The 131805-nt window shown below is 43.5% G+C and overlaps 7 protein-coding genes across 17 annotated transcripts; 5 read left to right on the forward strand and 2 right to left on the reverse strand.

Moving 5' to 3' along the window:
* The first annotated feature begins 10285 nt into the window (after nucleotides 1-10285).
* On the forward strand, nucleotides 10286-11324 carry LOC111851341 (claudin-4-like). Its single transcript, XM_023826176.2, has one exon. It carries the CDS (start codon nucleotides 10346-10348, stop codon nucleotides 11003-11005), a length of 660 nt encoding a protein of 219 aa, XP_023681944.2. The 5' UTR covers nucleotides 10286-10345; the 3' UTR covers nucleotides 11006-11324.
* A 2047-nt stretch (nucleotides 11325-13371) lies between these two features.
* Nucleotides 13372-14971, forward strand: LOC111851285 (claudin-8-like). Its single transcript, XM_023826046.2, has one exon. It carries the CDS (start codon nucleotides 13472-13474, stop codon nucleotides 14306-14308), a length of 837 nt encoding a protein of 278 aa, XP_023681814.1. The 5' UTR covers nucleotides 13372-13471; the 3' UTR covers nucleotides 14309-14971.
* Nucleotides 14972-16749: 1778 nt separating this feature from the next.
* LOC111851283 (claudin-4-like) lies at nucleotides 16750-18565 on the forward strand. The gene has a single exon (XM_023826043.2). The coding sequence runs from the start codon at nucleotides 16799-16801 to the stop codon at nucleotides 17582-17584; it is 786 nt and encodes a 261-aa protein (XP_023681811.1). The 5' UTR covers nucleotides 16750-16798; the 3' UTR covers nucleotides 17585-18565.
* Nucleotides 18566-30926: 12361 nt separating this feature from the next.
* LOC111851371 (glutamate receptor ionotropic, kainate 1) lies at nucleotides 30927-78883 on the forward strand. 7 transcript variants are annotated; one of them, XM_072701049.1, is made up of 18 exons: nucleotides 30927-31230; nucleotides 31665-32074; nucleotides 52033-52200; nucleotides 52477-52734; nucleotides 57720-57901; nucleotides 58946-58999; nucleotides 60095-60268; nucleotides 60421-60564; nucleotides 65617-65724; nucleotides 66134-66178; nucleotides 68461-68574; nucleotides 68706-68909; nucleotides 69206-69429; nucleotides 70711-70829; nucleotides 71776-71993; nucleotides 72741-72966; nucleotides 73121-73371; nucleotides 78260-78883. In XM_072701049.1, the coding sequence occupies exons 2-18, from the start codon at nucleotides 31990-31992 to the stop codon at nucleotides 78413-78415; spliced, it is 2730 nt and encodes a 909-aa protein (XP_072557150.1). In that variant the 5' UTR covers nucleotides 30927-31230; nucleotides 31665-31989; the 3' UTR covers nucleotides 78416-78883. The 7 variants fall into 7 exon arrangements, with proteins under 7 accessions (XP_072557150.1, XP_072557147.1, XP_072557146.1 ...); XM_072701046.1 differs by lacking the exon at nucleotides 66134-66178 and having other exon boundaries at nucleotides 60119-60268; nucleotides 78260-78882; XM_072701045.1 differs by lacking the exon at nucleotides 66134-66178 and having other exon boundaries at nucleotides 31648-32074; nucleotides 78260-78880.
* Nucleotides 78884-92248: 13365 nt separating this feature from the next.
* On the reverse strand, nucleotides 92249-104474 carry LOC111851332 (transcription regulator protein BACH1-like). 2 transcript variants are annotated; one of them, XM_023826150.2, is made up of 5 exons: nucleotides 104306-104474; nucleotides 101291-101545; nucleotides 98471-99712; nucleotides 96891-97097; nucleotides 92249-95761 (listed from the first exon to the last, which is right to left on the reverse strand). In XM_023826150.2, exons 2-5 carry the CDS (start codon nucleotides 101540-101542, stop codon nucleotides 95312-95314), a joined length of 2151 nt encoding a protein of 716 aa, XP_023681918.2. In that variant the 5' UTR covers nucleotides 101543-101545; nucleotides 104306-104474; the 3' UTR covers nucleotides 92249-95311. The 2 variants fall into 2 exon arrangements, with proteins under 2 accessions (XP_023681918.2, XP_023681919.2); XM_023826151.2 differs by having other exon boundaries at nucleotides 95375-95756.
* An 878-nt stretch (nucleotides 104475-105352) lies between these two features.
* Nucleotides 105353-115340, reverse strand: usp16 (ubiquitin specific peptidase 16). 3 transcript variants are annotated; one of them, XM_023826097.2, is made up of 18 exons: nucleotides 115246-115340; nucleotides 114388-114453; nucleotides 113962-114155; nucleotides 113777-113880; nucleotides 113141-113256; nucleotides 112820-113037; nucleotides 112636-112731; nucleotides 112380-112510; nucleotides 112110-112197; nucleotides 111820-111901; nucleotides 111327-111418; nucleotides 111114-111167; nucleotides 110558-110722; nucleotides 109480-110092; nucleotides 109100-109194; nucleotides 108604-108690; nucleotides 108304-108451; nucleotides 105353-106239 (listed from the first exon to the last, which is right to left on the reverse strand). In XM_023826097.2, exons 2-18 carry the CDS (start codon nucleotides 114437-114439, stop codon nucleotides 106118-106120), a joined length of 2457 nt encoding a protein of 818 aa, XP_023681865.2. In that variant the 5' UTR covers nucleotides 114440-114453; nucleotides 115246-115340; the 3' UTR covers nucleotides 105353-106117. The 3 variants fall into 3 exon arrangements, with proteins under 3 accessions (XP_023681865.2, XP_023681863.2, XP_023681864.2); XM_023826095.2 differs by having other exon boundaries at nucleotides 108304-108472; XM_023826096.2 differs by having other exon boundaries at nucleotides 108304-108472; nucleotides 114966-115332.
* Nucleotides 115341-115361: 21 nt separating this feature from the next.
* On the forward strand, nucleotides 115362-119916 carry rwdd2b (RWD domain containing 2B). 2 transcript variants are annotated; one of them, XM_023826099.2, is made up of 5 exons: nucleotides 115362-115616; nucleotides 115767-115986; nucleotides 116108-116175; nucleotides 116470-116838; nucleotides 117935-119916. In XM_023826099.2, exons 2-5 carry the CDS (start codon nucleotides 115780-115782, stop codon nucleotides 118179-118181), a joined length of 891 nt encoding a protein of 296 aa, XP_023681867.2. In that variant the 5' UTR covers nucleotides 115362-115616; nucleotides 115767-115779; the 3' UTR covers nucleotides 118182-119916. The 2 variants fall into 2 exon arrangements, with proteins under 2 accessions (XP_023681867.2, XP_023681866.2); XM_023826098.2 differs by having other exon boundaries at nucleotides 115362-115986.
* The last annotated feature ends 11889 nt before the right edge of the window (nucleotides 119917-131805 follow it).

Consider the following 131805-nt stretch of genomic DNA (forward strand, 5'->3'; position numbering starts at 1 on the left):
AACCACAAGCAGAGAAAAGAAAAGCTAAGAATGGGGGCTTCAGTAGGTACCCTGTGGTATGAACACCGTCTAAGCAGGGGGGGGTGCACACAGGTTCCCAAGAGCTGGATCATTTTAGAAGTTTCCGGCAGAAGAAGAATGGTATAGGTGGGGGACCTCCAAAGGTTACTGGGAAGGACGCTGCAAACATATTTCCTCAGCTTCAGTGATCATTCAAATGACTAAAAAAGAAATGGCTAAACAATTTAAGTTACCCGAATCCATATCAGCCTGAAGAGGAGCAGTTTCCTTGCTTGGGGGTGTTCATTGTGAAAAGCTGGTAATTTTTTGGACAGATTCATGTTATTAGCAACAAAGATAAGCCAGCATACCGAGTAGCGGTGGAGCAGCTTGAGACTGCTGCAAGGGCAACAATCTGTCTCTCAATGTGAACAGAACTAAAGAGATGATTGTTGACTTCAGGCTCTCTACTCCCTATTGGCCATTGAGGGATCTGAGGTGCAGGGAATCTGGAGCAGCGGATTTCTGGGAGTACACCTGGTAAAAAAACTCACCTGGATTTTCAACTCCCCTACCCTAGTCAAAACGGCACAACAAGATCTACACCTCCACTTCCATCCTCTCATCCTCGCTACACTCTAGAGGGGCACCATAGGTAATGATCAGCAGCATCACCCTCTGGTTTGCGAATTGCAAATTCCAAGATGGCAAGTCCCTGCAGCTGATACAGCGCATACAGCAGATAAATCATCAGGACCTCTCTCCCCTGCATCAAGGACATTTTCCACGAACACCATGCCCGCAAAGCCTCTAGCATTTTGGAAGACCTCTCCCACTAGGCCTGGGCGATATATTGATAAAATATCGTATTGTGATTATGAACATCCATATCACCATCAATTCGAATATCATGAGTATGGTGGTACAGCAGAAACACATTTTTTCTTGCATCATTCACGGTTATAATGCACTATTTTCAAACAAATTACATCAAGGTATGAGTCTGTTGCTCTGTCATGTATCATCTCTGAAAAAAGTTTTGTATATATGAAAAAACACAAACTACAGTGTTCCAAATTATCATGCAGACCGCATTCTTGGAACATTCAATATGCCATAAATGACTCAAAAACAGAAATCTATTGTATTTGTTGCGTAAACATTAATATTGTTCTTAAGACATGTCATAAGAGACCCAGTAGCATATTACTGTATAAGCCTTTTCTTGAAATTTCTTTAACCACTGTATTATCCTTTGAACCTGTACAGTAAGTGCATGTATAGTTTCTGAACCTCCCAGAGCTGCTGTTTTGAGGTGTATTGACATTCCCAACCACTCTTGTAGAATTTCCCTTTAAAAATGCCCCCAAAGTTCTCAATTGATTTGAGGTCAGGGGATGACGGTGGCCAGACCATGATTCCATCTCTTCTTATGCCCATAGCATCCATGGAGTCATGTGATGCATTGTTGTGCATGAACAGCATTACATTTCAGAAGGTATGATTCTCCTTTTTATACCTGGACAGAAAGTGTTCCATTAAGGACTTTGTGTCATGAATGCGGGCAGCTCGGGCACGGGAGCGAGGCATCAGGCAGGCACAAAAAGGGCAGATGACCCACTTGCGGCTCCAGGAAAACAAAACAGGGTTTATTAAATAAAACAGAAAACACTATAAACACAAAACCAAAAGGACCACGGGGGGTCAAACACTAAAGGGAATAAACTAAGACTAAATATTACAAAACAAAAACCAGGAAGGCAAACACAGGACACAGCTCTAACCAAGACAAGCAATAACACACTCATAGACCAATCAACAATGAACCACTGGGGAACTGAACACAGGCAGGAAGTAAAATACTAATGGGTAACGAGACTAACACAGGACAGGTGAGGCTAATTAACAAAACCAAGGAAACAGAAACTAACACTGGGGAATCTAAACAGGTAAAGACACAAGCAGAAGGCACAAGGAACAAAACCAAAAACCATATACAAAATCACCAAATACAATAACTAGACAAACTCAACTGAAACACTAGGGAGCAAAATACAAAAACAGGAGGCAGGATTCAAACATAGGACGGAAGGGTACTCAAGACAGAAGGGTACACAGACAACCACATGCTCTACTCAAGACAGAAGGGTACACAAACAACCACATGCTCTACACATTGAGCCACAAAACCAGACAGGTAACAGGAGAAATTCAAAGACAAACATGAAGGACGGGATGACCAGCAATGCCTGCTGGTCAAACGGGGAAGGGACACGGAAGGACCACAGCAGGGGCTGACCCTGACACTTTGGGAATGTTGCTGATGTCAGTTTAACATCCTGAAGGCACCTGCCATCTCACTTCCTGTTATCCATTCATCCCACTTCTGTAACCAGGGTCATGGGGTCATGGTAGGTCTGGAGCCTACGGGCACAAGGCAGAGAACAACCCAGGACGGGGCACCAACCCATCATGTACCAATGGGCAATTTGGTAACTCCAGTTAACCTCAGCATGCTATTGGACTGTGGGGGGGGGACAACCAGAGAACTGGGAGGAAATCCCACAACAACACAGGGAGAAAATGCAAACCCCACACAGGTGAAACCTGGGTAGTGGCTCGAACCCCAGTCCCTGAGGCGTAAGGCAACAATGCTAATGACTGCGCCACCATGCCGCCCCCCCCACTTCCCATTAATCCCACCCAAAACATCATTCCACCACCTCCTTGTTGGCGCCTTAATCTGAGGGGTGTAAGGCGGCCTTTGACCAGCCATCCGGAATTCCATCCATCTGGAGCATCCAGTGTAGCACAGCCAGGGGTGCGGGCTACGCCCCCCCCACCCCCCGTCCCACACACCCTGTTTCAAGCTGATTCTCTGCCTCCTGGTCACATCAAAATCGCGGAGTCTAAATGCCAAGGCCACCCACAGTTGCTGGTGCCTATATCTATATAGGTATGACAATAAATCACAGTTGACTTTCTTGCCATCCATCCATTATTGTAACCGCTTAATCCTCACTGGGGTTGCGGGGGGCCTGGAGCCTATCCCGGGAACAACGGGCGCAGGCGGGAACCAACCCTGGGTGGGCACCAACACACCGCAGGGCGCAACTTTCTTGCCATGCTTGAGAAAGGCGGTCCTCCTTAGCTCTCCTTACCCCATGGCCTGTCAGTCTCATCATGCGCCTTCATCAGGACCAACAAACTGCAGCTGGACAGCATTATAAGCTGGAAAGCAGCTGCTGTGATGAGAAATCGTGGCCAAACTAGATATCTCCTCCTCTGAACGCTTTCATTTCCTTCTGCTTGTTCCCTTGCCTTTCCTCTCGCTGACATGCTCACTCTATCTATACTCAACGAGGGTTATCACACAAAAAGATGGCTCTCTCATGGTTCTCGGGGAGACGGACAGATTATTTGGCCGTGGGCAGCGCCACCAGGTTCTCTGAGTGCCATGACAGGATGAAGTGGAGCTGAGGGGATCTGTCTTCCTGCTTTCTGAAGATTGGCGACACCTCCGGAAGCTCCTGGAGATTACACACCAGGAACAGAGTGAATATGCATTATCTTTAGAATAAATCAACATATTATCGATATAGCAGGTCATTTCTCTACACGGCATTATTTAAAAAGGCACCTTTTCCTCTGAAAGCTTGTGGATGCCAGCCTACTTACCTCCTGAACCCTTTAAAGAGGCTTTTCTTAATAAACACTTCATAGACTTTTCTACACTATACCCATGTAGGAAGCCAGGAAATTTCCATTCATTCATCCTTTCATCAATCCATCCAACTTCTATTTCCATATCCTGGTCAGGATAGCAGGGAACTTGCTATATTGACGAAATAAATTAATTTCCCCCAGGGACATAATGCATTTCTCTTTCTGCCTAAATTACAGTCTTTAAGTAAAGCTCTGTAACTGCAAACCTATGAAATTGGTCATTTAACCTGAGTGAACAGGTGTATTGTTCCAAAGTATATAACTTTTCAGCAATTCAGTTTAAAAGGCCCAAATTTAATAGGACACAAAGTTGAATATCAGGTTTTCCACAGATGCAAAGAGATTCCTCGTCATCTCTCAATGTATTTTCAGAAATTTCACATTATCATTTACCAGAAGCATGGTAACTTACATCAGTGTAATGTATTGATATACAAAGGTTAAGAAATAACTATTTGCTTCAAACAAAAACATCGAGGAAAGAGAGACATCATCACCAGTAATTTGCAGTAGCCTGTAACGAACACTAGGTGGCACTGCCTTATAATTTTGCTTCGTCTTTAGCTGTTTTTCAAACTGTTTAGCTGTTAGATGTTTTTGAGCAAGGAGTGGACGATTGTTATTGGTTACAGGTAGTATACAGCAAATGAAGAAACAAGGTTAGTATGAGACTGCCATGTCCAGGAATACTTCCATATTTGCCCAATGCATACTACTGTCCTGAAAACAAGACCCATAGCAATTTCTACTGATGCATGTATCCCCAGGGTCTGCATTGACACTTTTCATCCAGAAGACCACACTGCAGAAGCTTTGGCTCAGTTAGCGGCAATGCTAAGCTAACCCAGCATGTGTGACTGCCATCATCAAATAGTGACAACCATAATAGAGGCCATGCTAAGGTGACACTGCAGCTCCAGTGAAAACAAAGCACAGTAGACTTGCTTGTGAACCAGACTGAGAAATTATGATACGATCTGGTTCTCATCATGGATGCCACAGTGTTTGCTTTCCAAAGTTTAATGGGTTTTTTTTCAATCTTATTCAGGCGCATTAAGTCAACAGCGATTTTCTTGTTGACTTTTGACTGAGATACAGGCCAAGGAGACATAGCTAAGCTTGTGTTTATCTATCAGGTGTTTCTTTTCCAAACACATGAGCACACCCCTGACAGCCCATGATGTTGCCGGGTCACATTCTTCATTGGCTGACGCTGTCTCTGACATCACCAGTGACAGTCTGGCTTGGAATCAGATAATGTCTTAAAACTAAATGAGGGTTTTGACTTGTAATAGCGACAAAATAGGAAATGTAGAACGGAAATTGTGTAACAAGGAGGCCACAGTTCCCTCAAGTAAACAAACCTCCTGAAATGGAGAAAAGTAAAATTTTTGGTTCAACGGGTCAATAATAGGAGTCAGAATCTTTATTGACATGTAACCAAGGATTTTTTTGTTGGTACTTTCTGCTACTGTTGGAGATACTTCGACAATATACAACTAACAATTATGGCATGACATCAACAAAGGATGTAATACTAAACATTGGATACACAGCAAAGAATAATGAGTAAATGAATAAAGGATGAGACAATAATGAGTCTGTCCATTAATTATTCAATTGGATAAATACAATAATCATCAATGAGAAGTTTATAATCACATTAAGTGACATCTTTATATAAATAATGTGAGAATCTGTAGATATGCAATATGTAATGAAAAAGGCTGAAGAATTGAATAGAACAGCACAAATGAAAACATGGTAAAAAAAAAAAAAACAAGCTGGTGTTCATAAAAACTTCAGTTTATACACAAGCCAATAGTATCCCTGCCAAATCTTAACTATGACATGAATCCAAATATATATATACATATATATACATTGGCCCCACAGCTCGGTGCATTAACACCGGAGTTTACCCCGGTGAACGAGAGGGCTGTTTCCCTGCGCCTTCGGGTCGGGGATAGGTCTCTGACTGTCATCTGCGCTTATGCGCCGAATGTCAGTTCGGAGTACCCGGCCTTCTTGGATTCCCTTAGCGGTATGCTATTTGGCGTGCCGCGGGGGGATTCCATCGTTTTGCTGGGGGACTTCAACGCTCACGTGGGCAATGACAGTGTGACCTGGAAGGGGGTGATTGGGAGGAACGGCCTCCCTGATCTGAATCCGAGTGGTGTTCTGTTATTGGACTTCTGTGCAATGCATGGTTTGTCCATAACGAACACCATGTTCGAGCATAAGGGTGTCCATAAGTGGACATGGTACGAACATGCCCGGGGCTACAGGTCGATGATCGATTTTATAATCGTATCAACTGATCTGCGGCCCTCCGTCTTGGACACTCGGGTAAAGAGAGGGGCAGAGCTGTCAACTGATCACCACCTGGTGATGAGTTGGCTCAGGTGGCGGGGGAGGAAGCCGGTCAGACCTGGTAGGCCCAAGCGTATAGTGAGGGTCTGCTGGGAACGTCTGGCAGAGACTCCTGTTCGCTGGAGCTTTAACTCGTGCCTCCGGGAGAATTCCGACTGCATGCCGGGGGAGGTAGGGGACATCGAGTCTGAATGGACACTGTTCCGGACCTCCATTGTGGAAGCGGCCGTACGGAGCTGTGGCTGCAGGGTGGTCGGTGCCTGTCGTGGCGGTAACCCCCGTACCCGATGGTGGACACCAGAGGTGAGGGGGGCCGTGAAGCTGAAGAAGGAGGCTTACCGGGAATTATTAGCCCGGGGGTCTCCGGAGGCAGCTGACGGGTACCGGCGGGCCAGGCGGAACGCGGCACGGGCGGCCGCAGAAGCAAAAACCCGGGCGTGGGAGGAGTTCGGTGAGGCCATGGAAAGTGACTTTCGGTTGGCCTCAAAAAGGTTCTGGCAAACCATACGGAGTATCAGGAGGGGGAAGCAGCTCCTGGTTCCTACTATTTATAGTGGGGGGGGGGGGGGGGCTGTTGACCTCACCTGGGGACATCATCCGGAGGTGGAAGGAATACTTTGAGGACCTCCTCAACCCTGCCTCAGATACATCTACGCATACTGCCTTTGAGACATCTGAGGGCACAGAGCCCGAGGGTGCTGGGGGGGGGCTTGCCCATCACTGAGGCTGAGGTGGCCAGGGTGGTTAAACAACTCCGTGGTGGCCGGGCCCCGGGGGTGGACGAGATCCGCCCGGAGTACCTGAAGGCTCTAGATGTTGTGGGGCTGTCGTGGCTGACACGCCTTCTCAACAGTGCGTGGAGGTCAGGGACGGTGCCGCTGGATTGGCAGACCGGGGTGGTGGTCCCCTTATTTAAGAAAGGGGACCGGAGGGTGTGTTCCAACTACAGGGGGATCACACTTCTCAGCCTCCCTGGGAAAGTCTATTCCGGGGTACTGGAGAGGAGGGTGAGATCGATAGTCGAATCTCGGATTCAGGAGGAACAATGCGGTTTTCGTCCTGGTCGTGGAACGCTGGACCAGCTTTATACCCTTGCAAGGGTACTGGAGGGGGCCTGGGAGTTTGCCTATCCAGTCTACATGTGTTTTGTGGATTTGGAAAAGGCTTACGACCGGGTTCCCCGAGGTGCTCTGTGGGGGGTGCTTCGAGAGTATGGGGTCCGGGGTCCACTGTTGTGGGCGATCCGGTCCCTGTACGAACGGAGCAGAAGCTTGGTCCGCATTGCCGGCAATAAGTCGGACGTGTTCCAGGTGCGTGTTGGGCTCCGCCAGGGCTGCCCTTTGTCATCGGTCCTGTTTATCATATTTATGGACAGGATTTTTAGGCGCAGCCAAGGCGTCGAGGGTGTCCAGTTTGGTGACCTCAGGATTGCCTCGCTGCTTTTTGCAGACGATGTCGTCCTGCTGGCTTCATCTGCTGGGGATCTCCAGCAGGCACTGGGGCGGTTCGCAGCCGAGTGCGAAGCGGCAGGGATGAGGATTAGCACCTCCAAGTCCGAGACCATGGTTCTCAGCCGGAAACGGGTGGTTTGCCCTCTTCGGGTTGGGGAAGACGTACTGCCTCAAGTGGAGGAGTTTAAGTATCTCGGGGTCTTGTTCACGAGTGAGGGTAGGCGAGATCGGGAGCTGGATAGACGGATCGGAGCGGCGTCTGCAGTTCTGCAGGCGCTTAACCGGTCCGTCGTGGCTAAGAAAGAACTGAGCCAAAAAGCCAAGCTCTCGATCTATTGGTCCATCTTTGTCCCTACCCTCACCTATGGTCATGAGCTATGGGTAATGACCGAAAGAACGAGATCGCGAATACAAGCGGCCGAAATGAGGTTTCTCCGCAGGGTGTCTGGGCTCTCCCTTAGGGATAGGGTGAGAAGTTCGGATATCCGGGAGGGCCTCAGAGTAGAGTGCTTCTTCACGTCGAAAGGAGCCAGTTGAGGTGGTTTGGACATCTGGTGCGGATGCCTCCTGGGCGGCTACCCGGAGAGGTTTTCCGTGCATGTCCTACAGGGAGGAGGCCCCGGGGCAGGCCCAGGACTCGCTGGAGGGATTATATCTCTCGGCTGGCCTGGGAACGCCTCGGTGTCCCCCCCGAGGAGCTGGTGGGGTTAGCTGGGGAGAGGGAGGTCTGGGTGCCTCTACTGAAGCTGCTACCCCCGCGACCCGAACCCCGGACAAGCGGCAGATGATGGATGGATGGCATATATATACATATATATACATATATATCTATACACACACACAAACACATACACACACACACATATATATATATATATATATTCTTTTTTGGGGGGGATTTTAATATAGACGTGCAGGTTGTGCATATTAATTGCATTGAAGGATAGAATAAAACATGCACACAGATTACTTATTTAGAATAATCATGACACACATTAAAAGCATAAATCTTCTACCATTTCTTCATTTAATATTTGTGGAATTTCAAAGAGAGAAATAGGAATATTCTAAATCCAAGGCAACCCCTCTCTGATCCTAAAGCTTCTCACCTGCTTGGGGCTGATACTGAACAGGTCGGAAGCAGGACATGTCTGTTTACCTTTGAAACGGTGTCGCCCATGGTGACCCAGCCAGTTCTACCTGTTCTCCAGTTTCAGGTGCCTTTTTCTAACCCTGAGGTTGTGTGCCTGCATCGTTTGCCTGTTACGTGAGGCAGAAACGAGGCCTTTCGCCTGAAACTGGCAGCTCTGTTATCACGTCGATAACATCAGAAAATGTACGATGTCTCCTCCCGCTGACACTATGAATGTTATGATCACTATTCTTGTAACATTTAGCCCAGGCAGAATTCTCATCATCTGTCCATCTACTCTCCATCACTTGTCCTGTACCAGGAATCGAACCCATGGCCCGGCAGATGCAAGGCTGTCATTCTTACCACTGAAATACTGCTACTAAAATAAAGTTTATCGGAAGCTCTATTTCCATGTAGTTAACAATACTGTCATATGAAGTTGACAATGAGTTGGGTTCACACCAAAACTATTGCAAATTTAGCTTCCATGAAGAGATTTTGCAGTCAAACACTTCAACAGAATACATTAACGTACATGTGTAACGCACTGTATCCTCACACTGCCAGGTTAAATAAATGTTGCACATGATATTTACAGAGTACACAGCTTCTAGTCTAGGCACTTGTTACTTCACTACAGGTCAATTGCATCTCTACTAGCAGGTCTACCAGCTTGTGCTATCAGACCACTGCAGATGATTCAAAACAAGGCAGCACATCTGATATTCATTCAACCTAAACATTCTCATGCCACACCTTTCCCTGCCTCTCTTCACTGGCCACTTATTGGCACTTGCATCAACTTTAAGTCCATGGTGCTGCCTCTTCATGTTCCCTGAATATTCTTATATTGCAGTTCTGGTCATTGAATAGTTTTATTAGGTTCTTGATGTGGTAGAAGATATTGTGTAGCTCCTGCTGTGATACTGCGTACACTTGTACCACAGCGTTCATTAGAAGCTCAGCCTAGCTGCACTTATGCAGAGTCGACTTATTTCTATGTTGCTTTGGACTCCTAAATACGTAAATTGTAAATGTATGGTGCAAATGTTTTACACCATGAATAACATCAATTGACTCTCCCCCAAGTCAGAAGAGTCATATCCACCCCCTCCCAGTCGGAACACTGCAAAATGTGAGGTGAGACAGGTGGAGGGAAATGTGTTTGTGACAATTGATGTTGAGGGAGGTGTGTTAAAACCATTAATGGGAAAAGATTTACATTTAAATGTTTCATAGTGGATATTTATATTTTTTATTTATTTGGATGATGTTTTTTTCTGAATGCTTCATGGAATGCCAGATCAAAAATGGTGGGAAGTGGGGAGGTACGAGATGGGACCTTGTGTAAATGGGAACATAAACAAGGAGGGGATAAGAATTATAGAAGCTGATAGACGGAACCGAATGAAGAAGATGTTATTGAGAATGGAAAGGAGAAATGAGCTGTTTGTGAATTAGGAAATGACAAGGATATAGGGTCCAAGGTCAAGCTGCGCATGTGAACCAGTGGGGTTGCATTGCTTGCATTTCTGCATAAACAGAAGCCACTCCTCTCCTGTGCAAATCAGATAATATAACTGCAAAAAACCAGGCACTTCAAAAGACAGTGCAATTTCAACTCTGAAGCTATAGTTGGCAGACAGACGAGTGTCCAGACATGAGGACCAAGTTGGAGATCGTAGGTTTGGTCGCCGGCATACTCGGGCTCGTAGGAGTTATCATCGTCACAGCGCTGCCCAACTGGAAGGTGACGGCCTACATTGGTGCCGACATTATCGTCATGGAGACACTCTGGGAAGGGCTGTGGATGAACTGCCAAAAGCAGTCGATCTTCCGTATGCAGTGCAAGGTGTACGACTCGGTGCTCATCCTGCCCCCGGACATGCAGGCGGCCCGCGGACTCATGTGCTGCTCCATCATCCTGGCTCTCTTCGCCGTCCTCATGTCGGGATGTGGCATGCAGAGTTCCAACTGCTGCCAGGAAGACCCCCGGAAAAAAAGCCATGTTGTCCTGGTTGGCGGCTGCATCTTCCTTCTGTCCGGTCTTACCACGCTCATCCCCATCTGCTGGACGGCTAACACCATCATCCGGGATTTCTACAACCCGCTGCTGGTCGACGCGCAGAAGCGGGAGCTGGGGGAGGCGCTCTACACTGGATGGGCAACCGCTGGCCTGCTAGCGGTGGCTGGAATCATTCTCATCTGGTGCTCTTGCCAGCACTCCGAGAAGGATGAGGAGAAGCCCGGTTCTGATTACACTGTAGTCAAGTCCAGCGAGAAGCTATCCCGAGTTCACAGTAGGAGCGCGTACGTATGAAAGACCTGTGACTCAAACCCAGAAGAAGACCGGAGAGAGAGAGAGAGGACTGAGTTGTCTCATGTATTAGGAACCCTGAAGATGCCATGACCCTCTTGGATGCAAATAGTCTGATGATGAATTCATTTAAATGTACATTGTTCATTTAAAAAAATATTGTCACAGCTGACATTGTATTATTACTTCTTTGCAAGATTTGCATTCTGTTTATAATTCAGAAGAAATTATACACTGGAATAAGAGCTGTTAAAATTCCCTTGTTTTGTATTGTGTACTGCTTTTTAAATAAGTGCTTTAAATAAAAAAACTGTCTTGATAAGATGTTGTCTGTTTTATGTGTCTGGTGAAGAGTGACGCACACGACAGGAGTTTCTGTATATGTCCCATTCACAAATCATTCAAGTTTTTTATTGTTCTCAACTATGGAGAAAGTTAAATGAAAGTACAGGACACTGCCATGCTCATGGTTCACGGACACATGAATCAGCTGACACACCCACTTTCATGGGTGTTCACAATCACATACACAGGAATTCCAAAACTTTCACTCCAATGCATCACTACACATGGAAGTTTTGGTCGGTAGGACCGAGGCTAATGCAGACCCAATGGAATAGCTATATGACGTACAACAATACACATGTTCAAGGCTCAAAAAGGAGGCTTCTGGTCAGTGACACAAACTCGAAAGTGAAGAAGTGCTGCATAGCTCTTGAGGGAATTGTGTAGACCTTGTTTCTGCAGAAACAATAGCAAAAGTTATTATTCATTGATGTATTGCTTCAGTTTTGTCCCTTGACAAAGCTCATGCTGTAGTTTCCATGTCCATCCATCCATCCATTTTCTCCCGCTTATCCGAGGTCGGGTCGCGGGGGCAGCAGTCTCAGCAGGGAAACCCAGACTTCCCTCTCCCCGGCCACTTCCTCCAGCTCCTCTGGGGGAATCCCGAGGCGTTCCCAGGCCAGCCGAGAGACATAGTCCCTCCAGCGTGTCCTGGGTCTTCCCCGGGGCCTCCTCCCAGTGGGACATGCCCGGAACACCTCACCAGGGAGGCGCCCAGGAGGCATCCTAATCAGATGCCCGAGCCACCTCATCTGACTCCTCTCAATGCGGAGGAGCAGCGGCTCTACTCTGAGTCCCTCCCGAATGACCGAGCTCCTCACCCTATCTCTAAGGGAGAGCCCAGCCACCCTGCGGAGGAAACTCATTTCGGCCGCTTGCACTCGCGATCTCGTTCTTTCGGTCACTACCCACAGCTCGTGACCATAGGTGAGGGTAGGAACGTAGATCGACTGGTAAATCGAGAGCTTCGCCTTTTGGCTCAGCTCCTTCTTCACCATGACAGACCGATGCGGCGTCCGCATCACTGCGGACGCCGCACCGATCCGCCTGTCGACCTCCCGCTCCATCGTCCCCCCACTCGTGAACAAGACCCCGAGATACTTAAACTCCTCCACTTGGGGAAGGATCCCATCCCCGACCCGGAGAGAGCATTCTACCCTTTTCCGGCTGAGGACCATGGTCTCGGATTTGGAGGTGCTGATTCTCATCCCAGCCGCTTCACACTCGGCTGCGAACTGTCCCAGCGAGAGCCGAAGGTCACGGTCTGATGAGGCCAACAGGACCACATCATCTGCAAAAAGCAGAGACCTAATCCTGAGGTCACCAAACCGGACACCCTCAACGCCCTGGCTGCGCCTAGAAATTCTGTCCATAAAAGTTATGAACAGAATCGGTGACAAAGGACAGCCCTGACGGAGTCCAACCCTCACCGGAAACAAGTCCGACTTATTGCCGCTCATGCGGACCAGACTCTGGCACCGGTCATACAGGGACCGAACAGCCCTTAAAAGGAAGCCCGGCACCCCATACTCCCGGAGCACCCCCCACAGGACTACCCGAGGGACACGGTCGAATGCCTTCTCCAAGTCATGAGATCAAATTGAGACCTGAAACACAAGAGGGATCTGGCACCTTGAAGAATGTACACATTTAAGGGTTACTTCAAGTATCTTATAGAAGTGTGAAGACAGTATATGTGTTCTCTTGTGGTTGTATGGGTAGGGACATTGGAGGGCCATGGATCTGAAGGAAGATTTAGGGGACCCAACACTTGACAGGGGCCATGGAATACATAATATTATATGTAAAATTGGGTGGGGGGGACCAAGGTGACAGTTTGTCAGAGGGCCCACAATTCCTAGGTACACTCCTGTGTATGGGAGATTAAACAAATTTGCTGATTTGCTCAGAGAAACCTAGTATTGCTAGTTTCCTTGTGTTGGTTTTTCAAGTGACAGAAAAAGTAGCTGAACCAGTTGGGTTGGAAATGAATTTTTCACATACTTCCTGCAGTGTGAAAAGTATTCCTCCCAGCCTTCAGACCTCACTCTGGAACATTCTCCCATGAAGAGGTGGTAGGCATTGCTGTCCCCGCCAGCCAGCACCTAGCCAGAGAGCACAGACATGCAGCCGTCTGTGTACATGGATACCGTGTATGCGGAGAAGCAGAAGCTGGAAAAGGCGGAGAAGAAGGAGGGTATCTGCCTGGAAGTAGTGGCCCTAGTCGTCGGCTTCATCGGCCTGATCGGCGTGTCAGCCGTGACAGGGCTTCCCATGTGGAAGGTGACGGCCTTCATCGGGGAGAACATCATCGTCATGGAGACGCGCTGGGAGGGCCTTTGGATGAACTGCTACCGGCAGGCCAACATCCGGATGCAGTGCAAGGTGTACGACTCACTCCTCTACCTGCCGCCAGACTTGCAGGCGGCTCGCGGACTCATGTGTACTGCAGTGGCTCTTACCTGCTTCGCTATGATAATTTCAGCAGTGGGCATGAAGGGCACCAAACTGGCAGCCCACAGCCCCCGACTTAAGCATCTGATCCTTGTAGTGGGCGGCTGCCTCTTCCTGGCCGCCTGCATCGCCACCCTCATCCCCGTCTCTTGGACTGGTCATGTCATCATCCAGGACTTCTACAACCCGCTGCTGATCAACGCTCAGCGCCGTGAGCTCGGGGAGGCGCTCTACATCGGCTGGGTGACCTCCGGCATACTCTTCGCCGCCGGCATGATCCTCGTGTGTCGTCATGCGCCTCGCACTCAGGACGAATACCTGCAGAAAATGTACAAGGCTGGCTCGGTACCTTACTCCTACACCTACAGACCGGACTACACCTACCAGCCTGCGTACACCTACAAACCCGCGTACAACTACCAGCCAGCATATTCCTACCAGGCTGTCCACTCCCCCATACCCCCTCCAGGGTCAGTCATTTACGCCGCTGGTCCTCAGTACATCTGAACCAGGCTGCTCTTGAAAGGGGATCCATGGACCATGTGCAGGAGATACGTGGGTCTGGGAAAGATGGAAAAAAAGAATCTGGAATGCAACGGACCACAAAAAACTGCTTTAAATTTTTGCTTAACTCTTCATTGAGACTCTGTTGGTATTGAGGTCAGAACAATAGCAATACGCACACCTGCGTTACATGGTGACTATTTTGTATATGTTAATTGCTTAATTAATCACAGAAGTTGATTAGATGAGGGGAAGTTGGGCAAATAGCCTGTTTATAAATGACCTCAATGTGATTTCATGTTTATCATAACCATAGACCTGTGGCTTCATTAGAAAGAATAAATGTAATATTAAAGCCTTAATTGTTTAGTGACTTAGCAAACACCAAAAGACATCAAATGATACTCCTGGTTTACTTGACTCTTCAGAGTAGAATTTGCATGCTTCCATTGTTTTTACAAGCAGTTTATCAGAGTACAAATGCCAATCTGTATGTGTGAGCATTTTTGCCTCAAAATACAGAGTGAAAGACCGACTTGGTGAGGCGGATGATAAACATATACAGGTTTGTCTGCTTTGTTGTTCAGTCTTTCTTTATGCTGTATGGTTTGTCATAGGTTCACATCAGCTGTGATGGTGTGATAATAAAAGTTTTTGGTATATTTACACATTGCTCTTGTTCATGCTATGTTTCACTCTGACCATTTTAATTCTTCGTTTTTCAGTTTAAGATATAACAATTCCAGCGCTCCATGGGCTTCTTGGTTGTTGTACCGGCTGTATTCTCTCACCACATACCATCACGCAATTTTTTTAGCTAGGAGTTGTGGGACTTTTAGCTATCTTTATCCTGGAGCTGTCAGTGAAAATATGTAAAAGAACCTGAAAAACTGGCCAGACTACAGCCACAATGCAAATTTCCCCCAGGGTTAATTAATTAAAAAAAAACACAGGCACACTGCTTTAGGCAACAGAAACCAATAGCATGGTTTCTGTGACAAAGTCTGGTCATCCAATAATATAATTGTATAAACCTACTGAAATTTGACCAAGGGCTACTCTTTATGTTTACCGAACGCTGTCAGAGAAGGCTGTGGTCCAACAGCAGTCACCTGGCAGCATCTTGATTGGCGAAACACTGATCTTATCCAGAGTGTTATGAGAAACATGCTTGCAGTTAAATGTCTAACTAAGAGGTTCAACATCGCTCCAGAGTTGGATCTCTTCTTCCATCTGTATTCCCACCAGGGATGGACATAACTGGTATGCAAGTACGCATTCACCTTTAAAAGCGATACATCCGGCAATCGATTGTCATAACAGCGTAAATGCATATGTATTTTATGTGCATTTGCGCTGATATGACAAGAAATTATCGAGCATTTTAACCTTTATTTGCTAATTCATACTTCATTTGTGGTATAGAGGTTAAAATGCACAAACCTGTAACTAGTAGCAATTAACTAGTTAAATGCCTTGAAGCCTAACAATTACCTCAGATATTTATGCTAATTAAGGCAGGTGACCCCAGTTTTGCATGCCAAACCCAAAAGCTTCCATTGTTACATCTGTCTTTGAAACAACAAAGGAAAATAAAATAGTAATATTTTTTTACAGTTGCCTGAAATCCCGTCCATTGCGATTTATACATTTTCCACTCTTGCTCTCATTGCCGCCCCGCGTGACACCTGCCGTGTGCTCATTCACCGACACGCTTCGAGGAAATTTTGCAAACAGCAAGGACATGATGACCCAGCGCGAGTGGCACGTGGTTTTGGGGTTGACTGGTCGCATTTGCGACAAACAGGTTGTGGATTTAAAAATCACAGAAGGCAGATGATGCCTTTCTCTAAAAAAAATCACAGTGGGAAAGCTCAGTCAGTCTGGTCAGCAAAACAGAGTGACTTTGGAAAGGGCTGGAACTTTCTTTGGAGGAATCAGGCTGGCAGAAAGCCTTCCGAACAAGCAACTGTTACATTTGGTTAGATGTGAAAAAGATCACAAGCATAATGGGGGGGGGGGGGGGGGCGGCAGAGACCCTGGGGCTGAAAGTGAAGTAGAACAAACCACTGTAAACAAAAGCCATCCATGAAGCATAAATACTTTGTAAAAACTCCACACCCTGATAAGAGCATCTGCTTACTGAAAAAATAATATATCACTGAACGTGGGAATATTCTCCATGCCTGCAGCCCTCTTGTGTGCCCTGCCTTTGTTCCATAAAGCTCAATTTAACAAGATGAAACAGGACACCTATGAATAAACATATCCCAAAGCCTCCTGCCACTCCTGGGTCCCAAACACAAGGACGAAAGAAAAAAAAACAACTGGTTATAGGGGATTTTGTTTCATAGCAACAGGTAGGTGGCCCCGCCTTCGCCAGCCAGGGGGGCGGAGGCTTGGTCAGGACTCTCGTCAGTTCCTATTCCACAGGGATGCAAAAGCAAATGAGGGGAAGGTTATAGCTCAGAGCAAGTCTGAGCTCACGGGAAGATGGCCAACCTGGCGCTGGAGATGGTGGCTATGGGCCTGAGCCTGCTGGGCCTGATCGGGGCGTCGGCGAGCACAGGGATGCCCATGTGGAAGGTGACGGCCTTCATCGGGGAGAACATCATCGTCATGGAGACGCGCTGGGAGGGCCTGTGGATGAATTGCTACCGGCAGGCCAACATCCGGATGCAGTGCAAGGTGTACGACTCACTGCTCTACCTGCCGCCCGATCTGCAGGCAGCTCGCGGACTCATGTGCTGCTCCTTGGCGCTGGCGGGCCTCGGCATCCTGCTGGCCATCACCGGCATGCGCTGCACCTCCTGCATCAGGGGCAACTCCAGTGCCAAGCGGGTGATGCTAATAGTCGCCGGCAGCATGATCCTGGCCGCCTGCCTGTGCGTCCTCATCCCCGTCTCCTGGACGGCCCACGTCATCATCCAGGACTTCTACAACCCGCTGCTGATCAACGCTCAGCGCCGCGAGCTGGGGGACGCCTTGTACATTGGCTGGGTCTCCTCCGCCGTGCTCTTCGCCGGAGGCTGCATCTTCACCTGCTGCAGCATCTCTCGGGACAAAGACGCCCCCGATGAGCGGACGTACCCCCGCAGCGGCGCCCTCCTGATGTACCCACCGCAGGTCCTGCAGCCGCACCCCTTGAGCTACAGCTACCTCTCCCGCCAGCCTTCCCTGCAGCCCTCGTTCCACCCGGCCATGCAGCCTCCCATCCATCCCGCCATCCAGCTGTCCAGGCACCCGTCCAGCGTGCACAGCGGCATGGCTTACCTCTGACATCATCGGCACTGGCCTGACCCCGAGTCCGGCGGAGATCGGAGTCCGACAGCGGCGTCACGCTCCTCTCAGGTGGGGGCAGATCTCTCCACCAGCCCGTCCGGCAGGATCAGATGGGGCCCCGGCAGCCCCAGGCCCGCCTCTGCAAGATCCAGTGCCGAGAGGATCACCTAAATGCAGTGGACTGTGAGGGACATTCAGAAGGATAAGTATCAGCAATATATGAGATGAGTGAAATTAAAATGAGCACAGTGACGAACATCCTTTAATTAATTCTGTTCTAGAGATAATCAACAGATTGCAAATTACAGCGTATCGAGCAATAATTAATATCATGTTCATTAAAAAAGTATATTTTGTATCCTAATGTTCCAATGCAGTAGAAGATGTCTTTAGCATTGTCTTCTGAATAAGACGTGAATATTGGTCGGTTTTTCAGAGATGATCAACACAAGCATCCATTTTCCAGGGACGTGCTCTTGTCTCTCCTTCTCTCGCTTGTGAAATTTATCACCCGTGACAATGAATGCTTTGCTCTTACTGTGGACATCGGGTTCTTTTTCTGTGTAAAGAGAGTTTTAACGTGTCTCTTTACGGACGGCAAAACGGAGAGCGTCATAACCTGGGGCTGTGCCTCTCAGGCCACTGACGGCGCTCTGTTTAGGACCGACACGCCGACACGCAAGCAAGGACTCGAAAATCATACCCCCCGCTCTTTTGGAAATAGTTTCTTGTCCTTTGTCAGTAGGGTAGCAGAGAACGTAATAACCGGGGCACCTGTGCTCCCTGAAAGCCGCCTGACTGGCCCCATGCCCGAAACCCCTCCGTGTGACTCGATGGGCTCTGTCATTCGCGAGAGTGGCCTGTCACGTTCATCAAGCCGATGCCCACTGGACAGAAGACGGCAGGAGCTCTGGCTTAGTGTCAGATTGTAGCTTTGCTGAATTAAAAATCTGCTCTAAATAAAACTCAGTGAAGTAAGGGCTTTGAACAGCTTCTTTTTGAAGGGTCATTTACAGGCTGTTACCGGGTTAAGAACATCCGACTTACCAACTCGTACTAACACACAGACTACCATAAAGCCTATCATATTCAAAATTTACTTCATAGTAACGAATGCACACACTACTTCCTGAAGCCCGTGAAAACATTGTGCAGCTTCAGCAGTTCATCGACTCCAGGTACAGTACAGTGCCGTATGTAGAACTTCTATTATTACTGTTTTATTAGTTACTGTATTATTATTTTATTGACTTAGCTACAAATTCGACTTAAAGACAGACTTAGGGAAGGGAACGGATCTCGTGCATAACCTGGGCTCTGCCTGTATTACATTTCATACTGCAATTATATACTTACAATTATATAGTCATTATTTAACTGAATTTATTTAGCTCCTTTCTCTAGACTCCCAGAAGCACTTGCATTGGCATATACATCGGTTCACTGAATTTGTTCAGTTTACTTTTTTCCATTAAACCTTGTAAAGTTTGTATCCTTCCTGATATTGTCAGTGGATGAAAGTCACAGTAAGCAGACTGTAGTGAAAGACTGAGAAAGACCCCTAGAGGAACTTCAATACAAACAGGCTTTCAGGTCAAATTACACATTAACCACATCTCTCTGTTTCCGCATTCCTGTCTTGTTTGTAGCCTCCTGTTAATACTGTATTACTAAGCTGTAGTTTGTAAATCTGAGTGTGTAATGAAAAAACACCAAATGAACTGTTTTACTATAGAACTGAAAAAGGAAATGAAATAGAAGTCATTATATTACCCTCATTGCAATAAGAACAGATGTGTGTGTGTTTGTGTGTAATATGTGAAAAGACCTATATATCAATCTTGGAAAATTCCCCTTTTTACAACTTGATGTGCTTTTAAAATTAAAATCTCAAGGTTCAAGTTTAGCTTTATGCCCAAAGGGAAAATATTTTGTGGCCAGTTTTCACATCCAACAGAGCACAAGGACGACTTAGCTTTCAACATCAGCACAACACAGTGTAATAGATGCAACAGACAGAAAAGTACTATAGATATAATAAATATATTAAAAAGACAATGGGCAAATTTTCCATTGCAAAGAACAGTAGTGCATGAAAAGAAAACTTCATCCTAAGTACAATATTCTGAATATCTGCTATGATGCATAGAAATAGTACTGGGAATAAGGGAGACCCATAGTGTCTTAGTTCTACAGACAGGGGGCACTGAAATAACAACCTGTGGACAACAACACAAACTCCATATTATTGGATGGTCATGACAATTCAATATAGCTAGAGCCCTCCTACATTTACATTTACGGCATTTGGCAGACACCCTTAGCCAGAGCGACTTACATAAGCGCTTAAGTCTTTTTAGTAAATACATTCTAATACTGGTTCAATAGAACCAAGCTAAGAAAACAAACTATAACTCTAAAAACCCGATTTGCAAGTAATTTTTTTAAAGAGTATAATCATGGAAGTCCTAATCCAAGTGCTTCCGGAAAAGGTAGATTTTTAGTTGTTGAAGGCACCCAATGACTCAGCTGTTCGAACATCTAGGGGAAATTCATTTCATCACATGGGTGCCAAAACAGAGAAGAGTCTAGATGCATGCCTTCCTTGTACCATGAGAGATGGTGGGGATCAGTTGAGCGGTGCTGGAGGATCTGAAAGAGTGTGGTGCGGTGCGGAATGAGATAAGTTCTTTTAGATAGGAGGGTGCTGTTCCATTTTTAGCTTTGTAGGCAAACATCAGCGTTTTGAATCTGATGGGGGCGGCACCAGGAAGCCAGTGGAGTGAACATAACAATGGTGTGTTGTTGGAGAATTTGGGAAGGTTGAAAACGAGTCTGGCAACTGCATTCTGGATCAATTGCAGAGGACGAATGGCACTCTGAGGCAGCTAGGAGTGAGTTGCAGTAGTCTAGTCACAAGATGACGAGAGATCGAACAAGTACCTGAATGCCCTGTGAGGAAAGATATAGAAGAGGAGAAATCAACATGATTGGGAAATATTAGCAATGTGAGACGAAAAGGACAGGCGATTGTCCATGGTGAGCCAAGGTTGTGAGTGGTGTCCAAAGGACATGCAGAGACGCGAGTGGAGATTTGAGTGCCTGATGGAGGAAAGGAAAGGATAAGTTGGGTATCATCTGTATGGCAGTGATAAGAGAACCCATGTAGGAATATGACCTCACCAATAAATTTGATATAGAGGGAGAACAGAAGAGGACCAAGAACTGAGCCCTGAGGGATGCCAGTGGAGAATCTGCGTGGGGTGAATGTGGATCCCTTCCATGTCACTTGATATGACCGGCCTTCTAGGTAGTAAACAAAGCATTGCCATGCTGAGCCACGGATTCGAAGACTCATAAGGGGGGACAAGAGAGTCTTGTGGTTGACCGCGTCCAATGCTGCTGAAAGGTCAAGGAGAATGAGGACAGATTACAGTTAGGCTGCTCTGGCAGCATGTAGCTTCTCAGTGACAGATAATTATCTTAAAATGTGAGTCAAATGGAAGTCAGCACAAATGAAGACATATATTGTGCGTGTCTGAACTCTCACACTCACTGTAAAACTTTTAGTAGAACCCCTTCCAGAAGCTGTAGAAGCCTTTCTGCTCCAAAAGCTGGAACAGCACGGTCAGGTCATGAGAAACTAAGCAGCCGAGGGCAGGTCTCAGGAGAGCAAAATGAGTTTTATTAAATAAAACAGGAGCAGGGAAACAAACAGGACCATGCGGGGTCAAAATAGGAAGACTAGGATTGGGAAGGGCACATGCAACAGGAGGATTGACGTTAATGACGGGACTGAGCAAAACAGGACTGGGAAGCACATATACAATCACTAATATGATTCAGGTGTTGATGTTTACCACATTAGGATCGGGATTACGAACAAGACACAGCTGGGAAGAAACAAGAAGGTTCTGGAGGACCAGCAACGACCCCTGCTGATCATTCCAGGGGACAGGACGGGTCGTGATGAGAACATGGCAAATTACACAGGCAAACTAATTTAGTGTTTGAATCTAATCATAAATAATGTTTACTTCCATTTCATTTGTCATTTGATAAAGAATTGCCTGTGAAAGACCTGTGACTGAGGTAAACCTACAACAATACGTATATGATCAATTAACAGTAAGACGAGAAAAATGCATTCAGCTGCATTTTGGTAATTAACTTAAGGTATGGAATGCTGGAGCACCAGCATACAAATGGCATCCATACAAATGAGAACACTTTAGTTGTGGCTTAACCAAGAGTAAATGAGTTGGTTTAACACACAACTGCATGTTAAGTTAAACCTGATTTAGTTAAACCAGTGCCAAACTACTGTTAAACTAGTTTTATTAAAAGTTACTAAAACCTGGCCAAAGCAAAAAACACTGAATGATATCTTATTACATGTGTGCGGAGTTTCCATGTTCTCCCCATGTCGTCGTGGGGTTTCCTCCGGGTACTCCAGTTTCCCCCCACAGTCCAAAGACATGCTGAGGCAAATTGGAGTTACTAAATTGCCCTTAGGTGTGCATGTGTGAGTGAATGGTGTGTGAGTGTGCCCTGCGATGGGCTGGCCCCCCATCCTGGGTTGTTCCCCGCCTCGTGCCTGTACTGTAGCTTCCGGGACAGGCTTCGGACCCCCCACGACCCAGAAGGATAAGCGGTTTGGAAAATGGTTGGATGGATGGATAATATTTCATTAATTTAATTAATTTCTCCACCGGACCTTAAATTCTCCAAAATAAATTATTAATACTGACAAGTGATCCATGTTGCAGCTGACAAAAAAACAAGGCACTTCACTGAAACCAAGCTTAAAAAGAAGAAACCACAAAGAGTCTAAACACTGGCATGTAGAAAGCAAGAATAAAGCAGGGAGCAACACGGGATCAAACACAGTGACTAAGTGAGGAACAGAAAAAAGGCAGGGATGTAAATAAAAATGAGATGAGGGCTAGACAAGGGACAGGTGCGGGCCAGACTGGAGAAACAAGACAAAGGTGAGGGTATTTAACAACACTACACTTCAAACATCAGAAGATAATGGGAACATTGGTAAATAGAAAATAAAAAATAAACTAGATACAGGCAGGGTAAACTAGAACCAAAGACAAAAAAATTTAAGACTTAAAATGTAATACAAGAACAATTAACCAAGGTGACAAAAAAACTCAAAATATTTCACAAACCCCATGACTGCAGCCCAAACAGCAGTGTGGCGGCCTGGGGAATAGGGGACTACTTATGTGAAGCACACAAGACTGGGGAACACAAAATGTGATGGCCAGCGACACCAACTGGCTAAAGAGGGAAACAGACACGGCAGGGACGAATCCTGATGCTATACTAAGTTTAATATCAATGATCCCATCTTCAAATGATTGGTAAATTTTGTCCTAAATTAAAAGAACCTCATTCTTCCCCTAGTCCACTATCAGTTTTTGACAAAAGCCATAGTAAAGCACTATGCTTCACTGAGATGACAGTAGCTGTGGGAAGAACTGCTTCGCATGTCTTACCATTTACCTGAGAACTACCCCACAAAGACCATCACCCTTACATGTGCGCTCCTTCACAACCTGGCAACAGACTGCATTGAGCAACATCTCCCTTACCAACAAGGAGCCCAAGGAGTTTAAGATATTAAATGACCCTGTACAGGCTTATCCAGTGTAACTGCCCATCCTCTTTGATCAAGGTTTCAGAAACATGCCTACAAAATCCAACAGCACGCAGGTTTAAAGATTTCAATGTTTTAAATACTATTAATAATATCTGATTGAGGGCCATGTTTTAACTAAATCTCTCCTAAAACAGCAGCTAAACCAGATGTACGCAGGTTTATGATAAACCGGAGACAAAGTGACCTCTAGTGGTGTTTAAGGGATTTTTAAAGGAATGTAACATTTAGGTTTTGTTAGGGTGACCAGACAATCCATGTCAGGGAGGACACTTTGAGCTACTTCGGGTTTTACAAACTACTTTCTAATTGAAAGGCTCCTGTGCTCGGCTAAATAGTTTAGCTCTTCTTGTGCTTTGACTGGTTTGTTTCCTTGACTGAAAGACTCATCCAGCTGTTTCACATTAGCATTAGTGACACATGCATGATTATAGGAGACTGACCAATCAGCACACAGCAAGAGCTGAGTGCTCAAGTGAAATCCAGGTCCGTTTAATTGAAATGGTAATTTACAATTCCTGTCCTAGCTCAGAGTGTCCTCCCTGACATGGATTATCTGGTCACCCTAGTTTTGTTTAAGACTCAGTTGGGATTTGAACTAGAGGTTCAGAAGACAGCAGTCTTGTGGTGTATTCGTATTGCACCAGCAAGGTCATTATTACAAAACAAAAACGTATTTTATGCCCTTTCAGATATTTTCCCAGTGCTGACTTTTTAGTGCTATGTGCAGAGGATTCAAGCTGCTTCAAGAAAACAATATAAATGTAGCAAACACTGGATTTTTATCAATGGGGTCTTTTGTTATAATACATTAGAACGATGAGCAGAAACACGCTTTTTATTGCAGATTTATTATAAGGATTATTCTTTAAACAGGAAAAAGGTGGCAACACGACAGACACAGATTGTACTTACACACGGGTCTTTTATTACCTATTACATGTGGGTGGAAACATTTTATTTATTTATTGGATTTATTGAGCAAAGGCAGCACAAAAGACAATGTTACATGAGAAAACAATTTTCTAGCCAAAGGCTAATTTGCAAACCTAGTCCTTGGTTGGACTTTTAAAAACAGACAATAACGGCAATGTTGTGGCCTACATGCACCTCTAACTTTGTACACAATAAATATTTTGGTATATATAACATTCATTTAAAACAAAAAAAAACAAATCCTGAATGTTAGTTATATATTGTGGTGTTTGCAATTACAGCTGTCTATTTCCTTTAATCCAATGTCATTGTTTCTCAGAACTATTTTGAAGGATCTCTGTCTTTTGTGCAGCCAGGGTAGGTGTGTGGCTCGGGCAAACCTGGCACCAGACCACTAGGGTTGCAACAGTTTTGTGCAATCGCCTCACATTGCCTTCTTGGTGCTTTGTCAGTCTTGGTGCATTGTCTTTTTGTGCATATTCTATAGTACATCATAATACATACAGAAAATGAATCTTAACGTTAACAAGTTGTCTTACAAGAGGGTTACAAAAAAGAAAAAAAAAACATTTCACGGTAACATGAAAGTAGTACACAATCAGGAATGGGAAATACTGTATTTGTGATACATGTATTTAAGATACTTAATTAAAATACTTAATTTAAAATATTGGTATTTGACTTACAAAAATGGTTATGTAATTTTTATCTATGTACTTTGCTGTTTAGTATATATTTGAAAATACAAGAAATACTTTCCCCAGGAAGATTAGTTTTTTATACATTTTAATGAATGGTCTTTAGAGTCAATAGTTGATCACTTTTGTTCAACCAAAAGACTTACAAACTCCATTTAGGGCTATTGGTGTTTAAAGTTTTTAAGATGTTGCGTTTGTCATTTTTCTATTTAAATTTAGTTGTTACGAGGTATTTCTGTGGTGCAAAAAAGGGAAGCGGTTTTGTCAATTGAATTACAATTATGGAAAGCAGAAGACAGCACAGCCCTGAGCCTGTGCCTCAGTAGGTTTGGTCAAACTGGGACAAAGGAATGTCCAGAGTTATGAGTAGAAGGGGAAAGGAAATCCGGCAGCTGGTGAAAGAACAGCCAGGCTACTATCAGCGATTCCTTACAGTAGCATACCTGCTGTGTACTACATGTATGAATTTCATGTTTGCCTTGCCTAAGATGAATAAGACCCTCCAAATTCCTACTGTAACCATGACTTCTGATTCAAATCTATGTGTCCAGTTGCTCACTATGCCCTGCTGCCATTTAACCTGGGCAGGCCTTAGCAGGCCTTAGTCAAATAGTACCAATTTCAGAGGGCATTAAATTAAAAAATGTACACTGAAATATCTTCAAATAATAATAACAATAATAATGATAATAAATCTGAGAATTCAAACATAGCATACAATGTAGTATACAGAGTGGCCCCTACAGGACTCTGCCTTTATAAACGAGCTCCCTGATTACTGCCATTATATGACTAGCTGTGTGCCCATTGGCTACAGACTCCCCACAACCCTGAATAGGACAAGTGGTTACAAAAGATGGATGAATGGATGCCTAGTTGTTGGTTGTAATATTAGTTTCCATTGACTAATATTATTTGAGCATCATTATTTTCCTTGTTGTTATGTGGAGGTGTAATAGGCCAATTTTAATTTACAGCAGCTGCCTGTAATCTGAAGTCTGCCAACTACACTGTTTAATCATAAAAATGAATGACACCCCCCCCCCCCCCAGCTCTCAAAAGCATTCTGACTTCCAATTTGAAGAGCAAGCTTCTTTATTTCCTCAAGGATCCCCACACCAACATTTTCTGTTCCAGTAATTCACATCTCTGTACTAACGTACATGTGTAACAGTGTCCACAAAAGCATATTGTAATTCAATGAGGTGGTGTTGGTGCTCTTCATCCAGGCTGCCTACTATAGCATCTGCAATCCACCAGATGTCGCTGTCTAACGTATCAAAACACATTTCCTGACCCGGCAACGTCAGTTAGGCTTCATCTGCCCATAACTAGTTTCAGCTTTAATGAATTTCTTTGTGATTGTCCTACACACAATAATGCAAATGCATTTCAAAAAAGGACACTCACCACATGTGCAAATAGAACAAACAGGAAAGATTATTTCCTGGAATTAAAGATGCACAACTACACCATAAAAGAAACTTGGCTTGGGCTCACAGACACCATCACTCTAGCTGACGCCTCACTGAATGGCTTTAGTTCCTGGCAGAAACCTTGCTCTTCTGTGCATGGAACTTTCATGACAGCCGTTTTCGACACACTTTTCAAAATTAAACCAAAAATTTCACATTTGAAGCAAACCTACTTCAAATGGCGTCTAACGTGGCCATCTACAGTCTCGTAGTATACAGACCCCCTCCACCACACATCATTCCTAACTGAACTGTTACAGTTACTCCTTACATAGCCATCTCTCCTGGACCGATACTGAATGTCATTAGTCATTAAGTGCCATTGGTTCAATTTTGGGGTGATCTGTCTCAAAATTGACCACTTTTCAGTTTGTCACCCCTACAATGTGCCTGCAAAGTTTTAAAACAATCCCTTAATTACATACTTTTAGAGTTACTTTGTTCACAAGACCAAGTGTCTTCTATAGCTGCCGTTTCCTTCCTTTGCTGCCACACAGTGTTGTTGCTTCCTTCTTGGGGCAATTTGTTTGAAAATGAAACCAGGTGTAGATCTTCATCCTTGTAACGTTCGTTTTGTGAGACAATAAGATCCATCGAATAGTTTTTGACCCAGATCTCATATACAAGATCAAATGTCATCTGCTTTCATCATTCCCTTTACTACCACTAGGCAAAGTTGCTCCAGATTTGAGGTGAGCTGTCTCAAAATGTTATCAGTACCAGGTCAGTATCCATACACTGCCTTCGCTAAGTTTGAAAAACATCAGTCAAATCATTGAGTTTTAATAGGATCAAGTGTCATAACTTCAGTTTTTTTGTTACCACTATATACTTGCTATTCATATACTGATGCCATAAAATAAATATGCAACACATGAAATTGGTGATCAGAAGACCAAACTTTGATGAACTCCAGGCAAACGCCCCTGCAGTGATGTAGGAAGTAGTGTGAGAGTAACAATCCACTTTTTCTGGAAACATGACTGACAGAAACATGTCACCCCTTTCTTGCTGGCCAACTAGGCAAGAGCAGAATGTTGCTTCCATACCAAACAACCATGCACCAGCTCTCAGGACTCTTTCATCCATTTGGAGAGTGTACCAAGTTTCTCTGCTCAGGGCACTGCAGCAGCTCGCTGACCTACAGAAACCCCACCATCCCTGTCCCTGTGACACACAGAAGATTGCTGTAACCAGGGCTGCACACCTCAGCATTCTGAAGGATTCTGAAACGATTTCATGGCATTTTGCATTCCCAGGGCCTGGACTTGACTTGCGCTGCAGTTTCTGCTGACTGCCCTCTTGCTGTCTGGGGCCCCCCGGGATGCTGTCTTTGGCTGCGGGATGGTTCACAGCGCGTTGGAGATTATTGCCCTCTGCCTGGGGTTAATCGGTCTGATCGGGGTGTCTGTCATCTTGGGGATGCCCATGTTGAAGGTGACAGCTTCCATCAGGGCCAGTGGCTGCTACTCACAGGCCAACATCTGGATGCAGTGCAAGGTGTATGACTTGCTGCTCTACTTGATGGCCGATCAGTAGACTAATGAGCTGCTCCCTTGTGCTGTTGGGCTTGGGCCTGTTGGTGGTGCTACCGGGCATGCCTTGTGTTTCCTGGGCCTAGCACAAAAGGCAGACTAGGAGCACAATGGATAGTGGCCGGCACCATGCTGAGCCTGGCTTCCATTTACGTTCTCATCATCTCCTGGACACTACGGAGTAGTTGGGCCCTTGAGCGAGGCCCTTAACCTGCAGTTGCTTCTTCCAGGTTATGATGTTAATCTACATCCAGCCCTATAAGGAGGCCCTCCAACTTACAGGGAAAGACTTGGGTGTTGGTGGCAGGATTGTCACTCCAGTTACCAGAAAAAAACAGGTATCGCCCGCTGCGTGGCTGCACTCAGGTTCTCATCCCTGAGGTGGTTTGTCGTGTGGTGGGTGTGGCAATGCACGGTAATCAGTGCATGCTCCTTACCTGCTCTTCCATCTCCTCGATGGGCTACGTCATCATCCAGGACTCCTACAGCCCGCTGCTGATGGATGCACAGAGCCGCGAGCTGAGGGATGCGCTGGGTGACCAGCAGCTTCTTCCTGGCCTCCAGGCTCTCCTGCATTCATATGATGCTGATATCTGACTCGCTTAACATGTCTCACCCACAAGCCCTCAGGCTTATCGCATTTCAGCGCTCCCTGCACGTTCCCAGTTTGACCCCCTATCAGCCCGTCATCCTGTGTAAATCCTGCGCCTCCAGCTTCCTGCCAGACACTGTCTTAGTCGCATTTCCTGCGGAATGGATATCCCTGCATAATGCCGGTCAGATACATGCCGACCCTGCTCTGTGTGGACAAACTTCAGGGTGGAAACAGCCTTTTGGGCAGAAAGCTGTGGTCTGCAGGACCCAGTCGACCCACAATGTCAGCTCGCTGAATCACTTTTCAGCTTTCTACAGGAGATCTCCCCAGAATCATGCCTATTACTGCAAGCACCCATAGACCTAAGCTTCTGGTGTTTTTAAATGATGGCTCTTTTGTTCAGCTTCTGTCTTTGATAATCAGTAGTACTGAAAAATATATGTATGAACCGAAAAAGACACAATATTTAACTGACATGGCCATGTGGAAGGTTGTATTGTGTAACTGAATATATAATTGTGTGTAAATAGTGTATATGTTTCACTGCATTGAAATAAGCCTACATTTTTTATTTTAATGTATTGATTATTTAAATAACCAAATTGTGAACTGTGAGTGTGGTTTGTTATTAATGTACAGAGTCGGACTGTTTCCTGCACAGGGCACAGCTGCGCCTTTTGAATTCTAATGACGCTGTGCAGAGAGAGAAAGAGAGAGTGAGCGAGGGAGAGAGAAAGAGAAAACATCTCTCTTAGGTCAGTGGAAGAAAGCAATGTCAGCAGTATTCCTCGAATTTTTGCAGGACGATGAAACGGTCACTTTACAGTATGCCTGTTTCATCTGGTGTGTGGGTGTTTGTTTGTGTGGGAAGCTGGAAGTCCTAGATGTTTGGATTTTTACATTTTCCTTGCTAAACTCTGCATAATTTGATAAATATTGTATTATTTTATTTTTGACTTATTAACACCTGAGTGTTGCTTTCTCAGACATTGTAAAGTGATCTATTTTTAGATGTTATGTTATTATTAATTATTAATAATTCATTATTATTATCGTCATCATCATTATCATGCCCCATCCTGGATTTCTCCCTGCCTTGTGCCCATAGCCTCTGGACCCCTCGCGACCTTGTATACGACAAATGGTTACAGAAAATAAATAGATGAATGGATTATTATAATCATCATCGCCAGTATTTTTATTTGTTTATATATTAACCTTGCTATATGTTTAACTGGTTACACGCTCCTACAATAATTATGTTACTATGAGAAATCACCTGACATGTGCTTTTGCAGTCAATTTGACCCCAGACTTGGGATTCGGTCCTATGCAATCTCACACTGAAAATGATATGAGGATAATTTATATTTAGCTAAAACAAGGAAAACTGAGCAAATAAGGGACAAGGAGCAAGACAAGGAACCAACTAACATACAGAAACACCAAAAACAAGAAAGCACTGATATCCAATAACAAACAATAGGGAAACCCAAAAAAGGAGAACAGCTGAGACTGGTTTCTGGGCAGTGTTGAACCGATAACTGGAGAATTTACCAGTCTGAGCCACACACTCGACTCAGTGAGCTATGCAGCAGACCAGTGAACTGGGAGAACACACTAGAGGTACAGGACTACAAGATGGAGGAGGGAACAGGATGGCTAACCACCTGCTGGTCAAAACGGAAACTTGTAGGACAGGGTCAGATGGGTGCCGACCCTGAGAGCTGAGACACAAACACACATTGACGGCAATGTAGAGCACATTTGTAAAGGGTATTGACAGGACGGTAACAAGGAGACAACAGTAATTCCGGAGAACCGGTCGAGATGTTTTTTTTTCCCAAAGGCTACCAGATTTTAGGCTGAAGGGAAGAGACATAAAATGCTTTATTGCACAGAAACAGGTGGCGCTAGACGCAGGAATTCACCCAGTGTGTAAGAAAAAACGAAATGATGTTGACACATACAGCTCCTCACTTGGTAGCTTAATGGTTGTGAAAACAAAAACCGTTGTGCGTGACGGTTTCTTGCACCTGCTGCAGCGCCGTTAATTAATCAGCTTGCTGTGCCACTCCGGTCCGTACGGCATGTTCATTTTAGTGCCATTCCAGCAGATGGCACTAATAAACAAGTAGTTAAAGTAGTTAAAATGTAATTTCAGTGCCTGATCTAAGACCTGATTTGCTCCTTTTTCTGTGGCTAATTCAAATATTCGTTTTCGAGTAGGCTATGCCTATAGGTCTATTTTAACATCGAAACAAACAACAGAAATAATACTTTTCTTTTTTACATTTTAATTTTATTTAGCAGCCGCCCTTTTCCCAAGCGACGTAGACCATAGACATTTTTGTAGGGAAAACCGGGCCGGACAGTCCCTGGAGCAATTCGGGATTGGGGGCTTTGCTCAAGGGTCCTGCGGTAAAATGACTCTGCCGACTGCGGTGATTTTACCATTGCAGGCACCGCCTCCTGAGCCACCATCACAATAGGCCTAGTGATAATAATAAAATCATCGCTGAAAAGTTTGCCAATGTCACGCTTCTTGCAATATAGCACTTTAAATTGTTTTGATCCCAAACAAATCGGTATAGGTATTTGTAAGTACTATTAGTAGCTAGGTTATTTCATAATCTCGTTTACTCGCCAGGCCCGCTTTCGCGTTCAGCACTGGATTTTTCAACAAGTGTCCATTCAGCCAAACGCAAAACCTCAACATCTGACCCAGCTCCGGTAACGTATCCTGTCTTTACATTTTCTGTAGACGTGTAAAAGGTGTTTTTTCCGTTGAGACATTATTTATGACATTGTACTAATATATTATACAGGTCAGTTTTGGCGACTTTAAATCATATTCAGATTTATTTGGGGATACGAAATACTGTCGCGTAAACTGAATAACGTATTTAATATCTTCTCTGGCGAGTCAATGGACATAAATTAAAGTCATTTTATTTATTTGAAGCTTTGTTTGTCTTACTCAAGCTTAAGTATTTGGGAATTGAACCGAATCAAAAATAATTTATGGAAACATGTATTTTGTGAGGTCGGCGAGACAACAGGGAACAGGCCAACTGCTTTTATTTCCCATTCGGCCGTAAAAGATGAAACTGAGCGCTGCTTAATGTGAGGCAGCGGCGCCTCTTATAGATCCCCGCTTCCGTCAGGACTCCGCACGCGCCCCGCCAGGGGTCCGATCCCGCGCGCCGCTGCGCTCCAGCGTAATCTACGCCGAACTGAAGGGATACACGTATTACCGGGACGGACCCGCAGCACTGATGGGGTAAAACTGAGGAGAGAGCCGGACTCGTCCGGACCTCGCCGACGGCAGCGACGACAGAGACGACAGAAGGACATCTAAAGCGACAGAATGCGACAGGTTCGGGTCGGATGCGAATGTCTGTGCGCTTACAGAAAGGAGCGTCGGGAGATTAACAAGAGGAATTAAGAGAAACCGATGTCAACGTTAAATCTCTTTCCCCGACGTGGACCATGGAGAAAAGAATGGGGTTTTTACTTCCGTTGCTTTACTTTATGGCAGAGTTTTATCTGAGTTCGCAGCAAGTCCTTAGAATCGGTAAGTAACAAGTATCATACAGTTTTATATGCATGATATTAAACGGTTTTTACTTATTTTGTTTACCATGGTTTGGACTGAAATTCTGCTTTATCAGGATGTTGCCTTTCCTTAAGTATGTTTTGTGTAATCTAGGAACGTTCTTCGTTTTTACAATGATTTTTGATTTTATTTAGATATGATTTGCCTTCTTTATTCTTCAGCTGCTGATCTCTCTGACCACTTAATATGAATAACATTGACACTGAGACCTGTCGATGTACATATTGAGTGAATTTTCCCTCTAATGGTTAGTAAAAGTAAATAAATGTCCACGTTACTATATATTTTATTCAGTCCAACCTGTACCAAGTCACACTTTTGTGGATAACTGTAGTTCGACCTCGGTACTCATATCACTACGTGTTTTAAAGTGCAGCATCTGCCGAAAAGCAAACCAGAGAACGCCAAACATTTAACTGCGACGGGTCTGATAGTTTTCTTTCTCACACATACGCTCATATTATTTCAACCCACCAGGAATAAGCTAGTATACCCAAACTGAAAACGTTGGTAAAGAGAGAAACGTTTTTTCTATTTCTTTCTCGATTAATTTAGTTTAAAGAATCCCCACCAGATAAAATAGCAATCCACCTTCTGCGCAATATAAGAAATCCTTGTTATCTGTTCCCATTTAAGACAAAAACAAGTGCTAGCTCAGTCACACCCCAAATACTGTGGCTTGCTTTTTCAATTTTTCGGAAAAAAAAAACAAGGGCTTTGAAATTAAACAGACGTATGTAGGCTTTAAATAAATTTTAATATAAATATGTTATCTGATCTCTTATGCAATCTATGGAATGAATTTTGTGTGTGTGTGTGTGTGTGTGTGGTTGAGAGTGAAAGAGGATATTCCATATTTGAGAATGAACAATTACAGGGTATGTGTGATTCTCCAATGACACTTTCACAGTGGAACTGCTTGAAAGTCAGCCCTGTCACTCAGTGAGCCCACACCTCCCACCTTTAACCAGTTTCCCATCTGTAGGTGTTTAACATTTTGTAGATGGTGGAGATTATTCAAAGTATTATGAACAAAGTCATTTTCTGTACAAAGAATCAGATCATGCTTCTTGATGATGAGCAAAGCTTGTTTATTCAAGACAGGTCAATGTTTACACATCATCAGACAGGCTCTGATATAACTCTGTAACTAATGCTTGAAAGAGTTCAATATCTCCTCTGCTTTCAATGTTATGGTCCACCCTGAATATTGCTAGTCTTACAAAATTAGCTGTGGAAGTCCAAAAACTCGTAATCTTTGTAGTTTTTATGATGCTTTGGGAAATTTAGTGATCCTCTCGTGGAGGAGATTTGTGTGACTTGGTTTCCGTTGGAGGGTTACCTCTTCGTCCTGGATTCCTTTAAATGTTGAGCAGTAATTTCATTCCCATCAAGGCTTTATTCCTGCTGTCCTTCCAGGATCATGAAATGAACGCGTGCTTTCACTCAGACTGTAGCTGTACTGTAGTTCCCAATCACATATTCAAATATCTTATTATTATGATGCATAATATAACAGATATACATTACTTTTACATGCCTTATTTATCTTGTGTCTCAAAGCACAAACACTATTAATAACTTGCCAACTCCAAAAGTTTGTATCAGAATGATCTACATTAATCAACACAACCTCACAAGATATTATGGAGCTGGACACGACCCACAGGTAAAAATTATTTCAGACTGTTGTCTTAAAGCAGAAATGTTTAACTGACCACAAAAAATGTTTTATCCCATAGACAAAATGCACATCAAATCTCTCCTTCAACCATAACAAGTAGATTAATATTTCATTAATTCAGAAATTAGATGCCTATCTCTCATAACTCTTTGTATTGGGTCGCGTGTTGGTCCTATAAATGTTTAGCTAAACCCATGATGTTTGCCCCTTTGTCAGTAATAAATCAGTATTGTGCACATCCTACATACAGGCCTGCATATGTCCTGTGGTTTACCGTCTTCATTTGGCACGAAGTCACAGTATTTCCAGATGTCACTCTGGCTGCACTTTTTATCGATTTAAGCACGGTGCTGAAAGCTCTGACGCTTCTGAAATTGTCATCTTACACCTTGAGTGTGAGACTACACTCAGGTCTAGGTGTGCACCTTGGGAACCTATGGGCCTCAATGGTCACAGTGAACCGGAAGTACAGGCTGTAGAATCGATATCATGAAAAACGAGTATTGAAGCGGTTTTATACACAATAGAATTGATGCTTTTGATACTTTTGATAGCACTACTGGTGGTAAAGCACTGGAAAACCTAGGGTAGACAGAGCTCTGGTGGCACATTCATTCTAGATTAGATTAGGGTTAGATTAGATTAACTTCCCTGATCCCAGAGGGAAATTCCTGTGCATACTGCAGTGTAGTACATAGAGCATACAAACTGTACATAGTGCAAAACAAGCAGTGTGCAAAGACAGTACACATAGTGCAAACACTGTAAACACTCAAATCGAAAAGTACACAAATACCAACCTGAGAAGACAGAATATTGCCAAGATGGGATGTTATGGCTGGGGGTGGGAAGTGGAGCGTTGGGAGGAGGCATGTAGTGTCTGATAGCAGCGGGTAAGAAGGATCTCCATGAGCAGCTGGAGACCCAGCTGAGGTTCATTCACAGCACGGTGCTCCAGGATAGCGCCCCCTGCAGTGGATGGGCAGAATTGTTCATAATGTTGTTTAATTTTTCCTACATCCTCTTCTCTGCCACTGCCTCCTTGGGTTCAGGGTCAGTCCCGTGCTGGAACTGCCCCCCCCCCCATGAGTTTCTTCATGTGTTTGGCATCACTTTACCTGATGCCACCTCCCTGTAAGGCCACAGTGCAGAAAAGCACAATAACCACCCTGGACTGACAGCACATACCCAACACCTCACTGCACACGTCACAGGATCTGAGCCTCCTCAGGAAACAGGCAGCTGTGGCCTTTCCTCCATAACCCCACGGTGTTGTCCTCCCAGTCTGCTCAGGTGGCCCCCCAGGTACTTGTAGCTCCTCCCCGTCTCCACTTCCTCCCCCTGGGTGGTGCCTACATACAGTGTTAAGGGATTTAGAATGAGTGTGTGAAAGCCCTAGAGTAGCTCTTCAGGTCCAGACCCCTGATGGGGTTTCCTAGGATTGGAGCAGGTCTACATCTTAAATAATCAATTCAAATAACATTTCTGGCAATGCGGTTTTTGGTGCCATCACAGAAAGATGACAGTAGTTCATATCAGGCACCTCCTTGGTGCTCTTCTATATGAAGGTACTGTTCCTCAGAGGCGGTTTTTGTTTATATTTTATTATTGCCAGTATGTGTGTTACATCTTGATTACAAAGACGTTTCGAGCCATTTCACTGTTGCTCTAGAAGATTCTCCAGTCAAACTGTTTTTTTTCTTCATATACAATACTGTGAAAAAGTCTTAGGCAGTCCAAGAAGATGATGTTTAAATGATCTTCATGTTGGTGTAAAACTGTCTCAGCTTGGCCATTTCAAAGCCTATTCTAACGCCACTCCAGTGTTTGCAGCAACCATCCAATAAACCAATTTATTTCCTGACCTTGAATACTAATAAAATTTTTCCCTGTCTATACATTTATAGTCAAATTTTCACTCTAATTTCCTAAATTGTTAATTAAGTGATTTGGTGGTGAAATTTAAGAAATACATTTTGTACAGTACAGTACTTCTCCACAAATGGAAATATCCCAGCACTTGTAGGAGTTTATGGAGATGATATCTGTGTTGGCAGGTCCCGATCACTCTATGTAGCCACACTCCCCGATCAATTGCAATTGCCGGAAATCTGACCGCTCTGCTCCGATGTCACTGAAGTTATTTAACCAGTGAAAGCGGTTTTAGATGTTTTAAGGAACTTTACTGTGTCAGCTTACCAAGGGTTCTCCTGTCCTGCTGTCTCCTGCCTGCTTGAGCTCCCTCCTGTGTGCCTTCGGTGTGAATGTCCTCCCAGACCTGATTTCCTGTGACTGCGTGTGCACCTGATCCCTCTCTTCGTGTTTGTGGTTGTAACGGTCTCCACGCCTCTACACCAGTGATTGCCTTTCCCTTCTCTCCTCAGGACAGACCTCTCAGCTTAGTGATTCTAGTTCAGATTGGCTTCGTGTTTTCTATCCATCTGGGACCCCTGTTCCCAGTCCGCCCGTGACTGTATCCTTTATGGGTAACAACAGGGACATATTAGGATGCTGACAAGAAGCAGAAACTGATGTCTGTGAATATAACCGGTTACATGACGATGCCACTTAAAACCTCCCTTCTCCTGGAGTACAAGCCAGTGCCTCTGTTGCCCCAGATCTATATCCACCTTCTGGCATGTTATTGAGAAAATGTCTTCACATCTCGATATGGTGAATGAGTCTGGCTGAATCTCTTCTCATTGGGAATACTAGCAGGTCTTACGACCATAACAAAATATACGTCTTTCCGCTCAGAAATATGAAATTATTATTTTCCTTCTTATTGCATTACTTCTGTAGACAAATTGACAAAAGTCTCTCCTATGGGAGACCCTACAATTCTGTTGCTTTGACACATGTGGACAGTGTGATTACTGTAGTGAGCTGACTGCTGGTGCTATCTGATATTTTGGAATATACATTAATAAAATGTAAATTTAAATGATTTCAATGTAATGTATTCAATTAAACTACCAACTTACAATTTTTTATTTAATAAGGCTTATCTAAAATTTTGTATAAATGTAAGATGCCTTAGCTCTGAATAGCCTATTTAACACTCTGTGCCTCAGTTCTGCTGATGTCATTATCTCCTTGCTCCTACTCTTTGGGAAAGTTGGGAGGTGGTGCTGTGGAGGTAACTCCGCAGAAGTAACTCCAGAAGCCTCCAGTCCTGCTCATCTACCATCCATCAGCCGATAGATAAGGAGCCCCTTACTGGGAGTCACCCAGTACATTTACAGGCACACTAAGAAAATTGAATTATTGTGTTAGTCCAAGTAAAACTGGACTTTTAAAGTACATGTAAACATGTTAGTGTGACTGAAATCGTACTAAATCAAATTTCTCTAAGTCGGACTAAGACTCCAAGATAATGTGACTGGAAGCCGATTTACTCCTGCATGTAAACGTTCAATCGAACCCAAACTGGTCTAGGTGTTCTGCTCATGCTCCACACTTTCCCCCTGGGCTTTGACCCGGAAGTAACAGAAGGAGCCGGTACACAGAAGAAGCTTGGAGCATAGCAGACGACGTACAGTACATACGAAATGTACAGCCCTGTAAAGCCGTCCGATTCACCGCTCAACTAAAGGGCACTTTTCCACTGCAGCAGGTACCGTACTTTTGGTACTTCAAAAAGGTACCAGTACCGAATGACATCACAATGTGAAGCGGGGTATTTTGTACCGAATTTGAAAAATGACTGTAGTAGGACTGGATGACGTGTGATATTAATACCAACATCACGTGTTCTTACATCGCTAGTCAGCTAGATTAAGATCAGGCTTTTTCGTACCTTCAATTTGGTATGGATATTATATCAAAGTCTTGTTAAAACATTTTTAATGTATACTGTACAAGGTTGGGCTGTTGTAGAATTTTGGGATCAGAAATTGTATCAGTGATACCAGCCCCTGTATTGGATTGAATTGGATTATGAACTGGATCAAAAAAAAAAGGGCGTCACAGACAGCAGGGCAGGCAGGAGAGACGTCATAGGGAGAAAGGGCGTCACAGACAGCAGGGCAGGCTGGAGAGACGTCATAGGGAGAAAGGGCGTCACAGACAGCAGGGCAGCTGCTGCCCATTGCTATCAGAAACAGTGAAGCTAATACAGTGATCCCCCACTATATCGCGGTTCAGCTATCGTGCCCCCGCTATTTCAAGGATTTTTCCCTGACCCATCACATTTCTCTAGGTATCGCGTACCTTTCTTGTTTTCAATTGTTTTCATTTTGTTTTAAGCCCTACGATGGCTCCCAAGCATCCTGCATCTTCTAAGCCTTCTGGTAGTAGTGAGCCTAAGCGCCAGAGGAAGACCTTGACCATTCAGGAGAAGGTGAAACTCCTGGATATGCTTTGGGAAGGAAAGCGTTATGCGGGCGTCGCTCACCATTATTAAAATGTTCTTATTTTTACATATTCCATTACGTATACAGAGAGAGAGAGAGAGAGAGAGAGATGCACATAAGCGGGGGTTCACTGTGTAAGACATCGAGGAGGTCACTAAAGCCGCATATAGGATGCTGACAGACACTGTATTTGGATGGAGTCACGAGTGTTCATGTCCAAGTCAAGACCAAGTAAATATTCACCCGAGTGCGTCACAAGAGTCCTATCATATGTGGACTTACGGCCGGACCGAACCGGACTCTGGATTCAAGTACCACGACTCCGATTTGCATTAAGATGGTTTTTATGTGATATGAATGTTTGTTTTTTGTGAAGCTTTGCTTCTCTTGTTTTAAAGAAACTGCTACTGATTGGATTCCACTTTTTCTGATTTCCCTCTACAGCAAAAGAAATATCTCAGGAACAGGGTTGCTTTTTATCTTGTTCATTTTGCACAGAAGAAGTGCAAAAAAAGCTACGTGGAGACTGCTTTAATACACTGGACTTATAATGAGAAATGCCATAAGTTGCACTAGGTGGGAAAACTCAGAAACAGCCCCCAGTCACACTAATGTCTCAAGAGAAGACCTGGCAAAAAGTTAAATCTAAGTGCAATATACTAAATTAAGTTAAATTCAGTTCAATTTAATTTTATTTGTATAGCACATGTTCACATGCATTGCCTCAACATTTCAACATTACATTGCCTTAAAGCACTTTACATTATCCCTGTCTAAAGCTCCCAGTGAGCAAGCCAGAGGCGACAGTGGCAAGGAAAATCTCCCTAGAAGGAAGAAACCTTGGGAGGAAAGCGAGTCAAAGGGATGCCGATCTTCCAGGAGGTGACAGAGAAAGTCAGATGAACAAGATGGCAAAATCCTATTTTGAACAGTCTAAACTTTAAAATTTGATTTTAAGTGGGGCAGGGGTTAGGCAGGTGATGGCACACAGGTTCCTGGTGCTGCTTCTGACAGCAGAATCAGAAGTGGAACAGTAGCAGGGCAGGCAGGAGAGACGTCATAGGGAGAAAGGGCATCACAGACAGCAGGGCAGGCAGGAGAGACGTCACAGGGAGAAAGGGCGTCACAGACAGCAGGGCAGGCAGGAGAGACGTCATAGGGAGAAAGGGCGTCACAGACAGCAGGGCAGGCTGGAGAGACGTCATAGGGAGAAAGGGCGTCACAGACAGCAGGGCAGGCTGGAGAGACGTCATAGGGAGAAAGGGCGTCACAGACAGCAGGGCAGGCTGGAGAGACGTCATAGGGAGAAAGGGCGTCACAGACAGCAGGGCAGGCAGGAGAGACGTCATAGGGAGAAAGGGCGTCACAGACAGCAGGGCAGGCTGGAGAGACGTCATAGGGAGAAAGGGCGTCACAGACAGCAGGGCAGGCTGGAGAGACGTCATAGGGAGAAAGGGCGTCACAGACAGCAAGATAGGCAGGATATCTTGATAATTTGGGGTCTGCAGGCAGCACAGCCCAGGAGGGGTGAGGGGTGGGGGGGGGGGGGACATTTTGCACCATATGAAGTTTTTTTAAGGATACAGATGGACAACGAGAATGAAGGGCATTACAGTAGTCCAGTATGCAAGTTATAAAGGCATGTATCAGTTTTTCTGCATCATGAAAGGAGAGCATCTTTTGAAGCTTGACTATGTTCCGTAGATGGTAGAACACAGTTCTAGTAATACTTCTTATGTGAGCATCAAAACAAATATCAATCAACCAGGACACCAAGATCTCTGACTACCGTGTTAAGCTGAGTAGGAAGGCCACTGGGGTTGGGCCTGTCAATTTATTTCAAATAACCTCAGGACTAGCAGTTCTTCCATTTTTTCTCTGTTTAACATAAGGATTTTTTTTGCCTCCGGATATAGAAGAATATATAGAAGCTTTATTTGTCATTGCATAAAATACATGGTATCAAACACAACAAAATTTAGAGTTGCCACTCTTGGTCAGTGCTTCAAGACTAATATAGTTAAAAATAATAAATATTCATAAAATATATAAATAAGTAACAGCCAGGTGAAAACCCTTCCATTTCACTCAATCACAAACCCTCTCCTGAGCCCCAAGGGTGGCCCACACTCACTCACTCCTACACCCCCCCCAAGCATATTCACCACTCCTCTCACCCAAAACATTAGTCCCTACCTCCCAGACAAAACAAGACACTCCCACTATCTGGTACACAGTTTTCTAATCCAGAGAGTTGAGGTGCATCATCTGGTTTAACATTTATATATATAAATGGTGTATCATTAACATAACAATGGAAATCAACACCATCATTTCTAATGTTACCAAGTGGTATAAAGTGAACAGTATTGGGCCCAGTTCCTAGGATTTGCTCCAGGCTCATTGCTACCCTATACTGGATGAATGGGTATAGAAGATGGATCAATTATGGTACACTTACACTAGAGTGACCATATTTTGGTTTTCACAAAAGAGGACACCTGTTGGCAAGACGTAAAGAGAGGTGTCTAATTCAATTAAATTAAAAAAAACTTAATTTGTCCCTGAGGGTCAATTAAAGGCCACAGGGCAGTTGAACAAAGGACACAATGACATAAAGTGCAATAGCATTTACAGTATTTAGAAGATGCTGTGCAGAATTGCAGTCAATCAGGTAGATGAGAATTGAATAAATACTGTATGTAAAAGGGAGGGATTGTTAGTGGATATGGGGGGTCAAGTGCAGAATGAATGACAGATTCCAGTGCAGGGAACTCCTCTGTGTCTAAGCAACACTAATATGCACATAGAAAATATTCCGACTGTAGAAAGCAAATGTCAGCATGAAACAAAGCAAAATCCTGGACATTTCAGGCAGATTTTAGGTTCCAAAAAAGTCCAGGAAAAGGAGGACTCATAGTCACCCTAGCTTAGACCTACATGCTGTTAACTGCTTTCTGCATGGGTTTTGCAATTAAATAGCTCCAGAAAGGTAACCTACTGAAAATTCCTCACTGTGACAAAAACATAACAATAAGGCTGACTCACTCACAAGGACACCTAGCCTGAGGATTCTGCAGCAGCCCTGTTTTTCATCATGATGCAGAAGATTCAACCAGCTGTCCATGAAGTTTCTATGTTTACAGTTTAACTCGCCCTGTAACTGCCCGAGAGGACTTGTAGCAATCATGATTAAATGACAAATTCTGCATTATCACATAATAGCTTAACATCACCCATCAGCTTTCAAATGATCGGTTTCTGAAATGATCTGTTTCTGGCCAATATACTGGCTCATTCATAAAGTTGGACGCTGGCTAATTTAAATCAAGGACGACGTTCAAAAATGAGGTTCCCCATGTAAGACTGAAATCCACATCCAGCAGGGAGACATCCTTCTTTACAAACCAGCACGCAGGGGTTAAATGAGAAGCAGTGGTATCACATGTAATTAACTTGTTATTGTTCTTGCTGGTGAAATGAAAAGGACACTATTCAACACTCTGGGGATGGAGGGAAGTATGAATAAAGCCCATGGTGAGTATGTGAGCAACTCTATGAGAACTTTCAATATGATTAGCGAGGATGTGGCTAGCTACCTCTCACTGCTCTCCAGCTTCATCTCCACTGAGCAGTAGCTCTAGCAACAAACTGCTCACAAACCCCAGTGATTGCTGCCTTTCCAGCCACCAAACACCACAGAGCTTTCGTTCTTCACATAAGGGAAAAGGTGCCAATAATGGTTCATCCTCACGTCGCATCTGTTGATTGCAAGCTTCTGTGAAGTGATTACCCCCCGACGGCTTTAACACCTGTTTTAGTGGTCCGTCAAAGTGCATCTTGGTAACTGCGGCAGCCAGATGCAGCACGAGCTGGACAAACGTAGGGGTCTGGCTTTATGTGCTCAGTTTCCAGCAGGGATGATGACCATCCAGAGCAGAGTGCAATGAAGAGGCTGATCCAGACAGAAGTCTGGAACGGTGGAAAAAAGACAACATTTGCAATGTACAATGAAACTGCAGGACACAGTTTAGACAGACACTTTCACTGCTGCGTTCCTGGAGCGTCGAGCCAAAGAAAAATTAAGTGATGGCCAAACTATTCTCTGAAATGACCATTTATGCTATATTTAAAATTGATTTGTTGATTTTTTTCGCTAAAAAAGTTTTGATCTAATCTGGCAAGAGTTTGTATTTTAACGCATGAAGAACAGAAGCATGATATTCTTGTTCAGACATTTTGTCCACTGAGATGTTCCACACACAAACTTCACAGGGATGTTTTTTCTAAATGGACCCAGAAAAGGTGGGGCATTTTTAGACTGTCAGCCATGCTCTACAATACCAATTGCATCCCTTTTAGTTTCAAGGCGCCAACACGGAGGTGTCAGTTTATAATACATTGATTAAATCAGTCAACTCACTCCCAGAAAGACATTGTTTTCCTAAGTCATTTCCATATGTAAACAATGAATGATGTGCCTTTTATTTTCAATCTGTTGCGTCAAGTCTTCTGTTTGCTTGTGAAAGTGTGCTGGTCTTAGTGTTATAACCTTAGCTCTGATGCCGTATCATGAAATTTAAGAAGCTCATCACTTCCATGGATATTGAAGTCAGTTATTATGAAAAGGAAATATTATTTCCCAACAAAATTTTAACTCCAGGTATTAAAGAACTAAAATCACAATTGTGAATATTGAGGTTCTTTTTCAGATTTTTGTTTTTAGCAATGGGAGGGTCTTATTTATCCAGAACCCACCCCCCGGGTGGGTATGGTACGCCAGTACTTCACAGGAGCCAGTATGGCTGACTTGGATACATCAGATCATCTGATGAACATGTTTTTGGACGGTATGAGAAACCTGTGGTATGCAGTGTATACATTTCGGTCTAAAATAGCTGGTTAGATTTCTAGTTTTCTTTTTACATATCTCTCTTCTAGTTGATTGATTAATATATCCTTATTTCTTTAGAACTTCATACTGAGAAGCATGTTAATCAGTCAAATCAAATTTTAAGTATATTTTCATGCATATACTTATTAATGTCATGACGTACAGGCATGGACCAGGGAAATAGGAGCAGGACTCGAGGAATCAGGTGCATACGGGGTTTACTCAGGATAAAGACAGGCAAGAACAAACGATGACTTCACAACGTTACAACATTAATGACCGGACTGGTGAAACATACTCTAACGCGGACTTAAATACAGAACAGCTATTAACAAGACTAAAAACAGCTGAAGACATCGGGATTCCACACGAGGTAGCGGTGGGGGGACACACACAGGAGGATCGGCACGAGCAGGGCATGACATTTAAAGGTGTTTTTAAAAGGGAATCATATAAAATACATAAAATAAAAGAGATTAAGGAGTACAAATAAACATACAAATCACATGTCCCAAATACAGCAATGTTAGCTTGATGTACCTGGTCAGTTTCAGGTCCATTATTATAGATTACTGAGCTGATATTTGGGGCCACACAAAGCCCAAACCCTACCCGCTTTCCGGAACATTCAGTTCCATAGGTCTTCAGCCCAAAATCTATTTTATTAATCTGCGTCACCCGAACGCTGTGGTCCTCAAGAGTCACTCTGTGCAATCGACGTGTCCCAGCCACGGAAGCAGCTGCTGGATGAGTCACCTCAGACCACGTCCGTCAAAAACGTGGCACGTCTTTTCAAAACTGTTTTTCTTGCTCAGAACGAGAGAGCTGTTGTCAGAGAAACCCCAAAACCTCAGGATTTATTTGGATAGAACAGAAAATAATTAAGGCTATTGATATAGCATAACCATCTTCTTTAGCTAAAAATGAACCATGTAATGAATTTATTTCAGCAGAGTGGAAAATAATTAAGGACAGTGGCAGCTGTGACAATGAAATGCTCAAGATTAGAGCTGAAAAAACTATATGCGGTTCAGAGCAAATTACAAATATAAGTATTAATCAAGTAGTAATCAAGCTCAGGAATATTAACTCAAAAGAGATATGGCATCATTAATATATCATCATGGATATTATGTCTGACAGGAAGCACTTCACACCGCACAACGTCAAACAGATGAAAACTTCAGATATTAAAAAATCAACCAATAAAAATGTGATAATTAAATACCAGCAAAGAAATCACTGTTTATTCACAATACCTGCTGATTGGGCAGTCTACCTAATCATTTCTTGTTATTGTACTATATTGTTAGTGTGTAATCGAATCGTTTCACGCCCAGCTGAATTGTACTGGAATTTGCTTTGAATTAATGATTATTACTTGGGCATTAACTGTGCTTAGAACAGAATTGGGAGTTTGATTGGGTGAAAGATTTTTTTTTAATCTATTCTGAGTGGCTAATCAAGTTTTCTTCTTTGGAACTATTGTGGGATATCACATGACGTAAACAGTACACTGGGCTTGGGATATATGTTAGAATAATGCTATTCTTGTTAATTTAAGGAAGAATGAAGGTAACTACAGACTAAGAAAGGTGCAACCTTTTCTTTGCTGGGAACCCATCGTGCCGGTGGTTTACGTGGGATTTATCGTATAGCAGGAGCAATCGGCTGCCTCTAGCGCCTTCGAGCAAAAGATCATTGTCTTGAATTCACTATGCAATGGCAATGCTGACCCAAGGTCTCCAGGAAGAGTTTTCTGGCAGCTCAAGGGTAGGGAGTCTTAAGAAAATGAGAACAAACTCCCAACCCAAGACATTCGCACATCCATTAAACTGATTTACCTAACAGATCGAGCGAAACGCAACATCTGGTGCCCCACAATGCTCTGTTTAATGCGTCTGACTGAACATGCAACACTCCGGGCGCATTTTAAAGTGAGGCAGGGCTTCTCCATGTTGCCATTTCGGAATTATAACAGCTACGTACATGTGAGTTCAGCCAAGCTACAATGTCCATATATAAAAAAAAAACATGCAGGTAACACACAGCAGTCAGTGTATTGGTGTCAGATTACCTGACGCAATGGCTGGGACAGGACTTAATCAGTGACAAATGAAAGTATGAACTGTTAATGCTAAAGCTGGCATAGTTCATGGGGATTCTGGCTAATCAAATTATGTCCATCTATCTTATCTAATGCAGGCTTGTAACGGGCCTGGAGTCTCTCCCAGAAACACAGGACACCCGGCAGGGAAGCACGGGTTGTGATGCCACCGTGTTGTAATTTATTTAAAATATTGTCGCCCATTGTACAGTATAATTAGACTGCTTACCTTGCCCTCTTTGTAGTTAAAAGCTTTCGGAATGTTTTCTCCAGTCAGATTAACACTTTAAGCTGGATTTACATGCTTTTTGACAGTTAGATAGCAGATACTGTTTTGCATTTTTCTATCATGGGGATAAAAAAAAAATGCAGTATTAAAATGTAAATGTCCCAACAGCTGCTCACAGGGGCTTGATAACTATAATTAGTACGAAGCATAAAATCCTGTCTTTGAGTGACTTGGCAGGGTGTACAAGGGCCCCTCAGTCCGGGCCTGGAGGCTGGGCAGCAGAGCTGAAAAAGAAGGTCGTTCACCGTCATAGCCTGGAGGGGGGGGCTTCCCCTCCCCGTCTGTGGCTCATCTTCGCCCCTTAGAGCCAGTCACAATTTCAGCAGCACTTCCACAAAGATTGTTTTCATGGAAATGGACGGTGTCCACTTCTTCCTTGCGGCCTTGACATTTTGGGATTTGTCATTTTTGAACAGGTGTAGACTCCGGCCGCAAGATTTTCATATCTAAAAACATCATAGAAGCAATAGTTAAATGAAGAACTCAGAGAATTAATGATCAGGCAGATTCTGTGGTTTTAGCTAATGTTGATGGCAGTATGATGTCGTTTCTGCTTAATTGGCAGTTTGCGACTCCCTCGGTAGAGATCATCTATAACATTTCATTTTCTGTTTTTTCCCCTGGTGGTTTATTTATTGTGAGCATCTGATCAATATCTCTAGATCTAAAAATTGCTGCAGCTGTATATATCATATCCATGGTTTACATATTACAAAGTCCAGATGGAAATATTTTCAGGATTCAGTCGCATGATGATTTCAGAATCTTCATCTGAATTTCTGCATCTCACACATGGCCTTTTGTTAAAGTCATTCTTCAAGGGCAGTGGCAATCAGAGCCATTTCTTCAGGGGGTTGTTCTGTCACCCTCTTAAAAATTTCCCCTTCACACTTGCAATGGGCTAAACTACAGTATCGCTACATCTCTGCAGTGATGCTGTAATCCTGTTAGTCTCCTGGGAAAAGCTAGAGATGGTTCCTGTTGCATTTTCAGGCATTTTTGTCGTCCCGTCTGTGTGGTTTCTGAGGAGCAGCCAGACCACTCCTGCTTCAGGAGAACAGCTAACAATCACAGATTTATTATACATGTAGAAACATCACCACCCTTTTCTGTTTTTTTTAGGCAATGCCTGACTGCCTGTAATTCCAGAACCTCACTCACAGAAACTTTCATCTCATTGACCTAGAACCTTCCAGGATATTCTGCCACTGTGGTATACTGGAAGAGGGTTTGGATGCCTTGATTAAAATTGTTAAGTGATCGCTACCACCCAGCCTTTTACTGGGCAACGTGGCGGCTGTATGCTGTTTATATGGATGACTGACTAGCAGTCAGGCTTTGACTTTGACAGTCTTTATTCATGCAGCCTTCTCCAGGATTAGGTGACATGTGCCAGGAATCCTACTTAAATGTCCTGAGCTGCCTTAATGATGAGCGCTAAGAGTTCCCATTGTAACAGCTGGCACTCAGCTGGCTTCTGATAAGGGCTCTTGGGGCTCTGTGTCACAATTGGACATTCATGGCTGTAAGGGTTGAATGACAGGCCCAGCTGTCCCCTGTAGTCATGGCTGACAGGTCCGCTGTCAAAGGTTGTGGCCTTTGCTTCTGCAAAGCAATGAGCTCTTGTGGTGTCGGCCTTTGAGACTTCAGGCATTTTCAGATTATTTTTCAGGTATGTGGCTCAGCAGGTTAGGATTCTGTGCCCCAGTTTAGAGGGTCGTTGGTTCAAATCCCAAGGCAGAGTGATTTCAGTGCTGGGCCCTTGAGAAAGGCCCTAAACACCCTGTTGCTCCAGGATCAGTAAAACCCTGATTTCTCAACTATGTATGTTGCTTTGAATAAAAGTTCATGCTAAATAACTAGAACGTAAGTTGCCTATTTTTTCTTTTTTTCCAAAAAGCTTTGATTGTTCCTATATGATTCTTATATGCAAATAGTATGATTTCTTAGTTATGAGTATTGAATTATGCATCCCTCTCCATCTTCTAACAGCTTTTCCTAGTCAGGGCATAGGGCAGCGTGAGGCACGAGGCTGGACTGCACCCTCTTTGGGATGCTAGTAAATTATGTATAGTAGTGTCTCCGTATCTGCAGGTCATACGTTCCAAGACTTACCACGGGTGGCCAAAACCACGGAAAAAAGTGAACCATCCGTGGACTCCAACGTGTTTTTTGTAATGATACATACGGTAAATTTTAATTGATAAATTACACCTAGTAAGACATTACCAACATTTAAATATAGTAATAATAAAGTAAATTGTACATTATTATACAGCACAGTACAGTACTGTTCTCTGTCTTGAATAAAAGGAATTCTGATGTTGTATCCTAATTCTCAAGAGATGATAGAGCAATGACAAACCTTAACATATCAAGGGGTGGTGGAGTAATGAAAATCATGCTTTTTATACTCCTCAAAGAATGAAGGGACAATGAAACATCATATTGTTAAACATTTGACAATGAAAAATATTGTATCATGTACCTATACCTAACCTTCAATCCTGGACTGGTGGATTTCACATTGTTACAGCGGGTACTCGCTTGGTGCATGGTTTGCGACTTACCCCTGTTTTACACTGGATGCGTATCCACTGCAGTGCGACTCTGCTGCATTCCCATTCCATCCGAGGCCATCAGCCAATTCGCACTGGATGCGTCTGTGGTCCGTATTTGATCTGGCGCGCCGCTGGTTTGCGAGATCACATGATCACGGGAGAACATTTATCATAACATTTATCTATGTTTCTATGGATAAAATAATGTGTCACTCCCATGTAGGTTACTGAACACTTTATTAGGAGTTTACAAGTACTTTACAGTACAGGTTACTTTCATTAAAAATCAAGTATTTACATGGTTAATTGGAATATTCAACTTACCGTCAAATCCCAAAACTTCTGCAGTTTCACTCCACGCCTTCTCCTTTCTACTATTGTCCTTGTAAAAAGGATGTCTGGGGTCTTACACAATTCCATGTTTCTCCACCTCCAAAATTAACTTTTCGTCGTCCATGATGTGAAGGGGAGTTGGCGCATGCGCTCTGTGTTACGTTCTTGATCCGTATCCATCAAAAATAGACTTGATGTGCATCTCGACGGACTGCCGGTGTTCTGTCGAAATGAGCTACTTTGTCGAGTTATCCTACCGTAGTGCTAATCGATAGTCCTAACCCTAACTCTTACCCTAACCCTAACCATAAACCCCCAAACCCCCTAAAACTCTTATCCTAACCCTAACCCAAACCCCTAAAACCTAACCCTAATCCCAAGACGGTGGAACTGCATATGCGCAAACAGGCTCGATAGTACGTCTCGATAGGTAGTTCAACTCGTCAGAACACCGGACATGTGACGTGACGGAACAGAGACATAGCAGAGACACAACGCAGCGGTTCTGGTGTAAACTGATGCATTTACTTTATTGGCGGCGATTACCCACGGCTGCCATGTCGGAAACGCACCGCAGCGGACACGCATCCAGTGTAAAACAGGGGTTATGGTCTGTTTATTTCTGGAATTATCCCATTTTTTTCAGACCACAGCAAACCAAAGATAGCTAAACCTGCTGTTACTGAAACTGCAAATACGGGGGTCCCACTCTACATTCGTAGACTACCCTCATTATAATAAATCAGGTATCTCAGTTTTAGTGGATTTTTATTATATTTTTAAACAGAAAAAACGTCCAGATTCTTAATGTACATTTACCAGCTCCATTAGGTGCATCATGGCAATAAAAAACCACTGATTGTCTAGTGAGAGAAAAGATTTTTTTTAAAGGGCAAAATGCGAAACCCCTTTTATTAAAGGTGGTGATATATTGCCGTTAGTAAAAACTACCACTGCCGCAATTCCGTCAGTTAATTGCAGTGTGATACAATCTTTTGTGTTAACAATGCCTCCTCAAAGACACCCTCCAATTTATAAGACAAATTTGGGACAAGTAAATTACCTCCTACACCTAATAGACAAGAATAGGTGAAAACTATGAGTCAACAGGTAAACTTTGGGGAAGTAATGATTGGTCCTATACAGCGTTTACACCTGGATGAAAACTTAGATATCAGCATTATTTACATAGGAATCAATACTAAATGCGTGTGCTGTCTGGTTGGTACTCTTGGGGTAAGGATGTGGCCTTCTGACCCAAAATCTGTTGCTTTGAGCCCAGCTGTAGAATCAATAAGAAAAATGTTCAATCTTGATTTCAGTATTCAGTTGTGTGTATATACTGTATAGTTAAGCTGTGTAAAATACAGAGGTGGATAGTTCAAGTCCAGAAAGTAAAAATCCCGACCAAGATTTTGTTTCAATCAGGTGAGTATAAAGAGTCACAGTCACAGAGCGTTGTTTAACAGTATATACAAATTCAAAACTATCATTGAAATAATTAAATGCATAGCGTATAAGATATGAAGGTAATGTGTTTCAAAACTTTCTCAGGTGCAAATGCTTGATAAATCTACTCAAAGGTATTGAGTTTTAAATAATTTTGCCTGATTAGTACATGATCAAAAACTTTTGTGTTGACTGCCTCCCCTGTCATGCTGATCAATATTCACGGTAACACTTTATTCCATGGGGCACAAATACTTAGCAACAACTCAGTTACTACTGAAGTGCAAATTAGGGTCAAATCATGAACAAATATAGTTGTTACTTGAGATAAAAGATGTGTCATGATTCATTAATGATGAACAAACATGAGATCAGTATTTAACTTGTATTATTCGTCATTTGTTCTTTCAGTCATTCTTTAGTAGTTCCTTCAGTAATTAACAAAGTTTTACAGAATTAAGATAGTAACTGCTTGGGATGAAAGATGCATAATGATTAATTAATGATGAATAAATGTGTTATTCATTACTTGTTCCTTTAGTACTTCTTTCAGTAGTTCAGAAAGAACAGCTATAGTAACAAATATAGTAACTGCTGAGATAAAACATGCATCATAATTTATTAATGATGATTTAATGCGTGATTAGTATGTAACTAAGACTTAGTCTGTGGTTCATTAGTGCATAAGTAATAGTATAATGCTACATTATTTTAACTCCATCAAGTGAAGTGCTACCATATTTACAGATGCAATGCATTTGTTCACTGTTTTTAAAAGTTTTGTATAATCCAAACTCATGACTTGAGGCAACATCTGGATTTTGCTTGCCATTCATTGAATCACTGGACCTGCTGTCTCACTGGAATCCTGCTGTGTGGAAAAATGGCAGTGTGGTTTTTATTTGCACTGTCCGTTGGCATGTTTGGCCGCCTTGAGTTTTGATGTCAAACAGGGCATCCTTGGTCTATTTATTTGAATAGGCATTGGCTTTATTATTTATTAAGACGCTGACTTTCTTTTTGTGATGATTGTGGTCCTTCCACACGATGTGTGCAGTATGCATTATACACACGCTCTGATGTGCAGTTGAGCTACTCCCGTAAGTATAATTTAGAGCATTCTCATTTCTCTGCTGCAGAAGCAATTACAATTTAAATGCAATTCTCTGATTAAGTATCCCATCCATCCATCATCATAACCACTTATCTGGTACGAGATCACATTGAGCACAGAACCTGTCTCAGTTTGCATAGAACGGGGGCTGGAATGCCAGTCGATTGTAGATGTCACATCTGGACAAGGATCACAATCCACTTGCAGCTTATGAACACAAGGACACTGGACTCACAGGAACAAGAAACAAAAAACGGGTCTGAACAAAGGCAGGACAGCAATAAAAGTACTAATAAAGACTAGAACACTGGGAAAGAATGGAGGAATTACACAGACTCAAACCAGGAAAAACAGTGGGGAGCAACAAACAACAAGCATGTCCTGGACCTACAACATATACACCTACAGTACAATGACTGACAGAGGAACAGGGTAAGGGTAGGCACATATATATATATATATATATATATATATATAATATAGGTGTGGGCTATTAACAATCACAAAGCAAACAGGATACCAACACTAGGAAATACGAGGAACGCAGGAGTAACAGGATATAACTACAAAACTATATGCACGTGAGGATAGCTAATAACAAAGACACAAAACTAGAACTAATGCAGAAATACATAAACACAAGAAACATCATAAACACGGTGTACACAGAAAAAGCTCTATGGCACAAAACAGAAAATATCCAACGGCTGTTAGGTATTTACGATTACTTAGCAACACATTCAGCCACATGGTGACCCAGGGAATAGGGGAAAACACTATCGGTAGTGGAAGGTACTAAACACAGAGACAACAATGGGACAATGACATCTGCTGGCCAAATGGGGAAGAACGGACAGAATGGGACGAGGCAGGGACTGACCCTGAGAGAAGGGCAGACAGTGGCACTCCCTCAGCTACCCTGCTGCCCCTAAGAATGTATCCTTTAACATACATTATAAAGAGACACATTTTGCTGGTGGGAAGTATAGTTTTGAAAATTTATTCTTAATGTTTTCCTAGCAGCGCTAAATGGTTGAACGTGAGGAATGCTTGTCCATACAGCCTACAGCCTTTTCATTCATTTTCAAATCTTGTCTATGACCTCCCTCCATTCCCCAATCTGTCTGTAGGGGGGATTTTTGAGACCCTGGAGAATGAGCCAATAAGTGTAGAAGAACTAGCCTTCAAATTTGCCGTCACCAACATAAACCGGAACCGAACTCTGATGCCAAACAGCACGCTGACATACGACATCCAAAGGATAAATCTGTTTGACAGTTTTGAAGCTTCCAGGAGGGGTGAGTTTGGTATCATTACAATATGACGTATTGCGCTACAGTTTAGGGAATGTTAGCTAAAGGGGGTTGTGCTACTGAAGTAATGAGGTTGTTTAATAATGGAGCAGTGAAAAAATACATTTGAAAATTAGAACTGAATAAATTACCCAAAGTTCCAATTAATCAGTGGCAACTGAGTGAAATGAAGCAACGTGAAAAAGGGTGGGAGATGGGAGATGCTGAGAGTCTTATGGTGGGGAGAGTGACTTGCGCCCCCCCCCCCCCCCCCCCCCACAGCCTGTGACCAGCTCGCCTTGGGTGTCGCCGCAATATTTGGCCCCTCCTACAGCTCCTCAGTCAGCGCGGTCCAGTCTATTTGCAATGCCCTTGAGGTGCCCCACATCCAGACCCGGTGGAAACATCCTTCTGTAGACAACCAGGACACCTTCTACATCAACCTGTACCCCGAGTACACCTCCATCAGCCGCGCCATCCTGGACATCGTGCAGTTCTACAAGTGGAAGACCGTCACTGTGGTATACGAGGACAGCACAGGTAGGTGGGCGGAGCTTCTGAGAGAGGGCACTGTGGGCAGGGTGAATGTTTTGGTGCTTCAGCATCTTTAGCTAATTAGGGTGTGTGAGGAGAGCTTCCGGAAGCTTACAGTCAGTTGTTTTAGTCCACTCAGGTAGCTACTCTCAGGATAGCTTTGGGGGGTTAATTCTCTGTCCTCTCAGCTGGCGTTCCAGCCAAGTCTAAATCCGGCACAAATTGAAGTGTATCCTGAGACCTGCAACTCAGCCAGTAGCTGCTGACTCCTGGTTTATAAAGGCCCAGTAACTTCTTCCTCACGAAAATTGCATTAAAACATTCTGTGATAAATACATTATAACATATGCCTTGGGTAAAACAAAATTCTGCACAGTAAGCAATTAATGAATTTTGCTCTCGAGTCCTTTTGTGTGGATGAAAGAAGAAAGGGTTAGCTTGTCTCCTGTACAAAATGTGCATGCGCCATGGTAAACCCTACTAACCCTAGTCGAGAACCCTTTCAAACAGAGGCCATATTAGTTCTGGGTCAGGATATGAGATGGCGGACTGTGTCCCAAAGACCTGGGCAGGTTATTGCTTTTCACAGTAGGGCTTTCATTCCAGGAAACTTTATTGCCCTTTTCTGAATGAAAGCTGAACTCTCGCCAGGCATTCGCCTTGCTACACACCTCCCTACCTACCCTGAAGTGTTGCATCAGGCAGAGAGAAATGATAACCTCCGCAATCCCTTGTTTTAATTAAACCACCCGTTTAATGCATCAGTGATCCACTCAAAATACATCGAACTCCACCGGAGGGCCAAGTTTAGGAAACCCATTTGGGAGATAAAAGTAAGTGACAGAACCAGCAAACAGAAGTGTCCTTCACTGACAGAGGTCTTAATGTGGTGTCAATGGGACACAAATGATTGCAGCCATAGCTACCAGGGTCTTTACAATCAGAATGAACTCTACCCTAATATGCTACAGAGTAACCATTTGATTTCCACTCGTCTCATTTGTTCTCTAGGAGCATATGAAAGCATGCAAAGGTATATTTGTACTCAATGTTCCTTCACTGCTTCACTGCAAAGGACCTCATGGAGATTATGGCCATGTCTGGTGACTGCACGATCCATCACGCTCTTATAATTTTGCTGTGGTAAATGAAGTTAAATCAATGGGGTGTTGCTTTCTCCGCATCAGAGTTTCCATCTACAAAACGTTTACACAGGATGCATTATTATTGTGTGTTGCTTTTGTTGTTTTTCTGCATGTTGTTCAGCTGTGGTTTCCCATTAATCTGATAAGAGGTCTGTTAAGGACAGTTTCGTTGATGTATAACAGGTTGCAGAACTGAGCCAGTGGCAGTACAGTACGTCTGGTGTCTGAAGTCATTATATGCCGATCACTGTTGCGATCGCTAAGCTTGGAGAGGCCTTCTTTGTGAAGGGAGTGTAGAAGTGCAATTGTGCTGAAACTAAGCAGCATTCTTAGGGGGCGGGAGTGCAGCCATTGTCAGCCCTCTCTGAAAGCGGCTCAGGTAATTAGCGGAACAGTGCAAGGATGATGCATAAAGTGGGATTCCGTCGATTCGTTTTTCCGTTATTTGGACCACTGATCAGTGACTGAGGACAGATCTTGAAAGAAGTAATTGACCAAGTTCTTCTTACTGGTCTCCTCAACTGATATGATTAATCAAAAGTCACTAAGCACCCCTGCCCTAAAAGTCTCTGGGGAAAATTTACAACCTATCCGTTTGTAGTACTGCTAATGGCTGTAGATGAGATACAACCACAGTTGCTAACTTCCTTGAAACAGGGGAACACCAGTCAAATATCTAATATAACTTCATGTGAGTCTATGGTAGATTTATGGTATGTGTCATTCATCAAATCCATTACGATGCAACAGAATACCGTGCATCACTGGCTTGAAAAAAACTAATCAAGAGATACATTATCTTTTGAGTGTGATTATCTTGACTGTCATGAAGACAGAGGGTCGTGAAAGAAATTCATCATGCGATTAGCGAGACTGAAATAATTAGCTTAATGAGACACCTCCATGCTTAGTTATTATTGTGACTAATCTACAGCATTACTACACTGGTTCTTTGATTTATACATTACATGCTGCAGTTTCAAGCTAACAGTCATATACAGAACAAATCAAGGGCTCCTTTCTGTTTAAGTAAATGCATCAAGAAACTTAAATATAACTTAAACCAGTGTTTCCCAGCTTGGTCCTCTGCGACCTGCAGATGTTCCACGTTTTTGGCTCCCGAGCAAAAACATGGATTGTTTGGAAATTGACTTAGTTAATAACACTACGCAGAGTCAAGGCTTTCTGTGAAGACAGACTGATGTTCCCCATTAGGAAATAACAGAACCACTACTGTGGGCTTCGTCTTGCAACAACAATGACCATTCCTGGCTAATAAAACTGATTGATAGTGACACTAAACTGTACAATCTCAGATCTTAACTCTGCTCCTGTGGGAAACTAGGGGTTTTGTTTTGCCTCATAAAGAAGAGCAACAGCCCTGAACTTAGTTATTTTGACCATAAAACACAAACAGTGATGGAAAGTGAAAGACGTAAGGCAAACTTACAATGTAATGTTTATTTAAATCAGAGTGGGATGTGTCTCAATGGTTCAATGGACACTGGGCATTAAAGTTAAGAGTATAAATGGGATAAGACTCCTGAAGTGTCCTTGAAGAAGGCTTAAGCATCCTTTAGACCATGCAGATATAGAGAGAGGTGTGCAACTTTAAGCCAATTTGGATAAATGAATCCATAAAGTAAATGTTATTGAATTAAGAGATGGAATATTTAATTATATGGATAGTACTCTGCACCAGCTACAAAGTTTCCAATGACTTCAGAGAAAAATCTTTAAGACTTCTTTAATTGGATTCCTCCTCTGTCCCCCCGTGGCCACCTGTGTCTCAATCACACATCACAACTTAGACACTCTCATTACTTACTCTCTCATGACACATACATTTAGGGCCTTGGGGGTGGGCACAAGGAATGGCGTCCAGAGGTCGGTCTGTTCATTCAGCCTTACCTCTGGTGCCAGTGCCCACTTCTCAATTTTAAGTTGCATATAGACATTGAGGGTTCTGGGGAGGGGCCGAGCTGACACCAGCTGCTGATTGGCAGAGGGTGGTTAGCACCATGCCCTTCCCCTGTTTTAAAGCACTTTAGAACAACACGCACCAACACCACATATGAGCGGGCGGAGGGAAGCATGGGGTCTTTTCACACCCCCGTTCTCTGTTCACCATCTGGGGCCGGGGGCTGGGAGGAGCTGGCCGTCCGGTCGGGGTCTGGGCTGGTGGGCTTCTCGGCTGCTGTGGGGTCCGGGGTGGTCTTCTTGTCCCCATGCCAGAGGAAAAAAGGGATCCATCTCCGAGGTCTGGTGGCGGATTGCCCCTCTGGGGGCGGTGGTGCCTAGATCTCGGAGTATAGAGTATATATGGGGAGTGTGAGTGTGTGTACGGCGTTCATTTCTGTGTCTTCATGTTGGGCGAATGGGTGAATATTTGTTTATGTGTGCATGAGGGTGGGAACGTATGCTTGTGTATGTGTGTGCCTGTCTGTCTATACGTATGTGTCAGGTTGGGTCTTAGACTCCACCTGAAATAACATCTCAGGCTCTATTACCCCCCGCCACACTCCCTGCTGGTGGATGAGGCCCCCGGCCGCCGATGCGTTGGTGGCTCTCGATGTCTGGGGCTGGATGCTCTGGTGTGTGCTGGCTCACTCTCGGCGGTTGCCTGCCGGGGCCTGGCCCTTCCGGCTCTGTCGGGGCCCTGGCTGGGGGGTGGGGGGTCCCTTGGATCTCTGGGCCCGGGGTCCGGTCTGCCCTGGTGTGGCCGGCCGCCGGCGGGGCCTGCGTGCTCGTCGCCACGGCCCCCTGGGGCTCCTGTGATGTGGCTGCCGGATGGCCCCCCTCCGGAGCGCTCCTCTGCCCTTTTCTCGGTGGGGGCTGCAATTGTCCCTGCGTTGGTCCTCCTGGGGTTCCCGTGCCCTGGGGGGCCTCTGGATATCTGGGGCCCGGGTCTCCCCCGTGTCGACTTCATGTCCTGGGTGGGCGGGGCTGTGGCTCCCCACACACACTACTAGACAATTACTTGGAGAAACCTTAGGAACACCAGCGCGCTGACACACAGGTGTGCACACAGGTGCTCACGGACACGTGCTCACGGACACACACTGTCTTGATCGGCTGTTGTTTCTGGCCATGGGTTGTAAGGCTGGTTGTGTGTGCTGTTCAACAACATTTAACGTTTGATGGTCGTTGTGATTAGTACAGATGTTGTATGTTGTCTTTCTCTTTTCAACAGACATGGAAGCAGATTATCTGTTTTGTTTTTTTCTTGGTTTTTTTGTTTTTTTTTGTTTTTCTTTTGTTTTTTTTTTTTTTTTTCTGTTTTCTTTCCATTCCTCTCTCTCCCTCTCTCTCTCTTCCCTCCTTCTCCTTTGTCCCCCCCCCTCCCTCTCCTTCTTTTGAGGAAGTAAATAAAAATATAAAATAAAATAAAAAAAATAAATAAATAAATAATAATTTAAAAAAAAAAAAAAAAAAAAAAAAAAATAGATACAGTCCCCTGCAGAGGGGGGGTGGAGGAGGGAATATAAAAAAAAAAAAAAAAAAAAAAAAAAAGGAAAATCATCTGAGTTCTTGCTATGGATATGATCATGTCACCCGTAAGTTTGTGACTGTGAGGAAATTAATTATGTCTCCGTCCAGTAGTAACCTTTTTGACTCTAATGCCATAGAACTCCATGTTTGTGAAAGGAGAATTAAATGTGTTCCAAATATGCAGGTGGATTATGATAACAGACAATGTTGTTTTGCTTTTTCCATTCCACAATGAAGTTAGTGAATATTAAAGTAACAATTCTCCCTATGGGTCTGTTAATCTGTTTTCCATGCAGAATATAAACAGACTGTTGCATACTTAAATGGTTACTATTTTTTCTCTTTTTTTTTGAGGATTAATACGTCTTCAGGAGCTGATCAAAGCCCCATCCAGATACAACATTAAAGTCAAAATCCGGCAGCTGCCAGCGGGGAACAGGGATGCACGACCTCTGCTGAAAGAGATGAAGAAAGGGAAAGAGCTTTATGTCATCTTTGACTGCACACACCAGACCGCTGCCGACATCCTGAAGCAGGTGGGACCACGGCATTTTTACCTTTTATATAGCATCTCTCTTGAACGTGGTTGGCCTATAAAACAAACGTGTTACATCTCATTGGCTTGATAAATGAAAGCCGAAACAATGAATATATAAAAAAGTGTTGCCCAAACATGTGGTGGTGAGATATGTGTTCCGGAGTTCAAGGCCTTGACACAGAGTTGTAATTCATGCCATGCAATTTACTCCCGTGACTTTGCATTTGAAATGCAAAGCATATTTAGATAAACTGGCGGTTTTTAGAAAAAGCATTAGGATGTTATCACTCGTTTACAACATTTCGACTGAGGAATAAAATGTAGGCTAGTTTGTCGGTAAAAAACCTTTGCGGACGGGATAATCTATAATAAGGACACGGCTGTCAAGGTTGGGAATATATTTTAAAAAGCCATTAAAGCTTGGATGGATATTTCATTGAAAAACCACAGCGGAATATATTAAGGTCACGGTGGGTCTTTAGGCAATGTGCTCAAGATCTATTTCTTTGGCTAGATGTCTAGTAAAATTAGACCAGAACTGAGCTGAGCTAAAATTTACAGCATATCACATTATATGTAAATATGCACTAATTTATATGTATATGCACACCTTAAATGGGTAAAACCAGAAAAATGTTTAAAGTGAGCAAATTAATTAATTGAATATTCCCTGGGCTGCATATTTCATGCATTCCTGTGAATGGACAGAGATTGCATGTTTAATATTTATTTGCTCCATCTTGCCTGGGATTTATCGCTGGAAAAAGATAAAGTCCCTTTGGTCCCAGTGGAACACAGTCCAGTCCAGAAGACAGACTTCATCTCTGGCTAGATACAGAAATTTAAAACCAAAGAGCGTGAACGTAAGATTAATAGGAAACAGTGAGTGAATGGGGATTTATTTTATTTTTTTATAAATATATCAGGACGTATGGGGAGCGGGTGCCAGCTTTGGCCACATCGTGTCACTGAGTATTACATTAGCTGTGGTGGCCTCTCTCTCCAATGATGTGTTATTGAGTTACTGTTCTCTTTCCTGTAGATCCTGTCCATGGGAATGATGACTGAATACTATCATTTCTTCTTCACCACACTCGTAAGGGCTTGAGTACAAGATTTGTTGCGGAATATTTGTTCCAGTCAATCTCATCATCAACACGTAAAACTATTTACGTTTACATTTACAAATTTAGTATATGCTTTTGTCCAAAGCAATGTTACCAGATTCTTTAGAGTGGTATTTAGCAAGAAAACATGTACTGTTACTTCAGATTGTCAATAGGTTAATTAATGAATTAACTGAATTGAAAATGGAAATAGGAGATAAAAAGATTTCCTGCAGAAAATACAGAATCAGGACATTCCAACTTTCTGAGAAACGATACCTTGACTTCACATTGTTACTAGGGTGATGAATTCATTACATTCAATCAGCAGATGCTTTAATCCAAAGCAGGGTCAGACCCTTCCTGTAGCAACCTTTGCATCATGCGCAGAGCATGCCAAACACACCACCAGTCTTGTATGTTTTCTACTTGGGGATTTACAGCCAATTGTCTTCTGTCATCTCATGTCATGTTCGCATGTTATGATGGCAAAGGTACAGTGAGGTTGCTTTGTGAAACCTAACATGGGTTGACCTCAGATGACTACCTTCAGATGGGGTAATCTCAGACTAGCCTTAGATGGACTAACCTCAGACAGTAAACCTCAGACGGGTTAACCTCAGACAGTAAACCTCGGAGGGGTTAACCTTAGACGGGTTAACCTCAGACAGTAAACCTCGGACGGGTTAACCTCAGACAGTAAACCTCTGACGGGTTAACCTCAGACGGGTTAACCTCAGACAGTAAACCTCGGACGGGTTAACCTCAGACAGTAAACCTCACATGGGTTAACCTCAGACAGTAAACCTCAGACGGGTTAACCTCAGACAGTAAACCTCAGACGGGTTAACCTCAGACGGGTTAACCTCAGACAGTAAACCTCAGACGGGTTAACCTTAGACGGGTTAACCTCAGACAGTAAACCTTAGACGGGTTAACCTCAGACAGTAAACCTCGGACGGGTTAACCTCAGACGGGTTAACCTCAGACAGTAAACCTCAGACGGGTTAACCTCAGACTAGGTTAACCTCAGACAGTAAACCTCAGACGGGTTAACCTCAGACAGGCAAACCTTGTGATGGCAGGACCTGTTTGCCCTGGACCTCCAGTCTTATCAGTACAGCGGTGTCAACATGACCGGCTTCCGCCTCATCAACATGGACAGCCCCCGCGTGGCTTCCGTGGTGGAGAAGTGGTCCATGGAGAGGCTGCAGGCTCCTCCCAAACCCGAAAGCGGACTCCTGGACGGCATGATGACGGTAGGTGGATGCTGGGTTGGCCCCCCGCTGCCTTGCTCACCCAGCATCATTTGGCTGACCCTCAAACACCATTCATCTGACTTGGAACATCCTTTATCCGGCCATCTGGTCCACGAATACTTGCACTCCCCGTCTGGGCGCTGTCTTTGCAGACCAAGGCAGCCCTGATGTATGATGCAGTGAGCATGGTTGCTGTAGCTGTCCAGCGATCCACGCAGATGACCGTTAGCTCGCTGCAGTGCCACAGACACAAGCCCTGGCGCTTTGGACCGCGGTTCATGAACATGTTCAAAGAGGTAGGACCATCTGTTCACCCCCCCAGGCCCTACCACTGGCTTATACTGAGTGTCCAATTAAGGTTGATGCATTAAAATTATAGTTCAGCATTAACATGGACTTGTTAATGTGGGCCTTGATATATACATGCACCAGCAGGAGCACAGAAATTGCTATATGTAATTAGACCATTTGCATGCAAGCATTAAACAGTGCTTACATCACCAGTCTGCTACAAGCAATAGCGAAAAGCGGCGCTGTCTCTGAGATCACACTTTCTAATATAGAACTGCCTGATATTTGAGCTCGCTGAAAAAAAAAAGAGGTTAATTTACTTTATGGGAATGTTATTTATTTTATTCACTGCCGTATTTCCCTTCCATTACTGTTCTCAGAGTTTCATTTTAATTACCCAGTTTAAATGAGGCTTTTTTCTGCTTTATTAGTCTTAGGTTTTAGAACGGGTAAAAAATGTTTGCTAATTAAGCCATCGTTTATTGAAATTGCTTGCATTTGGATGACCTCTGATTACCAATGATTAAACCTCTCCGGCACCCATCGGGCTTCAATGCTAATTAATTCCAAGTAGCACTGAGACAACAATTCATTGTAAATTAAGTACATAAGTGGGTCAGTGGATTTTGCAGAAGAGTGAAAATGATGGATTTACGGGAAACAGGACCAATCACACGCACACAGCCTTAGAGAATGGGAATAACGCTGGCCTGTTGAACGAAGACCTTGAAATCCTTTCACTTACCTATGTAGAGTTGGTGAGCTTCAGTGTCACTGATGCTTTGTCACCTGCTAATTAGGAATAGGGTCTCTGAAGCATTAAAGCACTCTGCTCCTTACGGGGGGGGTGGTGATGCTTTATGTCTTGGCTAGATGTTTCACTATTGCCCCCCCCCCACCCCCCACCAGCAGACCGATGAGATGCCTGCAGCTATTCAGGGGAGGTACTGTATGCTGGGTCACTTTCTCCTGCAGAGCATCACGAGCAGGATAGTGGGTGAACTGGTGCAGAGACTCTCCAAAAAGAGCCCAGATTGTTTTGCACCACTTGGGTGGATGTAGGTGGCGCTTTGATTAAATTGTGGTGCAAGTATGGGAGTCGATCATCAGAGCTTTAAAGGAGGAGGAGAGCGAGTATAAACAAATGAGATGATAGTTGCACACAGAGAAACCTTTGTTCTGGACTCGGGATGTGCCTCACTTTGATGTACGTCCCCACGGACCTGCTTTGGATCTCATGGATCTATAATGTTGTTATTATACTTCACTCCTTTGCTTTGTAATTCAGCTCTGAAAAGATTAATGCAGCTGCAAAGAACAAACATAAGCAAGTGAGCTCTGTGATTTTTTTTTCCTGTTTTCTTTAGTTTTCCTCTAATCCAGCCCCTAATTCTGCAGCTCTTCTGCATTTTTGATTAGATTTTTTTTTTGCCGGTAGAAGCTCACATGCCACACATCCCTTTATGAAAAATCCGTGGCCTTTATTTGAGTGCCGGTTTGATATATCAGCACCGTCATCCAGTAAGACAAAAGCACAGTAGCGGTGAATAACAGCAGTCTTTAAAAACGTCTAATTCCACTCGCCTCACCAGCACAAACTGCTAAACGAACCAGCGTTTGACAGATTGTCTCTGTCGCTCCGCATTCTTGTCAAGGCTGAGCAGTATAAACCAAGCCTGTGGTTTGTGGGTGATAACCTGAGGTTTGGCTGCGTGGGGCTTGCTGTTACTCTCAGTTTTCACTGAGCCTGCCTGCAGAGGCTGATGGAAGGTGTATTTGATCGTAATACAGATTGCCTTTACTCTTCAGCGATTCTGCCTGACTTGCATTTCATGCGGTATCGCCATTGCCGAGAGCCGACTGCACACAGGGCGCTGCCCCATAACCCAAGTGCACCCGCCCCAGTCTATAGACAAAGTGCATCCAAAAGGAAATCAGCAGCCATCACCAGACTCACAGAGCCAACCGACGAGATTTGGAGATGATACAGACTGAATTGGGGATTAAATGCAAAAAGGCTGAAAGCCGAAAGCATATAAATCATGCAGGAAGGTAACAAATATGCTGTCCTCGCTGTAAAATGTGCGGGAGAATCAATGATGTTAAAGAGTCATCAAATTTTATTTTTATACAAAACACCAGCTCATGTCCAGTGCATTTCTCAAAACAACAAAAGCATCCTCTGCCCAGTATCCTGTCAGTCACCAGTTTATTTCCATAACACTGCCTGCTGATCCTTACTGTAGATTTGAATAGTAATTCTCCCGGAAAGTACCTTTCGATGTTTAGAAGGTCAATGAGAACCGCAACTCGTGCAAAAATGAGAAAATACATGGGAAGGGGTGGGGGGGAATGACCTAAAAGGTCCAAACCTTTATTGTTGTTATTATAAGAACATAAGAAATTTACAAACGAGAGGAGGCCATTCGGCCCATCAAGCTCGTTTGGGGAGAACTTAACTAATAGCTCAGAGTTGTTAAAATCTTATCTAGCTCTGATTTAAAGGAACCCAGGGTTTTAGCTTCCGCTACACTAGCAGGAAGACTATTCCATACTCTGACTACACGCTGTGTAAAGAAGTGCTTCCTCAAATTTGTTTTAAAATGTTCTCCCGCTAATTTCCACTTATGGCCACGAGTTCTAGTATTTAGACTAATATTGAAATAGTCATTTGGCTGAACAGCATCCAGACCCGTTAGAATCTTATAGACCTGAATCATATCCCCCCTTAGTCTCCTTTGCTCAAGGCTAAACAGATTCAGTTCCGCTAACCTCTCCTCATAAGACATTCCTCTAAGACCAGGAATCATTCTCGTAGCTCTTCGTTGCACCTTTTCTAAGGCAGCAATGTCCTTCTTGAGGTGTGGTGACCAAACCTGCACACAGTATTCTAGGTGGGGTCTTACCAAGGAATTATATAAGTGTAACATCACCTCCCTTGACTTAAACTCCACACACCTAGAGATATAACCCAACATTCTGTTCGCCTTTTTTATTGCTTCCCCACACTGGCGAGAGTGGGACATGGAAGCATGAACATACATACCGAGAACTTTCTCGTAATCAGCTACCTTAATTTCAGTGGAAATTTCAGTCTAAATATCTGTACTTTATATTTCTGCTCCCTGCATGGATTACCTTACATTTATCTGTGTTAAATTTCATCTGCCAAGTATCAGCCCATTCGCTAATTAAATCCAGATCCCGTTGAAGCCTCTGTACTGCTAGATCAGTATCTGCTACACCGCCCACCTTGGTGTCGTCTGCAAATTTAACCAGTTTACTGTATGTATTTGTGTCAATATCATTAATGTAAAATAGGAACAATAGTGGTCCTAAAATTGAACCCTGCAGTACCCCACTATGAACGGAGGCCCACTGTAACATTGTGCCTCTAATAACTACTGGCTACTTCCTGTCAGTTAACCAGTTTTCGATCCAAGCTGCTACAGTCCCTAAAATCCCTGCAGCTTTAAGCTTTAGCAAGAGCCGTTTGTGGGGGACGACATCAAAGGCCTTCTGGAAATCTAAGTAAATCACATCATAGGCCTTTTTGTGATCAATTTCACTTGTAGCTTCCTCAAAGAACTCAAGTAGATTCATTAAGCAGGATCTACCTCTCCTAAATCCATGTTGGCTATCCTTTATAATGTTATTTGCATCTAGGTAATCTACCATTTTCACTTGAATTATAGCTTCCATTATTTTTCCAGTAATGCTAGTTAAACTGATTGGCCTATAGTTTGCTGGATTACTTCTATCCCCTTTTTTGAATATGGGTGTTATATTAGCATGCTTCCAATCTGATGGTACCACACCCGCAGATAACGATTTCTGGAATATTAAAGTTAAAGGTTGGCTAATAATATCCCTCATCTCTTTTAAGACTATAGGTAAGATGCCATCAGGGCCCTGCGATTTATTTATTTTGAGTTTAGCTAGGCTTAGTATCACATCAACCTCAGTTATACATATATTGGTCATAGACGATGCTGTATTCGTATTAATTGGTGGTAAGTTACTTGTGTTCTCTATTGTGAACACCCTTGAAAAATAATCATTAAACTCATTTACTATATCAATTTCATTATCAATTTTAAGGCCCTTACTATCCTGCAAATTACTGATTTCAGCTTTTAGAGCTCTCTTGGAATTAAAATATTGGAAGAAACCTTTACTGTCATCCTTAGCCTCCAATGCAATTTTTCTTTCTACATCCCTCTTGGATAGCCTAATGTTATTTTTTAACTCTGCCTGTAGACTTAGATACTCCTGCTTAATTTTGAAATCATTGGTTATTTTCCAATTGTGGAACAGAGCCCTTTTCCTCCTGACTTTCTTCTTAATTTCCTTAGTAAACCACCTTGGTTGTCGTTTCCTAGATTTAGTTTTGCTGGAAACAGGTATGAAGTCCTCTTGCACTTGCAACAATGTGCTTTTGAAAAATTCCCATGCCTCTTCAACTGTTTTGCTATTTAACTCTGTCCAGTTTACAGTTTCTAATTTCCGTCTCATACCATTAAAGTTAGCCTTCCTAACATTGTATACTTTTAATTTCGACTTTGCTCTTTGGACACTAAAATTAACCTCGAATTTAACCATTTTATGTTATTATTGTAATTATCGATATTGTTATTGTTACCAGTTTCATTGCTACAAAAACGGACCATCCTTGCCTTCTGTTCAGAAATAATGACCCATGCCTGTGCCAGTGTAAAGTCACCCTTATACATGCTCTTTGTGAACATTTCATTTTGCTCGGCAACATCTTTAAATCATCAGTTCAGTTTAATTCAGACTCATCCATGCATACTGGTGCAAAGTTAGATGACCTAGGTCATCTCAGACTGCAGATAGTCTGGTCCCTGCAGTTACCGCAGTCTTTGTAATCCTGTTGTCCAGTCCAGATGGGAGGCAGGACAAACACACAATTTGTATTGGAACATAGCAAGTGTGACGAGAACCTCAGCCCGTTAGCCTTGGTCACATACCTTTGGGAATCCCTGTGCAGTTATTGATATACAGATGTAAAAAAATAATTGTTTCCTCCCTTTAAGGCTCAGCTGGACGGATTGACTGGACGTATAATTATAAACAAAACCGACGGCTTAAGGAAGGAGTTTGATCTGGATGTTATCAGTCTGAAGGAGGATGGTGTGGTAAAGGTGAGTAAAGTATAAATGAAACAGCAGTCCTTGGTTAACATTAATTTAGCAGATGCTTTCCTCAAAGTGATATTCAGTTGAGAATACAGGGTCAAACAATTACTGGAGCAAACCCTTCCTCAAGAGCCCAATGGTGAAATCACGGTGCCAGACCAGGGATTTCAACCAGTTATTTTACAAATGCAGGCATGGCATCCTGACCCACTGAGACACACACCATTCTGCCAGCAAGGCGGATTTCTCAGCATGTTTCGCACGTCCAGGGAAACGAAAAGCGTTCAAAGTGCTCTTCACCTTTAAGAAAAAGGCTCGAGTTGAAGGTCACATGCCAGCTGACCACTCATTCACATATGTTTTAATTTCCCTTGGTGTTCATGTTTTGTTTTTTTCCCCCACCAATTGGAAAAAGACGCTGTCTGATGGTACTAGACGCCCGAGCGGAGTGTGGAGAAAGGTTTGTACACAAGCTCCTGCAGCCATTGCACTGCCATCTCCTCAACAACCCCCAAAAAACCCTCTATCTCATCCCTACCCCCTCATCCTCAGGAAAAACAAATGGGACACGTGTAAGGGCTCCCCGTGTTGTTATCTCCTGCCGACGACCCCTCTCAACCAGCCGGATTCATTTACCACCAGCGGAGACTTTAATCGTATTAAGGAAACCCCCCCCCGGTCAAATAACAGACCGCCAGCGGCTTTTGAAAATCTCGGCCATGTTTATTAAACAGCACCTGCAGAATAGGGATTTATGGATTTGCACGTAAGTGATTAATTGGACGCCACGGCTGCGTCTCCTCTCGCTGCACGCTGATTACTTCTGGTTCCGCCAGATACAGCCAAACGGAGGCAGGCTGACGAACGACGGGTCTCCTTCTCTGCGCTCTGCCGCAGCGGCACGATGCACATGATGTCCTCCCTCTTTCTCTCGACGGGTAATTAATGGAACCTACCTGTAGTCGTTTCTCTGTGCCCTATTATGGTCTCAGCTGGCTGGCCGCTTTCACATGGTAACTTAACCGTAACAGCTGAAAGGTGGGAGAAATGGCCTGGGGAGCTGGGGGGGCTTGGGGGGCTTGGGGGGTGGAGGTGCCTCCATTAAATTCTGCTTCCTTCCTCTGACCGTTCAATGCGTCATGCTGGTTATTCTTTTCTAGTGTTACTCCTAGACCCAAACTATTCTGGGCATTAACTAACTGGAATTAGACACTCCTTGGCTTGAACTAGAAGCTGCCCAGTAAAGATAATTTGCAATAGTTTACATGTTGCAGGTACCCCCCCCCCCCCACACACACTCATGTCCCTTATCAGGCTAACTACTTGGGATGGATGGATGGATGGATGGACTCCATGACGAGAGCATAGTCCGTGATGGATGGATAATCTACAATCCATAATAAAATTTTTATCTCCAAATACCACTGGACTGTATACTGTACTAGTTAGAACTTGAACTTCATGTAGTATGATTTAATAATGGTTCTCATAGCTGTAAATAATTTTACTCCACATTTTTCATTTTTAATGCCTTTTGTCCAGTTCCTACAGTAAATTGATTGTTTTTTAAAGGGTTTGTTCATCTCTGTCAGACATGAATCATAAACCTTCATGCATATGTATGAACATCCTGAATATTTAATATGTAATGGGTGACTGAATCGAAAAAGTGTTTTTCTTTAGACACGGTAAATACCACAAACCCCACAAAAAGTTACTTTGAAATAAGTCAGCTGTATAGCACTCCAAGGGGACCTGTTTTTATTTCGCATTTTATTTAGCCTTGTTAACTTTAAGATATTTCAGGGGGTGTGGAATGCTGCGTAGAACAGAGGTACTGGACAATAATGAAATTAATTTACCATGGAAATAAACGACGCATTAAAAATAAGAACAGGACTTCTTTAAGAAAACAGTAAAAACAAACCTTCCCCTACAACACAGGAATACAGAAGATCAGACCACCCCGCCTGCCCCCATACTGTACCTCCCCCAGGTCTCCTCCAGTCTCCTAAATCAAACTAGCTGACCCCAGACTGCCTAACCCAACCGGAGTCAGCTGAATTTCTGTAGCTGGGTAACCTGTAGGTACAAGCCTGGCGTGCTGCCTCCTGCTGGTAAACAGTACAAAGTCGCCAAAATGACAATCTGCAATGGAGACATTTATATCGAGCTAGGCGATCACCGCACACCAGGTCAGAAGTGGAACATCTAGTTAGTCAGATACCTGTTTCAGTCCAAATGGCTTGACCTCTGTTCAGCTGATATAGCAGCTGTGTTTGCTGGGCAGCCCATTTTGGCTTCAGCTGTGCCTGAACACCTTGCAAAAGGGCAGCGTTGGCATCTTAAAAGCAAACAGCCAATAACTGACAGTCACAGTTTTATACCAGGAAATTTGCCTAAGCCTTGTTTCCTCTGTAACTGGCCATTCAGTCCCTGTTATTCCTTCTGTGATGTGCCTCTCCGAAATACCCTGCTCCCCATGGATTTCCAATGTCTGAATGGGGAATTACTAATTCTTCCACAGAATTATGGGTATATCATAAGTAAATATTATAAAATCTCCTCATACTATATTTACTGCTTCTATGTATTTTATTAAACCCTTAATAATACTCTGTGTTTTCCATTTGATGTTGATGTCTTTCAGAAGTTTAATCTAGATTTTTCCTTCCTCGATGTTAAAAGAACCGAAATTAGGATCAGAATTTTATAAAGGTGAATTTCGGATTTACATTCCAGATTGGAGTATGGAATTCCGTCAGCGGCCTTAACTTAACGGACAGTGACAAAGACAAACCTACAAACGTCACAGATTCGATGGCAAACAGGACCCTGGTTGTCACTACTATTCTGGTAATATTTTTATTATCTCTGCAACCTCAGTATTTATGACCAGATTGATCATTGCAAGAAATATATTCAAGAAACAGCTTTACAGTTCACGGGTAGGCTGTGTGTTCTGAGACATTTGTAATGATCTACAGGAAAATCCATACGTCATGTACAAAAAGTCGGACAAGCCTCTGTATGGCAATGACCGCTTTGAGGGCTACTGTCTGGACCTACTGAAGGAGCTCTCCAACATCCTTGGCTTCTCCTACGAGGTGAAGCTGGTTTCAGACGGGAAGTACGGAGCCCAGAATGACAAGGGGGAATGGAACGGCATGGTCAGGGAACTTATAGACCACGTGAGTCACATGACTGGGAAGCCTAAATGGCACATTCCGTGTGTGAGTCATTGGCACATTCCTATCGAGTCATTCGAACCTCGTGCTAAAATTATAAAATGGTTTCTTTGACCTCTATCAATACTAAAGTTACCCTACTTAGATGCACGTGTATAATCAATTCCTCTAAGAAAAATTAATAGTAAATAAAATAAAAGCATAAGCCATGATTTTGCGATTTTATAATTATAATATGCTATATTATAAGGAGGTTTGTCCTTTCCATGTCTACCTGGACCCCCCAACCCTGGGGGTAGGTGGCTGACCTGGCAGTGGCCCCCCTGACCATCACCTACGTGAGGGAGAAAGTCATCGACTTTTCTAAACCCTTCATGACTCTTGGCATCAGCATCCTGTACCACAAGCCCAACGGCACAAACCCGGGGGTCTTCTCATTCTTGAATCCCCTGTCGCCTGACATTTGGATGTACGTCTTATTGGCCTGCCTGGGCGTCAGCTGCGTTCTGTTCGTCATCGCCAGGTACGGCGCTCCTGACTGAGGTCCCCTCCATTCACATTGTGCCTCTGATCCAGGTTTTAGGTGCAACTGCCAAACTAACAACTCTTAATTTGCTAAACTAGGAAGCGGAAATTGTAGCTAAACCCCTGGTGGCTAGTAAATAGTTACAGACCTTTACTGACTTAACATTTTAGTGTTGAAAGAAAAATTAATCTTCTGAAGGAAACTGCAGAGTGGTGGCACAGTATAATTTAGGAATCAATGTTCAAATTGACAATGCATGGATGCATACTTAGCAGATGTATGAATAAAGTTGTTTGCCTCTCTGTTAGGTCTGAGCCAGTTTTTTCATTGTCCTTCTGTTGCGCGCGGGGAGCATGGAAAGCTCAATGTGAATGGTTGCTTTGTTGGTGTCCCCGCATTGAAATACAGAGTTTAAAAACTGGAAACATCTCAAACATCTGCTGGTATCTGGCATGTCTAGCTTTCTCCTCCAGGGGAGACAGAACAGCACAGGGGGGATAAGAGTTCATTGCTGAGACTAATATGCAAATTCCGTCCAATCAGATTCCTAAAACTGATTTGGGTGATTGTTATGGATTGCATGTTGCAACATATTAAATTTACTGCCTGGAGTGTATCAAAAGTGTTATAAAAAACAGATGCTGTCCTCGGGCTACTAATATTTTTTCTCTGAACAAAACATGTGTCACCAGATACCCACAATCCTTCACTTCCATCCTCACCACGCCACCAGTAATTTCAGCAGACCAGCAGTGTTATCTACTGCAGAATTTCTAAGAAAACATCATAAGGGTTTCAAAGTCATGCAATGCACACAAAAAGCAGGTAAAATAGAATAGTTTAAATGTCAGGAATCCCATTTCCTGGAGACACTCTGTTTTTGTATATTTGGGACTTGACTTGCTAAATATTCTGGTGGGTCAGTGGACAGTTTCAAGATATAAAGGTTCAAAGTGTCTGATAAGCCACAAAAGTAAGCATGTGTATCTTTCACGAATAATATTGTTCCTGAACATATTTTTCTGAATGATGGCGCCCCTGAACACACATTACACACACTGTCTAATGTCATGTTGGCAACAGAATTTTTTGATCTTTTAGAAGAAATCTATGGCAGGAAATGCTATGATGCAGGGAATGTATTCTGCATTTCGTTGACATGTTTCAACTGTAAATCCAACAAAGGAATGTTCATGTGTTTTAAGTGTTTAAGTTTAAATTTATTTATTTGTTCACCAGTTATTGTAACTCTTTAACAAGCGTTTTTAACTATCTTAGGTTTACACCTTATGAATGGTACAACCCGCACCCCTGTAATCCAGATTCGGATGTGGTGGAGAACAGCTTCACTTTATTGAACAGTTTCTGGTTTGGAATTGGAGCACTCATGCAACAAGGTAATTGGGTCATACATTCTTAACTGGGAAAATCCCATTACTTGCTGCTAACCCTTAGGGTAGGCTTACTGTGCTCTCTGAAAAAAACAGTTCAGTACTTAAGACTGAACTTTACGTTGACTGATGGATTTCCAGGAAAACCTTATGCTGGAATAATTAAACCTGAGTAATTGTTCTTTGCTTCCTACTGTATAACTGCTTATACTGGGCCGGGTCATGATGGGCCTTGAGCTTATCCAAGTAAGCACATGATATATCCGAGATGGGTCACCAGTCCATCACAGGGTGCACACACAGTCACAGACATGACGGTTTCAAGACACCAGTTCACCTAAACCACTACGCATTATGCAAGGAAAACTCAAGCCAACATGATGAAGGCATGTAAACAAACAGAGCTCCGCCCACTGAGATGTGAGATTCCAGTGCTACATAGTCTAGTCACTGAGCCACCGTAGTCCACAGATGGAAAATCATCAACAATGGTTCATAATAACAAACGCATGCACAACTTTGTGACACACACAGGCCTTCTCCCAGAGTTCAGCACACATACCTCATAGGTTGCTTTGCTAAGCACACAGCAGAAAGTCCATAGCTGCATCGTAGTCCCAACATGCCCTTGGAGGCAGATTTCCCAGCGGGACGTTCTCCCTCCACGTTAAAGGACCATTTCTTGAGCAGATACAGAAACTAAGTCCGCAGCAGCATTTTATACTAACTGCATTAAATAGCTGTTCATAGACTGTTGGTGTTAACCATCTGTAGAAGAACAGATGGTTTCATTACAGTCTTGCATTTGTCCTTGTGTTGGTAGCTCTATGCTCCCTCTGTGTGTATCAGCAACAAGGAGAAGAATCCTTGAAATAAATTGCGAGAAGTTCCTTTATTTTCTGTCTCATAGCAATGCATGATTTCCTAAGCTGGCACGCTTTTGTACTGCTAGGATCTGAGGTGATGCCCAAGGCTCTGTCAACGAGAATCATCGGAGGGATCTGGTGGTTCTTCACGCTCATCATAATATCATCTTACACTGCCAACCTGGCTGCCTTCCTGACGGTCGAAAGGATGGATGCGCCCATTGACTCAGCAGACGACTTGGCAAAGCAAACAAAAATCGAGTATGGGGCAGTAAGAGATGGATCTACCATGACATTCTTTAAGGTATTGATGCCATCAGCCACTTCAACTCTTCAGCCTCATGTAATGGGGTAGCGATGATCGTGGAATCTATCCAAGGAAGCACAGGGAATAGCAGGAGACACCCTGGGCAGGATGCCAGCCCATCAGAGGACACACAATCACATACTATGGGCAATTTACAGACACCAAGTAATTATATAACATCAACTAACTATTTTCTCTATAAAGACATGAAAAGTAAAAAATACATGAAGTACAGTGCATGATAGTATATCTTACAATCTATAACCACAAGGCCTTCACCATGTCTGGGTTCAGTCTCTCCTTCTTTCAAAAGTGTGAAGGAGCCACTCATCCAATGTCACAAACCAGTCCCCATATATTTTCCAGCATAGCAGCGATACAACGGCATCAACTTTACCACACCTCTTGAGTTGTTTCAACGGAAGCCAAAAGAAAGATGGTTTTATGCAGTGAGTGAAAATCACAGAGGTCCGCTCTATAAATATTGTGAATTGCCTAAGAGTCGCAACACCTGGATGTTGTGGAACAAATCAAATTAGCGGAGGAAGATCAGCACCAATCCGTCACTTTGCTGTCAATGGCAAATGGCGAAAAGCAGACAAGTGTAGGTGTTCATTGAACTTCAGGTGAATATAGGAGACAGGGGAAAGTGACAGGTTCAAAATTGAAAATGAATTCTGCCCAATCAGCATCAAGAACGTAATTCTAAAAGATTGACATCTGACTTGTGTGTTTTTGAAACAGAAATCCAAAATATCCACATATGAGAAGATGTGGGCGTTCATGAGTAGCAGGAAGAACACCGCATTGGTCAAAAACAATGGCGAGGGGATACAGAGAGTCCTCACTACAGACTACGCTCTCCTCATGGAGTCCACCAGCATTGAGTACATTAGTCAGAGAAACTGCAACCTCACCCAGATCGGGGGCCTGATTGACTCGAAAGGCTATGGAGTGGGCACTCCCATTGGTAAGCATCGAGGGCAGTGTGGTGCCACACGGCACCAAGGGACCAGGCCGTGGGGATCCAAAGCACATGGTTCCCTAAATATCCCGTTATTATAAAAAAAAATAATAAAAAAATTTGAAAAGAACATTTATTTCCTGAAACTGAATTTTTGCAGGTTCCCCCTACAGAGACAAGGTGACCATCGCCATCCTCCAGCTCCAGGAAGAAGGAAAGCTGCACATGATGAAGGAAAAGTGGTGGAGGGGCAACGGCTGCCCGGAGGAAGACAGCAAGGAGGCCAGCGCTCTGGGCGTGCAGAACATCGGGGGCATCTTCATCGTGCTGGCCGCCGGCCTGCTGCTCTCTGTGTTTGTGGCAATCGGGGAGTTTATCTATAAATCGAGAAAACACTCACGCATGAGCCAGGTGAGTGAGGGCAACTGCGAGTGGCGCAACAGGGTGTGATGGCCAGCAGCGTTAGTGCCAGGTCTCAGAGACGTCTCAGCAAGGCCTGATTTTCTGTGCGAGGCGTGAAGAGGCTTCGGAGCAGCAGGACTTAAGGCCAAAAGAAAAAACCACAAGCTTTTCTTTTGTTTTCAGCTATGTTAGGTCCTCAAATCCGCCTTAAAACTGGAACATTTGGATGATTTGACATGTTGATCCCCATTGTATGTGATTACCCAGCACCCCTTGCTTTTGGTCAGTTCCCTGCATCCATTTTGTTTTAAATGCAGAAATGTTCTTTATGATTAAATATGTGGCTGGTTGTAGCACTTCATACGGCAGAGACGATGGGAAACATGGGGAGCCTTAAAATGCGATTCTTGGTGAATCTTTGGGATTTCTCGATGGAAGGACAGTGTTTGAGAGACAGCACAGGTTATATCTCAAATCTCAGGTCTTCTGGGGAATACCATAGTCTTGCTTTGTTAAAATGCAGAAAATTTGCTGATAATTTTGAGATACTCAATGTAAGTGAAGAATTGCACTGCTAGCATCTGAAATGTAGCTGTAAAATAGAGGCACCATAACTAATTATCTATCCATCCATCCATCCATCCATCCACCCATCTTCCAATTGCTTATTGAGAACTGTTCTCAAAGGGCAAACACTGCTACATGTTTATATAACAATCTTAAGACTGAGATGGAAAGCTGAGGTATCTGAATTAGGGGAATCAGACACATAAAATGGAAACTGCTCTGCCAGGATCACAGCTGTTTCTGTTCAGTATGGGAGTGACTTTCTTATGATTATTATAAAATAGTTCCTTAATATTTTGCTTTGGAGTTTATCACTATTTGCATCATCATCATCATCATCATCATCACTATCATCATCATCATCATCATCATCACTATCATCATCATCATGACTGAGAAACAGAGGACTGGGATGCTAAAACGTAGCATAAAATTAGCTAATTTTGATTCCAGTACATTCAGTTATTTTTCCCCAATTACTCCCTACATGAAACTCATTTTGTGAGATTCCCTGGATTGGATTCATATATGCAGATTGGGTTCATTTTTATAATCAACTTTTTTGTGGTTGTTATATATTTCATTACATTCCAACTGCATTATTTATGTTTAATTAAAATGTTCTGATTATTTTCATTGACAGACAAAAAATGCAGGAATTACTGCTCCTTTGGAAACAAGTGACAAAATACATAATAATATGACTATTTACAATCATGTTTGCTTTTTTGGTCACACTTTGAGGGGACATGAATAATGTAGTAGTACATGTTTACTTAATGCATTAATTGACCAGTAACTAAGTGTTAATTATGTACTGATCCCCTGCTTGTCCATCATTAATCAATCATGACAGTACATGTATTCCATTCAGGCAATATTAGTTAACAGTTAACTAATTAGTTAATAATGGTAAGACTTCACTCGGGGCAAAAATTTCTTAACTCATTTACTACTCAAGAACAAATCATGAACTAATATAGGCTTCCCTATGAAATACATGAACTGTCATGATTGATTAATGCTGAATGAACATGGGATCAGTACTTACCAACCAATTACTATTGTTAAAACTAAGCCATGCTGTAGATTCAAAACACTTGAGTAAGCCAAGTTTGTTCATGAATTTGAATAATTCAACTTTTGATTGCAAGTATCACACATACGGTGGCACCTCACTGATTCCCAGGTAACTGGGATAGCAGTCTAGGATGAAAAGGCTGAAAAAATTTAATAAAGTCATTCTGCTTGTATAATTTTCAGTTTCATTTTGCTTTTGTGTTTCTTCCACTGGTGAATGTTTATTTTGTAATTCTTGCTAATTTATTGTGTTTTATTATGTTGGAATGATATCTGAATGGCTTATTTTGTGCCAACTTTTTTCTCATGTCTCCTTGGTTTTATTACAAATCCCCTGAGGCTTATTTTGCATGACTTTTGTATCATCTCTGGAGCAAATTCCCAGCACAAGCCCCCCTTTCGAGAGTGGAATCATGAGTGCTGTCAACTCCTGTCAAAAGGTCCCTTCAAGTACACTTCATCCCAGTCAGAACTGTCATTGTAACAGAGCTAGTCATGTGACCATGGCTAGAGACACCACTCAGTTGGTAGTGTCTTCGTTGCAGAGATAGTCATGTGATCATAGTTAGAGACACCACTTAGTGGGCAGTGTGATTGTAACAGAGCTAATCATGTGACCCTGGCTAGTAACACCAATCAGTGGGCAGTGACATCGTAACAGAGCTAGTCATGTGACCATGGCTGGAGACACTATTTAGTAGGCAGTGTCATCGTTACAGAGCTAGTCATGTGACCATGGGTAGTGACACCACTCAGCGCACATGTTATTGTTACAGAGTTAGTTCCAAGAGGGAATCTTGGATGTTCTACCCCTGAGCAAAATACATAATTGCCTCAGCAAATAACTAGCTACATAAATAGATTTTAAAAATTTTTTGCAATCTATTTACAATGAAAATATAATGATTTTACCAAAGTACCTGCAAGTGATTTTGCTGGAGGTCCCGTCACAGGTTTCACTTTAGTAACCTCATCACTTAAATCCCAGATAGAGGATTGTCTTTTTTAATTAATTTACAACAAGGAAATGGTGAACCAGTCATGCATTTCACAGTCCCCCTTAATTCTCACTTCTATTTTTTCCCTTCACGCTTCAACGAAGGTTGCCCCCCCCCCAAAGTTTGGTGCCAATCAAGTCTTTAGCTGAAAAGCGTCTGGAAGAGATAACATTATTGTTATGGATCAGATCATGAAAGTCATTCAGAAACCAAGGGACTAAGTTCTCCATTAACAATCACCAGCATGCAAGCTAATCCATTCCAATATAGGAAACAAGAACTGGGGCAAATTAACTAATTATTCTCCCTCCTATAAAACCTTCACACAAATAATGGCTATTTTTGCTTCATAGTTTATATGTCTTATACAGTTTAGCCTAGATCTTCAGCTTATGACTAATACAAATGAAAGTCCTTAGCACTATATTATAATAATCCATTCATTCACCTTCCATGCAGGGCACATATACAACCATGGAAAAAATAAAGAGACCACTCTATATTTTTTTAGGAATCTGCACTGTTAAATCCTGGCTTAATCGTGGTTCTACTGACAAAAGGCTACACTGAGCAGCAGGTTGCTTCCAGGTTCAAAATTTCTAAGGTCATGATACACAAGAATAACGTGAAACAGGAGACGCTGAGAATGAACAGAAACCAGCATAATAGAGGGTGGAAGCAACTTTCTAATGGCAGAAATGACCGTTAACTTATGCGACTGTTTCTCATGAATCATAGGATGACATCAAGTGACCTTCCAAAGGAATGGGAAACATTAAGTGCAGGTGTGAAGTGCACTGTTAGGACAGATCATATCAGGCTCCTAGAAGCAGGACTGAAGTCCCATAAAGCAAGGAAGAAGCCCTTCATTAATGAGAAACAGGGAAGAACCAGGCTACAGTTTGCAAAAAACATTATTCGACCGACACACCCATAAATTGAGAAATGAGTTTGCAGTTAGCCTAGGGTGACCACATAATCCATGTCATCCCGGACACTTTGAGCTAGGACAGGATTTGCAACCTACCATTTCAATTAAAAGGACCTGGATTTCACTTAAGTACCGAGTTCTTGCTGTGTGCTGATTGGTCAGTCTCCTATAATCATGCACGTGTCACTAATGTTAATGTGAACAGCTGGATGAGTCTTTCAGTCAAAGAAACAAACCTGTCAAAGCACGAGAAGAACTGAACTATTTAACCAAGCACAGGAGCCTTTCGGTTTTAAGGTAGTTTGTAAAACCTGAAGTAGCTCAAGGTGTCCGGGATGACATGGATTATCTGGTCACCCTAAGTTAGCCTAACTGCATGATTATGAACTGCAGGAACAGAGCACAGGCGAGTCTCGAACCCACAACCCTGGAGGCATTAGGCAACAGTGCTTACCCAATTCAGTTTATAAATAAGAAAGCATCAGATCCATGGATCATGTAGAATAATTAAGATTGGTGTTTAGTGGAAAAAAAACATCTGTACCTTCCCCAATTTCATTTAATTGGTATGCTTTAACATGAGGTCTTGCTGGCTGAATGGTAACAGAGATGGCAGGTTAGCTTTGGAAGTAGAGTCTTCTAGCACTAGTAGGGGTGTGGGGTGAGAGAAAATTTAAAAGACAGATCTAATGGCTATTGGAAGAGGGATTTCTCACTAATGTCGGACGCACACACTTGATGCACGCTCTCTGTGTCATGCCTCGCTGCCTTGCTTCTGCTTACACAGTAAGTATTGTATCTGTATGGGACCTGAGAGCACAAGCCCAGAGCCTGTTATTTAGAATATGCTTGGCATCACAGAGATAGCACAGTTTACCAGACTATACTAGATGTTCACATCACTCTGGTACATCAATTGGTGAATAAATTGAAGCTGACATCAATTTAAATGGGGATCACCTTCAAAGTCCAAAGCTTCAGAAGCTGCAGTCTCACCACATAGTAGCTCATCTTCTTTCTGAAGGCGCAGCAGGCATGAGGGAGGCAGCAGATACACGGAAGCGGGAGAGGTGGTGCTGCAGCCCATCATCTTCTTCTTGACAATATTAAGCCCATCAAAAACATTTTTTCATGAACAAATATGTCCTTTACAAATTATTCATTGCACTATCCATAAAATAAAGATACACTTTCCTACCTTTTATATTAAAAAAAAAAATGTAAGTGGTTTATGTTTTTAAAATAAATTTGTTGGCAATTCACTTGTATTTTCAGAGATTGAAAAACCTCATTCTTAGAACCTTTCTGTTGTCTCCAATAGTGTGCCTCCTTCAACACTCTTATGGAGGACCTGGGAATCTCCTTCAAGTGTCTCAAGACTGCCAAGAAGAACCCAAGGACCAAGGGACGGTCGGGGCTGGTCAACTTTTTGCCATGCCACCCCAAACGCATCCTGAGGAAAGAAACCATGGCGTAGAGCTGTCCTCTTTGATTAGCTGTCTGTGAAATCCCACCCACTACACCTTCACAGAAGTTGCAGATATACCACCATTATGGTGCTATGCGGCAGTTTGTTTGCTGTATGCAAAACAACAATAGCAACAATAATTATTATTGTGATTCAGAACCCCATCTGGAGGCCATATATCCACCTTGTTTCTGGATACACTCAAGAACTGCCGCTAAATTTAATTTCAAGTGAAGTCAAGTGGACTTTTACATTGTTGTTTAGTTTTCTTTTTTAACTGCTGTTTTCAATTGCACAGGCACAAAGACATTGCATTTTCAAAGGTTAATTTTATGTGATGCATATTTTCAATGTGATTGACGTTAAAAAAAAGAGATAAAATATTCTTATGCTCCTCAGTTTCTCTGTAAATTCCTTTTCAGTAACCTGTAAACGTGTTTACATCCTGTGTCTTGTAAATTTATATATTTTAAATAGAGAGCCTTACACAGCATCACACATATGCTATGGGAGAAATCAGTAGCTTGTGTAGTACACCAGCAATTGAAACACCCTCCAGTCCCTTTTCCATGACCAATTATCCAGCACACATTCACTATGAACCAGGGGGTGCTGCACAAAGCAGGATTTCTTTCTTAGCCGGATAGCTTGTCAGATTTAAGGTAGCCTGGACTTTGGAGGTCCCTAGGGTTTAAAGTGGGCCAGAAGAAACAAATGTTACACGATATTTTGTGACCGTCGTAATGTGTGACTTCAGGGCCACTGTTTTGCATGTTATTGGGAATGAACGCAACTGAACAACAGTCGCAACATCGGCTACACATTTCACAGCTCAGAATTACCCACTCTTTCAGCCATGTTAATTTTGAAGGAACATGCAGAAGAGTTATTTCCAGTCATAGCTCTGGAGACAACAATAAGAAATACAAATATGAGGACGGGACAGAAAATGGAAACGCTGCTGCATATTCAATTAATGAACAGATAAATTTGATGGGTAGTTTCATACATGATGAAGCCATGTCAAGCGAGTTTATTTTTCGTGTACTGCAGCCAGGCTTTCCCCCCAGATGATACCATCAGTATACTACGTCCACACTGCTACGTGTTCATTTAAAAATGACTGGAGCATTAAAACGAAAATAATATCCATATACACAGGCTTTTCCACGTCGTTTACTAAAGTATTTCCATACACACTCAAACAAGCGAAAACATATGTGACACAGCTGTCAGCCTACGTTACGCATGCGCACATTGACACAGTGACCGGAAAATTAATTTCATTTTTTGATGCGACTAGATGGTGGTCTTGGGCTTTGAACCCTTTTATGAACAGAGAGCACCATCTGATGGGGTCAGAAGATACAGCAAATGGTTCGCGAAGCTATATTTGCTCGTTACTACAGGTCAGGAAGAAGGAAAGCGCAGTCGAAAGCAGTTCCTCCATATCCGCCATGTTGGAATACCGTTTGTTGCGTGTAGGCCTGTAGGGTGTCCAGGTGACCAATCAAACAATGAGATGGTGTAACCAGCAATGACGTATGTTTACTAGATTTGCTATCACGCGACAGCAAGTGCAAGGATTTGACCGCCATATTGGAGAAGTCGAAGCAGTCCTTCCCACTATGCTGCATCTGGCTGCAGAAACAGGCGGGGATGCTGCTCCAGTGATATAACCTTCCGCCAGTTAGTGTGTTTTCTCATCATTGTATATTTTTGTATTAGCAGTCGTGTGATATTGCCTTGCCTACATACATTTTGTAGCCTACAGAATAACACTGGGCGGTATACCCATTCATCTGGTATACTGGTTATAATTTCCCGTACGGTATGAATTTTTAAGCTACCGCCATAAAATAGCATAGCTGAAAATATACAACTGCGATTGTGTTGTAATGTAATAATATTGAAACAGTTAAGCAGTTAACCATGACGAGTCAAGTGCTGGGCATGTCACACGCCACATACTATTACTATTCTAAATTGATTGTATTTTGGAAGTTGCAGTGACATGCAGAATTTTATTTTGAAGACACAATAGATTAGCCGCAATATGCCAGCCTATGTTTGGGCTGCTGAACGCTTATATTTTATTACTTACTTATCGGGTACAGCAGTCAAACCTTATTAACTTTTAAACTGTTTCTGTTGGGGAAGTTGCAGTGACATTCAGAATTTTAGTTTGAAGGGATTAAAGATGCCGGCCCGTGTTTAGGTTGTTGTGGAGAATCCTGTCGGCATTTTTATTTTACCAAAAAAGAACTTTTACTTTAAATAAATGCTTATTTTTTAAAACCAGCCTAATTCAGTGTAATGTGTTGCCAGATCATCGTGCTGACACTGAGAAATGCTAGTATTGCGTGTCGGGTTTGCAGGTCTCTAAATCGGATAGAATAATTTGTTCGGGTTGATGGTGGGTGGGTGATATATATACACACACACAGTGGTACCTCAGAACTCGGGTTCGAATCCTAGTTAGTTCGAGTTCTGATCGAATTTTCCCCATAAGAAATATATGGAAAACCAATTAATTGGTTCCCGGCCCAAAAAAATTACACCTAAATATGTCTTTTTTAGCATTTAAACACAAACGAACAGGATAAAACAAGAACAGCATTTTTCTTAATGGCTTCCAAAACGATAAAGAGTGTACCCCGGCCAACACTACCCCTGTCCTGCCCCGATCGTCCGCTCCTTCCGGGTGCCACGCCCCCTCGTTAACCTCGTGTGGAATCCCCGTGTGATCAGCTGTTTCTGATTGTTGTCATTAGTCCTCTGTATTTAGTCTGCGTTTCAGTTTGTTTCCCCAGTCCGGTCATTGTAACGTCATCATGTTGTTCTGTATACATGTTCTCAATTAAACCCCGTATTTCCTGATCGCTTGAGTCCTGTACCTGCTTCCCCGGTCCGGCTCGGCCTATCATGACAACCCTAAGCCATGCCCCATCACTGCGCCAACACTAGACTATCCCATGCGGTCCATTGTTTATTTTTATTATTACTCTGTATTCGTAAATTTTTTTGTAAATCGCAAAGTTTTAGGTTATAACATTTGTAGAACTATTGCGTAACTTTTTGGTGAGCAATGGCTATTAAAATTATATAAAGTACAGTTTATTATTATTAATAATATGTAATAATAATTTAATATTAATATTATTAATATTTTCAATGAAAAAAAGCACTATCACTAACAAATAATAATAATAATAATAATACATTTTATTTATAACGCACTTTTCATTAACAAAATCTCAAAGTGCCACATTAAAAACAACAAAGTTAAAAATATCCATAAAATCAAAATAATATCACTACTACTAAATATGATATCTTAGCAGTTGTATGCTTTCCTAAATAAAAAAGTCTTCAAATTTGCTTTGAACGAGTCCAGGTTCTGTGTAACTCGCAGCTGGACAGGAAGATGGTTCCATAGCTGTGGGGCAACAGAGCAAAAAGCTCGACCTCCCATAGTACACAGCTTATTTGATGATGCTGTCACAGCGAATGTGAGGCTGAGACTGAAGCGTTACCCTTTGTTTCCGCTGAGACGTGCTGCGTGACTCATTTCCCCGCAAGTACAAGTTATCTTAGGTCAGCGTTCACGGTTCAACTTCTGAGATTCAGATCGAGTTCTAGGTCATTTGTTTTTTTCGAACTGGTTGGTTCGATTTTTAAGAAATTCGAGTTCTAATGAATTCGAGAACTGAGGTGTGTGTGTGTGTATGTATGTATATATATGTATGTACGTATGTATGTACACACACACAAGTTCGTAAGCATCTGTGTGTATATATATGTGTGTGTGTGTGTGTGTATGTACATATATATATATAGGCCTATATATACACACACACACACGCACAAGTTCGTAAGTAGAGGAGCGTCTGTATAATTATATATATATATATATGTGTGTGTGTGTGTGTACGCTCCTCTACTTACGAACTTTCACACATATGAACGAAGAGGACTGTAAGTCCAAATTGTGTTCGTTGGGCTCCCGCTTCCTGTCCGCGCCAATTCCGCATAATACGTCATCTGGCCGTTACTCCCGCCGCACGGCAGCGTAGCGTGCGGATTCCCAGCATCCTAGTTCTTCATACTTGCGTAAACCCTTTTTTTTATTATTTTTTTTTATTGAACAATCATTCATGTTCAAACAACTCGGCAATATCAAACATCATTATATTACTACAGAACAGGTGCATACAAATAAAATAAAAAGTGAACGGAGAGAGAAAAGAAAAAAAAAACTCCATGCAAGGGGGGCTAGGGTTTTTCTTTTAAATCATATTCTATAATAATTGAAAACAAATTTACTGCATTTTTACCTTTCATTACCTTTAGGGCTTTTGTATACAGAATAAACTCATTATGAAATGCACAAAAGGTTGGTTTTACTTTCAAGTATTTTGACTTATGTATATAGAATTTGCCGAACATGAGGATGTTATTTGCGTAAACCCTTAAAATGATGTTGAATGTCAAGTTACGAACGGCCGTTCGGAACGTAACTCGTTCGTAAGTAGAGGGGCGTCTGTATATACATCTCAAGTGGTGTCAGTCGATTAAAAAAAAAAAAAGCAGTTTATCGCTGTAATTGATAAGTTTAAAATGTCTTTGTTTTTTTTGGAAGGTGAAACAAAAGACAAATACATGGGTGGTTTTGGAAAAAAGACATGACGAGGAATCACATGTTTTTAAACTATAACATCTTGGTTTTGTTAATTAAAACCACTCAATTGCATGGTTCCAACTTCCAAATATGTAAGCACCTGCTTTTGGGAAAACCCTGCCCAGCTTTTGTTTTTTAATTTTGCATAGCAACTTCGCTTCTTCAGTTTTTGACCGAACAGATAATACGGAAGTTGCATTATTTATGTGAAATATACTAGTGTTTTTACTACAAAATGTAATATTTTACATTAAATTTGTTATTTTCAGCAAATACAATCCTACTGTTTTAAGCTATTTTACTACATGTATTTTCTGGTGTATAGTTTTTCTTTATAGTTAGATACAGTACAGTATACAGTAGTGATCAAAATTAGAAAATAAGTGACATTATTGTAATTTACAAAGTTACTGCTTATCTGAATTCGCAGTTATCCATGAATTGAAGAGATGTATCTTTATTGCATTTTCCTCAGTGAAAACTCAGAAACGTTTCACTGGTAGTGTAGGCCTATATGCACAAGTGGCAGTGAAACCCTTAAGTAACAACAAAACTATTGCACAAAAGTGTACTGAACTTCACTGTTTTAGTCCATCTGGTGAAGGTCACTTGGTGGAGGTGCCTTACCGAGTCCCATGCGCCCAAGGTGGAATTACTTGATTGTTCAGCTTTCACTCTCACAAGCCACCATGTCATCCTGGTCCTCCGGCCCTCTGCAAAAGTACCACAGTTTCTTTATATTCTGTAGTGCTGGTTTTCTTTCTGTTTTGTGTGAGATGGCTGTAAAGGGTTGGCATGCAGCCTTGTGGAGACTGCTTGTGTGTAGTAACAAGCCCCAAGCTCAGATAGAGAAGCCTTCAGGGAACACTCCTGTGATTTGTCAGGAGTGTCATCCAGAAGTCCACATCCTGTATGATCTGAACTACAAAACGGTCTTTCTGCATCCACACAACAAAGTGTGTGTTTCCCGCAGCAGCTGCAGTGAATGAGCCCATCAGGTGATGCCCCAAGTTCTGGAAATGATGGATGTATTATAAACCCACGCTGCTCTACTTTGAGGTTCTCGTGCCGGGATTCTGTCAGTGTGACATGCGTCTGCCTTGCTCCTTCCTTGTGGTCCGTCCCCCATCTGATGGCAGCTGTGCATCAGACACAGCTGGTTTGCCAACACCGGTGGACATGGCAGCATGTATATTGGAAGCTGTTATTCTTCCTACTCGTAATGTGTTCCAGGCATGGGATTGATGTTGACGTCTTGTCTGCGCTTCCACTACAACTGCTTGTGCCTCTGTTACTGCTACTGTACCACCTGTGTCAAGCCCTCACAGTACCGGTGCAGGACAAACAGTTCTCGTCCATCGTTTTCTGGGTACTATACACATGGCTTGACAGGGTCAGCATAATCATGGTAGCAGTCCTCCATACCAGACAAACAGCCTTGCTGTGATTGTGCAAAACTTGAAGTAGGGTGTGACAGGTCCAGCAGTGTGGGCTTATGCCCGCGTGGATTTCATGCAGCCAACATGAGTTCGAATCCCTAACATTCTTTCCTCTCCACTGATGCACTTGTTGAGCACCTTCTTAACCGCACCAGAGAAGAAGTCAATCTTGTAGGCCACCTCTGCTTGGATGGTGGTTGTTATCCAGTAGGCTGGAACATCACTGACTTGTCTGACTGTTTTGCCCCCCCCCCCCGTAAGTATTATAGAGTATGTACTCTTTGAAAATATTGGGGTGGGGGGGTATCATCGTTATATTACAGCCTTGTCGTATCTCGTATGTCGTATTCAGTCTCATGGGTGACTACAGGGTAGTGTAGAAACTGCACACCATGCACGCCACAGCAGAAAGTGTGAGCGACTGGGTTATAATTCCTTTGCTGTGCTAAACCTGCTTTCCAGCGCCTCACCGCTTTGCCGTAATCAGCCCTGCGCCAAGTGACAAATGAAAATGTACGGCTCTCATCTGTGTGTGTTTGCTGGCTCGGGGTTTTCCCGGTGAATCTTCTAAGGGGCGGTGACTCACCACAAGCCTCTACACATTATACCCGTAATATTAAGGGAATATATTTTGATCAGTATGAAGGATCTCAAAAGCTGCAAGGTATGACAGCAAATTAGGTTTTACTTTGGCAGGCAGTAATAAACAACACAAATCGATTTAATAACTCGTTGAAACGGTGTCCATTCAAGCACAGTCTAACTATAGACCTAAGACTATGACTTTAGAAGTCTAACTCATGTTATCATCTAGTCGGTAGGCTACAGTATATATGCTCAGACAATAAAGCTTTCGCTAAACACATTTTCACTACGCAGCTGAACCCGCATAATTGAATTTACTGAATAAATAATACATCTTACACTCTTGCTGATTCACCAGCTTGTCGGTTTAAAATATGGTCTTATCATATCTATTCGTCAAGTTGCACTAATTGTTAATTTTCAAACAATTTACAGATGAATTTTACACAATGAAGCAAAAATGAAGAATTATGCGGTCCTTTTCAGCGGGTTCCATAGCAGTTGCCGCGTTTGAAAGAGTCCGCACTGTTCACCCATACGACACGCACCGCCGAATAGTCACGCATTAAAATGGATACAGCCACACAGCTCCTGGGAACAAATATGTCAGGTTAAATTAAAGCCTGAAAATTCAGCCTTAAGCTTTCCGCTACGCCAAATAACAGATCAATAAATAAACTGCACATGGACATTAATGCATTATTTGTATGGCTCGGGTTATAAAGTTTAATACAAGCACTGGCCAGAAGCATTTCCGCTTGCTTTTCACCAGGATGGTTTTACAAGTTTATTATTGTAGTAAACCAAGTTTTAGTGAAACGTCATGCATAATGTGGATGCTCACTCAAGAGGTATTAACTATAAGACGGAAAGGCAATTAACATTTCAATCTTTTGTAAAAATCTTAAGTTACTCGAAGAGTTATGTTTGCAATTCATTCTAAAATTGGTATTAAACAGGTATTGGCTTCAATTCAAGATGACAGTCCTGCTTTTTGTGCATAACCAAATGATTTATGCCTGTATGGTCTGATGTAACCAAATAGTCAAAATGGTAAGCAACTCTTTTAGGGGATGATAAAACCTGATGGTATTTCTGGGAAATTCTGCTGATGAAAACATAGGCTAATAAGCTTTTATATTTGATTGGATGGCAAGAACCCTGAAAACACTTAGTGCTCTTGTAAGACAGTTCAGCTTGAGGTCTACAAGGCACGACCAATAATTGCCTTTGATGTGAAGTGCGACCACTAAAAGGTCCTTTTTACTGCCCTGTTCTCGGTGCACGTTCAGCTACAGTGACTGTTATTATGCAGAACAATGGTGGGAGGATGCACAATTCAATAGCAGTCGGAACTGGTCTTCCGAAATGTCACGGTTCATTCCGGATTCCCTTTCATGTGAGGGGGCTGGCTGGGGTAGTGACATCCAGTGCTAGGGACAAAGCCACACAGAGCTGGCCAGCCGTGCCCTACAAAGGCCCTGTAAAAGTTCATGAACACAGGTCATTGTCTGGAAAGAAAGTGACATCACCTGGACTTTAAAGGTAATTATCAGCATCTAACTGGAGCAGTTGGTGCATAATTCACAGCTGCAAAAAGTCAAACAATGCAGAAACTTGCAGACGTGTATTCCAGCTGCTGGGGAGAGGCTCTGGCCAGGCCCAGACCAGGGTAGGTGGTTAGGACTCTGGTGGACAAATAGAGTTCTTCTGGCTCTCCTATAAACTCCCAAAGACTGCAGATAACATGATCATTGTTATGAGTCATGTAGAAAAATTAATGCAATCAGTTTTATTTATGTCTTAGATGGTGCATTGCACTAGGGGTGCAGTGGAACCTGTTAAATGTAACTAAACAAGTACAGCACTGTACGAACAACACGTGTCATGGGTTCAGATCCCAGCAAGCACACAGAACCCTTCCCTCTACTGTAAGTCAGCTTAGATTAAAGTGCCAGATAAATTGATTAAAGTAAATAGTCAGTCATAGGCATTTGCTTCCAGATATGTTTTGAGGGTGATATTATTTTTGGGCTGTGCAGTAAGAGCTGTGGTTTTCTATCATAAATTCGATTTGAGTCATATATTGAAAATGGAACAGCTCATTTACATAATTTCACTGGAACAGTTACCAATACAATTCCGGTAAAAGTAGACAAACACGTTTAAATCCAAAAAAAAAAGAACATTTTCAGGTGCAGCATGACTTATACATGGTGACTACATCACCTTTAATAACCGTAGTTATTAAGAGCTCATCATTTTATGGATCTTACAGATCACGATGTCGTGCTGAAAGCCACATAATTTCAAAATGTAAGGCATCTCAGAAAGATGGTATGGTACAATTAATATACCCTGAGCAGAAAGATATAGATAGATAAAGAAAGACTTAAAGATATAGGTAGAAAGGTAGGGGAAACACCCTGAATGGGATGACATGTAGCCACATCCACCCATTTTCTGCATCTGCTTGTCATATTCAAGGTCATGGGGGTCTGGAACCCAGAAGCTATGGGTACAAGGCAGGGAATAACCCAGGATGGGGCACCAACCTATCGCTGGGCACATTTTATATTCAATTGGATGGCAGGGGCCCCCCCGAAAGTACTCATCACTCTTGTGAGACAGTTTACTCGCCGATTTACTCACTCACACATGCACACCTACAGGCACTTTGGTAACTCCAATTAACCACAGTATGTTTTTGGACTGTGATGGGAAAAGGGAGTACCCCAAGGAACCCCCCCCGCCCACACACACTCTCTCTTAAACCAAGGACCCAGAGATGTGAAGTAACAGTGCTAACCACTGCACCACCATGCCACCCAGCCAGGTAATCAAAGATGATAGCCAAACAGCACATCTTTGGACTGAGGGAGGAAACCATGCAAACTCCATACACACACACACACACACACACACAGAGCAGACTCACATTTCAGATTTCATCCACAATGCTGTAAGACAATGGAGCTACCCACTGAGCCACCGTAATGAGACAGAAGCCAAACAAATTTACTCACTGATTAAGAAAACACAGACCCAGTGTGAATCTGGGAAATGGGCTGAGACAGCATTATTATATTTATTCCAAAGACATTAAACATTATGAATGACGGTGGAGAGCTGTTAAAAATGCATTAACATCATCATTATCCAAATGTGTCATCAAATCATCAATATGTAGATGACACTGGAATAGTGCATACAAACTTTTACAAACCTGAGAATTCAAATTGATTCAGTGTAGAAATTCACTGAAGTCCGTTTGTTTTCCAGGCTAAGTTTGACTTCAAGAGCATAGAACTGCAAAGCGTTTATCTCTGTATTACTATTGGCAGATATTTCAGTAGCTGCTTTTCCACCAATTTCTTGTTTTTTGACCCTAACAGCTAAAATCTTCTGCTGAATAACAGCTCAGGGGCTGATGTTGGAATCAGTTACTTTAGGAAGAAAGGATGAGGAACTAAGTCGGCCGGTAGCTAAATGCTGCGGCAAGCAGGAGGGCGAGGTTAGGCGCTAGGAGCTCCTGCTTGGAAGTTCAAAGCGGGGTGGGTGGTGTGAATGAGGCGGAGGGAGCCGGAGAAAAATGAGAGCGAAGGATGGAAGGAGACAGAGAGAGGGTGAGAGACACTGACTGAGAGGGGATGGGAAGGAGAGTGAGAGAGAGGAGAGACACTAAGAGAGAGAGACACAGATAGAGTGAAATACGGCGAGAGTGAGAAGGAGGTATGAGCAGCACAGTGAGTGTACGAGGCAGTACGAGGCAGTGGGTGAGGGAGATTTGATCATTTTAAATAGGACTAACAGACAAGCCCAGGTGAACTGCAGTGATTGTCATAGTTTGGCAATGGCCCATTACATCATCAGCTACTTTGATTATTTTTAGTGGTTTTTTTTTGTACACTTAGTCATTTTTTTCTGTTAATGGTTTTGTCTGAGACAGATAGTAAGAAAGCAATGACCATCTTAAATAAAAAATACACTTTAAAATGCCAAATAAGTTTCAGTACATCTAACCCCAAATTTTCACCTTGAAACTTCATTTAGTAGAAACTTAGTAGAAAAATGGCTGCAGCAAAACACAAAATGATGGAATGTAAGTTATTTTTTTCAGAATAATAATAAATAAAAATAGGTCCCTGGAAGCAAAACAATACTGGATGCCTATATACAAAAAATCCCAAAATGAATTATTGGACCGGGAATGGGTATGTCAATTATAAAATACAATTCATAACACATAAAGCAGAAGCACTCAACATAAAAAACAGAGAGAGTGCATTTTTATAACAAACATGTTAAATAATCAATCCATAAAAATAGTTATTTGGCCAAATTGACTAGTGAGGCTAAGACAGCAAGAAGCAGAAAAGCAGCATAAAATGGAAACTGCATTGAAAAGAGGGATGAAGGGAGAGAGGGATGAAAAAGAAGGGGCAGTGGAAAAGAGGACCTGACACAGTGTTTTGTCTGTGGTGTTTAGGATGCAGATGCCCCCCCCCCTCTACATCTGGCTTTGGATCTCCTGTCATTTTTCAGTACATCAAAAATTGCCCAAACCTATAAAGAAGTAAACCAAACAGTCAATGGTTTAGACATCCACGTATTCAAACACGCACTTGGTGGGGCATTTGGAGAGAAAAAGATAAGGCTTCAGCTGGGTTTGCATTAATCTCCTGTCGCAATGATGGTTTAAGGTTTTTGACTTTTGATGAATTACAGGATTGGGTTTAACTCTGCTTTCATTTTGTTTCAGGCAGCCTGTAATCTCCTAGCCCTGCGTTCTTAATCAGAAACTATGAGTCTTTCTTTTTCTCCTGGGCTGGGATTACAGCCCCTGACTGCCTCGCCTGACCTGGTTCAGCCTGCGCTCTGACACTGATCTTCCTCTCTCCCACACATGTTGCCCGAAAGACCTCATTGTTGCCGTTTGCCCCCATTTAGTTGGAAACGCTGGCAGAAGAACACAGACATGGAGAAGGACCTCAGATGTGAATTTTAACAGCACAAACTGCAGGATATACAAATAATAGAAGCGGGTGCCCCACTATTAATTCGGGCGATGGGTTTATCAACCTGTCTGCAGATTAGTTTACTTTGTTAACTTTTTACAATGACTGACTATGGTTGATATATACACATGCCCATTGACAAGACAGTTACATTACTTCATTAAATAACGTTAACAATTTTTGTAGCACTGAAAATAACGAATTTTATGCCCCCCAAACACACAACCTCCTTAAATTTCTATCAGATGAAAAAAGAGATTAAATACATTAAAGGTGAAATTTTATATTCCATATTTTGTCATGATAAAAACAGTCACACAGTACATCAAGCTGAAAAACACTAAATAGTTTGTTTCCAAAACACTTTAGGGATCGTTTCAAGCTGCGACCCAGTCAGTAAAACCCAGGCATTCGTGAGCTTGAAAGTCATAATGAGACCACCAGGGACTTACGCCGGATAAACTCTAATCTGCATCCCTATTCATATTCTCCCCGCCTAGGAAAGACATAAAACCGATTCTCCAGTTAGTATAAACCATATGACTCAGGGAATACAATTTCAATAGATTAAGAATTTCAAAATAAATTACAAAACGATAGATTGTGTGAAAAATAAACTCTGATCTATATTCTATGTCGCGTTTAGAGCACTCAAACTGTTGTCCATTGAGCACTGTTCATTGTTAAAAAAAAAAAAAACAATTCACTGTAGATTTGTAGATTTATGATGCTTAAGAGGCTATTCTTGGTATAATAGGAATGACGATTTTCCTAGTTTGTTTTTTTATATTACTTTTCCTTTAATAAATGTACACCAATTAATCATTTATACCCAATCACTTCTCTAGATAAGTTAATGGAAAAATTATGCCAATTTTTCTGCAAGATTATATATAACCTCAGATATTATTGATAAACCAGACACAGGTGCAGAAAGCCTTATGTGATAGGAGAGCTTGCTAATTTGCAGTGTCCAGTGATTCACGACAGAAACTACAAGGAGGCCACTCAAAATCAGGATAAATACACACACGGTCCAAGTAAAGATCCATCCTGTTTCTTCTTTAATTATTTTGGCTGCTTCAACACCTCCAACTTACAGGGAAATTTAGGGCTTGGTGGCAGGATTGGCTCATCCATTCGGGCTAGTGCAGTGCTGAGGTATGACCTGCCACATGGCTGCTCTCGGGTTCAGGTGGTTTATCGTGTGGTGGGCGCGGCAACGCCCTGTAATCAGCGCCCGCTCCTTTCCCCCCTCCCCCCCAAATAATGGATTATGGTCAAGGCTGAATTTACAGGACTTAGAACCCTCACTACAGCATAAAACCCTGCCATACCATGCGGAAAATATCTTTTGGGGCCTTAAAACTCAGGTTAGCCGGTGCGTAAGTCGGGCCTTGAATATGGTAACCTTTAGTAAATGTTTGCTGGTTATGTCTAACGCATTAATAAGATGTACCAGTGCACACATTTTGTGAAAGCATGTTCTGTGATTTGTGAGTTTTGCACTGATTGCCAAGTCAGTACAACATCTCTATGATTATTTTCTTCAATAACTGAGTGAGCAGATCCATATGCTTTCTTAGGTCTACATTTCATGGTAACTCGGTATTTTTTGCCAAAAAATAAACATTATTGGCCTCTGATTAGAATATAGCAAATATAAAGAATGAATGATAGATACTCTGAAGAAGAAGGACGAGACCAGAAGTGACTTTTATGACACCCGGTGGTGTGGAAAGCTTGAGACCACAGGGCTTGAATCTAGACAAACTCCTCTCGCTAGACATAAGACCTAAGTGTCTTCTCAGGCTGTGCAGCTGACGAAGGATAAAACTGTACAAAGAAAAGCTAAAACAGATGATTGGGCCATTTGGACATGTTCTGCTTCAGTGTTGCGCTCAGATTTTCTAAGATCCTCATATGGAACAAATCATGACCTTACCAACAGTGTGTCTACTGATGACAGACTGCCCTCACTCGGCCATGCCAGGGTACTACACAAGTTAATTCTGCTCAACTACTGCTGCTGTTATTGAAACCTGTCAAAATTACTGCTCAGGGGTTCCATGTGCTTCTGAAATATCCAACTCTGCGGTCACAAAATACACAGAATCCATTTAAAAACCTTTGCCATTTATTTCTTACCTCTGTTTAAGAAAAGTAGTTACGAGAAAAAAAGTGTCCTTAAAGTGACAAATGACATAATTATCTAAAAAAATAATAAAAAAAGGTAAAACAAACAAGAATTTGTAAACACAATTAAAAAAACACAATTATGGAGTCCAGACCCTAGACAGTTGGTTCATACATAGGATTTTGTTCCAACCGGGTACTTCATTATTTGATTTTATTCATTATTGCTTTAAATGTGCTAATTCAACTACGGTTGTTTGACAATTAAAGACCTCTTGACATGCAGTGGCCCTCAAGGAGTTGAGACTTTTTATAATGCTATGCCCAGCCCTTTCGGGGTGGGGGCTGGATTCGTTTTGTTTTTACGCTTCATCTCAACTCTTAATTGCTTTACCGAAATTATTATTTCGTTACTGAGTCTTCCTCCCCTCCACACCCCCGGTATTTCAAGTGAAAAATCATACATTGATCAGAAGGACTTACGGCTCCCTGGTTCCCAAGAAAATTGCGGTTATTGACCACATGGCTTAATTACGCAAGATAGACATAGACGTCGTATTAACTTACGGTGTTACGTTTCAGCAACCATCTGACACACCAAGGATCAGCTATCCAAACAAGATATTATATAAAAGGCTGCTTTCAGGCTGCCGTGCAGTCTAATTTATAACACTCTTCATTAGTATCATGCAGCTATAACAAAAGAGAACATTTTTCCAATACAGGAATATAGGAAACCAGAGACTGTATTACTAGCACCTGATACAATGGAAGCAGAAAATCATCGGGTTAAATCGTCTGAAATGAGTTATTGCAAGATAAACGGAAGATATCAAAGGACAAATAACAGCAGTTTCTAAATTTTCAAAAATATTACAGTAGATCTGAATGCATATCAATATTTTTTATGATTTAATGCCTTTGATCACAGGTCAAATGGAACGGAGCTAGATTGGTGCAGGTCTGTGAACCAAACCTTATATCCTTTTTAGATCCTGTAAATTTCAGAAAATTATGGCAACCTCCTATCTGATCGTCCCATAACCCCCTAATTAAGCCTAAATGCACATAATAATAGATATTTTATTGATCCCCGTGGGGAAATTGTCTTTACACCTCCCTCAACTTGCTCCTTGTAGAGTAAGCTGTCTGTGAAGGGCAGCCACCTGTAGTGGTGCCCAGGGAGCTGGGGGTTAAGGGCCTTGCTCAAGGACCCGCAGATATGCTGAGGCTGGGTTTGAACTGGTAACCTTCTGATTACAGGTACACAGGCTTAGCCCACTGAGCCCACACGCTGCCCCCTAATACTTAACACACACATACATACTTAATAAACATCTGTAATAATTAGGAGTAGCAGGTAAAACCAAGAGTTATGCAAGATCGTATTTGGTCACTACTGACTTAAGTTTGACTTGAAAACTAAGTGCTTTAATGCTACCGGCAATTTGCTCAGTACAATCAATAACATTGACAGTAATAACATTTTTGTACATCCTTATCAATCAATGTAATAAATACATTTTGTAACTAATCACCTATATCAATCTCTGTTCAGCCGCTCTTCAACTCGAGATTGGAATAAGTATCAGCTATGATTGCAAATCCTGCCTCACGAAGCAGCGACTAACCGGCTCGTAAGGACACATCCGCCCAGCAAAGGTTTGGGGCTGATTGCTCTTACATTTAGGCTTCATTAAATCATCTGATTGAGCTGTTGAAATTTAACGTGTCTGATGAGGTGATTGACTCTACATCAGTGTCTGGGAAACCCAGACAGTCCACGTTTGGAGGCTGTCTGGGAGGGAGCTGGGAGGCAGTAAAAATGTGGACCGGGGGGGGGGGGGGGGTCCCCGAGGACCGAGCTGGGAAACAATGTCCCACGTGCTAGAAGCACTCACCCAGGTTCAGTGACTGGAAGAGAGAACCCTGGAATATTGCATATTAAAGACGTTTGTTTCAAAACAACATGACTCCAAAATTTACATAGCTTTTTTTTTGCAATTTGTTTTGCTTTCATAAATCCTCATACAATCTATAATTCATTTAATTCCTATTGCACATATTTTACGGAGGGTAACATAGGGTTAGAGTACTCAGAGATGAGGCTACGAGGTTCAAGTTAACCCCAAGAAAACTAATCTATCTTAACAGAAGGTACCTATTCTAAATTTGCTACTGTATAATACCCAGCTGTAAAGTTATAAAAATGCAACCCAAAGACAGAAAAGACCAAAAAGCCTAAGATGCACAGGTGTGTCTGCGGTTCATGTTTTGGTGTTACGTCAACAAACAGAGGACTGTCAAATATTCACCTCCGCAGCACCAGCACATGCCGGTCAGTGACGTCTCCAATAAACCAGATTCGTTACTGGAAACGTTTCCCATTCAGGCCACTGAGCACATGGCAGCGACTAAAATGCTCACGTCCTCAAAAGGACATGACAACCACCCAAGGTGTGATAATAGTACGACTCTCCCCTCCACTCCCCCCCACCCCCCACCAACCCAGGAATGGTCCGGCTGCGGTGGGCAGCGGCGTTGTGGAACAAGCATTTTCAGGGCACGCTGTGGTCCTGTAGTTAAAAATAAGGCACTTTGTTCCAGTGCATTTAAACCAAATTCCTGGCCATACCACTTAAAAAAAATAACAGGGTTATGACCATAAGATCCATAAATCTTGCAAATGTTACATACATATTGCATACTGAAATGCCATACTGATTCTGTAAATATATTGTATGTATGCAAACATACAGAAACATACTGGAAGTACATATACTTGTATGTACATTCATTATAAAGACCTCATTAGGAAGGTATAATCAATAATAAAAACTAGTTTGCTTTATGCTGGGGTGCTAATCTTTGGTAGTAACAAAAAGCAATGTTTGCTTCCACAGCCTTTTCCATTCCCTGGGTAAAATGATGGATATATACATCATATATTAAAGATATATCAAAAAAGACTTGGATAATACTGCAGGGACAAATTTTGTGGACCAGACAGCAGGTTTAAAAATGATAAACTAAATGTTTAAGTCCGTTATTTAAAATTAGGAAAGGGGGAGGGTGTGAAAGACCCTGTGTCAGTCACGCACGTAGCGCTCCTGTCCAGACAGATACCCATGATGGAAATCGGGTCGCAAAGCTCCGGACTGGGGCAGCTGGTTGCCACGGAGACAGGCCTGTCTGTACCACAGTCCAGCGGAGCTGGTTGCTGGGTGGCGGTGATGACCTCATCTGCACAGAAGTCTACAGAGAAGCCTGTGGGGGTGTCCTGCTCGGGGCTGTCCCGGTGGGGGCCGGCGGTGGCGGTGGGCGCGGGGGGGAGCCCGTCCAGGGCCGACTGCTTCGCCAGGGGCTGCAGTTGTTCTGGTACGAGGCCGGTCTCGTTGCACACCTTCTGGCACAGGCCTGAGAGCTTCTGCAGAGTCTCCTTCATGGAGATCCGGAGCTGGTTCCTCTCCTGCAGCAGCTTCTGCTTCTCGCTGTTCTGCAAGGCAAGTGGAATAAATCACAGGAAATGATGCTTTACTTGTCATTTCTGCCAGTATGAGTACAGGTGCAGTGGACGGCTTCTTTCTGCATATCCCATCATGCTCTCCTTTAGGACACACACATACAGATGAGAGTGAAGCCTGGGGACTGAGCGCAGGGTCAGGCCGGCTCTCCAGATGCCCTGGAGCAGTTTTGGGGGTTAAGGGCCTCGCTCAAGGGTTCCAATGGCAATGTGGCCACTCTGCTGCAGACTGGATTCAAACCTCAAAACTTTCAAGTATAAAGTAAAACCAGAGAGAACAGCATGGTTCTGGTGGTTAAAGGCACAGGCTGAGGAGCGGCCCTGATTTTCAGCTCAGCCTTTTAAACCCGATTATCAATGAATCGAACTGCAAGCTACACCAGCAGCTGTTTTGGACGAAGCCAGTCAGCTGCCTCACTTGAATTGAGCCAAAGGTCAACAAAGGCAGAAAACAGCAACTTGAAGGCAAGGGCTCACAACAGAGGTGGCAAACTCATAAAAAGCAGCTTCTCATTACGTTTCCTCTCAGCCGCTCAATTCAGTAAAATCTGGTGAAACTTCACCTGCCGCCACCATAGAGAATATAACTCAACATGAACTAGGTACATTCTATATTCTAGACAAGTAAAAATTTTTAACATCACTTTTAGGTCAACTTCACTGTCTGGGTGAAATATATATTCTGATCTATATTCTATGTCACGCTTAGAGCACTCAACCTGTTGTCCATTGAGCACTATTATTTTTTTAACAATAAGCAATCGATTCAGGGTTTATGTAGGCCATTGCTGACATAACAGGAACGATGCAGAAACGCTCTGGGATGGGGAGTAACTGGTGGTGTTTGAGAGCACCAGCCATTTTAACAATTCCCAGGCTGGGGAATCAATGGTGAAGCACTAAACTGTTTAGAAATCAGGACCAGAAGGGGAACCATGCTTATAAACTGCAGCCGGTTGACCTATAACATTCTAAAGCTGACATCAGCCACCCCTGGCTGGTGCAGACAGACAATCAAATCTAGCACGTGTTTATTGTGATTTAATTGCTTAATTAAAGGTAATCACCTAATTAATTTAGTCGGTTAAAACAAAGCACGCACCAGTTTGTTAATCTCGCACTCCAGGTTCTGGATGCAGTCCAGCTTGCGCTTGCGGCAGCGCTGCGCCGCGACACGGTTCTTGCTGCGACGCCGGATGTCATGCACGAAGTCCAGCTGTTCCCGGGTCAGGGGGTGCACCTTCAGCAGATGCTGGAAGTCGTTGCGGCTCAGGGACGAGATCTCCTCTGCCGGAAAGGGGAGCTGAACCTGGGGACATGAGTGTGACAGATTTTAGGCCTCTGGGGTGGGGGGGGGGGACTGTAGGGGGGGGATGATGTATCCTGGCTACATCCCAAAACTTTTTCCACCCCCTCCCTCTATGACTTGCTGTCTAAAGTTGAAAGTTCATGAAGCTGATGAGGGATGGAAGGAGAGAGAGTGAGTAAGTAAGGGAGCTCGCGCAAAAAAGTGGTATCGGGACACACTTGCACCCTCAATGACTTACCACGTTCCGCCTCTATGTATGAAGTCATCACTGAAGTATTACTTATGCTTCGCCCCCACAAAAAAAGGCTGTTTTATTATGGTTTGGTTACCCATTATTCTTTCCCTGGTTCCTTGCGATGTTTCCCTTTATCTTACTGTAAATAAAACATCTAAATAAGCTATTAATGAGCATATTGAAAGGTGTTTATATGTCATTTGAAAACAAAATCCATTACAAAAACCAAATATTAAGTATCCAAATAAATCTAAATAATAGTTCGTTTCCTCAGGGAAAACCACAGTTAGAAGTCATTAAAATCTTTCCACAAATAAGACACTTCTTCAGTCTCTCCACACTTTTGATGCGAAATGCTTTTCAACTATACTTCCACACATCCCTGGCGAAGGGGGGATTTGGGTGAAAATCGGCCCTCAGTTACTCGTTCTCTAAGGAATGGGGACAGCACTTGGACATTTGGAATTCGGAAAGACCTCTGGGGCGATGGAGAGGTAGCGAGGGAGGGTGGCGAAAATGAGGGTTTCGGGATGTAGCCCCTGCCATTCAGGAAGTGGGCGACAGTTGACCTGTCCTCCTTGGATTCACCTTTCTCCCCCTCTCCTGATTGGCTCTTCATTGGGGAAGTGACACAACCTCCACCCTTAGTGACAAAAACTTGGAGGCCAACTGAGGCATGATTATACTGGCGGGAAGATTTTAAGGATCTGAAATTCACTTTTGTTAGTAAAATCATTCTACGTGAACCCCACCTCTGCACACTGAACAATCACTTGAGCTGTGCAGTAGGAAGTGACATAACAGTTGTAAAGTGCTAAAAGTTGTAAGACAATGAAAATCTATCACATCTACAATTGAGGATCTTTGCAATCTATAAGAAATTCCAGAATACTTTGAAAAACACAATTAAAAAACACAAAAGCACTGGTGCAAAGAATTTAGTTCTAAAACTACCAGGAGGATCAAGGAATGTGAATGACAGAAATTCAGTTCCAAGTTTAGCAAAATGTGAGAAATGTACAGCTGTATGAACTGAGTTACTTGGGACTTCTTCATTGCATCCCCACTATGAACTTGTAACCCTACATGCTTCTGACTTCTTGCTCAATGTCGTCTCTCGACCACGGACATTACTCACCTCTTGAGCTCTCTCGGTGTATGGCTCGCTATCCCCCTCAGTGTCGAAATCGGAATCCTCCCCGGAGTTGAGGGAGGAGACTTGGGGGCTCTTCTCCAGCTGCAGCCCCTGCTCGTTATTGGGAAGCTGCACCTCATCTGCTCCCAGGTCTCTGAGGAAGGGGCAGTCACCTGTGCTGGATGTCAGGTCCAGGTGCTTCAGCCAGTGGAAGTCTGTGGTCTTGTCCAGCGTGGACTGGGCCACAGGTTCCAAGATCAGGGGCTCGGCCTGCGGGGGGCACAAATCGGACCAGAAACCCTTGGCTAGGTGCTCAGCCACCTCCCGCTCTACGCTACTCCGTTCCGGCCCCGGCTTGTCTGGGGTCAGGTCAGGGAGGGCTGCCTCGGAAGGGATGATGTCCACCACCCCTTGACTTCCAGTCGGTTCCAGTGTTGCATCTCCTCCCACGACTACAGAAGAATCGAGATCTCCAAAGGGAGCGACTGGACAGCAGCCAGGCCCGGGCGGCGCTGGTCCACATGGCTGACTGCAGGCCATGTCTAGCGTCTCCCTGAAGGCCATGGAGGCAGGACTTGCAGAAGATGTCGTCACACAGGGGAGACAGTCGGCCGTAACGGCAACCTCGCTCACACAATCGTCACTGATCTCAGTCCTGGTCCCACAACAAACACTACTGTCATCGTGGTCCCCGCCAGTGCAGGGTAGGCAAGGGGACGCGCAGCCTTCACTGGACAGAGCTGGCGACGGGAATGGCATTTGAGGACCGCAATTCTCCAAACACAGACGGTCCTTCCCACAAGCCAGCTGCAATGCACTGCTGTTGGAACTCGGAAGGGCGTAGTCCGTTTGCACGTCCATCTCAGCGCAATCCTGTCCGTGGCTCTCTGCTATCTCCAAGGACATTTCTGCCACAGGACACTGAATTTCACTGCTCCTCCTTTGGGGAAGTGCCATCTCGGAGCCAGCACCCGGCTGGGCCCCATGGTGATCATCATCCTCGGTTACACCTACGCTAATGTCCACTTGCTTTTTCTGTCTGCAGCACGACTTCCTCCGAGTTCCCTGCAGACCCCTGCTCTTGTCGAAGAACTTGGGGATGAGGAACTCGAAACAAGCTTTGTCGAGGTTGTGAAATCCTAAGACGGCTGCACAGTTGTGGATCTCCAGAATGTTTTCTTTGGTGAATAAGAGCTTGGCAGTGTAGGCAAACTGTAGCAATGGCTCGAACCCTTTCACAGTCACCTAAAAAATAAGTCATAGTACAGGCTCACAAAGCTTTCCAAATGACATACTTCAAGCACTGTGTGGGAGCTTAATTATTAATTAGTCATCAGCCTTAACACAGTGTGTACATGTTGTTATATTTATCAAAAGAAGCATGATGACCATTAGTCGGGACATACTCAGCATTAGCTGATTTAATTACATTCATTCTGTCTATCAGTGGTCCATAAGCACTCATCTGGTACAGAATTCCAGTGAGCATGGAACTTATGTGAGGAAACACAGGGCACGAGGCAGGGGACACCCTGGATGGGATGCCAGTCTATCACAGGGCACGAGGCAGGGGACACCCAGGATGGGATGCCAGTCTATCACAGGGCACGAGGCAGGGGACACCCAGGATGGGATGCCAGTCTATCACAGGGCACGAGGCAGGGGACACCCAGGATGGGATGCCAGTCTATCACAGGGCACGAGGCAGGGGACACCCAGGATGGGATGCCAGTCTATCACAGGGCACGAGGCAGGGGACACCCTGGATGGGATGCCAGTCTATCACAGGGCACGAGGCAGGGGACACCCTGGATGGGATGCCAGTCTATCACAGGGCACGAGGCAGGGGACACCCTGGATGGGATGCCAGTCTATCACAGGGCACGAGGCAGGGGACACCCAGGATGGGATGCCAGTCTATCACAGGGCACGAGGCAGGGGACACCCTGGATGGGATGCCAGTCTATCACAGGGCACGAGGCAGGGGACACCCAGGATGGGATGCCAGTCTATCACAGGGCACGAGGCAGGGGACACCCTGGATGGGATGCCAGTCTATCACAGGGCACGAGGCAGGGGACACCCTGGATGGGATGCCAGTCTATCACAGGGCACGAGGCAGGGGACACCCTGGATGGGATGCCAGTCTATCAAAGGGCACGAGGCAGGGAATGCCCAAACTGCATGATTTTGACTGCAGGAGGACTGTGGAGTAACCTTAACAAACCCATGTGACAGGGAAAACCCACAAATTCTACACACACACACCAGCAGGGGTAGGAATTGAACCAATGCCCCTGAACATGCGAGGCTACAGTACGACTCACAAGCCAGCATGGGCAGCAGCGGTGTTTACCACCACTCAAACCAAGCATTTGCTTGGGGCCCCCTATTGGCCACAAGCAGTCACTACACTTAATATAAAAAACACTTTCCTTATTTAGTAAGTGCTGAAGCAGCATGTTCTGCTAACCAGCTAGGTACAACCTTGTTTCCAAAAACGGGACACTGTGTAAAATTGAAATTGAAAATTTTATTGTTTTATGATAACTATATGGTCAGTTTGAATTTCTCAGTTTCTACATTTGGTGTCTTTGTTCTATTTTCAGTTAAATATGGGTTTATGTGAATTGCAAATCAGTGCATTCTGTTTTTATTTACATTTTATACAGCGCCCCGACTGTTTTGGAAATGGGGTTGTAAGATCTTCTGACTGTATTCACCAGCTTTTAAATAAGCAGGGAGGCGTGAGACCCCAGAAGCAAAAAACCTGCCCCTGACCACTGCACACCGCCGGTTTAGACGTACACTTTACATTTTTACCTCTTCAGGCAGGGTAATGATGAGCCCCTCGCTGGCATGGCTGCCAACACGGCTCTGGAAGTAGTCGCTGCAGGCGGCCAGCACAGCGCGGTGCGCGCGGAAGCTACGGCTCTCTACCGCCACCGTCAGGTCACACAGTGCATCGCACCTCCTCTGCTCGTCCAGGCAGCGCAGGACATGGGCGCTGTGCACCGAGGACTGGAAAGAGAAGCTGGAGGAGCGCGGGATCTCTGAGGACATGCCGTCAGCCATTGTCTAGTCCGGGAAAAAAGGAGGAAAATGTAAGACGGCAGCATGTCTGCAGTGATTTTCTCTGTGAGGGGAACTTTTTTTTTACTTTCAATATTACAAGCAAATGTTTGTTTAGGTCAAACGCCATCCTGATGTGCATTTAACACCAGACTCTTAAAATGTACATTTGCCTCCATTAATAACTTGATATCTCCAATCAAGTCTAACCATAAGCCTCGTTTTCAATTTGGTCGCCATTCCCCAGAGCACCAGGGTATCCCAATAGTTTTTGCCTTTTTGATGTGTTATTTTTGTGTCTATTAGGGTAACCCGTTCTGATAACGTAAAACACACCTTCATCTGGGGATTTCCATTCAAAACACGGTAATCTGACTTTCTGATAACTTCGAAATTTCCTCCCGATCTTACCGAAAATTTCACTCGTTAAAACCTTCGTTGGGACAATAAAGGTAAGCAGAATTATTCTTCAAACTATGATAATTATATTTCTTAGTTAGTTTATTGTATTTAGGCGTATTTTGAGCAAAATGTATCGATCAGCAGTTCACTTTTTTGGATCCGCCGCGAGAGCCGGTCATGTTTTGTGGTGAACAGTGCAGCAAGAGCCGAAAATAGCATGATTTTCAGCATGGAATTTACAGCTTTAAAATGATGTGAAGGCTTTTAAATGAGGTTATATGTGTTTATGAATATATATTCTTGTAATAAAATGGAGTAGATACCCATCGCTTGCTTTTGTAACACAGATGATTGATAATTTTGAATGGGTTGGAAAGGCTAGAAATAGTTGCATATTGTCTTTGCAGTTACCTTTAACATGAAGAGAGAACGTAATCCTCCACAACCAGCACGGGCTGGCATAGCAAGGTAGCATCTCAAAGACTTCTTTTCTTCAATCCCGGAGATCAGATAGTTCTTTACGGGCACATACTGCATATTTACCTGTACCTTTTGATACTTTACTATGGACAATGCTTTTCAAATGTATTATTATTGAATGGATTATAATGATAACACAAAGTACTTTTTAATTTGATGCTGTGGACTCTTTGAAAAGACATTCTTTGTATTATTCACTACATACATTCTCCGGTGAGTATTAATTGACAGACAAATAAATTAAATAATTATTTGTTTTATTTTCAGTGTATCTGAGACTGTTAGGCAAGGAATAAGCTTTCTAATGATACCTAGTTTATTAAAATCTGATAAACAATAACAGAGTTATGCTCATTTTTCTGAACACCATAAACAGGTCACAAAGTCAAGTATGGTTCTCCATTGTTTTATCTGTTACTAAGTGGACGTTAAAAAGCCTTAATTGGCGTTACAAAATATCCTATAACTTTCTTGCCATTCACCACAGAAAGAAGTTCTTGGTATCATTGGAAAGGTCTTATCAAGCCCTTTCTTCTGGTGCTATTTTTGTAAAAATCCAACAACTTTGAAATTTTTTGTGACATACCTACCTGTAGTTCCATCTGGAGCGGAAGATATTCAATACAAGAAAGTAATATTAAAGGCATCTCCGGTCCTTAATTCTTAGTTATTATGTGACCACAGTAGTGCTAGGGGGTTCCAAGCTCCGGTATATTTTCATTTGGTTGCATAATTTCACTAGCAGTATGAGTAATACAATTACTAGCAAATCATTGTAAATCTATTTACAGCGAAATTGCAAATGAATTTTAGGGAGTAATATATATATACTTCCGTCAGAGAAGCAGCACGAGCAGAGCCTCCAGGCTCGCGCTGATCTGACAGTGTGACAGAGCGGCGTCACGCCTCACGCTTGTTATCCAACAGCGGAACCTGCTGAGTCACGCTTCTGTCCCCATTTTTAAATCCATTCCTCCATTCACCATAAAAAGGAAATAAACAGGACTTTTTCCGACTATATTTTCCCTCTTATGAGAGCTGTTACGGGTGCTAACCCATAATATATAGTATTGACTGTATTAAGACGTCAAAAGTATATCAGCACGCTTCGAGTCCAGTCATATATAGCAAAATTACCTCTCCTGACGCAGCAAATTTAGTTCAACTCGGAATGTAAGTGGAGGCAGCATAATGTCTGCTAACCACGGCAAGAACCTGCTATTGTCTTGTAAATTGCAGGCCACCGTCACTGTCCAGCGTCCCCATCGGTGTAGAAACAGTTTAAATACGGATAAATTCGTATTTAAAGCACCAGCACCTGAGCTTCGCCTTTTGCAAGTTTATAACGATAAAAAGGCACTGGCAGCGTGCGATCTAACTGCAGTGCCTTCCTCCCTCGCTTGATCTGGACGTCGATCTGGTGAAATGCAATCCAAAATGACCAAGCAGCTCCTATTCTCGGTTAAGTTTTTGCACAGCTGGTTAGTAGCTAGCTAACAGACAACCGCCCCCATTCCTGGGATTTTACGAAAACGATGTCACTAAGTTGACTAGCTGTCGTCGTTGGACGTTTAACAGCATGATCACGGGAAAAGTCGACACGTTCTGCAGGAATGTGCTATACGATGTAAAGGCTGATGAACCGTAAAGGGGGTGATCGGTCCACAGGCTGAGACCGTGTCATCCCACGGTGTTAATCGCATGTATTCAATGCGGGTATATCATAATGGGCAGCATGGATCACTGCCCAAAGCCAGGACTTAAAATATATATTTTTAGAAATCGTTGTAAAGACCGATCGCGGAAACACGTTTTAGAACGCCGAGTTTAAAGTCTGACTCGAATACTAAAGTTAACACAATGCGGGGAGGGGGTGTCACAAACCTGTCACAGGCCCGTCATATCCGTACTGCAGCCTCAGCAGCCGAGCTCCCCCGGTACCGTCATCCTCCACCACGTCTGATCAAAGTTGGTAGCCCTCTGTACCTGCCTGCCAGCCTTCTGTCAGCGTTTTACCCCAACACCCTCCCCCACCTTCCTTCCTTCCCCCTTTCCTAACAGTGATCATGTGACGCTAATCGCGTCTGCCCCGCCACTCTTCCGCCCGGCAGCCCCGGGCTTCCGCCATCTGGGAGCGTTTATTTCTTATGTCATTTTCACATGCATTATATCCAGGGTCTTTCCTGAGGCAAAATCGGCGACACAGATGACATTTTAAGGCGTTTAATAGACGTTGTATGTACTTTTGTGATTTGCCTGTTTCTTATTAACTGGTATTTGTTAAAGGCGAAAGATGGTGTGACGTTCCCCCCACCCCCCCTTGTCCACGTTTGGCTAAACGAAGTCTTCCTTAATCATTTTACATTTTCGATAATTTTTTTTTCCGGTCGAGAATGAGGGGGGTATCATAATGTAATTCAATGTATATCTGCTTATTTGTATTACATTATAATAGGCAAACTCGACTTGTCTTTCATCATTAAAATTGGCACGAAATGAATGATGACTCCCCCACTGAACACATTAACTTTCTGTGATTTACAGTCATGTGTTTCTGTTTCAACAGGTGGAAAAGGGAAATAAAAAGTAGCTCTTGTTCGCTACGTTATCGTGTTTGCTACCGCTCTGTTAGTTCAGTTTTGCACAAAAAGCACATTTACGCCCCTTTCTTACAGTAACTGTCAAATGTTGCCACCTAGTGGTCAAGTATTGGAATTAAGTATCAGTGCAGGTCATTAGACCGAACTTAGCATCGTAAATAAGTTGTCCCGCATACCTCCAATATGATAAACGAACGCCTCTTTAAAAATAAAAAATATTAAAAAATTAACTAATGTCACTGAACTTACTCAGCAAATCACTCTCAGATGTTTCATTAGCAGACAGAGGAAAAAATCTTATCCTATAAAGAAAACAACATAAGCTGTTGCATTTCAGTTTTATTCATTTATTTAAATACCATCTGTTCGACTAGGTTGTGGAAACGCTAGTTAAATCATTTACGAAACTGTACAAAATTACATCTCCAATATCTTTTTGAGTGAATACTGATGCAGCCATAAAGATGTCATAAATACTTAAAAAATTGAAAATAAATTTTATCCTGAATCACCGTATTTTCCCCCCGCAGACATTTAATCTCTATTTAGTGTACACCAACATCGTTTCTTTCACTACAGCACACATACAGTTTTTCCAAAACATCTCCAGCACATCTCAGAATCTTCAGAGAGAGAGAGAGAGAGAGAGAGAGAGAGAGAGAGAGAGAGAGACAGAGAGAGAGACAGAGAGAGAGACAGAGAGAGAGACAGAGACTGCACGGCATACATGCTTCCATTTCCAGAATAAACAGGTTTTTAAAAAATTAAAAAAAATCTCATGATGTTAATAAAATACATCTTCTTTCCCTGCACTGTTGTGGATTAATAATCACTGAGTCAGCTAATGTAATAGTCCTTAAACGTTTGCTCCCTGTCCCTTAAACGTTTGTAACATTAATCACATATGATTATTGTTAACCGGCATTTGACAAGGATCACAGTACTGTAAAAACCACCCCTCTAACTGGGGTGACTGCATGTTCACCTGAGCACTAAGGCCTTCGGTGACACACGGCAGTCGTTTACGACGTCACCGACGCAAAAGGATGCTGGTCTCGGTCCTCCCCTATCCCTCCACAGTGCCCCCTCACGGCCCTTAAGAGATCCTCTCATAGAACAGGAGGTAGGCTTGGGAGCTCTGCACTTTGCTCTCTGGGACGGGCTGAATACTAGTGTCGCTGACGTGGTACCAGGATCCCTTCTCTGGTTGGGGGTCACCTGATGGAGAGAGAGACACCTGCATGACTCCAGCTGGAAGGTCTCACAGGGATGGCAGCCATTGACTCTAGGCTGCATATATTAGACATCCATCCATCCTCTGTAATTTCTTCTCTATGGGAGTCCCTAGAGAATACCACGGCAGCCCAGGGCACACAAACTACTTAGAGACACTGATTCAACCAACTGTTGGGGGGGGGCACAGTTCTACCCCACTGACCAGCAGTGCCATACATACACTATATTACCAAAAGTATTGGGACACCTGCCTTTACTCACACATGAACATTGATGACATTACAGTATAAATACATAGGGCTTTAATATGGTGTTGGCCCACCCTTTGCAGCTATAACAGCTTCAACTCTTCTGGGAAGGCTGTCCACAAGGTTTAAGAGGGTTTTTGAGAATTTTTGACCATTTTCCCAGGAGAGCATTTGTGAGGTCAGGCACTAATGTTGGATGAGAAGGCCTGGCTCGCAGTCTCTGCTCTAATTCATGCCAAAGGTGTTCCATCAGGTTGAGGTCAGGGCTCTGTGCAGGCCAGTCAAGTTCCTCCACAAAAGACTCTCTCACCCATGTCCTTATGGACTTTGCTTTGTGCACTGGTGTGCAGCCATGTTGGAACAGGAAGGGGCCATCCCCAAACCATTCCCACAAAGCTGGGAGCATGAAATTGTCTAAAATGGCTTTGAATGCTGCAGCATTAAGAATTCCTTTCACTGGAATTTAGAGGCCAAGCTCAACCCCTGAAAAACACCCCCACACCATGATCCCCCTCCACCAAACTTTACACTTACATTACTTACACAAAGCAGTCAGGCAAGTACCGTTCTCCTGGCAACCTCCAAACCCAGACTTATACATTAGATAGGACAGATAAGCGTAATTCTTCACTCCAGAGAACCCGTCTCCACTGCTCTAGAGTCCAGTGGCACTGTGCTTTACACCACTGCATCTGACGCTTTGCACTTGGTGATGTAAGGCTTGGATGCAGCTGCTCAGCCATGGAAACCCATTCCATGAAGTTCTCTATGCACTGTTCTTGAGCTAATCTGAAGGTCACACAAAGTTTGTAGGTCTGTAGCTATTGACTCTGCAGACAGTTGGCAACTTCTGCACACTGTGAGCCTCAGCATGCGTTGTCCCCGCTCTGTGATTTTACGTGGCCTATCACTTTATGGCTGAGTTGCTGTTGTTCCCAATTGCTTCCACTTTATTATAATGCCACTAACAGTTGATCATGGAATATTTAGTAATGAGGAAATTTCACAAATGGACTTATTGCCCAGGTGGCATCCGATCACGGTACCATGCTTGAATTTACTGAGCTCCTGAGAGTGACCCATTCTTTTGAAAATGTTTGTAGACACAGTCTGCATGCCTAGGTGCTTGATTTTATACACCTGTGGCTATGGAAGTGATTGGAACACCTGAATTCAATGATTTGGAGGGGTGTCCCCATACTGTTGGCAATATAGTGTATTATGCATAATACACTACCTGGCCAAAAGTATGTGGACACACCAATTAAAGAAATTGGCTAATTAAGCCACACCCACTGCTAACATGCATAATTAAGCACACCAGCGTGTGTTTTTCAACTTGGCACCATCATAAGACACCATCTTTCCGACAGGTCAGCTCTCCACAGCAGCCCTGGTCAACCACAAGTGAGCTGACTGTGAAGGTACAAATGTGACAGAACGGGACCTGATCACCCAACATCCATACCCAACCCGAATAGCCGCTAGTCCCACCAGCAATGTTCTGACATCTAATGGAAAACCTTCCCAGACTAGTAAAGGATATTACAGCAGCAAAGGGCCGACCAGCTTCATATTAATATCACTGCATTTGGAATGAGATGCAAGACAAGCTGGTGTCCACATACGTTTTGGACATATTTGGACTATTAGAAGAGCACCTGCTATTTTAAAGGACCTCTCATTGTTTAAAAGACCAGCCATGCAAATCCACTCAATTACCTCAACTGAGCAAAACTCAGCAAATTAATTCTATATTTAAAATGTGAATTAAGCGAAACGGCCTTGTCTCGCCCACCTCGTGTGGTTAGCCCGTTCATCGTGGTGCTCTGGTCGGGCAGCCGGGCTTTGACGTAGGCGGTGTAGTGTCCCGACCGCATGGTCCCGCTGTGCTCCACCACGCCATAGAGGGCATACGGCACATGCCTCTCTCCCTCCGCCAGGTTCTGGGAATCAAGAGTGAAACCCTGTTCACAGAAATGTGGACTGCGATTAGAACATATTCCGATATCTATGTTAAGATCACCAAAAAAAGCCCAGTGGTTCTGGCCGCATGAGAACCCGTGTAAAGTGGAATGGCCAACACCGAATCAGTTACCTTGCAGTTCACCGAGCAGAACGGCGCCAGGTCCAGAATTTGTGGGAAATGGACATGCCGGTTCACCTTACAGACGCTGTACCCGACCTGCCAGGACACACAGGGAAGACAGGAGGAAGGAGGTTTCAGTGCTTATTCAACAGCTCTTCCATTAGGACAGGGATTCCTTACATACTTCTCCGCATCATTGTTGCTCTTGGGCAGGGCAGAGGAACCTGATCCCTGGAGGGCCGGTGTGAGTGCGGGTTTTTAGGACGGCCTCTAAATCAGCCAATAACAGTGGGATCTCAGGACTGGAGTTGAGAAATACTGCTTTATTACTGGCTGATTGAGAGGTCATCCCGAAAACCCGCACTGGCCCTCCATGGATCACGTTACCAACCCATGCATTAGGACACCAGAACTGGTTCAGGAAACAGACCCTTTGAATAGGCGGCAAAACTGTGAATGAACTCAGCGTCCAAATGCAGAGTGGCGTTCAATCTGGGACAGGTACCTGCTGAAACCTCTTCAGGTGCAGTGTGAGGACAGGAGGAGGCAATGAGACGAGCATCTGCTTCAGGCCGTCTGTGTACACCTTCTTCCGGGAGCCTGTACAGAAGGGGGAGGGGCAGTTTCAGAACCACGGCACTGCGCAAGCCTCGCACGAAACATCGTCACATAAGCCGATGGGAGTTTCGGTGAAGCATCTTGGCAAATGGCCACACGAGGGCGCAGTGTTTGTTAGCCATGTGTGAAAATGCTACAGGTGCTGTGAAAGGCAGGCCTATCACACCAAGGCCTGCAGCTGGAAGGTCTCCGTGTTACTGCATAAACACCAAGCACCTGTTTTTTCACATGCTAATCGTGATGATGGCAGAACACAGCACACCATACCATCTGCCGGGTTGGTCTGGCGCTTGCTGCATGTCACGCAAAGCAGGCTGTTGCTCTTGGTGAGATTCTCCACTTCTGTGAACTGGTACAGGCAGGAGTATATGGAGCATTCCTCCTTCTCTGGCGCCGCCCTGCTGGCCAGGCTGCTGAAGGCCATCCCCGGGTCCTGATTGACCACTGTGTATTCCTGGGTGTTAACAGGTGGATCCCCATCCTCCAAGTCCAGCTCCACATCATCGGGATTCACGAAGGCTGTGTTCAGGGAGAGCGAGTGGAGGTCCTCTGCCAGATCGTCTCCCTCATTGGCTTCTCCCCCGTCCTCATTTTCTTCTCCCATGTCTGGATCTTCAGACAGAGCCTCGAAGGGGTTTTTGGCAGAAGACATAGTAACCGTTTCAGGTTCCAAAACAGCACCCCCTGGAGGAGCGTCAGATTCCAGCTGCTCTTCAGTGCCTTCTGAGTTTCCAGGTTCCTCAGGTTCATCCCCCAGCTCCTCTGCCTCAGGCTCTCCCCCCTCCCTCTGCAAAGCACCCCCTTCTCCCTCTTTGGGTTCGGGCAAATCTTCGCCGGTGAAGAGCGTCTTTCCTGCCAGTTTCTGCTGTCGCCTTTGGTTCTGTGACAGAGGAAAAGTAAAGTGGTCAGTGAAACGCAGTTCAACATGCATCAATTTTCCATAAGTGCTTATCCAGGACCAGGGGCGGAAACCCAGCCCACCGGAAGGGACACCCAGATAGCCTTTCCTGCATATACACCCCCACACATCCTAAAGAGACCAATTCAACCCAAATGCCAGTGTTGGGCATTTCAGGTCCCAAAACAACAAACCCAGACCAAGATTTTATTTCTACTAACCAGTACTCTGTGACTGACTCATGCTCAGCTGGTTGGTAGAACCATAATCCTGGTCTGGATTTGTAGTTTCTGGACCTGAAATGCCCAACACTGCTAACTGCATGTCTTTGGACTGTGGGAGGAGAACATTGAGGTGGAAAGCGCATGTCAGGCAGATCATGCCAATTCCAGGCCACCACACGAAGCGACTCTGAGGCCGCGGTGCCAGGGCAAGCCTCTCGCCCACCTTCGCCTGCTTCTTCGCCTGCTTCTTCGCCTTCTTCTGCTGGTACTTGCTGCCCACGCCGGACAGGGCGTCCTCATCCCTGTGGGCAGCTGGCATGGGAGAGTCTGGCTTCCTGTCCTCATTGGGTTTCTGCGTGACCTTCTTCTGATTCTTCTTCCTGTAGGCCTGTGAGTGACAGATTCACCACGGTGATGGGAGCCATGGGGGCTGACCGGAACAGGTTCTGCTGGAGTGTAAAATCACAGAGGCCTTCAGAAGCCTTCTGATCGCCGCAGGTCATGGGGGTGTAACGTGTGCATGAAGCTCATGGGAGGTTTACTTACACAAAAATGTTCTGAGGGCAGAATGAAGAATGACTGGTTCTGAGAGATTACCAACCAGATTGTAAAGGAGGTGGGACCATGACATCGGACTGGTCCAATCATTTTTCGTTCTGCCCTCAGAACATTTTTGTGATGCTGATTCTGCCTGGAAGACTAACGATGCGAGAATCGATGTGGTAACGCTGACCATGCAGTAGTAAATCCACAATAGACACTGGTCCAGAAATCTTTACCTCATCTGAGACAGGCAGTGACAGGTCAAGAAATATCTCAGTCACCAGGGACACCTGAATAGAAAAAAAGAAAAGAAAAAATTTGAAAATGTAAATAATTTTATAACCATGTCCGTACAATTTATAAAACACCAACTATTTATACAGAGCAGACAGTACGACAACCTAATTATCAAGTAACGCGACTGATTAATGCTGGTGGTCAATTCGTACCGTTTTACACTCTTTACACATAACTGTGCTGGTCAGCTCTCCGCCAAACACCTGGTCCACAAAGTTCTTTGGGGCTCCATTCTTTTCATAGTCTGAGAAGGTCACAGTGCAGCAAAGCGAGTGAAATGACTCAGTTACCCATAATGCATTTTTAAAAAAGGGACCAAACACATACATCTACATAATTACTAACAATGATAAAAATCTTTAGAAAAGAGCAGAAGTAACAAAATGCATTCAACAATATTAATTTTTACATCTAATTTTTTTCAGGTGATTTAGGATTTTGCCCACTTTATTCAGATTGTTTATTTATGGAAACAATTCACGTCAGGCATCTCGACGATGGTACAATGAAAGGCCCTATATTTGGACCCTAACACTTAACCCAGCAGCCTGTTTGGGTTACGGCATACTTACCTGGCAAGATACACGAGAACGAAGCTGAAATACCACTAAATAAAAGTCAGCATGCACTGTAAAAAACACCAACCTTTGATCTGCCTCTTCAATTCTTCAGATTCTGTGTCTTTTCCAGAGTTTTTCAAAGCTGCAGAAATCCCCAAACTATACCTCTGACAGTGGAGCCAGAGAGGGGGGAAAAAAAAAAAAAAAACACAGATAATGTAATGAAAACTATTCAGTAACAAAGATCCACAGCTTATTAGCAACAGACGTAGAGAATGCTTCAAGCAATGAGGGCTTAACACATTCCGCTCAGGGTTAGATGTGGACGACTCCTGGTGCCCAAACCACGCCATGCAGCCGTTATGGAGGCCGTACCTTCGTCTCCTCGGCCCTCATGCCATCCAGGAGGTATCTCAACAGCTCCTGACTGTCCTGCTGCTGAAAGCCCTTGAACCTGGCCGCCCTGAGGAAGAGGAGGATCACTAAGGGTAAGTGCTGGACCAGTAGGTAGGTAAGCTGACTGGCTACAGCGGATTCTTTGCTCTCACTATGAGTGCTCTCTGCTGTCTGAGACGTTCAAGCATCATGCATGTCATCCTGGTGATAAGGGTAGGTGGCCGATTCAAACTTCTAAGTTAAACTCACTTTTTGCAAACCTGCGTGAAGAGGTCCCTGGGAGTGATCACACTCTTCTCGGTCTCCTGGATCTCATTCAGCAGGTTGGACATGGCTACGGTGAGCGACCCTGGCTGTTCCAACTGGATCGATATAGGCTCCTGAAAGCAAAAACGCAACGAAACCTCTGGCAACCTCTGGCCTTGACAACGTCACACAACATGACACGTATTTGTGGGGGGAAATCCCGCTGACATGACATGATCTGAGCAGGCCAGCAACATACCAGCTTGGTGGAGATGCCCGGCGTTATGGAAACCGTAGGTTTCCCATCCAGGATATCTTTAAGGACCTTCCTGAAGAGTCGAGTCTGGGAGAGGTTCTGTGTTTGGCAACGGAGAGCACAATGACATGGGACCCCCTCCATTTTAATCCTCCCGCCCCCCTCAGCAGCCTCCGCCTACCCGCACCTGGACGACGGCGTTAAAGAAGCAGGTGTTCCCAAGGTTACTGAGGCCCCTGACTGAGACTGAGGAGCCAGCGCTCCCTGCGATGGGCTTCTGGCCGTTCCGGTCCCCTCCATCTCTCCTCCCACCTTTCCTCTGCGTGCCTGTCTTGATCTCAGTAGCAGAATTCTCCACCGAGGCCGGCTGCTCCGCCTCCGATACCCTAGACTCCTCTGTCACTTCTGGGCAGAACAAAAAAGCATGGTGGGTCTGGGTAAAAAAAAAAAAAACTGAGGGCCTCATCTTCGTTGGGACAGAAACACACACACAAGGAGTGGAACTTACTCTTCTGGGCTGCACTCCTACTGGGTTCTAAGACCGCTTGCTTTTTCACGTTGCTCACCAACTGAGCCAGCTGCCCAGTACTGGAATATTGGACTTCATCGTCACAGAGGTAGCACCTGTTTAACAAAACAAAGCAATATAGTGAGGCTGTTGGATCAGGATTGGAGGATCCGATATTAATGTAGTCTGACTCCCGAGATCAGCAGTGTACAGGGGATGTAGTTCAATGAAATGCATCTGTCATAAGGATTCAGCACCTCCATGAGGATGGCATGCGACTCTGTTGGTTAGTTACCTTTGTCTGAGTGTTGCAGGTTGCTGGTTTGAGTCCCAGTAATATTATCAATTTTCGGCCTTTGGGCACGACCCTTAACCCCATAATCTGTTCCAGGGGCTAACCCTGTGCACTGACCTCAAACTTGACCCTCTCACCTGTATGTGTATGTTATCATAGTGCATGACGGGATGCGTGTACAAGTATGAGTACAGTTACATACGGCAAAGTAAGTATTCTATTTAATGACAAAACCAAAAAGGTGGCAGTTTTGACTGTCTGGAAAGGAAATCAATGATATTCCATTAAATTACCATTCTCATGTTTGTGGGACAGCTGTAAGGCATGCGACTCCAACTCACCACACATTCCAGTTTTCTAGAGCGAGGACCAGACAGTGTGTATCTGAATGGGGCTTCTCGTAGTGCTTAATGGCGTGCTGATTCTCAGACGTTCTCCCGCATCCCTGTTAACGGGACACCATCAGCTGCTGGTGACATCACACATGCAGCGCGGCATGCCGCTCACGCGGAGCCGGGGGACTTACCCGATGGCCACACCGCAGGCAGACCCAGATCATAGGGGCTCCTGCACTCTCCTGGTCCTCCTCGTCCTCCACCATGGCCTGTTCAGCTCCTGACTCATCCCCACAGTCCTGACAGGTGTTCCACTTTAAAAGCTGGGAGGTTTTCTTCAGAAAGTTCTTGTCTATTCCCTTGCGGATGTGGGTACAGGATGAACCTGCCAAAATAAGGATCGTTTTGCTCTTTTCTAAATCTGCTCTACAAACCATTTCTACAACGGTACACATTTCATGGGCAGTGGTCCTGCTAAAATACCAAATAACTTAATGGTGTTTTGCATGTCAGACCCTCTGTCTTGCCGTTTCACCTGTACAGGACTATTGTTGACTCATATTTCAGGTAATTAGCAGACATTTCCAAACAACACCAATGTATCAACAGCTCCTTACCTATGTGGTCAAAATTCTCATCATCTCTCTTCTCCTTTCTCTTTTTCCCCATATTAGCCTAAAGAGCTGTAACATAAGCACAGAGAAGGTGATGGAAGGACAGGGAGACGTGAATGAATGGATGGATGGATAGCTGCTATATAGACAGGTGGGTGGGTGGATAGATGGATGAACAGACAGGTAAATAGCAAAATTCCAAATACAACCTTCCTCCCTTAGTGTGTTTGGCTTCTCGTGTCTTTAGTGATGCCATAGTGGATTATTATTTTCAAGACTATAAATACTCAACTGTACAGCGATTTTAAAGGCCGATCAGAAAGGGAAGTTTATACGAGTACATAAATGTATATAATGCCGAGCAGGTAATGCAAATCTAGGAAGATGAGAAAGGATTTTACTGGAAATATACCCTAAACGCCATACTACATATACGATTAACGGTTTCTATGAGTTTTCCCCTCATGTTATTAGCATCTGCAGCCATTTATAAAGCAATGGTTCACCGGGTTTAGTGAAAACAGCTTTACTTTGCGATAAGCACCCGGATAACAACCGGGATCGGGCACCGAGCCACGTACCAGACTGCGATGGCGAAAGCTGGCCCAAAGCTCTCTGAGGCACCCGACAAAGAGCACACAAATACGGCAGTTTTGAATTTTTTTCACATTTGAAATATCAGCCGAAAGTGGTCGTTTCACGTAGTAAATCCACGTTAACCACTCTCAATGCAATCTGTCGGTCTGAAAATTTGACAGCTGATCAAGCAATCGGTTTGGTACTGTGATTCGTATTTTATCAAGAGATATATATGAAATACTACTCGTGGTGCTTTGTAAAGCACGAAAGCCCCCGTCTTACCACCAAAAGAGAGCCTTTCCGCTCCTCAGGGGCATAGGATGATGCACAAAACGTGTCCACCTTACATACCCAGAAACCGGAAGCAGTTTCCGTCTAACCCGGAAGCGGTCTGATGTCATCAGGGCAGTCCTATAGTGACGATCGGGCGAGCGAACGGGGAAGGGCTGGCACAGTGGCATGTGCAGAGGTGGACGTAAACATGGAGAGATCCAGCTTGAAAACACTTTTAGATGAGCATATATTTTAACCGTATATATTTTCCTGTTGAGTCACAGTTTACGAAGCCTTATAGTGCCGAATGAAAGTACACATCCTTTATCGAAGTGCTCTATATTTATAGTAAATTTCGATATTAAATGCTGAAGCGAAAGGTAATGGTATTCTAATGAAGAATACAATTTGTCAAAGGCGGTAACCGCGGGGTTAGAGTACACCCATAGATGACACGCTCTTCTGGTGTGGCACCTCGCACTTCCCGTAGTGACTTATGTCTTAGGTGTGCTTTTTCCTCAATTTGATAGGATTCAGTAAGCAATGGAAGGAAGGGAGGAAGCTGAAGTCCAGATATCTGAGATAGATTTGCTGGGTAGTATGTTCCCCAGTGAGGAGGAGTTGGTAATAGTTGACCAGCTGGCACTGGCTGAGCTGAGGGACTATGCAGAAGGCAGGAGCAGCTCGCGGCCTTCATCGGCACCGCAGATCGTGATCCGTCAGAAGGTGGAACCTGACAGCGAGACTCAGGTGCACCTTAAGTCACGCCTGTGCTGCCACGTTTCAGATTTACTGGTGATACTTTCACTGCAGAATTGAATTGTATCAGCTAGATAATTTTCCTGTTTTCTCTTCTGAAATCTTATTTTAGGTGATTGTTAGAATTTCTTGTACGTACGTGTCAGGGTACCCCAATGTCTTGCCAGAAATTACTCTCAGGTATGTGAAGAATGTGATTTTTTTTATTCTCATAAAAAAATTAAAAGAGTTTGATTATTATGTTGTTTCATTCAATCTGTAATTAAAAGTCATATTTTTCTTACCTTTGCATAATTTACCCATGAAGAACTTTGAGCTTTTAGGCGTGTTACACTTCTTTTTTGAGATTGTACTTTACATAGACTTTACCAGATGTCAGCAGTTTCTGTAGGCTGCTCCAAACAAAGATTTAATGACTCTATAAGCAAATTATTTTTTTTATGTGCTGAGGTTTTATAGCTTTTGTTCTACCAGATGTCCAGAGCTGAATAGAGCCCAGCTGAGCCAGCTTCACAGAGACCTGATATGTCACCTGGCAGAGAACTGCAGGCAGGAGGTGTGCGTCCTGGCCGCTGCGGAGTGGATCCGTGATCACGCTCACCTCTACATTGCCCAGAGCGCCCCCTCCAGCACGCCTCAGAAAGAGCCTCCGCTTTCCAGCACGGCGTGGGAAGTATTCACCAGGCTGTGGATTTACAGCCACCACATCTACAATAAGAGCAAGAGGAAGAACATGTTGGACTGGGCGAGAGAGCTGGGCTTGTCCGGATTCAGCATGCCCGGGAAACCCGGGGTAGTATGTGTCGAGGGACGGCAGCCAGATTGCGAGGAATTCTGGGCCAGGTATTTTATTTATCTATTTATATAGAAGATGTTTCATCCAAAGTGACATACAACTGAGACATCAGGGTCAGCCAGTACCTGGAGCAGCTGGTGTTAAGGGCCTTCTTCAAGGTTCCAATTACAAAATCTCTCTGCCAACAGCGGGATTTGAACCGGCGACCTTCTGGTTACAGACTTAGCGTCCTCACCTACTGAGCCAAACACTGTCCTTGTAACAGGATTATTCTGTTTAATTTGTACATCTTTGTTATTTATATATCATATAACACATTCCAAACTTTTCTTAATGTTTTTTTTTTGTAAAAGTTATTGAAATTATATGGAGTTCTGAGCGTACCCTTTATTAATTATTCCATTTATTACCTTAAATATGAGTCTGTTTAATTTTGTATTCTTCTACCCGTTGGTTCTGGCTATATTGTGAACTGTCGCCTTGTCTGGCAGGATGGCCGCCTCGTCTGAGTCAAGGCCTCGCCTCTCATTAGTGTCAAATTGGCAGAATAATGTGTTGTTTTCAGATATGGGTTCATAAGCCTTTTCATTGATATTAATGATGTCTACCTTCACTCACAGTGGAGTCATGGCGCAAAAATGCAAAAATAACTTCCTTCACAAGATGTCCCAGATTCTGAACTTTGTACGGAGTTTAATAGATTTTTCAATAGCCTGTTTTGGGTCACACTCAATACAGTGGGTAATTTTCACACATACCTAATGAATTATTCAAGAATATTCATTACTTGTGTCTAATATGTTGGTGGCAGATGGCATGAGATATGGATTGGTTATGAGAATGAAGTATGGATTATTAGAATGTAAAATCTCTTGCAGTTTTTTATTCACTTCTAACTGCTTTCTAAATTAAATCTGGTAGACATTTACCAAATGAATGGAATATGCTGATAATTTCTAGCTGTCTGAATATCTTCTGTCTTAGTACATAAGCACTGTGGAGTCTATATGCCAAGAGAAGCAAAAGAATACAGCCAGGATGACCAAAAAGTGCATCCTTCATATTTTGTTTTCCTCGTGGTAATTCTTAACATTTTTTGTTTGACAGAATGACTTGACAAGTTTTTGTTTGTTTGATTTATAGGGTTAAATGTTTAACCTGGAAGAGAATAATGATCAGGCACAGAGAGGACATACCCCTGAAGGGTCGGGGTGACGATCAACGGGAGGCCCTCAGCTCACTTTGCAAGTTTGCTGGCTTTGAGGAAGCTATATTTGACCCCCATGGGAGCAGAGGGAATCACATGGACCTTGGACAGCTCTACCAGTTCCTCAGCGATAAGGGCTGTGGGGATGTGTTTCAGATGTATTTTGGGATTGAGGGGAGGTAGCAGTTGGATCAGTGTTGGTCTAGTCAGGCATGGTACCCTTGGTTCTAAGTGAGCATATTGAATGTAACTTTATTGCATGTTATTGGGAACTCAAATTGAATGCATGAATCGGACAAAGACCTTCAGGTGGGCAACCTCATAAATTTATTATGGTGTCCAGGGTTTGCATCCACATTTTGATCTGTGGTGCTTCAGAATGGCTCCACTACCTCATAACCCTGCGGGCGGAAAATATATACCGTCGCCTCTCCAGATTCGTAGATTTGACACTTGTGGGTTCAGTCCTTCGGGAGTTGGCCGTAAACAATTAAATGGGAATAATGTTGGGGCTTGCTGAAAGATCGCAGAAACTTGCAGATGATGCGCAAACCAAAAATATATAAGTAATACTGAAAATGATTTGGACTGCATGTATTCACAAATTTTTACATTGGTGGGGCTGTTCCGCCCCTAATTCTTGCGAATGTGAAGGGGGGCCTATCTACACCCACAAGGGCTTTCAGCATATATTAAAATAATCGGATTTGCTGAAATTACAAATTATACATACACATATTCTTGCCTGTCAGTATTTTTACTGCACACTCATAGTTTCTCTCAGTAAATCTTCCAAGTCAAAATCAGAAAATCTTTTAAAGAAAATGTAAAAAAAAAAAAAAAATAATCGAGACACTCAGTTCCCATAGCTGAAAAGTTAAAATATACTAGTTGTTTGTTGTTATCCTTCTGTATACACGCATAAAACAGAGATAAAATTAATATAACTGGAAAATTAAAAATATTACGCATTGTCAGACACCAATTGCCTGACTGTCATCAAGTCTTTGCCCTTGCCATTGATTTATTTAAAATATTTAATCATAGCTATGGGTTTTAACAATGTGAATGAGCTTTTCACATGCCCAATGGACAAGAAAATTAGAGAAATAGCACCGGAGAGCAGACAATTATACTCTTTTCCAGTCGCTCAAGGCATCGCTGGCGGCGGCTCTGCTACTCAGGCTGTTCAGTGCCTCTGTGTGGCGAGTTCTTCATTCTGCGTTAAGCTGTTGAGTTACATGTCTTTAACAATAAATGCTGAGGCTATACATATAGATATTTATATTTATAAATATATTCATGAATGCTGTGGCCAGTCTCGGAAAGGTTTTAGTGAAGGAGTGCGTGAAAATAGGAATCGCTTTCCACAGGCATTCAAATGAGATTCTTTGTTGGCCTTTGCAGGGACTTTCTGTACCGGCTGGTCCTCCTGGATGCTGCGAAACGCATCTGGCTTTGCAGCCCATCGCTCTAGGGCAGGGCTGGGGAACCTGATCCATGGAGGGCCAGTGCGGGTTTTCGGGATGACCTCTCAATCAGCCAATAATAAAGCAGTATTTCTCAGCTCCAGTCCTGAGGTCCCACTGTTATTGGCTGATTGAGAGGCCGTCTCAAAAACCCGCACTCACACCGGCCCTCCAGGGATCAGGTTCCTCATCCCTGCCCTAGAGCAACAATGATGCGGAGAAGTATGTAAGAAATCCGATTCACTATTTCATCCAAGTGTAGCAGGGTACTGTTAATATTTAATAAAACCCCACGATCCAGAGCAGATTTGCTGGGTCACCCAGAGTTTGCGAAATACTTCTTACCTCTGCTTTCTGTTATACACGTGTTTAAATATGTATTAGCTTGATGTTCTGCTTGAAATTCTGGGCACTGAAAAAAAAATTTGTTTTTTGTGGGTTTATCTGAATTTCAGGTGTGAAGGCCAACAGATATGTTGTTGAAACCCTTGAGTATAGTTTGTTTCTGCTTGTCTGCTGTGGGTGGAACATAATGATGCCTTGTGGGATATTTGTAGTACTACAGTCTGTTCTGGAAGCCTGATAATCGGAAATATAGAATTCCACTTTAGATTAACTGGATTGAGGTTGCACACTTCTTATATCAGATAGAATCTGGGACAGCCATAGACATCACATATGCTTAACAATCAGTTTTGTTGACAGTTCTAATAATTTATTCTGGTACTTGGCTGGTCACCCTCAGTAAGGTAAGAGGGTGCGGAATGGAAGAAGGAATGGATGTTAAATTTATTACTACAGGGATTAGCTAGCATCCTGGGTTTTGAACTAGTGATCCATGTCGGCCTGTTTTTTTGGGATTCCCCACGCTCACGATCGCAAGCTAATTTATTAATGATAAAGACGGAAGATGCTCTGGGAAGCACTGATATCTGAAGTTAGTGATGGAATCAGTTGCCCTGTGACCGTAGCAGGATGCAACAGTGTCTGGGTCATTACAGCTCACTGAAATAGGCCTTTATCAGGTTATTAAACATTAGCGGTTGTAGTGTTATTGTATAGACCAAAAGCTGTCAAATAAAACAATGACACATAAATCCAGACTGCCCCTTTCAAAGGGATTATATTTAATATACACTAGTAGGCTTGGTCCTGTTGACTGTGATTAAAAAAATCAATAACGGATCCAGGCTGCAGGGAAGTGGAGGTTCCCAAAGATATCACCTCCTTTAAATGTGACATTACTGCTTCTGCAGTGAGAAGGCAGAGTCTGAGCTCATTAATGAAGGTTCATGGTGAGCTATTGTTTCACCCGCCTCAAAGCCCAACCACGGAAAGCTGTCAATCATGACTCACGATGCGGTATCCTAAACCTGCATAGCTGCAAGAAAATACAACATTAGCGGATAGCCTTGGGAATATCCTCGCAATCAATTAGCTTTGTCTTTCAGGAGTGCCACTTCTTCGTGCTGGAATTTGTATTATGGGAGGACGAACCGGATCGCTTGAGCACTGTTGTAATACCTTATTTTTAGCAGCAGGGGGCAGCAGTTTTCTAAAATCCTTCCTGAGATTTGTGAACGTATGGGAAACATGGATTTATAATTAGTTTTAAACTTTGATATGTGACCTTTTGTCATTTTATAATTAATAATAATATAATTATTTTCACTGTCTTTTTTTACATAAGTCAACCTCTGCCAGTACTGAGTTATTTCTGGTCTAGTTAGGATGACAAGCTGAGGTATAATAAATAGACTTATGTCCGTTTTTAGCCGCTTCAATTAAAGTCAGCTGTCTGATCAAGAAGGATGTTTTAAATCAAGGTGTAGTTTTCTGAAAGGTGTAGCGGGTCTTGCCAAGTTGCCGCGACGGCGTTGGATTTGGGCCGATACCGCAGCTGACTTTGCGCGCACTTGTGCGCGTCCGCGGACACACCGCGGTCTCACTTGATGTTTTGCTCGGCGGTTCCGAAAAATCGCGCCTTGTTAATATTCAGGACATTGTGACCTATTTTCTCGGGCTCCTGTGATGCTGCGGCTTGGGTCGCGCTGTTGTACGCTATGAGCCTGGCCAGTCCAGTTTACTCGGGACCACAGCCCCATCCTCCTCGGCCTGACACTGACACCCTCCACACTGCCAGCTCTGCACAGCAGAAAGGTGACTAACAAAGATTATTGCATAGTCTTTGTGCTTGCCACTGTTCGCTGCTGCTGCATTGAATATTTACGTGCGTTTATGTCACTCCACTAATTATATTGTTGATACACACTTTTTACTGTATGATATTTTCTCTTGATTTGATGCCTTTGAAAACTGTTCTGTCCAGGTGTGAAAAAGAAACAGATTTTCTCTCTATTCCCGAAAGGTGGTTTGAGAGGATATGGGACTTTTTCAGCATTCAGCCATAACTGAGTCGTGTGTCTTTGACCAAGGGCTGCATTTAACTTGTGACCCGAAGGTTGTAGGTTCAAGTCCGAGGCAGTGACGGAAATAGTGTCGTATTTAACTCCGGATTTCTGCCATGATACCCAGCTGTGTAGATGGGTAAAATTGCAAGTCGCTTTAGGATAAAGTATCACATAAGAAAACTGCTTGTTCCTGCCTAGAGATTGTAGAGGTTTAATGGGTAATTAAATCCCTGTGCTGATGCGCTCAGCTCCCGTTAACATTAATGCAACGTGTTTGCTCACAGTACCGCAGCCCAGTCAGACGTATGTCAGATATGATCTGGTATAGGATGGCTCCCACGCAATTAAAGGTGCAAATACGGGGAGCGAGGAAAAACGTGCTTATGATGAACGAATTTCCAGGCAGCATAATGGCCGTCATCCTTTACCTGGTTTGGTTGAAAAAAAAATGTTCAGAAACGGATTGGAAGTGAGATGACAGACAGTAGGATTTCACACATCCGTCAATCTATCATCTCGCCGGCTTCACGGTGAGAATGTGTATAAACTGAGAGGAAACATCTGTTTGTAATCTTCATTTATTCCTCAACGAGGTTGGTGTGTAAATAAATGAAGGACGGAGCAACTCTGTTTGTGGGTTCAGCGTTGCCTGCCAAATGATGGTACTGTAGTCATTACTATTATTTAACATTTTTTCTTATATCTCAGCCCTAGCATTGACCGGAATACCAAAGCCGCAGGTACCGTTACATACCACAGAGTGGGCCGTTTCATCTTCTGGGGCAGAAATCTTCATTTTTGTTTCCACCTGTGTATGTAGTATAATGGTTTTGGATCTCATTGCCGCGATAGGGGAGATGTGAAATGGGACCAAATTGCCCATAGAGAAATGATGCGATCAGACTTGTTTTTTTTCTTCCATCTGGGGGACCTGTAATCTCTTCTATTTACAAATCAAGCACATCTGAGTAAAGCAGGCGGTAGTGGGGGGCCGTGTTTTCCACTCGACATCTTGTTTATTCGCAGGGATACTCGTAGCGTGAAGTTATACATTTAAATGCCCCTCGAAGCGGCGCATCAGTAATTGCCCCAAGGCGTCTTTTTCGAGATGAGGACGACCGGAGAGGGAGACGTGAAGGCGCCCCTTTAACCGGCCGTTGTGATCTTCACATCTGCAGGCTCACCGGCGGGGATTTTAGCGAAGGAGAGGTTAAACACAGCGGGGGCACCGGAGGAGCGGGGGATTCGCTGCAGTGTTTGCAAATCCTCCGTATTGCAGAGCAGGGATTGCCTACCTGTCCATACACGGACAAACGTGCCGTGCCAAAATGTTTTTATACATTTTGTAAAAAAAAAAAAAAAAGTTTTTCTAATACCGTAAAATGCAAAATTGCATTTTTTTATCTAAATATCCGGGAGAATTCGCCAATACTATGGATTCTCAGTCTTTGCACAACTCCATCCGTCAGTCTGAGCATATAGCTCTCCGTCCAGTCATCCATTTTCAAGGCTTACTGTATACGGTAGAGGCTAAATGGTCATGGAGAGCAGTACATGATACACGGCAGGGGTCTCCCTGGATGGGATGCAAGTGTTGAAAAGAAAAGGAAACGATGCTTTATTTGTAATATGCACAAGTACAGTTACATTGGAAGGCTTCTTTTTGTACAGTATGTCCCATCTTGCTTGCCTTAGAGACACACATACAGGTGAGAGTGAAGCACAGGGTCAAACCTTTTATCAGGCAGCCCTGGAACATTTGCGGGGGTGGGCACAAGTTAAGGGGCTTGTGCAAGGACCCAACAGACATGTGACTAAAGTTTGGGCCAACAACTTTCTAATCACAGGGCCAGAAGCCTAACCCTCTGAGCCACACAGCACTGCCATTGTGTGGGGGGGGGGGGGTTATATTTATTAGCAAGATAGTACCAGAATTTGTTTGGATTTATGTATGTATAATAATAATAATAATCAGCACTGTTACATCTTTTCCAGAAAAATAATAATTATAATTTGCCCCTCCCACATCTGCCCCATCCCAGTACCACCATGACTCCCACACAGCTGACTTATGGTGCCCCCGTGTTGCTGCATGCTCGCCCGTCACCACCCAGTCTGCAGGCAGACAGAAACAGTACCCTGCAGCCACACCCAGGACTCATTTACACATCACGCCTTGAGAGGGAGCTGATCCCTTTGCCAGTGATCTGGATGAAACAATGATGTAAGCAGCTTTCTCCTGGCCTGGCCACTCTGACAGATCCCAATTACTGTAATCTCCAGGAGATGAAGGGTGTCACTGGCGCATGAGGCAGCCCCGCCCCGCTTCCTGTGTCTGCATGCCTTTGCACTGCCTTTATATATACCCCTATAAATACCCCTCTTTAGCTTGACCGCAGCACAGACAAAGGGAGGAAAGCTAAAAATGGACGGGTTTGTACAGTAAAAGGCTAACTGCACTCGAAGGTGTGACGGTAACTGATCCTGAGAAGTAACAAGGAACCATCCCGTGAGGAAGCTTGTCACTGGTGACCTCGCTGAAGACAGCTGGCCCACAGTTGTGTCACCTCTCCGGTTCCGTCTGCTCTTAGCAGATGGGCTGTCTTCTCTCCTGCGGGTTTTGGGAGCTCTCCATTTGCTGCCCGCGGTGCCTTCAACACCTCTGTCTCCCTCTCTCTGTCCATCTCTCCACTTGTCGTCCACGGTGTGGGCGTAGCTGGGTTCATATTGCATTTATGTTCTTTCTCGTCGCCGCGGTCGCAGACCTCTAACAGCCGTGTTGTGGTGTCCAGCAGCAGTCGGTACCGTTGGGGTGGCAGACTCATCCATGTGATGCACGTAGGGATGATGATGATGGAACAGAGGGTTTACAAGGGCTTAGGGAATTTCCGAAAGCGTGGGCAGGGAAATGGAAAAGGGCAGCAGGGAGAACGTGATGGGACACAGAGACAGGCAGGTTTGTTGTTTGTGGGCTGCCACTCAAAAAGTCACCCCCCCCCACCCAGCCTCAGGTCTTTCACAGACTAAATAAATAGCTAGCTAGTAGAATCAGAAGATCATGGCTAACTAGCTGGTTAGCAGAACATGCTGCTTCAGCATCTCCTAAATCATGAATTGTTTAATTTTTAGCAATATTCAGGCAATATTCGATAGTGGGCCCCAATGGGGGGGGGGGCAGTAGGGCTGAAAGTGGTACAGGGAAAGAGACAGAAAACAGGGGAATGACATTATCAGTAAAATGGCTGCAGGTAGAAAAACAGCTGTCGTAACTTTATATTTGTGCATTTAGCAAGTGTGTGTGTGTGTGTGTGTGGGAGGGGGGGTCAGAGAACAGAGTCAGACAGAGTCCTTGGAGCTGACGGATAAGGGCCTGGCTCAAGGGTCCAACAGCAATGTGTTTGTAGGGGATGCGAACCCACAAGCTTCCGGACACGGACATGGACCTCTAGGCTGCTGAGCCATGCGCACTCTGCTGTAAGCAAAGGTTACGGTCTGGGTGACATTCTCAACGTCCTGAAGTCCAGTTCTGGGATAAACCTGGGATATATAGCGCTTATCTTTATAGATAATTGAATGCTCAATCATAACCTATAAAAACTGTAAAGGGCGGCCGGGAGTAAGACTTCTGTGTCTTGACACGCTGAGTTACTGCGGCTGCGATGGCAAACTCTTCATTTATTCGTTTTATTGATTCAAGGGTACAGTGCAAAAAAAAAAACTTCATGGCTTCACAAGGCAACATCTCACTTTTACGTTCCTGCCAGGTCATAAGTCACAGCTTCTCTCCCACGCCAGCATGGTAACAATTTTTCCCTCTAGCAGGGAAATGGTCTGCAGTCATAAACTCTGCGCTCTGGTTCATAGTAGCAGGGGCAACATTGTGTCGGAAAGCAGTGTATAATGATGGGAATAGACCACTAAAAGGTAAATATTCTCTTTTGAAATAAAAGTTTTTCGAACTGACTAAACTCAGGTTGACTCAGGTGTGTCACCGTCTGCTCATTAGATCATTAGTGTTTATGAGCAGCAGTACAGCTTATGATACAACAAACAGAATCTCTTTCTTCTTATCTGGGGAGTTTTGTTGTCTTTTTTGACCTCTGGTGCATTCATTATTTCCCCAAATGTCATCAAAAAAATAAATAAAAAATTAAAAAAAACACAGCCAATACCTGTGAGAGAGACTGTGGCTGGGTCAAACAGGTTCTTTATGTTGCTTTCTCTACAGGGATTAATGACTTAACTAGGAGTCTTTCTGTGGAGCAGAAGTCAACACGCCGGTGTGCCATAATCAGTCACCAACTGAAAGGCAATAATAATATCTGTGGGGTTGCTGGACGTGGTGGACAGGAGCGAGCTGTCAGCAATGCCCACAGACAGAAAACACGGGGGGTCTGACCTACTGCTCTCTGCCAGTCACTTAATAATCTCATCAGCAGCCCCTTACTTTAGCCTGTCTCCCTTAAGGGCACCTTGCCGCTTTCCAAGGCTTCTTTCTTGATTTCTGACCGCTTATGTAATTTTGTAATCATGACTTTCTCGTGGACGTGACTGTTACTATTATTTGAATGGTGGGTGATAATTGAACTGTTACAGCATCTGTTCTTGTCCTTCACTCGCATCTGCAACTAAGTCTACTTTCTTAACTACTGTGCCACCTCTGGCCCGCAGTGTAAATACGGAATTCCCACCTGTGCTTCCTCAAGATGTTCTGAACAGCTGCATGTCCTTTATGAATATTCCATGGACGCATGGTTTATTTCTGTGACGTAAACCAGTTCGATGCTGCGGATGTGGACTCACCCTTGTAAATCTCCATTAATCATTTAGATGCTAAGCAGTCTCTGAGGTTTCCGCCATAAGCACAGTGCTCCAACATTGGTGTTTAGCGTGGATGGTTTGCAGTGTGGCCGTGTTGAGCAAACATCTCTGCGTCGTTCTGCTATTGTCGGTGTGCTGTGTTGGGATGATCGTGGCAGGATTGTTGACCCAAAACTTCGTGCTGTTCGACCCCTCTCTCAGCAAAGTCATTTTTTGTGATGGGGGGTGGGGAGGGGGTGGACAAGGCCAGTCTTCTAGCCAAACATGGTGATATTTCCCTTTTAATGATGTCCCAGCGGCGGCACAATGAGGGAGATCAAACTCTCCACGCCAAACAGATGGTGCTCCATTTTCTGCATGCACCTAACATCATAGTCATTTGTCCTCAACCAACAAAAGGAGAGAACTGCATCCTGGGAAACGAGTTCAGGCTTTCTGGTGAAAGAGTATCAGAAGGGTCACAGGACCACTTGTGGTTGATCTTTTTAATAGATCGCCTGCGAATGAACACCTGAGAGTTTAATAGCCTGAAAAGGAAAAAGAAACCTTGGACAACACAGCATCTTGTGATTCACCAATTATTCATAGAAACCCTCTAATGAGTCTCCTTAAGAAATCGATGTGATTTTTTTTTGTCTGATGAGCCTCATTAGCGCACGAAATTCTGTCCTTGTTGTCAATTAGGATTACACCAACTTCAGAATCCCCCTTGCTCTGAAATGTGAAAGACACGCAGGTTTTAATAATGTGAAAAGTTAAAAAAGTCAAAATAGTCTGCATAGATACAGGCATTATGTGTAAGGATGGCTGGGCCGCACCGTGAATGTGTCACTGCTGTGCTCCTTCTCTGTGCTGCCCCCCTTCTTCGTGTATAATGAGGCCTGAAAGGAAGGGAGCTTGGCATGGTAATGAGCTTTGAGCACGTCTGAGAAAGACCATTCCGGTAGAAGGCTGCCTGATGACTCATGGTGCCGGATCCACGCCATAAACTGCTGCTGCCGTTCGCCTGTCTCCGGATGATTTGACTCTGCCTTCATGACACGCATGGCAGAGTGAAGAGGGCAACCAATCTGTTTAATCTCATCAGAAATGATTAGGCAGGACATGTCTCAGGATGTGATTCTCGAGGTTCCTTTGCCAGTTATGACCCCCCTTGCCCCCAACCCCCCCCCCCCCCGCCCCCCCACACACACACACACACACACGCACACACATGTTTGCAATTGTATCATATGAATACAAAAATGTAACATCTTTAACTCAAACCAGTCGTGTTTTCTTTATGATTAAAAGTGTCATTTATTTGGCATTCAGTGAAAGCACAGTTTCAAGGATTTATTAATGCATGACCAATGCGTTTATTTGGCTGCAAAACACATTCATAATCCTTCATGAATCCTTCCGAATATAAAGTATCAGTAGCCACATATGATTATTGGTATTTATATTGTGTGGTTGATTTTCCACCAGCAAAAATGAATTATTTCTGATTTAAAATGAATTGGACAACGTGAAACTTCAGCTAATCTAAAAATAAGATGCATTTTCCCCTCAAACTGCAAGGGCACATATACACTGTAAGAGGGGATGCTGGAAAGCTGACCCTCTGTGCTCACAGAACGGCTTCCCTGGGGATTTCTGCTACGTGAAATAAAGTGACAGGGGGTTATGACTTCAGTCATTTTTTTTGCCTATAACTGTGGTAAAAGGAGTGTAAGCTTCCCCCCAGTCACAGGCAGGTCCTTTCTGGCGGTTGGTTTGTCCAGGCAGATGCACACAGGAAGGCACTGTGAGTTTTTTATTTTGCCACAGCAAGGGGGGAAACTGGCAATCAAGGTGAGAAAGAGAGAAAGAATATTGACAGATGAAACCAGCTGGCTTATTTCTGCCTGAATATGAATATGTAATGTTTATTAGTCTCTGCTCTCTGCTGCCTCCTGCTGGTGTGACGACGCCGGATCGCACTTGTGAAGGAAGGACACAAGAAGCTGTTAACGAAGCTGTTGGATGTTTCAACAGCGCAGCGGGGCTGCAGACAGCTTAACAGCCGGGGGTCGCAGAGCATCTGAAGGAATGGGTGCAGTGACAGGGACCTGCTGGCCTACCTGTGAGCACCTATTGAACTGGAGAACATCCTTCAGCTGTTTGAATAGATAAGACACAGCAGAGCGCAGGTTACTCAGTCCAAAGTAACGCGTATTTTGCTAAATATTGGTTAGATTTTTTTGTTCAAAGCTAAATGTCTGGTGAGTTTCTCACTCTAAATATTGTTATATATGGTTTTATTACTCGCTCTAAATATTGTAATAGGTGGTTTTATTACAAAATCTATCTTCCATATCATCAATCTATATCATATCATAATCTATCTCATATCCTGCATGAAAATGTTAATGTGACATATGGTAAATATTGTATATGCATAAAGATTTTATATTGCAATAAACATACAGGTTAATACTGTTTCATTTTAATGAATATTACATGTTTATGAATATGCACATAAGATACAATAGCCAAAGACTGCAGTATATGTACATGTTACAGTTGTTCTGTACAATATTATGGGATGTATTGCAGATTATTGCATAGGCTGTGGGTGGATGATTTTGGGAGCAGTATCAGGGAATATGTTAAACATAAACAGCCGCGTGCTTTCATTTGTTTCATTTGTGAGCGTTAGCAAAAGACGTTCTTGACATGCAGTAATTGACGCACTGCATACACAGACAGTGCGCGGCACCAGTGACAGGCAGCTTGAAACGGCAGCAATAAGAATGGATTTTAAAAGCACGCGGACCCAGAGACGACACAGCAAAGACAAAAAGCGGGGAAAATAATGGAATGGCGCCCACAATCATGGAGAACATCGTATGATATAGGAGTATTTTACTCTTATTTAATGCTGCCTTTTCTCTTCCCCTCAGCCGGCCCCATTTATCCCTGAAAGGCCAGCATATCAGGGCCTTTTGGGCCTCGTTACTCCTGGCCTGTGTTGGCACCTGGTCTGCGATTACTCACACGGCAAGATCCCTTCAACGGCCAGCCTCCCACTGTCTCCCACAGGTTCATTTGTTAAGCCTCCTTTTCAGCCTCAGTCTTCCTGAAGCATAGATTCCCTTATTCCAGTCATCGTCCATAAACACAAATCCAGTACAAGGTGCAGCCTGAAGCCTTTTGCAGGACGATCAGGGTACAGGGCACCTGGAATGGGATGCTAATCCATCACAGGGCATGTACCGTGGGCAATTTAGACATGCCAATTCACCGAAATACATGTTTTATGAGTACAGGAGGAAGCTCTTGCAGACTTGAGGAAACCATGCAAATTTAACACATGCAGAACCAGGGACAGATGTTGGACCCACAGGACTGGAGCTGAGAAGCTATAGTGCAAATCATTAAGGCACTATGTTACCCGCCCCTTATTGTTAACTTTAATATGTGCAAATCAAAAAGCACCTGTCTTTGTGTCTAATGGAATGAAGTCCATCACTCCTGAGACTTTGCTGATAAGATGTTTTGAGTGAATTGGCTATTCCATCCTTAATCAGACATAGTATTGAAAAGTTTTGCCAAAACGGAATTCAGCCCATCCATCAACCTGTCAACATTTTTTAATTTAAAAAGACACACACATTTTTCATCTTCCCCTCTTGTCAGAAACTGATATCATCTCAGCATGTGGTTTGGCCTTCCTCTTACTTGACCAATGCCTAAATGTAAAAGACGGTCCACGCGGCTTTGCACGTCGACATACTCTCGCATAGACGGGTACCTCGGTCTGCACAGTCGGCGTCGCGGGCCGTGGTGACTCCTCCCACGATGACGTCACTGCTTAATCACAAGGTCACGGGGTTGTGATATTCAAATTGCATAACAGTGTCGTGCTGTTGCCTTTGAAATGCTATTTGAAATGTGTCCCGTCGTCTTTCTGCTCGTCATTCATTAGAAGAATAAGGTGGTAATGATGAAGTAAGCTTCAAATCATGTTGTCATTCATTTTTTCTTTGACCTGACAATTTTCCAAAGCAAAAAACTGAATGAAATTATAGCACATTCATAAATCCTTCAGTTTCGTTTCTGCCAAACATAGTCCCTGGTGTCTTCACAGTGTTAAATTAGTTGCTCTCAGTCTTGTGTAGATTCGAGGTTAATTGACATGTGTAAACCAGTAATATATGTAAACTCCTTAGGGTGGCTAAACAGATATTCAATTACTGAACCGGTCAACTTATGTATCATGGAAAATATACAAAATACCACAGTTTGGAATGAAAAATGTGGTTAAAATATATGAGTGTAATGGGAACCACCAACAGGGCCCTTCTGAAGAAAAGCACAGTTTCTGCAGAGTAATCTCTACACAGTCAGTCCTGAAGTGGCGAATCTCTCCAAGAAATGGCGCTACTTGACCAAGCAGCTGTTTGTCAGTAAACAAAATGACTCAGATTGACCCATAACAAGCCTGGAATAGGTGGAACGCCTCTCTGCAGGGGAATGTTCAAAGGATTTTTTTTCCCAGTCTATTTAAGCTGAACGTGGAGCTGCTGCTGTCAGGGGTCTTTTGGACAGCCTGTGCTCTGAGATTTTATTGATTAATAAGTCTGGAGACGCCACCTGAAGTTCAGGTTATGGGATTAGGCTATTATATGCTGTATGTTACTTGCAAAAAGAACTTAGAAGCAAATTTTACGAAGATAAATGTGCTGCTTTTTAAATATGAGACTCATGGTTTACAAAGAAGAACATTGGCCTGTGTCCTCTGTCTTGAGGCCAATGACACATTTATGATGCGACAAATGTTTTAGTTCTTTATATTATTTTTTACATTTCGTTATTTTATCATTATTTTATGCTATGACATTTATTATGCAACTTTTATAGGGCTGTTTATTGTTACTTTTATTGTGTGTGTGTGTGTGTGTGTGTGTGTGTGTGTGTGTGTGTGTGTGGGCGGGTGTGTGTGGGTGCTGCTATAGACTGGCTTCTCAAGTTACAGATGAATAGTGGATGGATGGATGGATGGATGGATGGGTGGATGGATGGATAACTCCGTGGAGGTTTTTGTTTATAAGCTTAATTAATTTAGTGCTTTTCAAAGTT

This window comes from Paramormyrops kingsleyae, chromosome 17 (assembly GCF_048594095.1).
Source record: "Paramormyrops kingsleyae isolate MSU_618 chromosome 17, PKINGS_0.4, whole genome shotgun sequence".
NCBI classification, from domain to species: Eukaryota; Metazoa; Chordata; class Actinopteri; order Osteoglossiformes; family Mormyridae; genus Paramormyrops; species Paramormyrops kingsleyae.

Excerpts from the sequence above, each read along its gene's own strand:
- LOC111851341 (XM_023826176.2), top strand. The coding sequence starts at position 10,346 with ATGAGGACCAAGTTGGAGATCGTAGGTTTGGTCGCCGGCATACTCGGG.
- LOC111851285 (XM_023826046.2), top strand. The coding sequence starts at position 13,472 with ATGCAGCCGTCTGTGTACATGGATACCGTGTATGCGGAGAAGCAGAAG.
- LOC111851283 (XM_023826043.2), top strand. The coding sequence starts at position 16,799 with ATGGCCAACCTGGCGCTGGAGATGGTGGCTATGGGCCTGAGCCTGCTG.
- LOC111851371 (XM_072701049.1), top strand. The coding sequence starts at position 31,990 with ATGGAGAAAAGAATGGGGTTTTTACTTCCGTTGCTTTACTTTATGGCA. Across the intron at positions 66,179-68,460 it reads CGAGCGGAGTGTGGAGAAAG|ATTGGAGTATGGAATTCCGT; the intron begins GTTTGTACACAA and ends TTTACATTCCAG. Across the intron at positions 69,430-70,710 it reads GTTCTGTTCGTCATCGCCAG|GTTTACACCTTATGAATGGT; the intron begins GTACGGCGCTCC and ends TAACTATCTTAG.
- LOC111851332 (XM_023826150.2), bottom strand. The coding sequence starts at position 101,542 with ATGGCTGACGGCATGTCCTCAGAGATCCCGCGCTCCTCCAGCTTCTCT. Across the intron at positions 97,098-98,470 it reads ACACCGAGAGAGCTCAAGAG|GTTCAGCTCCCCTTTCCGGC; the intron begins GTGAGTAATGTC and ends TCATGTCCCCAG. Across the intron at positions 95,762-96,890 it reads AGTGCGAGATTAACAAACTG|AACAGCGAGAAGCAGAAGCT; the intron begins GTGCGTGCTTTG and ends CTTGCCTTGCAG.
- usp16 (XM_023826095.2), bottom strand. The coding sequence starts at position 114,439 with ATGGGGAAAAAGAGAAAGGAGAAGAGAGATGATGAGAATTTTGACCAC. Across the intron at positions 112,198-112,379 it reads TTCACGCAGGTTTGCAAAAA|GGCGGCCAGGTTCAAGGGCT; the intron begins GTGAGTTTAACT and ends CCTCTTCCTCAG. Across the intron at positions 108,473-108,603 it reads TCTGCTCGGTGAACTGCAAG|GGTTTCACTCTTGATTCCCA; the intron begins GTAACTGATTCG and ends TTCTGTGAACAG.
- rwdd2b (XM_023826098.2), top strand. The coding sequence starts at position 115,780 with ATGGAAGGAAGGGAGGAAGCTGAAGTCCAGATATCTGAGATAGATTTG. Across the intron at positions 115,987-116,107 it reads AACCTGACAGCGAGACTCAG|GTGATTGTTAGAATTTCTTG; the intron begins GTGCACCTTAAG and ends ATCTTATTTTAG. Across the intron at positions 116,176-116,469 it reads TTGCCAGAAATTACTCTCAG|ATGTCCAGAGCTGAATAGAG; the intron begins GTATGTGAAGAA and ends TTGTTCTACCAG.